General features: G+C 34.2%; 19 protein-coding genes and 1 non-coding gene across 30 annotated transcripts in view; 4 read left to right on the top strand and 16 right to left on the bottom strand.

Annotated features, from left to right (window-relative positions):
- Nucleotides 1-7,219: 7,219 nt before the first annotated feature.
- LOC123889034 lies at nt 7,220-12,564 on the bottom strand. The gene is made up of 2 exons (XM_045938208.1): nt 11,608-12,564; nt 7,220-7,288 (listed from the first exon to the last, which is right to left on the bottom strand). The coding sequence occupies exons 1-2, from the start codon at nt 12,562-12,564 to the stop codon at nt 7,220-7,222; spliced, it is 1,026 nt and encodes a 341-aa protein (XP_045794164.1).
- A 14,050-nt stretch (nt 12,565-26,614) lies between these two features.
- Nucleotides 26,615-28,126, bottom strand: LOC123890939 (60S ribosomal protein L22-2). The gene is made up of 3 exons (XM_045940694.1): nt 27,986-28,126; nt 27,549-27,801; nt 26,615-26,936 (listed from the first exon to the last, which is right to left on the bottom strand). Exons 2-3 carry the CDS (start codon nt 27,776-27,778, stop codon nt 26,792-26,794), a joined length of 375 nt encoding a protein of 124 aa, XP_045796650.1. The 5' UTR covers nt 27,779-27,801; nt 27,986-28,126; the 3' UTR covers nt 26,615-26,791.
- A 4,417-nt stretch (nt 28,127-32,543) lies between these two features.
- On the top strand, nt 32,544-37,192 carry LOC123890938 (serine/arginine-rich splicing factor SR30). Of its 7 annotated transcripts, none has more exons than XR_006802967.1 (14): nt 32,544-32,699; nt 32,980-33,072; nt 33,172-33,237; nt 33,321-33,395; nt 33,486-33,585; nt 33,738-33,784; nt 33,929-33,986; nt 34,439-34,488; nt 34,603-34,659; nt 34,744-34,892; nt 34,979-35,026; nt 36,402-36,491; nt 36,718-36,751; nt 36,868-37,192. XR_006802967.1 is itself a non-coding variant. In XM_045940691.1 (13 exons), exons 2-13 carry the CDS (start codon nt 32,986-32,988, stop codon nt 36,913-36,915), a joined length of 819 nt encoding a protein of 272 aa, XP_045796647.1. In that variant the 5' UTR covers nt 32,544-32,699; nt 32,980-32,985; the 3' UTR covers nt 36,916-37,192. The 7 variants fall into 7 exon arrangements, 3 of the variants coding, with proteins under 3 accessions (XP_045796647.1, XP_045796649.1, XP_045796648.1); XR_006802965.1 differs by lacking the exon at nt 36,868-37,192 and adding an exon at nt 36,096-36,284 and having other exon boundaries at nt 36,718-36,736; XR_006802964.1 differs by lacking the exon at nt 36,868-37,192 and adding an exon at nt 36,096-36,284 and having other exon boundaries at nt 36,402-36,750.
- Nucleotides 37,193-37,918: 726 nt separating this feature from the next.
- On the bottom strand, nt 37,919-42,957 carry LOC123890937 (E3 ubiquitin-protein ligase RFI2). The gene is made up of 6 exons (XM_045940689.1): nt 42,478-42,957; nt 41,685-41,854; nt 40,843-40,901; nt 39,618-39,643; nt 39,142-39,529; nt 37,919-38,678 (listed from the first exon to the last, which is right to left on the bottom strand). Exons 1-6 carry the CDS (start codon nt 42,656-42,658, stop codon nt 38,219-38,221), a joined length of 1,284 nt encoding a protein of 427 aa, XP_045796645.1. The 5' UTR covers nt 42,659-42,957; the 3' UTR covers nt 37,919-38,218.
- A 1,632-nt stretch (nt 42,958-44,589) lies between these two features.
- On the bottom strand, nt 44,590-48,110 carry LOC123890934 (heparan-alpha-glucosaminide N-acetyltransferase). Its single transcript, XM_045940684.1, has 13 exons — nt 47,707-48,110; nt 47,079-47,216; nt 46,887-46,968; nt 46,727-46,803; nt 46,512-46,630; nt 46,315-46,432; nt 46,080-46,196; nt 45,874-45,965; nt 45,640-45,706; nt 45,476-45,557; nt 45,306-45,397; nt 45,064-45,207; nt 44,590-44,883 (listed from the first exon to the last, which is right to left on the bottom strand). The coding sequence occupies exons 1-13, from the start codon at nt 47,836-47,838 to the stop codon at nt 44,737-44,739; spliced, it is 1,407 nt and encodes a 468-aa protein (XP_045796640.1). The 5' UTR covers nt 47,839-48,110; the 3' UTR covers nt 44,590-44,736.
- A 750-nt stretch (nt 48,111-48,860) lies between these two features.
- On the bottom strand, nt 48,861-51,175 carry LOC123890935. Of its 4 annotated transcripts, none has more exons than XM_045940687.1 (6): nt 51,056-51,175; nt 50,122-50,246; nt 49,894-50,024; nt 49,670-49,783; nt 49,473-49,566; nt 48,861-49,290 (listed from the first exon to the last, which is right to left on the bottom strand). In XM_045940687.1, exons 3-6 carry the CDS (start codon nt 49,963-49,965, stop codon nt 49,127-49,129), a joined length of 444 nt encoding a protein of 147 aa, XP_045796643.1. In that variant the 5' UTR covers nt 49,966-50,024; nt 50,122-50,246; nt 51,056-51,175; the 3' UTR covers nt 48,861-49,126. The 4 variants fall into 4 exon arrangements, with proteins under 4 accessions (XP_045796643.1, XP_045796642.1, XP_045796644.1 ...); XM_045940686.1 differs by having other exon boundaries at nt 49,894-50,001; XM_045940685.1 differs by having other exon boundaries at nt 48,889-49,290; nt 49,863-50,001.
- LOC123893364 lies at nt 50,649-50,786 on the bottom strand. Its single transcript, XR_006803466.1, has one exon. It is a non-coding gene; the product is annotated as a small nucleolar RNA snoR127 (small nucleolar RNA).
- A 1,249-nt stretch (nt 51,176-52,424) lies between the features above and the next one.
- LOC123890933 (F-actin-capping protein subunit alpha) lies at nt 52,425-56,467 on the bottom strand. Its single transcript, XM_045940683.1, has 10 exons — nt 56,250-56,467; nt 56,049-56,164; nt 55,775-55,864; nt 54,910-54,974; nt 53,711-53,872; nt 53,508-53,586; nt 53,344-53,421; nt 53,059-53,133; nt 52,943-52,978; nt 52,425-52,855 (listed from the first exon to the last, which is right to left on the bottom strand). The coding sequence occupies exons 1-10, from the start codon at nt 56,356-56,358 to the stop codon at nt 52,748-52,750; spliced, it is 918 nt and encodes a 305-aa protein (XP_045796639.1). The 5' UTR covers nt 56,359-56,467; the 3' UTR covers nt 52,425-52,747.
- A 1,727-nt stretch (nt 56,468-58,194) lies between these two features.
- On the bottom strand, nt 58,195-63,091 carry LOC123890932 (tafazzin). The gene is made up of 7 exons (XM_045940682.1): nt 62,631-63,091; nt 62,406-62,524; nt 61,881-61,946; nt 61,591-61,788; nt 60,009-60,127; nt 59,289-59,394; nt 58,195-58,963 (listed from the first exon to the last, which is right to left on the bottom strand). The coding sequence occupies exons 1-7, from the start codon at nt 62,863-62,865 to the stop codon at nt 58,406-58,408; spliced, it is 1,401 nt and encodes a 466-aa protein (XP_045796638.1). The 5' UTR covers nt 62,866-63,091; the 3' UTR covers nt 58,195-58,405.
- A 2,034-nt stretch (nt 63,092-65,125) lies between these two features.
- Nucleotides 65,126-70,538, bottom strand: LOC123890931. Its single transcript, XM_045940681.1, has 7 exons — nt 70,019-70,538; nt 69,497-69,574; nt 69,271-69,413; nt 69,073-69,143; nt 68,579-68,674; nt 65,574-65,666; nt 65,126-65,469 (listed from the first exon to the last, which is right to left on the bottom strand). Exons 1-7 carry the CDS (start codon nt 70,463-70,465, stop codon nt 65,387-65,389), a joined length of 1,011 nt encoding a protein of 336 aa, XP_045796637.1. The 5' UTR covers nt 70,466-70,538; the 3' UTR covers nt 65,126-65,386.
- A 3,071-nt stretch (nt 70,539-73,609) lies between these two features.
- Nucleotides 73,610-77,850, bottom strand: LOC123890930 (ATP-dependent Clp protease proteolytic subunit-related protein 3, chloroplastic). 2 transcript variants are annotated; one of them, XM_045940680.1, is made up of 10 exons: nt 77,314-77,850; nt 76,937-77,044; nt 76,521-76,643; nt 76,300-76,359; nt 75,931-76,027; nt 75,761-75,834; nt 75,108-75,161; nt 74,927-75,010; nt 74,549-74,688; nt 73,610-73,881 (listed from the first exon to the last, which is right to left on the bottom strand). In XM_045940680.1, exons 1-9 carry the CDS (start codon nt 77,686-77,688, stop codon nt 74,578-74,580), a joined length of 1,086 nt encoding a protein of 361 aa, XP_045796636.1. In that variant the 5' UTR covers nt 77,689-77,850; the 3' UTR covers nt 73,610-73,881; nt 74,549-74,577. The 2 variants fall into 2 exon arrangements, with proteins under 2 accessions (XP_045796636.1, XP_045796635.1); XM_045940679.1 differs by having other exon boundaries at nt 73,610-73,914; nt 77,314-77,680.
- Nucleotides 77,851-82,642: 4,792 nt separating this feature from the next.
- LOC123890929 (rapid alkalinization factor) lies at nt 82,643-83,404 on the bottom strand. Its single transcript, XM_045940678.1, has one exon. The coding sequence runs from the start codon at nt 83,387-83,389 to the stop codon at nt 82,823-82,825; it is 567 nt and encodes a 188-aa protein (XP_045796634.1). The 5' UTR covers nt 83,390-83,404; the 3' UTR covers nt 82,643-82,822.
- A 3,139-nt stretch (nt 83,405-86,543) lies between these two features.
- On the bottom strand, nt 86,544-91,799 carry LOC123890928 (cell cycle checkpoint control protein RAD9A). Its single transcript, XM_045940677.1, has 11 exons — nt 91,634-91,799; nt 91,256-91,375; nt 91,076-91,184; nt 90,075-90,326; nt 89,896-90,008; nt 89,635-89,699; nt 88,724-88,974; nt 88,493-88,649; nt 88,207-88,247; nt 87,947-88,124; nt 86,544-86,846 (listed from the first exon to the last, which is right to left on the bottom strand). Exons 1-10 carry the CDS (start codon nt 91,736-91,738, stop codon nt 87,982-87,984), a joined length of 1,356 nt encoding a protein of 451 aa, XP_045796633.1. The 5' UTR covers nt 91,739-91,799; the 3' UTR covers nt 86,544-86,846; nt 87,947-87,981.
- A 2,661-nt stretch (nt 91,800-94,460) lies between these two features.
- Nucleotides 94,461-96,333, bottom strand: LOC123890927 (heavy metal-associated isoprenylated plant protein 35-like). The gene is made up of 3 exons (XM_045940676.1): nt 96,115-96,333; nt 95,953-96,028; nt 94,461-95,662 (listed from the first exon to the last, which is right to left on the bottom strand). Exons 1-3 carry the CDS (start codon nt 96,217-96,219, stop codon nt 94,686-94,688), a joined length of 1,158 nt encoding a protein of 385 aa, XP_045796632.1. The 5' UTR covers nt 96,220-96,333; the 3' UTR covers nt 94,461-94,685.
- A 1,015-nt stretch (nt 96,334-97,348) lies between these two features.
- LOC123890926 (respiratory burst oxidase homolog protein B-like) lies at nt 97,349-104,689 on the bottom strand. The gene is made up of 10 exons (XM_045940675.1): nt 103,302-104,689; nt 102,025-102,184; nt 100,970-101,018; nt 100,321-100,434; nt 99,368-100,183; nt 99,149-99,244; nt 98,816-99,034; nt 98,647-98,720; nt 97,922-98,436; nt 97,349-97,712 (listed from the first exon to the last, which is right to left on the bottom strand). Exons 1-10 carry the CDS (start codon nt 103,837-103,839, stop codon nt 97,603-97,605), a joined length of 2,691 nt encoding a protein of 896 aa, XP_045796631.1. The 5' UTR covers nt 103,840-104,689; the 3' UTR covers nt 97,349-97,602.
- Nucleotides 104,690-117,585: 12,896 nt separating this feature from the next.
- Nucleotides 117,586-118,332, top strand: LOC123890925 (probable histone H2A.5). The gene is made up of 2 exons (XM_045940674.1): nt 117,586-117,891; nt 117,971-118,332. The coding sequence occupies exons 1-2, from the start codon at nt 117,676-117,678 to the stop codon at nt 118,190-118,192; spliced, it is 438 nt and encodes a 145-aa protein (XP_045796630.1). The 5' UTR covers nt 117,586-117,675; the 3' UTR covers nt 118,193-118,332.
- A 394-nt stretch (nt 118,333-118,726) lies between these two features.
- LOC123890924 (putative protease Do-like 14) lies at nt 118,727-123,834 on the top strand. The gene is made up of 11 exons (XM_045940673.1): nt 118,727-118,832; nt 118,935-119,028; nt 119,263-119,373; nt 119,459-119,641; nt 119,731-119,861; nt 121,498-121,709; nt 121,864-121,945; nt 122,047-122,189; nt 122,494-122,614; nt 122,959-123,051; nt 123,334-123,834. Exons 1-11 carry the CDS (start codon nt 118,818-118,820, stop codon nt 123,448-123,450), a joined length of 1,302 nt encoding a protein of 433 aa, XP_045796629.1. The 5' UTR covers nt 118,727-118,817; the 3' UTR covers nt 123,451-123,834.
- A 2,594-nt stretch (nt 123,835-126,428) lies between these two features.
- Nucleotides 126,429-127,248, bottom strand: LOC123889032 (bidirectional sugar transporter SWEET14-like). Its single transcript, XM_045938206.1, has 3 exons — nt 127,078-127,248; nt 126,853-126,972; nt 126,429-126,596 (listed from the first exon to the last, which is right to left on the bottom strand). Exons 1-3 carry the CDS (start codon nt 127,240-127,242, stop codon nt 126,429-126,431), a joined length of 453 nt encoding a protein of 150 aa, XP_045794162.1. The 5' UTR covers nt 127,243-127,248.
- Nucleotides 127,249-129,492: 2,244 nt separating this feature from the next.
- LOC123889031 (bidirectional sugar transporter N3-like) lies at nt 129,493-130,543 on the top strand (the record flags this gene model as incomplete). Its single annotated transcript, XM_045938205.1, has 4 exons — nt 129,493-129,567; nt 129,673-129,837; nt 129,955-130,074; nt 130,370-130,543. Coding segments are annotated over 4 exons (534 nt in total), but the record flags the coding sequence as incomplete, so codon positions are not given.
- Nucleotides 130,544-136,260: 5,717 nt separating this feature from the next.
- LOC123890923 (PWWP domain-containing protein 1-like) overlaps nt 136,261-139,066 on the bottom strand; it is a 4,978-nt gene continuing 2,172 nt past the window's right edge. Inside the window, exon 2 of the mRNA XM_045940672.1 lies at nt 136,261-139,066. This exon is cut by the window's right edge and continues 44 nt beyond it. Coding sequence (XP_045796628.1) covers nt 136,730-139,066 — 2,337 coding nt within the window. The 3' untranslated portion in view covers nt 136,261-136,729.

Below are 139,066 nucleotides of genomic sequence, written 5' to 3'. Positions count from 1 at the left end.
GAATGATGCTCCTTTTTCAAGTGACATTTCTTTTTAATCTCCATTGGTTGAGACTCACATGTCGCATAGAGATCAATATTCTTCACTCTTGAATTCTCTTTCATGCCATTATTTTTGTTTTTCCAATTTTCTTCTTCTACCACAATGGCATGAGGTTTCATCACCATCTCAACCAACTTCTTCTCACACCCATTTGCTTCCTCCATGAGGTTACCACATTGCACTTCAAATCTATCACAGGGAACTTGATTGGACCTCCAGAATTCATCCAGAATACTTTCAAGTTGTGAATTGTAATTAATCATGATCACTTGTGGCTCTTCATCTTTACTACAAGGTTTCTTATTATATTCGCAATCATGATTTTGATCACAATAAACACACCTCTCCTTTAGCTTCTTTATATCTATCTCCCTGTATTTTTCCTCAAGTCTTGATCTCAATAATTGATAACGAAGAATGCCTATTTCTTCACTATCAATCAATACATTCTCATACCATATTCCTGTCATTACTACAAAACTCGAGGAAACTTTTCAGTAGCAAAGCACAATGAAATAAACATGAAGGGTAAAAGATTTTTTTATATACAAAATAAAATAAAAATAAAAGAAAAAAAAATAAAAATCCTATATACAATAAATTGTTTAGTCAAAATTAATCAACAATCCCCGGCAACGGCGCCAAAAACTTGATGACAATTTTAGCAAGTGTACTAAATTCGTCGTTAAGTAATAAAATTTATAAGATTCGTATCCACAGGGATTGTTCTTATTTTCAACTAGACAATTAAATTAAATTAGGATTAATAAATAAATTGCAAAGGGGGGTTTTCAGATTGATTTGTAGTAACAATGACAATAATTAAAATTGCAAGAAAATAGAAACGTAAACTTTTATGAGAGAAAGACGATTAGGAATTATTTTGAATCCTCTCTTTGTCCCTAACTGGTACTCTAGGTTCTAGCCCTCAACAATGAAATTCTTATAATTACGACAATATAACAAAATAGACCGAGTCCAATTCCTTGGCTCATCAATCTCGTTTATCTAATAAAGTACCCTAATTCCTTAGGCGAAACTAATATTATCAAAAGCTTTAACGAACGTTATATTCTTAATCATACCAACTAATTATTTATTCCTAAAGCAATTACGATTGGCAAACAATTAATCTAGTTCCAGTATAAACCCTAGGGTCAATAGTGATTTATAACTTAAAATCAATTCGAAAGTGATCAATTAACGAAAAGCAATAAACACAAGATTAACTGAATAAATATAAGTTTTCATTTAATAAACTAGAACACGTAGTTACATGGCTCAGATAGTTTAAAAAAGAATCATCTATAATTCCTAATCTGATGAAATTAGTTACTCATAATAATAATTGACATAACAAAAGAGTTAAGAAAATTATACATGAATAACCGATGAATTGCTTCGACGGCGAAACCCTGCGTTTTTCTTCTCTTTGCTGCTCGTCCTTTTTTTCCCTCTCAGGAAGTGATGCGTGATTCTCCTCTGGTTTCTCCCAAGTCTGCGTTTCTTCCCCCTTTCTAGGTTAAAGAGAGCTGCTTTTTATATCCTCCAAAGAGGGATAAATCGTTCCACTAATGAAGGCATCCAGCCTGTAGCATTGTGACACATCATCAAAGAATAAAAAACAAATTGCACGTGTCACTATGGCACACGTCATTATCATGTAATGAAATTCAAATCGCGCCACTATAGAACTTGTACAGTGCTGCGAAAAATACAGGAAGTGCAGGCTTAATTGAGCTTCAAAACTTGTATCTTTCTAAGTCTTTTTTTTTCTCCTTTAGTCTTTAGGCTTCAAACTCTTTCACATGTTAATTTCTTCATAAATTCTTCTCTTTGACTATGCAATTCTACTAAAAACTAACTAAAATACTTAAAATAATAATAATAAATACTCAAATGACCGAATGTCATCAATCGGCATAATCCAAATATATCCACCAACAAGTAACCTCACACGCCAATTTCTCAGTGTTTTTACGCTCACTTCTAGTCCGTTTGGTTGAGCGGAAAGAAAAAGGAAGAAATGAAAATTATGGATTTCAATGGATGAACTTTGACTATAGTCTAAATTCATCCATTAGAATCCGTAATTTTTTTTTCTTCCTCTTTATTTTCGCTCAACCAAACGGAGCCTTCATCTTTATCTTTGTGTCTAATAATACCGCTATCAATCTGTTCTGGTAAAAAACAAAGGGGTTTGTATTATTGATCAAATGGTGTGATTACACTCAGTTCAATCCCAACAACCCTGGGAGTTTAATAAGTCAGAATTCGATGCCTTTACAAGTGAGAGTATGGAACTATTTATAGAGCTTCTAGTCTTCTTCTCCAAGCAAGGGTTCCTAAAAATCCGGTCCTTAGCACCTTCTTCGGTGGTATGGCGTGAAAATAGGGATGAAAACCTTGGTCTCCAAGCTATGGCAGTTGCGAGAGGTTTATTTCTTTCTTCTCAAGGTAGCGGTTGATACAAGGAAGGAGAAGATTTTTTCTAGTAACACAGAGTCCACCCTTTTTGGCGTTGCCCTAGAGATGCAGGTCTCGCCCTAGCTCTAATCGCCTATTGGGTATTTTAGGGTTTACTTGATTTGGGCTTATCCTCCTTTTTACTTTAATTGGGCTTACCGGATATTCACTTAAGCCCATTGCCCAGTCCACAGCCCCCCAAGCACGAGGTCCAAAGGAATGAAGTGCTTGAATAGGATTCGAATTTTCCCTCTAAAACCTGTAGCGCGGGAAGAATTTCATCACGTTCATCCCACTTTCTGGCACACGTTCTTGTGTTCCTAAACCATATCTATCAACCGCTTCTCCACTCGCCGATACCACGATGGGATATTTTCTCTATAAAATGGAGCATTTGATAGAATTAACTCATCACATTCTCACCTGCTTTCTTAAAAGTTTTCTTTCTGCAGTATGTCTCCTAAAAGCCTTCCCTATGAATGTGGACAATCCCCTGCTTCCCCCGTCATCAAGCGGCTCCGCCGTATGTTGACCCTGAGTACGGAGGACTTAATGGATGATTTTGGTGAATTCTCGGAATTTGTCAAAGAGCTGAACGATTATTGCTGGAGGCTGACCAAGGAGGAGAAGCGTTTTCTTGACAGTGTGCTGCGTCTAGAGAAAGAGTTGAAGGATAGTGCGTCCTTTGTGATTGCTGTGGAGAATGTCAAAGAATGTCATGCCGAAGTTACCGAAGCTGTCGACAGCCAGATAGAGATCACGAAAGAGACTATGGGTGTGCAGGAGGAAATCCTAGGGATATGCTTCAACGAGGAGCGTAGAGTGGATGATCGTTTGGCGCTGCTGAACAAGGAGATGAAGCCGCTCGTGAAGAGGAAGAGGGCTCTCCAAGGCGAGATTAGGGACGATGTTGCTAAGCTGATTTCAAGGCGCCATTCTTTGATGGACCTTTTAGACAAGCAGAACGAGCTGAGGGAGGATCTGAAGCCCATTGACGAGAATATGGTGAAGGCGAAGAGGGTGAAACGGGCATTGGAGGAAATGCACCGTATCGCCGTTGCCGATGCTGGTGAATTGGGGAGTTCTACCATGCCATGAAGCCTTTTGTTTGCTCATCTTTCCGTTTTGTGCTTTTCTTTCTAGTATTTGTAATTTGCTTCCGGATTTTTGGGGTCTTTGTTATTTTTATTCTGTTTCTTTGCTTCCGTTGTATTTCTTTTGTACGAACTTGAATGCTTAAGCAATTTCCTTTACTTATGTGTTGCTCTTCTGTCCTTTCTAGTACCGCCTTCCTCTAAAATCTCCACTAACTTAAACGGGTCAAACATTGACTCCTTGGAAAGATAAAAAATAACGGTTCTCAAGATAGTCAAACCAAAGTAGTTGCGACTGTCCAAGCATTAATTACGACCGTTAATAACGATGTTAGGGTTGGGCAAGATGGGCTATAAATATCAACTGTTATTCTCATATTTCCTCAACTTGTTTTGAATCTTTATTATGGAAAATAACAATGCGAAAAAACCTGTTGCCAGAAGTACTCCGCCTCAGCGGAGGAAGAAAAGAGTTGAGGTTTCAACCTCTAATTCCACTCGCTCCCGAAGGTCTAAGGATGTCAGAAAGGTGGAGGTTATCGTTCTTTCTTCGGATACCTCCGATTCTGGTAGTGGCGATGAGGATTACGTTTCGTTTCTGGAGACCTACGTTCCTCCTGAGCTTCGTGCTTCCTCGTCCAGCGAAGAAGAGGGGTCCCGGGTCACCGTGGAATCCAAGATGATTTTCCCTGAGCCTGTGCCAAAGGATTCGGAGTCTGATTGATAGGATTTTAGGATTTCTCCATGTATTCTTGGTTTTTCCTCGTTGTACTTTCCATTTTCTGCTAATAATAAAGATTTTCTTTCTTACTTTGAGTAGAATGCATTACTTTGTGTCTTGTCTTTGCTTTATTTTATGTCTTGCTTCCCCTTGATTTTTGGCTTTTTCTCGTTTGGCGTTGTTTTGGATATCTTTGTCGCGCCCCTAAGGCGAATCAAACTTCAAAGAATGGCGCCACTTTCCCCGCCTATAGGCGTCGTGTTTAATTATCTGACGATAAATCTTCTAAGGTTTATTCTCGAGATACGCGCTTTGACACGTATTTAATCCGACGACGCGTGCGTTACCTCTTGCTTCAACTTCTGGACTTCGAACAACCGAAAAGGTTTTTCCTCTTTAAATACTACCTCTGTTTCCTTCCCTTTGCTTGTTTCTTCTCGCAAATCCGCACTCTTTTTCGCATATCCTTCTTCGATTCTCCAGCAAGCCTTTGTTCAACGATTAGGACGCTTCCAGTTTCTTTCCTCGAGCTTTGTCAATTCCTTTGAGGTATTCTTTCTTTCATACCTTACTCCTTTTTGGCCGATTTTGTCTGTCTTGAGTAGGAACCCTAATTTTTTAATTAGGTTTAGAACAAATGGTTATTTTGAGGGAGTTAGATGAGGATGATGGTGGGAGAGTCCCTATTTCTTCTCCTAGTTATCTCGAGTGGGCGCAACAAGTTCAAGCCCACTATACTAGGGCTAACGGCGTTCTTAATAGCCGGGGGTTTTATTCGGAATTATGGGGTTTTGATGTTGGGAGTAGTAGTAGTGATAGTGATAGTAGTAATGACAGTGATTGCGTCATAATCTCCCCTTCCTCTTTCACAGGAAAGCGGAAGAACCCCTGCCGAGACCTGGTGGTTGCCGACTACGCTCCAGTCACCATGGAAGTTTCTTCAAAGTATACTAGTGTGGAGATGGTGAGGAGCTTTAGGAAAGCTGTCAAACTCTCTGATTCTCTTCTTCGTGAAGATTTGATTATAACCGAGCCCGTCAGGGAGGGCGAGTTCGTGTTTCTCCAGAATGCTACCCCGCCAGATTATTTCTATCTTTATACTGGCGTGATCCAGCCCCTCAATATTTGGTTGCCTTTCACCTCTTTCGAGGCTGAGATGTTGAGGGTTCTTAATGTCGCCCCCACCCAACTTCATCCTAATAGTTGGGCCTTTATAAAAGCTTTCGAGGTAATGTGTTCGGGTTTTAACCTAGACCCTTCTGTTGGTGTTTTCTTCTCTTTTTACCAGATAAAGAACCTAAAACCTCAATCTCTGGTTTCCCTTAGTAGTCAACCCAACCGTCGTCTCCTAAGCTTATATGCCTCCAATTTCAAAAACTTCAAAGATTCTTTCCTTCGGGTTCGCCATGATGAGAAATTTCCTGACCTGATGTATGATGAGGTTGAGGATCCTTTATTTCCTTTCTATTGGACCAAAAACCCTAGGCTTATCAAGGGAGCCGTCTTTGAGGCTCTGAGCGACTTTGAGCAAGAGACCGTCAACTTCCTTGATTCCTATGCCCTTATGGATACCTCTGACGTTCTTAGATGTGAGGGTAATAGTGGCGCCTTGGAAGAATATCTGCGTAAGTGATAAATTTGTATCTTTTATTTGTTTAATGCTGATCTCGCCTCGTTATTAACTCGTATTTCTTTGCCTCTTTTTACTTTTACAGAGAGAATGAGGACTATTTCTAATGAGGAGAGACTGGCATTCTTGGCTAAAGCTCGCCAGCAAAGAGCCAACCCTGTTGTCGAGGTGACTAATCCCCTGAAAAAGCTGCAAGTGGAGGAAGCTGCTATGAAGGAAGGGCGGAGCAAGAAGAAGCATGAAGGGCGGATCCGTGTTGAGATCCCTGGAAAGACAGCTGTTGAAGCGGAGGGAAACGGGGGTGCTGCTCCTCCTCCTCCCAAAAAACAAAAGACAGAGAAAACTATTCAAAATGCTGGGGGTGCCGACAAGGGCAAAGGTGCGGCTTCCAGTTCTTCTCAGCCTCCTTCTCAAGATGCTGAACCCGCTGCGCCCCTTTCCTGGAGCTCCTTCGATCCTCTGGAGTTCATTGAGAGAGGAGTAACCATGGTGGGTGACATGACTCGCTTCACCAACACTTCGACGGAAGACCTGAGGAAGAAAGCCTTGGAGTATGAAGTCAAGGGTACTCTTCTCAATTATCTGTTGACAAACCGCCAGGAGCAAGAGGTTATGGAGGCGAGGCAGAAGGTGAAGATGGTTGATGATAACCTCGCTGATATTGAGAAGAGGTATTCTGAAACCAAAGCGAAGCTGGAGGATGATATTAAAAAGTTGAAGGAAGAAAGGGAGGGCGAGACAGAGAGACTGAAGAAAGAGTATGAAGAGAAGCTGTCTAAAGTTAAAGAAAGCTATGCCGCCTCGGAGTCTAAGCTCAAGGAGAATGCTGCTGCCCAGGCTGAGAAACTCTCTAAACTATCCAAGGAGAAGGATGAAGCGGTACAGTCTATTGGGACCTTAGCTGATGAGAAAGTGCGATTGGAGAGTGATGTCACAGAGCTTCAGCTCTATGCCGCCAACCAATATGACGAGGGCTTTTCTTTTGCTATAGAACAGGTCAAGCTTCTTTTCCCGGATCTCGATGCTAAGCGCCTTGGCGAAGCTGATGCAATGAATCAAATTGTTGATGGCAAGCTCGTTCCCTATGTTCCTCCTCAATGAATGATCTCTTTGTAATGATCTTGTTTCTGCCCTTTTGTGGCTTTTTGTAATTATTTTGTATGCCCTTTTGTGGCTTTGAACAATTTTGCCCCTTGGCTGGTTCCTTTATAAAGTTCTTTATTTGCCTGATTTCTTCTTTTCATAACTTTACGAATTATTTTTGCATTACGTTGTGAGGTAACGCCTTCTGTCGTCTTTGTCTGGGAAACTTCGTCCTTGCACCTGTGACATCTTCTACTTTTTATGATAATTGTAAATCAATAAAAATAACTTTATACCTGTTGTCTTTTGGCGTTATAATGAATCGCCTTGCTTTGGTTGTGTATAAGCTTCTTCTGGCGGTATTGATAATCTCGCCTTTCTTTGCTGTATCTTTTTCTGGCGTACCCAACTCGTAAGACTTACAGGTAACGCCAAGGCACTGTAACCCTTGTTTAATAATATTTTATTTTTTTTTTCTGACGTACCCAACTCATAGGTGACGCCAAGGCAGTGTAACCCTTGTTTAATAAAATTTTTTTTCTGACGTACCCAACTCGTAGGTGACGCCAAGGCACTGTAACCCTTGTTTAATAAAATTTTTTTTCTGACGTACCCAACTCATAGGTGACGCCAAGGCACTGTAACCCTTGTTTAATAAAATTTTTTTCTGACGTACCCAACTCGTAGGTGACGCCAAGGCACTGTAACCTTTGTTTAATAATATATATATTTTTTTTTTCTGACGTACCCAACTCGTAGGTGACGCCAAGGCACTGTAACCCTTGTTTAATAAAATTTTTTCTGACGTACCCAACTCGTAGGTGACGCCAAGACACTGTAACCTTTGTTTAATAAAATTTTTTTCTGACGTACCCAACTCGTAGGTGACGCCAAGGCACTGTAACCCTTGTTTAATAAAATTTTTTCTGACGTACCCAACTCGTAGGTGACGCCAAGGCACTGTAACCTTTGTTTAATAATATATTTTTTTTTTTTCTGACGTACCCAACTCGTAGGTGACGCCAAGGCACTGTAACCCTTGTTTTTGGTTCAGCGCTCACATCTGAGTTGATCTTTAAGCAAAGATTCAGAGCTCAAGTTTGAGATAACCATTTTTGTTGGTTCAGAGCCCGTAACTTAATCAGGTTGACCTTTATTGATGCAAATATTTTGGGGTATGTAGGAAGATATAAACTATTAGAATTTTGAAATTCAATGAGCCTCGATAAAAACCCCCGTTGAAACAGGGGAAAAGAGTGTCTCATTGTTTTTTATTCATTTATGAAAATGGTTCTTATACATCATTTAAAAATATTGCTAAAAGAAGAGAATGGTTTTACTTATTCTTCCACCGATAAAGTGATGCTCCGGGATTAGCTATAGTAGAACTTTAGGTTTGCTACGTTCCATGTCCTTGGGAGGACTTTTCCTTCCATGGTCTCTAGGCGATAAGCTCCTCCTTCGAAAGCTTCTTGTACCCGAAAGGGGCCTTCCCAGTTTGCTGCGAACTTTCCTCCTTTATCTTTTCCCATAGGTCTTTTCAGCACCAGGTCGCCTTCTTGGAAACTCCTTTGTTTGACTCTCGTATTATAACGCCTAGCGGCTCTTTGCTTTATGGCGAATTCCCTGAAATGCGCTCTTTCTCTTCTTTCCTCGATCATGTCTAGGTTTTCTTCCAGAGCTCTGTTGTTCTCTTCCTGCGTCGTGGTTTCTCTGCGCCAACTAGGAGGATTTATTTCCACCGGGATCATCGCGTCCGAACCATAGACCATTGTAAATGGCGCTTCTCCTGTCGAGGATTGGGGAGTGGTGTGATACGACCAGAGGATGGGTGAGATGTGGGCTACCCAAGCTTCGCCTTTACTATCTAGCCTTCTTTTTAAGGCTCTTAGTATCACCTTATTTGCTGACTCTGCTTGTCCGTTAGCTTGTGGATGCTCCACTGATATAAAGGTGTTTTTGATTCCTTTGCTTCGACAGAATTCAACGACCTTTTCGCTGGCGAACTGTGTACCGTTGTCGGATACGATGTATTTGGGCAATCCAAATCTGCAGATGATTTTCTTCCAATAAAAGATTTTTACCTGTTCCGCCGAGATGCTGGATACCGGCTCTGCTTCAATCCATTTTGTAAAGTAGTCTACGGCGACGATGATCCATCGCGCTTGTTTATAGCCAACCGGAAATGGACCAACGATATCTACACCCCACATAAAAAAGGGCCAAGGGGATAATACTGACTTCAGTGGCTCCCCCGGAACGTGATGCAGGTTGGCGTGTCTTTGGCATTTGTCACAGTTTCTTACATACATGGCGGTATCATCATGTATATCTGGCCAATAAAATCCTGCTCTCAATATCTTTCCTGCTAATGCTCTTGAACCGATATGACTACCACATGATCCTTCGTGGACTTCATTCATGATGCGCTTGGCTTCTTCAGTACTGACGCATAAAAGGAGGGGGGACGCGAATCCTCTCTTATATAGCTTATTTCCTACCATTGAATACCATGCCGCCATTTTCCTCAGTTTAAAAGCCTTTTCCCTTTCTTTCGGTAGCTCATCCTTTTGGAGGTACCGGATAATGGGCGATCTCCAGTCTTCTTCTTCTATTACCATCATTACCTCTTCCCCGTTGATGCTGGGAGTTTTTATGGTTTCTTGGATAACGGTTCTATGACTTCCTGGTTTTTTGGTGCTCGCCAGCTTTGACAATAGATCTGCTCTCATGTTTTGTTCGCGGGGAACGTAAACTAATTCGAAGGAATCGAAATGCTTAGCTAGGTTTTGCACCTTCTCCACGTATTTGATTAACTGCGGCTCCTTCGTTTGAAACTTCCCTGATACTTGGTTGGTTACCAGTTGGGAATCACTCATGGCCTTTAGCTCTTTTACCTCCATATCGCTTGCCAACTTCATTCCTGCTATCAAAGCCTCGTATTCCGCTTGGTTGTTGCTAGCTTTGAAGGCGAAACGTAGTGATTGTTCTATCATCACGCCATCCGGTCCTTCCAGTACTATTCCGGCTCCACTTCCTCGCACATTGGAGGCCCCGTCAACTGAGAGTGTCCAAAACGCCGTTTTCTCTGTTGTTGGCGGAGTAGACATCTCCAATACAAAATCAGCTAGTCTTTGTGACTTAATGGCCCCTCTAGGTGAGAATGTGATGTCAAATTCCGATAATTCCACGGACCACGCCACCATCCTTCCTGCCAAGTCTGGCTTTCGGAGGACGTTCTTGATAGGGTAATCTGTTTTAACAACTACCTGGTGGCTCTGAAAATACTGCCTTAACTTTCTGGCTGTGACAACTACCGCGAGAGATAACCTCTCTATTCTTTGATACCTAGTTTCTGCTCCCCTTAAGGTTCTACTTACAAAATATATAGGTTTTTCTTCGCCCTCTATTTCTTGAACTAGAGCTGAACTCAAAGCTCTATCCGAGACTGCGAGATATAGGTAAAGGGTGTTACCTGGTAATGGGCGTGTCAAGATGGGCGGTGATGCCAGGAACTCTTTTAGTTGTTTGAAGGCTTCTTCGCATTCTGGCGTCCAGGAAAATCTCTCATTTTTCCTAAGAGATGCGAAGAAGTGGAAACCCTTTTCGCCCGCACATGATAGGAATCTGGATAGTGCGGCTATTCTGCCTGTCAAGGTCTGTACCTCTTTCACGGATGTAGGGCTCCTCATGTCTATGATGGCTTGGCATTTTTCGGGGTTAGCCTCTATTCCTCTGCTGGTGAGCATAAACCCTAAGAATTTTCCGGCTTGTACCCCAAAGGAACACTTTGCTGGGTTTAGTCTCATGTTGTACTTTCTTACTGATCCCATGATGTCCAACAGATCATCATCATGGCGACTTCCCTCAGAAGTTTTTACTACCATGTCGTCGATATATACCTCTAAATTCTTCCCTATTTGCTCAGCAAAAACCCTGTCCATCAACCTTTGGTATGTTGCTCCCGCATTCTTCAGTCCAAAAGGCATGACGTTGTAAAAATAGTTGCAGGTATTCGACATAAAGGCTGTATGGCGGGCGTCGGAGGGGTTCATCTTTATTTGATTGTATCCGGAGTAGGCGTCCATAAAACTCAGCATCTTACATCCCGAGGCGCCATCAATTAACCTGTCTATGTTAGGTAGGGGATATGGGTCTTTGGGACACGCCTTGTTTAAGTCTGTGAAGTCCACGCACATTCTCCACTTCCCGTTGGCCTTTTTCACCATGACGACATTTGCCAACCATGAGGGATATTTTATTTCTTCGATGAATCCTGCTTCCTTTAATTTCTCTACTTCCTCTGCTATAGCGATTCGCCTTTCTTCTCCCACCTTCCTTTTTCTTTGGGAAACTGGTTTTGTGCTGGGTGATATTGAGAGTTTATGTGTTATCACCCCTTCGTCAATCCCTGGCATATCTGAAGGTTTCCATGCGAATAGGTCAGCGTTATCCTTCAAGATTTTGATGATTCGTCTCCTCTCCTCGCTGGGCAACGCTGTTCCCAAGCTAGTTGTCTGGTGAGGGTAATCGCCAATTTGAACCTGCTCTAGGTCTTCTATAGGGCTTACCCTTCGATCTTGGAATTCCTCCCTTGGATCCATATCTGCGCTCTCTATCATGTTTATGCCGCCTGGAATTGCGGCTTGTCTCCTTTCGAATTTCCCGCTTGCGCCGGAAGTTCGGTGTCGTATTTTTAAGCTGGACTCGTAGCACTTCTTGGCGAGAATCTGATCGCCCCGTACTGTTCCTACTCCCCCATTCTCGAGGGGGTATTTTATTGCTAGGTATAAAGTGGACATGGCCGCCCCTAATGCGTTAAAGGCGGGCCTTCCTATAATAATATTATAGGAGGTAAAAGGAGTTTTAACTACCAGATATCGAACCTTGATAGTTTTGGCGTTGCTGCCTTCTCCAAACGTGGTAAGAAGAGAGGCGTAACCCATTACGTCCACTTGTTCGCCAGAGAACCCAACCAGGGTTCCGGAGTATGGTTGCAATTGCTCTTCTGCTAATTGCATGGCCTTGAAAGCTTCCCAGTACATGATGTCCGCTGAACTTCCCGAATCTATCAGTACTCTTTTTACATCACAGTTCAAAATTTGGACTTGTATCACTAAAGGATCATCGTCATGGGGTGCTACCTCCAAACCATCCTTTGCCGTGAATGCCAAGTCTGGTACGTCTAATGGCTGAGGCTGACTTACGAGGTATATCTCCGAGATGGCTCGGCGTACATACCTTTTTCTTGCTGAGCTTGATTCGCCCCCACCTGAGAATCCTCCCGCTATTGTATTCACGGAGATTCTCCCCTTGGGAGGCTCTCTGCTTGGCCCAGGAGGGTCTCGTGGCTCCTGCCGGGGGACTTTTGGCACGACAACCCGCCCTTGGGCGGCGTCGTCAATAAATTTGCGAAGGTGTCCGCTTTTGATTAGTTCTTCGATTAAATCTCTTAAGCGGAAGCATTTCTCCGTGGAGTGACCTCTACACCTGTGATATGCGCACCAGGCGTTATCGTCCAGCCCCATGGGAATGTTACTGGTTCTCCTTGGGGGGAGGTTTGCCAAACCAGTGGCCAGAATCTCATTTAAAACGTAAACCTTTGAGGCGTTTAATGGCGTGAGGTCTTCATTGGCGGGATGATTCCTGAATTCTCTTCTGGGCGGTTGGCGGTAGGGCTTCCCATGATGCCTCTGCCATGGATCCCCTTGGTGGCCTCCCGATTTTGGTCGCGGGTGTTCGGGCGCTCTAGTGGCACGGCCCACGTATTCCTTCTCCTTAACATCTCTTTGCCTTTTCTCGGCGTTACTTTCTTCGCCCTTTATATAACACTCCGCCCTCTTGTTCACCTCTTGCATTGACGAGGCTGGCTTTTGGGCTAAGGACTCGTTGAAATGTCCCGCTCTTAGCCCATTGTGGAAGGCTGCCACGAACATCTCCTGATTTGGATTCGAGACTTTGATGGTGGCTTCGCTAAATCTGGCGAGGAAGTTACGTAATGACTCGCCATGGTTTTGGCGGATGGAGAAAAGACTGGTTGATGTGACTTTCACGTGTTTCGATCCAGCGAACTGGTGAATGAATTTTTTATGAAAGTCAGCATAACTCTCGATTGAGTTTCTTGGAAGGTTCATGTACCAACGCAGGGCGACATCCTTGAAAGTGCCGGCCAGTAATTTACATTTCAGATGCTCCGGAGCGTTGATTATGGCAGTTTGTGTCCCAATTGCCATCAAGTGCTCCCTTGGATCCGTCTTTCCGTCGAAGGTAGGAAGGTGAGGAACCTTGATTGTTTCCACTACTTGGGCATCCCACAAGTGTTGTGCTAAGGGTTGTACGTCCATGACGCCCTCTCCCTCCTCCTCCTCCAAAATCAATTTCGCTCTTTCTTTTTCATTAGTTCTTTCGGCTTCGATGGCCGCAATTTGAGTTTGTAAGCGCCGAATCTCTACGACGGCGGCTTGCAGGGTGTTAACGTTAGAGTTGTCGTGGTTTTCGTGTTCTCCAGCCATGTGAAGATGTTTGATTTTTCGTCTAGTTGCTGTGATAGGCTGGGATCAAATGATTTTACCGCAGCCCCACGGTGGGCGCCAAAATGTTCTGGTAAAAAACAAAGGGGTTTGTATTATTGATCAAATGGTGTGATTACACTCAGTTCAATCCCAACAACCCTGGGAGTTTAATAAGTCAGAATTCGATGCCTTTACAAGTGAGAGTATGGAACTATTTATAGAGCTTCTAGTCTTCTTCTCCAAGCAAGGGTTCCTAAAAATCCGGTCCTTAGCACCTTCTTCGGTGGTATGGCGTGAAAATAGGGATGAAAACCTTGGTCTCCAAGCTATGGCAGTTGCGAGAGGTTTATTTCTTTCTTCTCAAGGTAGCGGTTGATACAAGGAAGGAGAAGATTTTTTCTAGTAACACAGAGTCCACCCTTTTTGGCGTTGCCCTAGAGATGCAGGTCTCGCCCTAGCTCTAATCGCCTATTGGGTATTTTAGGGTTTACTTGATTTGGGCTTATCCTCCTTTTTACTTTAATTGGGCTTACCGGATATTCACTTAAGCCCATTGCCCAGTCCACAATCAATGTCATTTATTTATGTAAGATTTAAGAGTGCATTTTTTTTGTTTAATTTTTACCACTACAATATAACTACTGTCAACATTTTCCACAGTTGCCGCCATACACATTTTGCCTAATTAACTATTCACATGCCACAGTATTCAGATTAATTGTAAGCAATGCTTGGTGATGAATGATTCTTTATTCAATCGTAAGCTCATATGCATACGCAATAATTCAATTATGTCACCTAACTTTTTTTTTATGTTTTACTACTATCATGCAAGCAAGAATAAGATTCACCGGATCTTGTCAAATTTAATTATGGTCACATCTAGCAGGGTAGAAAGAATACCATGACTGATATCAGTTCCAATTTTCTTACTGTCACAATGTAACACCCACCGGCATCACACTATGTAACGATTTAATTATACCCAAAGATTAAACTATACGCATAAATGAAAAGTCAGGGATGAATTAAAGTATAAATTATTGATGGTTGAAAGCTTTTTTTATTTTTTTATTTTTTATTTATAAGTTCAGGGAAAAGAAAAAACGACCACAACAAAATTAAACGTGAGGTAGTGTTCCTCAATCCCCAGTCACAAACAAAATCTTAATATGACTCGGACAAGATTTATAAAAGATATTGTAGTGAAAGAGTAGTCTCACGATAGGAATAGAAAATTATAAGTATCCAATGTAACACTACAATTTTTGTTAGTTATTTTGCAATAAGTTTATAAAAGCTTTTTAATATTTTATTTTAGAAAGGAGCGTTTCATGAGAATTATTTAGTAATTATTGAGAATGGTAGAATTTTAATAGAATTATTAGAATGTTATTAAAATAATGGAATGGTGGTTAAAAATAAGAAATATTAAGATAGAAGCTGAAAATTAGAATAATAATTAGAATTATATTTTATTTGATTTTAGTAATTAAGAAAGAAATGAGAGAAAAATAGAAACTTAGAAGAAATCGCGATAAGAGGGTGTAAATAATAAATATGAGCTGGTGTATAGTGTAGTAATAATTATGTTGGGCTAATAGGAAAGAAAAGAGTGGGGAGTGTGAGCATTAATAAAGGAGCGAGTGTAGATGAAATTTTGTCTAAAGAAGGAGTTATTATTATATGGTCATGAGACCAAGAAATTAAATTTGATTACACACTCAAACACAATAAATAATTTAATCATTTAAAAAATTATATATTATTTTATTATTACTTTTTCTACATTTATTTTTCTTGTGTGTGTAACCAAGAATGTGGTCCAAATTTTTGGGTCCATGGAAGAATATCTGAGAAAGAAGATTAGTATGAAAAATAAAAGAGAATCAATTAGGAGATACTCCCCCTGGGTCCCAAATTGAGTAATATAGTTGACTGTTTCACGTATGCCGATGCATAACTTTGACGATTAATTTTTTAATTATATTATAGTAAAAATTATAAAAATTTGATATTTTGAAAATACTCTTCGAGACAAATCCAACAACATCTTATATGCTAATATTTATTTTTATTTATTAGTAGAAAAATATGGTTAAAATAATATGTGTGAATATTGCAATATAGTCAACTGTGTCACTCAATTTGAGACGGAGGGAGTTTTTTTTTGGAGACAAAGGGGATAAAGCCCAAAAAAAAGAAAGAAACTACAACGCGACTAGTCGGGGGAAGGAAACACCTCTATTATCATCGTCTAGCACTTGCATCAAGTTAGTAGGCGGTAGGTGGTAGATCAAGGTTCCATGATTATGAACACACCCCATATTAGCGAGCATATCCGCGCATCTGTTTGCTTCTCGATAAATATGACCGCGCATCCGTTTGTTGATTTATCAATTAGGAATAAATTTGAAAAAAATAACGGTTGAACTAGTTTATAAGTATGAAATGACATAAAAAAAATATATCTTTAATTTAATTAATATTTAATATTTTTCAAGTAAAATGGTAAAAATAAATTTGGAAGGAAAAATGATAAGTTATAAACTAGTTGAAATAATGTTTGAAAATTAATTAAGTTATGAACATTAAGTTATAAGCGCTTTTTAAATAATGTTTACCAAACCGTTTTTTTTTCTTCCTTCATATGAATTTATAAGCTATAACCTCAAAATCAAGCCTTATCAAACAAACAAAGTATAATTATCAACATAGTATCAGTTATCCTTTATTTTTACCAAGCAGATATCTTAATTTATTTCAAATCTTTTTACATCATGTCATTTATCTTTATTTTTTATTTTTATTTTGATTTACTACTACATGTTTTGCTACACTTGCTCCCACAGTGTGTTGAATGAGTGTGAAAGTAATGATTTTTGAGAAACGAGAGGGTCCCCTGTTTTTACTCCAAACAATACGCAATGTGAGTTCATGATTGCTTCTTTAGCTCAAATGAATCTTTAAAGAATAACCACTTCAAGACTCAATCTCTTTCACTCTCACTCTCTCTCTCTTCTCCACAACTACTATATAAATGCATCACCTTCTCATTGCTCTCTCAACTTCAAGTCATATGAAGCATTGCAACAACATTAGTTCACTCATTGTTGGGTAGGTCTTGTTGGAGAAGCAGGGCACGTGCAAACATAGATCACTCAAAGTTTCGATCTCATTCTGCACGTGCTCCACTTTTCCAACTTGATTTCCCCACCATCTTTCTAACTGCAACCTCAAGTAAGTAGCACATATAATCCATGGTCTCAGGTAAATTAAACAAGAATTAAATATGGTTTTATCCCCTACATATCACTTTTATTTATAATGTATACACAATTTCTACTACTGACAATGGCTCATTTGTTATAGGATCATAGGATTACTAATTATTCTATCTATGTAACAAGTAGTACTAATTGAGGTGATGGTTGCATTGCATGTACTTTATTTCACTCTATTTACTGTTTGATGAGACAGTGTTACCTTCAGAAACAGAGATTTTTTTGTTTTATACAGGGCTAATGTGAAGTACTAATAATGTATGTATTGCAAACTGGAACTAGAAGCAGAGCTCAGAAGGAATGGTTTGAACACAGTTACAGAGATCTATTTTTGTTTCAGACTTAGCTGAACAATCACTCTTAGACACAAAGTGCTATTTTATGCATGATACATTAGGAAAATACTGTTAACATTATTTGACATGTAATTATGTAAAATATAGTATACTACTATAGTATAGTATAGTATAGTTTTTTTTTTTTTTTTGAACAGCACTATAGTATAGTATAGTATAGTATTTGTATTTCTAGATATGTATTTTGATTTCTGTCCCACCCGTTACAATGTGGAAAGGATCCTGTGTCTATCTCAAATCTCTTTATATTTGAAACTGTTATTAAATAGTTTAAAAACAAACTCATATTGCAGCATGTGATAATATGCTCACAAGTTACAAGAATGATAAGGAGATAACATAAACCTCGATGGTGTATGCTTATTTTTAATGTTTCTCCCTCTTTTCCAAGATAACGTTCATCTTGGATTTTTTTAAAACAAATTAAGAAAAATTATACATTAAACAAATTAGAATTATATACGCATCATTAAACAAATTAAGTTTTAACTTTTAAGTTTATCTCTTAAAATGAAGGACTACGAGCCCGGTGAAGGCAATTCCAATGAGCAGAACACTTTGAATGCGATCCCTCCTTTACCATAAAAACAGCGCATATTTGTTCCTTAAGAACATACGTCAGTGTAGTGTTTTCACTCTCATGCAGAGCATCTCTAATATGAAGGATTTCTGTAGCATGGAGGTGCAAAGCATTATCTCATCCTACTTTAAATAATTCAACAACTTTTAAGCAATCACTCTCACAAACAATATTATTATAACTTTGTTCGGACAAAATTTAAGTCTCATCTGAATCGCACGCAGTTCAGCCAACAAAAATCTCTAAAAGATTAGAAACTATTATAAACACCTTTTCATTAAAATCATTTTTAAGAGATACCTTTTTTAAAAAACTTGTGATTTTTATTAAATTAAAATCTCTAATATGAATAGTTAAATTATTGAATGTCAAAATCACTATTTTAATTGATAAATAAATGAATTTAAATAACTTTTCTTATTTTTAACTAACTTATCATAATTTTTTTTTAAAAAAACATATAGAAAAAATCATTTGTTTAAAGCTCAAATAAACAAACCCTATATCACTAAATTGGAACCTCATTTTTTAAGACATAGATATCTCACTTTATCAATATTTTCTAATATATATTTTAGACCTATTTTAATTTTTACTTCTCGTATACATGATCTATTATTCTCTTTAGATCTATAAATTAGAAATAAAGTGTCTGCATTTCACCCTCTTTATTTTTTCATTTAGTTGTTCTATCCTTCGTTGCATTGTCTACGATGTAATGAACTATTTGAAAATTAGAATTTTTTTATAATGAAATTTTAGATGTAAACATAATTTCAACATAACCCGTAATAACTGATCCGTTTTATCAGTCACCCATATGGCACAAAACCCAAATAAATCCAAGATGTAGACGAGCATAAGTGGGTTCAAATTAAATAATTACAATTTTTATCGATTTGATGATTTTTTGTCCAAACCCAATAAAACCAACCGATGCTCATGCCTATAGCCAACTATATAGAAAATATCATTTATATATTTTCAATGTCTACTTTTTTTATATCGAGCGTGATACTTTTACAACTTTACTCACACTTATACACTAATAATTTCTTTTAGTAGTAAGATATTAACAAATATCCTAAAAACACACGTGTTAAGGAATAAATATACTGATTTTATTTTAAAATTTACATTTAAAAAGACAATATTTAAAATTCAAAGAATCAAATACACGATTTCTTTGATAAAATTTCAATTTTTAGTTTCTTAAGTTGTATCCTTTTTTGTAGAATTGGAAAAGAAAGATTTTAATCCGAATGACCATAGCTTAATTACCAGAGACATTACAAATATGGTAGAGACTGAAGTTACTCTGATACTTCAATTTATTCACCTTTAAAAAGTGAAATTATAATCATTAGGTTACTTGACAAAAACAAATTATATTATTTACAACTATTTCTAAGAGATTCGATTTCAACATTTTGAAATTATAAAGTTAAACTTTTACCACAATATTTTAATTCAAATGTTGTTTTTTAAATTTGAATCATCTTCGTGTTACTTATCTTACCCTCGTCTCGGTCATTCACTCTATTTTTTTTTTCTCTCTCTCTTTATACATTAATGAACCGCTGGATTAGAAAGGAAAAAAAAAGAGCTGAACACTCTTTGTTTTGTTAAACTTTTGACTTAACCATTTAAAGTGGTTGTTGACCAATACTATAGTGACTCAAAAGATGATGCAATGAAGTGTACTTGAATTTCCAACAGAGAAATTCTTAGGCAGAGAGACAGGGTTGGACAAGAAAGGAAGGCATGACAGTGAAGTAGTAATAGTTATGTAAAAATGTGAAAGTAAATCTAACTGTACTCAAAGAGATAGCGTGAGGAGAATGGTAGGTTCTAAGCAGCAAGCAGGGACGGAGCCATGTATATGGCTGTGTGGGCTGGTGCCCCCACTTTAATTATAATTTGTTACTACTAGTACTACCATGTAATATGTATATGTGCATGTCATTTGTGATGCATAGATTTTAAATATTTTTTTTCACTATCAGTTTAATTCGGTTCGGGATTCAGTTATGATATTAAGTAGTTTCAGCTTCCTTCTATCGTAGTTGTGAGGGATTGAACCGCGACACTCCTTATCAAGTTCAACGTCAATCACCACTAAACCAACTAACGATTGATAGATTTAATTAACTATTACCACAACAACAAATGTATTTGTGTACAATTTAATAGTATCTAAGTTGATAGTTTGGCACTTTTTTTTTATATATTTTAAATAATGGTTTTGCTAACAAGTGTCTCTTATTAAGAAACTAAAAAACAAAATAGAAGAGATTTTTCTCTTGAAAAGAACAATTTTTTTTTACTTTTAAGGTGTTTAGAATACACAATTTCTTAAATGATTTTTATATATTTGTATTTAGCTTCTTAATAAATATATTTATGAGACTTATTAGCATTTGCCTTTAAATAATAACAAAAACAAATTATGGCGGAGCAATTATTGATCAGATTTTAGTTACATCGCAATCGAACACTATATTACCATGACTCCTTCTCCCGTGAATTAGAAGATTAATTTGAAAAAAAATTCTTGTTAATATATTTTTGAAACACTTATTTAATTTTGGCAATGTTTAGAATAATAAAACTACAAAAAAAATATTTACGATACATATCAATATATATACATTGAAAACGATATGTTATATTTTTAATATCATATTTTTACTTACTTAAATATTGCCTCCACTTCTCAAAGTTTCTGGCTCCGTCACTGGCAGCAAGTAAGCAAAGTAAGCAGCACTTTAAGTGGAAGTTTTTTTTTACCTTACAAAGTGGGGGTTCTCTGCTCTGCTCTGCTTTTCTGTGACTGATGTTGGTTCATTTTTGGTTCAAACCTCATTTGCCATGTGTGTTGGAAATTGAACTGTAAGAGGGAAGAGGAGACAAAGAATTCAATCCAACGTGGAATTACCTTCAAATGCAAGCAATCATAAGTAAGAGAGAGACAACCAAATATTTGGAACACGCAATGCATAATAGAGTCACCAACATAATAATACTTCATCCAGCTAAAGCACTACTAATAGGAGTAGAAAATAGGATCAACATAAATAAATTGAAGGTAGTCTCATTTAGGAGGATTACTTTTACCGCCAGAGTACTTACTCGCGCGCCCTATGACTTTCTCGTTTTAACCTTCTGCTACGTAAGTAGCGGACGTTATATAAATGAGATTTTTTAGCGGACATTATCCGCTACTTATGTAGTGGATGGGGTATTTTGGTAATTAAGTAGGGCGCGCCTGGAAATCAACAGGGATAAAAGTAAACCTCCTCATTTAAAGCTCTCAAAATTGAGTCGGGCTAATGCGATTTGGATCCTCTGCTGCAGTTTTCACTGCTGCAGTTTCTGCTGCAAAAATAACTACAGTTGGATCAATCTAGTGGTCAGTGTATTATATTAGAAATAAATTATTTTTTAGGGAAAAACATCCCATCACCACAATTTTTGCGTGAACAGTTTCTACATTCTTTTTCTTCCTTTTATCAAATTCAGATCGGAAACAACAAAGCCGGCGGTGGTGACTAGCAACCGGAAAGTTGTTGTCAGCCGGCATTTTTTTCTTCCCTCTTCTCTTTGTTAGCCACGTTCACTTTACTTCTGTTCATTTAAGTTTCATGTTTTCTTCTCATCTCAAAGTTATGTTATTAAGCCATTAGTTTAACAAAAACAAAAAACTGATTTCCTGTGGGTGGCAACAACCCAAGACAATAGTATATTCTACAATGATATTATAAGTCAGCAAGATGGCAATTATAAGCCATAATTTGATTAAGGATGGTTCGAATTTTTACAATCTGGGTACGCAACAATGAAAGTAGGAACATTAACAGTGTATTTGAGAAAACAAAACAGTGTAAGATCCCAATATTATTGCTTCTCGACACATATTTGACAGAGATAAAAACAACACCAACATAATAGAATCAAATAAATCTCAATAATTAACTTAATAATCTAGTACAAAAATTGAAAAGAAAAAAAAATCAATTTTACATAATCTCAAACAACACAATCAAACGCAAAATACAAAGAGGGGAACAATGGAATCATCACCATAAACCCAAAAATCAAAATAGTCACTGCCGCTGCCATAAATTAGTCGCCGCCATCTTTAAACAATCACCTCCGTGTAAATCTATCATCTATGATGTGTAGTTGCGTTGAGAGTGGAAGTTGTAAAAGAAGAGAAGAAAGAAAGAGTGAACTTGGAGTTTGCTAGAGAAATAAAAAAGGATTGCCATGAGGAAGAAGTTACTGATAAGTATGCAAAATAGAGATACAAATAGAAAATTGTTCCATCAAATTCAAAACCCCAGATTTTTACACGCCATTGATAATGTTGTTACCCGCGTGAGACAAAAGTAAAGAAGGGAGGACCAGTCTTTTTTTATTTAAAAAATGAAAATGTATTGATCCAATATGCCAACCGCTAGATTGATCCAATGGTAGTTATATTTGCAGCAGAAACTGCAGCAGTGAAAACTGCAGCTGAGGATCCAAATCGGGGATGGGCCAGACTATTAGCCCACATGCTTGGATGAATCGAGCCTAAAAAACTAGCCCAAATATAAGTAGGACCTTTTTGGTCCAAACCCACGTAGTCCATATGAAAATTGGGTTGGACGAGGCTGACCCATTAGCCCATATGGGGTTAGGTCGGACTCGTTAGTGTGTGACCTAATAATAATAATTGGGTGGGGTCAGTTTGACCCATTGACCGGACCGACCCGTTTGACCGCTCTAGTTTCATTAAGCAATGAAAATGTTATTCTAAAATGATAATTCGACTCAATGAGACTTTATTTTGTGGTCCAAAAGTGAATTAGTGATGAACAAAAAAGTTAAAATCTCATGATGAATAAAATAATTGAGATTGAATCTATAAATTTAATGTCTTAAAAGTTTTGACTAAAAATGTATCGTCTAATTCACTTGTATAATTGCTCTTAATACATTGTAGTATTGATCTAAGTGAGACTTTTTATCGTTTCCCAACAATAATTTTTTCATGGCCCGGTTATTTCATTTTAACTAAGTGTGAGCACTATATTATTTGCTTATTACTAGTACCTAGCAAAAACAATTTGATACTAGTTGGTTGTTTGTAGAAATCTTGTAATGACTTGTTTATTTTGTTTTGATAGAAGCCGTTTGTAATTTGGATATGCTTGGTAACACCACATTTTAAGTTTATGGTTTATAATATTGTCAAAAAAAAAAAAAAAGTTTATGGTTTATAACATTACTCTTATAACTTATAGCTTATACATTTATATGATAAAATTTGTTTGGTAAAGTTTTTCTCTCATGAGCTTTTAACTTATTTTTACTAGCTTATACTTAATAACTTATAACATATTATTTTTTCTTTCAATTTTATTTCTCACATATTACTTGAAAAAAAATTAAATATTAATTAAACATATCTTTTTTATATCATTTCATATTTATATTATAAGTTAGTTCGGCCGCTAAGTTTACTAAATACTATAAATTCAATCAGCTAACTTATTTGCTATAAAATAACTTATAAATTATTCGCCATAAACTAACTTATCAATTATCCGCTATATTTTGTATCTAAAAGAGCTATTTACTCCCGTTATGCAAAGTTGCAGCTTCATGAATGCACGGGCAGTAGTACAATACAATACTCGTTGCTTGAGGCAATAGCCCCCCGAAAGACATGGAATCAGAAATTGGAGACCTAAGACATCATCAAAACATATGCTTTACGTAAGCTTTTCACCTTGCTTTTTACTACTATTTTTTAGCACAAATTTCACCTCACCTTCATTACCCTGTTTGGTAAAATCCTTACTCCTATTAAGTAGAGAAAAATTGGAATGAGTTATTTCAAAGTTCAACATCTTATACTATTGATTATCTTCACAAGCCTACGTTCTTTGAACAAACTATAACACTAATTGGCATTTTGATCGCTTAATTATACTATTATCTTCATGTGTAGAATTTGTAAGGAAAAAAAAAAACTTCCTGTGTAGAGGGTAAAATGTCAATTAGACTAAAAAGAATGAATTTTGATTGTTTAACTATCGATGATCTTTATGGGTGGAAGATAAAATATCAATCAAACTAAATGTAATACTCCAAATTGTTTAATGATATGATGTATTAGAATTTGATGATTCCTCCGATGAAATAAGACTGGTTTTGATAGTGGTTGTGAGCTGCAAACAAGATGGGAAAAGGGTACCTGCAAAAGTATTAACACTTCAACGTTCAAGTCAGTAACAACTTAATATGAGTGTGTATAAATTAAGTAAAATGTGAATACCTTAAGGGTGAGTGCATATGCGTATATATAGGTGTGGAGACGCCACATGGTATGCATAACAACCTTGTAGGCCCTCGGATAGTACATCTCAAGCAGAGATCATTATCTTGTTATGGGCAGTGTAGTGCAAGGAACGATGTGCCCTCATTTGAATATGGATGAGTCACGTTGGACCTTAAGATATATTGGATCTCTAAATAATATAAACGTTGGACCTTAAGATATATTGGATCTCTAAATAATATAAGCTTTAGTCCAGTCCAAAACACTTAACTATCTTTGATCTTTAAGAATAAAAGCTAGAATCTCATTAAGCCTAAAATCTAGAAAGAAAAAAAAAAGCACATCAACCAAATTTTGCTGTTCTTGAAAACTTCAACAAATACCTAATCTTGATAAAATCAAATGACCAAAATTGAAACAGAATTTTATGCAAATGCAGATAATCCATTTAATTAAAACTTTGCCAGTTGATAAACTGGTAAGTTCCTTCATATCCTTATCATCTTCCTCCTGAAGATTCTTTTTTTTTTTTTTTATATGTATCTTGACTTCTCAATTCTCATCAAGGAAGAAACCAAATTGTCATGAACTCTTTTTCCTTTTCATCAAAATCTTCCCATAATGTTAATACTCATTGCTGTAACAAATCTTACCACAGAAGAACGCCAAATGTGCATGTTTTTCTTTTTAAATAGAAGGCAAGGCTTGGCACCAATTGTATTAGGTTTTTATATTGATGGTTTACTAAATTTAACCTTTGGAAAACAAAAAAGGGAATATCAAGTATCAACTATAAATTTATATGCATAATTCTTCTTCAAAAAAATAAAAAATAATTATGTGCGTAATTATTGAGAGCTTAGATTTGCTCCATTTATCTAAGTGAGTACAATTTTTGCACATAGCTCATTTTAACCTTTTTATCGTAAAAAAAAGCTTTTAACTTGGTACTTTTTTCTACATCTTTTTAACTTTTCGTTACTCATGCATCTTTTTAACTTAGGGAGTACCTGGAGCTGGAGGCTAGAGGAAAGGAGAGGGCTTTGGAGGAAACAAGAGATACGTAATAGAATATTTTCAACTTATTTAAAATACTGTTTATTTATAAGCAAAATAACAAGTAACATTTAAAACTCGCATACAACTAATTATATTGAATATTGATATTGCCAATTTAATTAAATCTTAAGACCCTTAAAAGTGTGATGATTTGTAGAGAATGAAAAGACAATCCTTATGAAAAACAATCATTATGGTTTTTTTTTCCAAAGATTATAACAACGTAAAATTGAGTTTGTAGAATTTATGTAAGTTAATATTAGAATATAGGACAAAACTTACATGCATTTTCATACATGCATTTCTTACTTTTCCACTCACAAAGAGGTGATTATTTGTGTTTTTTCATTTTGAAAAAATAAAAAAAAATTATTTTTTAATAAAAGAAACTATCTCTTTGAAGAAATGCATGTATAGAAATGCATGTAAGTTTTGTCCTAGAATATATAGGACCGATTTTGATTAACTTATTTTACTTTTGAGTTTATGCAAATCAGCAAATAAATAAGTGTTCATGTATTATCATAAATTTTTCAAGATAGTTTTATAAAAAAACTGTTTATAAAAACACAATTTTTATTAGTGAAAACTTATGAAACTTATGAAATAACATAAAAATTTATTTATTTACACAAGTTTAAAAATAAGTCAAATCCAAACAGACCCATATTATTCCGGCTTAGGCAGTATAAAAAAAATACATATTGTTCGACTTGTCTACGATATTTTTGTAACTAAATTAGAAATAATTGTCTCAACAGGCATATAAATTTTATTCTTGTGATGACAATATGAAATAGTATCAATACTAATAACGTCATAAGATGTGGAAAACTGTTCACAACATTAAGGCTAATTCAATTTCAACTAGGTTCATGTTTTTCCTAAATAATGAGATGGACAAATATATCGCATGCAATAATCTACAACTGTCAAATGTTACTGATTCGGTTAATTGTTGGAACCATTATCGTTATGGGAAACAAAACACACTAGGTGAAACTTGGCTAAGGTAGAATTACCCCATAAGTTGCAACAAATTTAATGATTCAGGCATCCCAGTGAGGGAAATAATCAACAGTAAGAATGCAGAACAAATACGGAAGTTGGGGGATGTACTATAACAGAATAAACAGCTGAAACTGAGTTCTGGCGGGAGATGCTAAAGTTCAAATTTATCTTGTGAGATCTTTATAGTTTAAAAACAAATAATCTAAGCCAACTCTCAATGATTTTGTTCGAAAGACATTTTAATAGATTAAGCATGTATGAAATATTTAAAATACAACTTATAGACCCTATATCCAATCAAAGACGTGTGTATATACAGAGGACCGAACTACTCAAATGAAAACAAGCAAAAAATCATGAAGAATGAGAGTGTAATCTAGAAATTTTGACCCTCACTCAAGAAATAACACTCTGTAACTGTATAAAACTAGGAAACAATGCAGAATAAAATGCAAACAGTATTCTGAATTCATAAATAGCAACACAAATATTAAATAATCAAAACTGTTAAATTGCAAAGCAGTCTAACACATCATATCTTAAGCAATACTTGCCAAAAGGAAAGCTATCTCTAGGACAAAAGTGCATACAGAGTTTTAAAGTAAATAAAATGATCATACAATTAATCCTCTTCCTCTCCCTCGTTCTCGGCAATGTTGAAGTACCTCAACTCATAGACACTCCTATCTTTGTTTGAAGCAATCACTCTGAGCCAGTCTCTTACATTGTGTTTCTTCAAGTATTTCTTTGTCAAATACTTCAAATATCTGCCACAAGTTAGATGTTAAACAAACAACCTTAGATCATGGAAATCAAAATGAATTACACCAAAATCATCAAAATATCAAATCATATCAACATAGCCAATTCCAGAACATGATATTATCACTAGGGTGCTAAATTGTTATCATGATTTGCATATATAAAAAACAATCATTCCTTAAATTACAATTTTAGAGTACTCATATAAGAAAAATCAATTCATCACTTTTGCGAACGAGAACAACAACAACAATCTCAAGCAATTTCAATGAGTGAATATAACATCAAAAGAGAAAAATGATGATTAGAGCAAAGCATTATTTCATGTCATAAGTCATATACAATCATAAAAAACCTATCCATAAAAATCCAACAAAGTAATTAACTAATAAACTCCACAACTTCATGCCAATTAGTTATCTTAACTAGAAATTCACCAATAACATATAACTTATTAAATCAAATCAGTGTATAGTTCATCGATAAATCAAAATTTAGCATATAAGCACAACATTAAGATAAAATCATAGTTATAAACGATCATTTCACCAACATATGACTTAATGAACAAAATATAATCAAAATCTATATAAATACCAAGCAAAAATAAAAATTACCTCTTGGAAAAGTTACTGTCAGAGGTAACAGTGATCTTAGACTTGTCCCTGGTAACGGTGACGGAATCACCGAGAGCACCGGCTTTACCACCGACCTTAATCCTCTCTTGAAGAAACTTCTCAAGAGAAGCAATGTCCATGATCTTATCTTCGACTGGTTTAGCACAGTCAATGGTGAAGGTTGCACCCTTCTTCTTTCCTTTAGCTCCGGCAACACCACCGCGACTCATTTTTCCTTCTTTTATGTGAATCTCTGCATAAACACATCAAAAATGATAAATAAACAAAGAATTTGAGAGATTCAGAAGAATTTGAGAATCTGAGGTTCACATGAATTTGATTAAAATCGATTAAGATTTAAGTGTTTATGTAAATCTAACCTAAACAAAGAAAATTAAGAGATTCAGAAGAAGTGAGAGCAGAGAAGAGGTGTTTACCGGTCGAGAGAACCAGCGGCGTCAATAGAGATGAAAGCAGGTTAGTTTTTTAGGGTTTCGATTTGTGATTTTATATAATGGGTTCGAGGTTGGGTTTATCTATTGGGCTCACCTGGTAGTTTTATCTTGGTGCAATTATCGTTTTACTTTTTGCACGTTGTTTGTTAGTTTATACACCCCATTCTGTAATTTTTTTTATATAAGCTACGGAAAAAAGTAGTATAAACTTGTAAGAGAATTGGCATTTACAAACAATCCTACATTTATTTTTAACAGGGGCGGCCTAGGCTCATGTGCGACATGGGCCGTGGCACAAGGTCTCTTAAAATCGAGGGCCTCAAAAAAAAATGTATAGGGTAGTAGTATTAGTAAGTTAGGGGGTGTAAAAATTAATTATGTATGTTAGAAAATGTTGTAAAGGCCCAGCCCAACAATGTTTTCCTAACGAAAAAAAAAAACAACAATAGAAGCCTGCGTTTTGCGTTTTTGCATTTTGCGTTCCTGCGTTCTTTCAGAAAACCTACGACCTGCACCTGCCTCCATTAATTCACCACCAGACCGGCGTCGACCTGCCTCCTGCCACCATCACCAGGCGTCGGTTAACCACTTAACCTCCTTCCTTCTATTCTCAAAGGTAAAAACTAAATTTTACAAGTTAGGGTTTGTAAAATTTGCAATGTAAAATCACAATTTTGCTATTTTAATTGTGTTTCCCAATTCCCAATTCCCATCATTCTTTTTCTCCCAAAGTTAATTTTGCTATGTTAGTAATGATACCAATAGTGTTCCCATATAATTATCAATAGCCGTAGACTGTAGTTATGCAGTATAACGCTGGTAGCTACTGATTTAATTAAAACACAAAGTATAAAATTTTGGTATAAATTATAATCTACTTTCATCCTTATTATAAAATTTTGGTATTAAATTATAATCTACTTTGATAGAGTATTTGCAGAGGATTTAATTTCATTTTATGCATGTGTTGTCATTATGTGCAGTAGAAGTTACTAATACAGACAGAGCTACTGATTTTCTTTTAATTTCCACTAATGCTGAAACTATAGTAGCTATAATGTTAATCATAAATCCTACTCCCATTCTTTGTAAACATGTGATTCCAGCCGGAGATTCCTAGTTTCAACATGATAATGTTTTAATGTTTATTGTCCTATTTGGTTTAATAATGTGTTGTTCTATTTGGATTGTTTTAATTGCTAATTACGTTCTTGTTTTCTTTTTTTACCGGTTCAACTTCAATGTTGTCTATTTGGTTCTACTTCAATGTTGAGGTCCTGCGGAATCGATCCAGAACAGTGAGAATTTTCAGGTTCTATTTTTTTCCCTCAATGCCTCCTAAGTCACTTCCTAAGGGTAGGAAATATGATTGTGGATATGTAAAGCGTAAGAAAAAGATAAGACTTGAGAAATTAACTCAATCTCAATCAGGAGCTTAGCATTGATAGCAATTGAGAATAATATCTTGGATGACATACAATATGAAGACTTGATTGATGAATTTGCTTCAAAAAATGCAGCAAGAATGAGTCGATTTAAGTAGCGAGATTTTTTTTTTATAAGCAAAGTAACTATAATGTATTTTGTTGTTATTGTTAGACTATGAATCTTTTTTATGTTAATTACAAGAATGATTATAATTTTATGTTATTTGCAATTTAAATCAATGATGATGTTTTTATAAAAAAAAGTTACGTTTTTTTTTTTATTAAAGGCCCACTTTCATATTTTGCACAGAGCCCCCAAAAACTCAGAGACGCCACTGATTTTTAAATATATGTATATATATAAATTAATTACATATAAACAAAAGATAGACGGACAATAAGTTGTGCTGCTAAACATTTCTACGTGGCAAAACTTAATCTTTGAAAAACTACATTCATAAACTCAGGCGACACAACATTACTGCTTTCCTTTTGAACTATTTTCAAAAGATTTACAGCCTCTGGTGCTAGAAATTCAGAATTATCGAATGCAAATGGTGTAAAAACTTATTGATTGTTAAAGCACATTTTCCCATGTGTTGACCATTTTGCTTGAAACAGTTTTAAGAGCTCTCTTTCCCACGGTAAGATTCTCAACTCTCAATCCCACATTAAAATGAAACATATTTTAAAATACTTCTTAGCAAAAAAAAAAAAAACTCATTTTCAAGATATTTTCTATAGGTAATAAATAGTATTTCGTTTTTTAATTGTATAAAACAGAGCCTAAGCCCGATAGAAAACAAAACTACAAAACAATTATTATACAAGGAGTACTAACTCCACTAAGATCAGCAAAATAAATATAACTAATTTGAGCAATTTTTATTTTTTTTTACACAATTTGAGCAAATAATCTAGAAGTTGAGTTTCTAACATGTATTAGTAGTCTATATCGAAAGAGAAATTGATGGAAAGATTAATTCCAAGTCTATTATTATTTATTACTGTTGATTTTAAAGTCGTGTGTTTTTATTGGATGATGACGTGCATATTATAATTTAAATTGAGTCTATATACAATACTATTCACATAGTTAATTTATAAATTATAATTTATTGTTGATATAATTAATTATTTTTCATGATTCTACATTATCAAATATGTTGCATTATTTTAAAATTCGTAAGAAGAACAAAAATTGTGGGATTTTAAATTTCGTGAGTAAGTCAAAAATAAATTAGCTTATTTTTGAGCTTATGCAAATAATTTATACGATATAAATTAGGTTTTAAGCTATTTTATAAGGGGAGCGTTTATGGTGCATAAGCGAATTCCTTATGCACCATGCATAAATAACACACAAAATCATTCCACATCAAAATGATTTTGAATTACAACTCTCTGAAAATATTCCACAATAAAAAGGGTAAATAGGGTTTTACCCCCCCTGCAAAATAAGCCAATTTTGCATTACCCCTACAAAAAAAAAACTTGGGATTACCCCCTGCAATATTAAGATTCTCTCTTTTTACCCCCTGCTTGACAACTTGACATAAAATCTTTATTTTTTATGAGGTGGCATGCATATGTGGCATTTAATTTTTTTTTTAATTTGCACATGTCATTTTTATTATTAAATACACTAAAAATTAAAAAAATAATAATAAATTCTTTTCTAATTTTCCCTTCATCCCTACCACGATAACTTTCATCATTCAACAAGAACATCAACACCACCAAGAACAACAACAACATCAACAAAATCATCAACACCACCAAGAACAATAATCCAAAAAGAACTCAATTTTTTTTCTTCCAAAAATCAATCTCGGTAAACCCAGAAACATAATCATAAATTTCTTTTGTTCTTCTATTCTTCATCCCTTTGCAACAACCCAATTTCTTCCTAACCCAAAAACATAATTCTTCTTCCCAATTCTTCATCCCATCAATTCAATCCCTAACCCATAAATTCAAAAACTCAGTTTCTGCCTTTATAGGAAATCTGGTTCCTAGTTCCTGCCTTTGTTCTTCATCAATCATTTGTTTCGACGAATTCGGCGGAGTGATTCGGCGGATTTCTAGGTTTTATTTTAGATAAAAAAGATTATGGGATTCTGAGTTTGTGTTAGAGAAAAAATAATTTTGGGTTTTGAGAAGAAGAATGAGAAGGAGAAAGATTTGTGTTATGTTACAGGAAAATATTGTGAGTTTTTTTTTTTTTTTTTTTTTTTTTTTTTTTTTTTTTTTGCGTTAGAAACAATGGATTAACATATCTTTTTGAATTAACATATTTTATTTTTAATAATTTTTTTTGACACAATATTTTTTATTTTTTTAAAAACTAATTAAGTGGAATTTTTTAAATATTTGTCACCAATTTATTTAATAATAAAAAATAAAGATTCTATGCCAAGTTGTCAAACAGGGGGTAAAGAGAGAGAATCTTCATATTGCAGGGGGGTAATCCAAGTTTTTTTTTTTTTGCAGGGGGTAATGCAAAATTAGCTTATTTTGCAGGGGGTAAAACCCTATTTACCCCAATAAAAATGGTTTTGACATGATTAAGTACATCTAATGTGAAACCATTCCACGACAAAAATAGTTTTGGCATGATTTTAGTTTAAAACTAACTACGAAGTAATTTGATGACGTTCAGAGGTTGCTGTTGTTGATTTGGGGGTGAAAAATAGTGCGTTCGGAGATTTGTTAGATTCAATTTGATGGTGGAGATTTGTTTATGCACCATGCATAAGTTTATTCCTTATGCATAATATCTCATGCCTTTTATATAAGTCTGCACTATTAAAAATTATATTTTTATATGTTATTTTATCATAAACTATCTTGACAAACTTATAATAATACATAAAAATTGTGTAAGCTGTATAAGCTAAAAAAAATAAGCTAATTCAAACAGCCCCTAAAACTACAATAAAGAGAATTTTTTTAAAAAAGTAATTATAAATTAGCACATTATTTATTTATTTCTTGACAATTTATTTAAGAATAAATAAATATATTTTTTTTATCAAGGACAAAGGAGGAATAAATAAATAAATAAGTATGAAAATAAAAAAAAGGTTTTTAAAATAAAAGTTTGGTATAGGATTTTAGTCCGAACCGCAACTTCGAGAAGTGTCCAAACTCTTCTATCAAAAAAACAAGTGTCGAAACCTGAAACCATCCATCCTCACAGAATCTGTGTTTGCACTTTCGTACTCGATTTCGCTTCTCCTCTTTCTTTCAATCGCTTCCAATCTCAGGTACATCATTTACCAACTCAGATCGTGTTTTTCGATATCAGTTTTTTTTGCCTCATTTCCACTAAAATTCCATGTTCTTATCAAATTCGTTTAATTACCATCATCTGCTTGTATTACCATGTTAAATTGTTTAGTTTAGTGATTAGAGAGGTAAATTATCTTTTAGGAGTCAAATTTGTGTCACTTTTAATTAATAATAATCTGCATGTCTCCAAATTCGTGTGATTTTTGTATGTACTGTAAATAAATGTTTAACAATATAATTTTGAATGTGCTTCAGGAAAAAATGAGTCGCCGATCAAGTCGAACAATATATGTTGGCAATCTTCCTGGTGATATTCGTGTGAGAGAAGTAGAGGATCTTTTCTACAAGGTTCGTATACGTATGTATATACGTATGTAAGGTTTCTTTTGAAGCATCGTTGATGTTGAATTGCCCTGCTAATTGCTTTTTTCTACACTCTGATTGCAGTTTGGTCCTATTGTTGACATTGAATTGAAGGTTCCTCCAAGACCACCAGGTTATGCTTTTGTGGAGGTAGGTACATTCAGGTTTCATCATGTAAATCATATAAAGGATATGTCTCTCATGTTTTTCTGTTGAAATGTTATATATTACAGTTTGAGGATGCTCGTGATGCTGAAGATGCAATTCGTTATCGAGATGGATACAAGTTTGATGGCTTGCGATTAAGAGTTAGTACACTTTCCCGCTCTACCCTATGGGTTATGACACTGGACTAGCTAATGCCTAATGCTATTGTGAACTTTTATTTGTGACTGTAGGTTGAATTTGCACATGGTGGACGGGGCTATTCATCACCGGTAGACCGTTATAGTGGTAGCGGCAGTAGCCGTGGAGTGTCGAAGCATTCTGAGTATCGTGGTATGCCTATGTATTACTTTTTAAAACAAGATTTGTATTTCTAGCTTTTAAATTTGTACTTTACGGCTATGCTAACTATTCTTTTTCTTCTATTTTCTGTTTGTAACAAAAAATAATGTTTTTGTTGACCCATTTTTTGTTATTTTTTGTAGTTCTGGTCACTGGATTACCTTCTTCAGCTTCATGGCAAGACCTGAAAGTATGGCTTGTTCATTTGTTCTTATGATAATTTGGCATATGCCACATTTGTTTGCATGATAAAGGATCAATTACTTCCAGTCACTGTCTTGGTTCAAAATTTGATATGCAATATTTACTGATGAGGGTTTAATTTATTGATTAGGATCACATGCGAAGAGCTGGTGATGTATGTTTCTCTCAAGTTTTCCGTGACCGGGGTGGTAAGTAGCACAATAACTAACTTGACTTAGTTTTTTTTATTGAAAGATTGATTGATAGAAATAAAGATGTTCCATTTCTAGCAAAAATATGAGTGACGAATAAAGATGTTCCAGTTTGAGAGCTTGCATCGTAAGGACTGGGAAAATACTCAAAACAATTTAACGAATAATTTATTGGGTTTATCAACATATTTTCAATGTTGATGTATACAGTGGCTCTGTTACGAGCTGAATAGTCATAAGAATTAATTAGTCCAAACAAAAGCATTTATAATTTCAAATTGTGGTATTGATGTCAGTGCACTACTTATTCTTGGGGCTTGTAAGTTTGAGAACAATGATGTCTATTGTTTTTGCATCCCTGAAATTTGGTATATTTGATTCTTATCTCTGTTTAACCTTAACTATCACACCATAATTGGTTCTCAAACCTTTCTACAATTTCTATGTAGGCATGACTGGGATAGTGGATTATACAAATTATGATGATATGAAATATGCTGTAAGTTTTCTAAACACGAATCTACTTAGTTATCTGTTTCATCTTTTTCGACCCCCTGACCTGGATTTATCGTGACTGTCATCGTTACAGCTGATACACATTTTCTTGTTACAGATTAGAAAACTTGATGACTCAGAATTCCGAAATGCGTTCTCTCGGGCATACATACGAGTGCGTGAACATTTATTTTGGTTACATTCTTCTCTATGATTATATTTTTTATTTCCCATTCAAAAACCACCTTGGTTTTTCCAGGTGAGGGAATATGATCGACGGAGCTATTCTAGGAGTCCTAGTTGTGATACAAGGAGGAGTTATTCTAGAAGCCTTAGCCGCAGTCCTAATATGTCACGAAGTAGAAGCCGCAGTCGAAGTTATAGCTATAGTAGCAGGAGCAGCAGAAGGTTCACTTTGGTTGATTTTTGAATTATAATTTGGTATGCGAGTTTGGTAAGTTTAAAGAGTTGACTAAAATTTTCATATTTCGCAGCTTGTCTCCAAAAGTGAAACGCACTCGGCGGTCTTTATCTCGTTCAAGGTCAGTTTCTACTTTATAGTTGACATGTCTGAACTCTGCAGCTCTTCTCTAATGGAAATAAGAATTTTTTAAAAGAGAATAAAGCAAATATACAACTTGAGTGAGGATAAGACATCCTCTGCCGTACAAAAGACTACAAACAACTAAAACATACAATTATTCAAATGTTGTTCAGTCTGTATTTAGTAAGAGTATACTTCCCTTGAAACAATCATGTAATGGACAGTAAACACCAAATTGAGGCCATAAACATACTATCACGAAATTCCTTGGTGTCCAACTTTTAGCTTTCCCTTTTGCTTTTTTGTGTTAAATGTTGCTTGTTTTGGCTTTGTTGGATCTGTCCGGTGGTACTCAACCTTATCCGTATCTCGTCTGTATTTTTTTGTCTAACAACAGAACAGCATTGACCTTTGAGATTGAGAGTTCTCTGATTGGCAGAGATGGAAACTTAGCTTGTTAAGTATACACGATTTTTTTGTTTTATTTAATATGATCTGCAAGTCCAGATAATGTGAAAGTTGTTGAGATGAGCCAGTATCTATGATACCAGTCAGTTGATTCATACCTATGCATGCTATTCCCTCTCTCTTCTTTTTTCTATCGGGAGTTGGGACCTTAATCCACATCTCTGCATTGTTTCAAAGCTTCTTTCTTTGTTTCACACATGTATATAGATGGGTTCGGTGTTACTGCTTGCTTCCTTCCATATTTTCCTGACGGAGTTGGATTTTTCTGCAAGCTAATTTTTCAACTATATATTTTTTTTCTGGACAAGCTGCCAACTCTTGCTAGCATCTCCTATTTGTTACAAGGATTTAAAACTATCCCCATATTTCCCATATTTTTTATTACAAGAAAGGTCTTAAATTTTCATTTCCTATGAGATCCTATGATCTCTATTGGTGAAATCCCATGATCTTCACATGCTCTTCTCCTTTTCCCTTTTTGTGGTAGTCGGTGGAATCATACATTTCCTCATAATTTTCAATTATTTATCTGAAAGGGAACATTTCATTATGTCATGCACTCCGCACCATTGATCTCATGAAACCTATTGACTGTACAGTTGTCAGCATAATAATACTTCAAATATTGAAAGTTGGAGGGGGCAGGAGGGCATGAATGAAGTGGTTCGTCATGTTGGCCACTTACTACAATGTTCATTAGAGTTCCACATGTTTGTTTCCTAGATGCGACTTTTTGCGGCGATCTGGGGGCATGTGGTACTCAAATTCTCAATGTTTTGTGGTCTAAGGTAAAACTGTTTTATTAATGAGCATTGAGCACACGTGGAACACCTTAATGCTGTGAAAATTGATAATTGTGGTAATGATAACATATTAATGCAAGGCATGGTGTATACCATTTGTAGACTGGAATGCAGTAAAGAGGGACAAGTTGCAATCTAAAAGCTGGATCACTGTGATTAAGAACTAATGGCACCAGAGATTGCAAATCAACGGTGTTACATTCCAAAACCAATTTCTACAAATTCTGTGTTCAAATTCTTGGGCCAAACTTATATTCCTCTTTAGGGTTTATCTTCCCCTTAATTTCTTCACAGTATCACGAATTGGCAACAATAGATTCTTTAGAAGTTGTTGAGTTGAGGCCAGTGTGATACTGGGTTTACTTGCTTTTCATTATTCTGGATGCTAAACTGAGTCATTGGTTCAAATGTTTTGCAGATCATTGTCAAGATCGGAGTCAGCAAATTCATCTGTAAGTTATTTTTCTATCCTGTGCTGTCTCTGAAATCCTAATTCATAAGTGATTATAAATTCGTCATTCTACTTTATAATTAGTTTGAAGGTTCTAATTTTTAACCCAATAAACAGGTGAGATCTGAACGCAGCCAATCTGTCAACTCTGGAGACCGCTACTGAGCATGCTATTCTCCATGATGGCTGTATCCCGACATACAACTTTATATTTATAAATAAACAGTGGCGGAGTTCGTGTATTTATATGAAGTGGATGATTAGAACCATAATAACTGAATTGATCTGTATTGTCAACTCTCTATGTTATTATAGGTACAATTTGCCGTTGCATGGATGTTACTCTAGTAGTCTTACCATCTTTTGAGCTCCTGTGATATTGAATGAATTTGTTATTGTGATTGAGATATTCTATTCAGACATATTTAATCTCTCATTCATACTTTTGTGCATTACTACATATTTGGAAGTGCAGTCAGTCGTCAACTTCCACGGCACAATAGTCTGTCATTCAAATAGAGTAGTTTCTCCCAAATTGCCCCGTGACAATGTCAATTTTGCAAAACTTGATACATGCTTAATTTGTTGACATATTTTCAATTTTCTTGAATCTGGTTAAACCTATCTCATTGTGATCTAAAATTTAACAGTTTACTTATTTTCTCAACTCAGTAGATTTGACTATTTGTTGGTAATTGTGGAAGCCCACAACACGTAAGTACGAGTATTATAGTCCCAAAATTTAATGTTAAATACAGCCATAATTTGTGATTTGGCGGCTACCTACGATGTTCTTCAGCACATGCATTTCTGAAACCCTATCCATTATCCAAGAAAATGGTGGCAGTCTACCGAAAAGAACACCAGACAAAAGAAGCTCAAGGCCAAAAGATCTGATCTTTAAATTGTGTTAATCACTGACTAGAGTTGTTCTATTAAAAACTTTTTTAAAAATAATATATTTCGTTAACTAATCTTTTTTTGTTATGAATAATATTTCGTTAATGAGTAGATTTTGTTGTCTCCTACCCTAAATTTTTGAGGTCTCGAATAATAAAAAATCTATCCTAGTTAACGTTTTCAAGTGAATTTCAAAACCTCGCCCAGTTCATGCAAAACATTTGCATAAACATCAATATAAAAAGTAAATCGTTTTGCCCAGTTCCAATTAGTGCACTCATCGACTTGATTTATCACTTGAGGACAATGCCTCGGTATTTTTTTTACAAAATCTGATATTCCAAGTAGATAACATCTTATTTTATGTCCTCCAAAGCAACGAAACCAGAGGAAGTCAGTGTCCATTCACAATGCCTCATAGCTGCCAGAAGGATCAATTCCAAGGCCAGCTAGAGTATATATAGAGTCTAAGAACACGCCAGCCAGGCCAAAGCATTATGTAACATTTTTTAAGCATACATAAATTTTAATTTACCATAATAATGGTAGTTTGATATAAACAAGTGTATCACCGATTTTGTGAATGTGTTCTCTCTGAATCACTCCTTAATCGAAAGCTAGAAGATCTTAAACCTGGGTCTGACCCGCTGGTAGTCTGGTGGTGTGGTCTCCAATTTGAGTCTCTACCAACATGGTTTAACGACGATGAAGGCAAGTGATCTCTTTCCCATGTATGGAAGTGACTTGGAAGACGGGTTTCTTCTTGAAAACTGCGTCCTGGGACATAAACGTAGCTACCACTTTGGTCTGGTGGCGAGGCCAATGGTGCTAATGGAGCTGGCCCACTGTGACCGCTGGATCTCCGAGTGCTTGAAGCTACAGGTGCCCGTACTGTGGTAGAATTCGGAGGTTGCTGTTGTTGATAGTATGCTTGAAGCGCCTGGACTCTATCACGAGCACGAGCATTGCTGCCCGGATAAGGAGGAATCATGGAAGATGCAGTGGAGTTCCCGGCTCTAGCAACAGAACTGCAAAAATACATACATCAGGTGTCAACCTCACAACCTTTAAAATATTATTTTGGTACCTTCAAATATATCACTTTTAACTTTTAGTCCCTATAAAAAATATATTATTTTAAATAAATAAATATACATCGAACTTTTTTTTTTGTTTACAATGAGCTAGGGATCGAACCCAGGATAAAACGAATATTACATAGACTAAAATAATTTTTTTTTATATTTGCAAGGATTAAAAACAATTTTTTCTTACAGGACTAAAATGTTAAAAGTGGTATATTTGCAAGGGCAAAAGATGTATTTAAATCATTAATATATCAGTTGGATTTAACCCAATTGCACTAGACATACTATTGGTGTATGTCGTATAAAACAATTTGCTTCATGTGAAGTTACATTGAGGCTCAGGCAATATATAACTACAGACTCAAAAGCAATCTAGCAAGATACAGGAACTTAAAAGAGATACCTGTGTCCAACAGGGAAGGGATGCATATAAGATCCAGATCTAGGGGCCTCCGAACCACCCCTTGTTGGCCTCTGATTACTTTGTGATATTGAGGGCTGATCAGCAGCACCGAGATGGCTGCTGCCAGAGGAGAAATGGGAGGAAGGGTGATCCCAACTGTGATAATGAAGAACCACTGCAGGAATTGTGTAGGAGGTTGACATGTCACCATGTATAGGTGGACCACCATTCCAATGATTGAAATTAGAAACTTCTGAAACAGTTCCACCAGAGTTGGAGGTGGAAGGATGTAACGGTCCAACGTAAGCAATATATGGACAGGGATGACTACCAGAAGACAAAGCTGAATGCTCGGTAAACATAGCATGTGGTCCCATCGCATCATGATCTGCATCTCAAAATTTCAGTCAAGATAGCATAATCAGTCAAATGTAAGTTGATGAAAAGGATGATGATATACAGGTAAAAAATCTTACATGGAGTTGGTGAATATTCTCGTTCTCTGTGAAAACAATAAAGGCATAACATGAGTTACCACGTCATCGATAAGTTATGTTTAGTAAGAAAGGGGAGGGGGTTTATGATGATGGCCAAAGTCAGATAAACACTACCAAACACCATTACTACAAAAAAGAATGTTTTCCCTGATCCTCCATAGCATTAACATACTAATAAAATGACCACCAATCTTACATTTTAACAACTCCAAGAGCAACGATGATTTTTCTCGACATATATATAGTGTTATATAACAGCTTTGAAACCCCCATATAACATTCTTCTAAAGTAAACAAATCATATTTTAGAAATGAATGGCAATGACAGTTTATAATAGTTGTAGAATTGGAATAGTTTTGAAACCCAACATTCTAAACTATACACTAATCAATGTTGGAGTTTGGACATTATAAGCCATAGCTGTTATTTGATGCGTAACTTGTTCTACTTAAGTCCATCATCAAGAGCCATGTCTCAATCTAACTTTGGCCTTACCTTAGCTCTAATACCACTTGTAGGATCAAGTGGTTACTACTAAGCTAACATAACCCTTTATACATACATCCTGTTAAATTTGGCAGTTCCTAACAAAACTAGACCTGTTTATTATTTATGCAATTCTGAAGTGTGATGACTTATACATCAGAAGAAGGGAAATTCTGTGTTGAATCAATGGGAAATAAAAGTATGATTTTTTTTTTTTAAAAAAAAAAGACTTCACGGAGCAACAAAGTAAAAAACATTTCCAGCTCTACTGATGTTGCTGTCTTCAAATTCTTGATACTTTTCTTGAGGTATTCTTAGGATTTCCCACTTTTTTCTCTCATTTCCCAATTTTTTCATCTTAATCTAAAATATAATCTGAACTCTAAAATTTATATGATATTAATATCACTATTAGCTTTACCCACATTGGACTTCATTAGCCTTAATCCAGTTCCAAGTTAAGCACACCAACATTGACCTTCTACAAGTCATAACCAAATTTAGTTAATAGATTTGAAGTGCGATTAAGTCACAAATGGTGTCACTAATACTGAAAGTACCAACTGTATCTTAGAACTGGCCTTCACAAAAATTCCTATGCATGTTATTTCATGGGTGAGGCACATCAAAGCACAAAAGACTATTGCCAATAGGAATTAGAACAGACATAAGTCAGCATACATATTTTAGTATGTTAATTATAAGGTATAAGCTTACTCGAATGAAGAAGGAAGTTGGGTAAAGTTACCAAAGGGGCACCAATGAACTCCCAGGGACTGCAGAAAGAATTTGAAATTAATGTTTAGTCAAAATGGTAGACAGAACGTGTTTATATCCTTACACAAATGAAAATGAAAAAGAACAAGATGATTCCATTTAAAGCATGTAATGAAAACCTTGAAATTCCTAGTTCCAACTGGCATACATTACAGAAAAGTATCTTGGAAAGATTTACGAGCTAAATGATAATAAGGAAAAGAATGCACCAGTAGGATTAATTTACACACTTAAAATATTTGGTTTTTTAAGGCAAAGGTATATTAAGTTCACAACAGGCCAAAGATAATGGAATATTATTTGAGTGGCTAAATGCACCCTAACATTTGTTAATGAACAAGATTGAGCTTATGGGCCCCCTTCAGTGTTCTTCTCACAATTGTGCTTCAATACAATACAATTACAATATAACTTGGTTTTCTGTTATTTCCTTTTGTTACTCGGGATAATTATATATCCTCCTGTCAAATGTGTATTCTCTCCTCAATTTTTCAAGAATAATTTTTCCATATTAACAATTATTTTATATTAACAATTAGAGGAGTATATGATCTTTCAAATTCGGAAACAATAACATACAGCATGCAGGCAACAAATAAGTTCACATACTCCAAAATGAAAAATCACAAAACAAAATAAAGACTCCGTATTAATTACAGTCGGTTTGTCAAAGCATAAAGACAATGCAAAACCATGCTTGCAAAACCATGCTTATAATGCAACTAAAAAAAACGGCAGGAACAAGTCTAAAGCTGCATGCAGTTTCTACTTTCTATTATTACCATTTCAGAATAGCTAAGATCATATACATCCTCATCACGTGTCCAATCATCCATATTGAATTCAGGATATGATCGACTGCCATTAGCATAAAGCCACTGACCTTTCTCAATCTTCCGACAATTAGGACATTGCATTGCCCCTTTTATATTGAAAGCCGAACCAATACAATCTGAAACAAATACAAATAAGGAAATAAAAAGCATTCCAATATGACACAGTTACATGCAGAAAACAACCATAAGCTTGTTAAAATTCCATACTAGTAAAGAAAAACATGTTAATATTTATAACAAGTATGGTAAATTAAAGTACTAGTGTAAACCCGATATTTTTTTTAAGAAGCTAAATTAGCCCACCCAAATTGGCACCGAGGAGACTTGAGACCTTAAAGGAGGAGCACACTCCCAGGACCCAAACCAATACCACCAGACCAACCCAAGGGGGTTAGTGTAAACCCGATATTGCTTTAATCCAAAGGTTTATGTAACGGAGAAAATACATCAAATAATTTCCCAGCTCGTGAAACCAAACTTACAATTTTCTTATTGGTTTAGAATTAGCAATGTTTTTTTTTACAAGCTACTAAAACCAGCACCATTAATTCATCCTGAAAAGCTAATAACCAGTAACATAATCAACACAATTATTATCATATACATGAAACATTCATCAATGATCACGATTCACGATCATTCATCAGATGTAAAAATTCGAAAACAGATCTCAAAAAATGTTGAAGAATCGAAATGAATTAGGATAATAGCAGTGGAAAATGCAGCATTGAATAGTTACCGAGATGAAATTGATGACCGCATTGAAGCTTAGCGAAGGATCTAAGAGCATGATCGGAAACAATTTCGAGACAAATTGAACAAGGAACGGAATCGAAGGAGTTGGCGCGTGTGTGATCTCCTCCTCCTCCTCCTCCTTCTCCTCCGTCGTCATCATCAACAATAACGTTATTAAGATCCATTGTTGAAATTGTTATTCTCAAAAACCTAAAAGAAGAATATGAAGAAGAAAAAAGAGAGAGGGTTTGTGTTGTGAATTAGTATTATTTGGAAGTAGAAGAAGAAGAAGAATTAGGAAAAAAAGAGAAAAGTGAAAGTGTGTGAGATAGATAGATAAATAGATAGATCTATAAACACTTTCTTTCTTCTTTGTTGCGAGTGAGTAGATAATAAAACAGAGAAAGAGAGAGGACAAACTTTCTTCTGTTTTTGGATGGAAACCAATATCTTCTCTCTTGTTTTATTCCTATACACTGACGGTGTAATAATATTTAGACGTCTGTGATGTGATAATATACCAACACATACATCATGTATTATGTTTAAAAATACATGATGTGTCATATTCATCAATTAATGTGATAACACATTATTGGATTCATGCGTAAAAAAACTTTACACAGTGCATACCAATTAAATAAAGTCGGACAAACAGGTACTCCCTCGGTCCCATTTTATATACTTCATTTGACTAAATGCACTATTCATATATTTTGTTTTTATCGTATTTTTCTAAAAATATATAAATGTAAATATTATCATATAAGATCATGTTTGATTTGTTTCGACGAGTGTTTATGAAATATCAAATTTCTATAATTTTTAGTCATTGACAATTAAAAATATTCATAATCAAAGTTATGCATTGATATGCGTGCAGTAGTCAACTAATCCTTATATTTTGGGGTAGAGGAAGTATGTTAGTGTAAAATTGAATTACACGGTCCGTGTACATCCCCTTTTCTCTTTTCTTTTTATTTTATATATTTTTTCTTGGATTTAATTGATATGCACCGACGGTGTAAAATAATTTTACACTGTCAACCAATACCAACCATGTTTTCCGCCACATCACCCCACTCCACCCCACTTTCTTGATATGACATGACAAAATAATGATTGTTTATTGAACGATTGTGCAAAACTATTTTACACCGTCGGTGCATATCAATTAAACTCTTTTTTCTTACAACTCTTAGTTGGATAATTCCAATCCAGTTGGATTACTTCAAAATTAGTCCACGCAAACCTATATTCACGCCCTATATTAATTTTCCTATATATTTGCCTTTTATTTTATTTTAGTTTTTCTTTTTTGACGATTTTTTTTTTACGACGCTTTTGATTTTAGTTGAATCCATATTGATTTTATTGGTTTAATTAGTAAAATGGTCCCTTAAAGATATTTTTGGTTTTAGATTGGTCCCTTAAAGAAAAAAGGGTCCGAATAGTTCTTTAAGAAAAAAAATCCGAATAGGTCTCTTAAAAACATCACCGTTAATCAGTTTGGTCTTAAAAAAAGGTTTGAATAGGACCGAACTAATTAACGGATATGTTTTTAAGGGCCTATTCAGACATTTTTTCTTTAAGGACCTATTCAGACAAAAAAATCAACCAAAGTAATTTGGATTGGCATACAAGAGGCTTTGACATTAAAAAATAATTGAACCGATTTTAGCATCAAATTCTTTAATTATCTGCTCCAAATTTAACTTAAAAACCATCTTAAGAGCTGTTAAAATTCAAAAACAAGCCCAAGTTACTCTCTAGATCAATCACACAAGAGGAAGCTAATGTGCATTGAATTCCTACAGTACATGTAAAAAAACAAAGATGGTAAATCATTATGAATGTTATACATGCATGAACCTTAATTATTAGGTCACCAGATGAGTTGTCTTGTCATCTCTAACAGTATAAATCATGGGCACCTTTAATACTTGCTGCAGAATCAGCATGGCTGAGAAGAGTTCTCACCATGTTCTGGTTTCAAAATATAGTTCCAAAAGAGTTGGTAGATTCTGAACTATCATGTGATACACTAGTAAGTATTAAATTCAAGTGGTTTATGCATTAAAGTTGCATGTGGTTTGGTTCAAATTGGATTGTTCCCTTACGAAAAATCTTATTCGATTAAGTACGGTTCGTATTGAATCGGTTGATTCGGGTTTTGCCAACAATTACATCTTAATACAATGTCAAAAAAATACTATTGCAAACTAAATAAAAAACAGCATGCACATTCATTTTTTAAAAAAATTCAAAGCTTCCAATATATGCCTAATTGGTGCAAAATGCCTGCTATGACGGCCCAGAATAGGATCTCGGCGAAGATCACGTATAGTAAGATGCCTACTCTTGTTGAATGCCATACTCTAATGAAAACATGTTGTTGGATCCAATAGACCTGTTGACAAAACAGATTTAACATGGATAGTTATAAAAATAACAAAAGAATCAGTTAAGATTTTAAAGATTTCAATGAGTATCAGATAGTAGCATCGGTTGACCAAGAGCCCGAAAATCTTGGATTTTAAAGATTTTACAATAAGGATACTTAGCAAAAGTTCAGTTAGGATGGATGTACCAGTGTATTACGAGGGTCGTCATAATACCAGCCATTAATGAATCCTGCAAAGATTCCCTCAGCTGCCATGACATAGACAAGCATGGCATTCATGCCAATCCATTTAAAAGGGACGAACAATAGTTTTAATCCCCAAATATCGACCTGCAATCACCGAGTACAATTTCTAAATCAACCCAAATGAGAAATATGAAAAATAGCCGAAAAATATTCCATAATGAAAGGGAAGTCCAGAAATATACCATTACATAGGAGGCTGAAAAAACTAATGCCGCAGCACCAGATGTTACGCAAACATAGCTCAGTGTGTACAACTGTTTATTCAAAGGAATGGCTGCAGTATCGGAAAAAATTAGGATGAATGTTTGGTTACATGGTAAATTTCGACCAACACTGAGGTAAGATTTCATACCATGAGTGAAGTGAAGAACAAATCCTAAAGTAAGGAGAGCTAAGCCAAGCAGAAGCCATTGCTTCAATCTAGAAAGATGATCCTAAAATAACAAAAGTGAAGAGGTGAGCAGAAGTTAAGGAGATTTCAAGCACCAATTGGTTACTTTTAGTCACAGGTTTTACCTGAAAGTGTATGAGTACATGTCCGTAATGCAATCCGATGATTGTGGATAGAATAGCAGATATTGAGCTGCAGTTGCATATATATCATTCTAAGGATCAGTAGAGCAAGTTATACACCGGTCGTAATTCATAATCATTTTACAGTCCTCAAACGGAAGCATTTCAAAATTGTATGCAAAAATTCTGCTAACCCAAAATAAAGCTACAAAGAGGATTTGGAGACCATATACAGACCTTAAAATTCCTTCTGGTTCAAAAGGAGCATAACACCATGCAGGAGCAGTTTTTCTGAAAGGCGCTTCATATGGGGGTTTCACGGAACAAGCCTGCAGGACTTACATAAAAGGCATCAAGTGTTTGAAATTACCACAAGCCATAAAAAAGGCAATTCTTCAAATATTTAAGTAGAAAAATGTATCCAGGAGAAAATAGCAACACACTTCAGATCTCCTCCATGCTGGCTTCTTATACACGTGATTAATTCCAAGCACTTCTCTGTCGATATATCCTACGGCATTACAAGGAGGGTCAAGTTTCCCTCTGACACCACAGGTTACCTAAAATTGACTGAGAAAACAAATTAGAGAGTTGAACAAACGAGGAAAAAAATATCGCCACTTCATGTTTAAGAATGCGCGGAGAAAGAAAAATAAGAGGTGCAAACCAGAAGCTTACGGTGAAAGTTGTGCCGTTATACATGCTGTCTGGATTATGGACAGTGAATTGCCAATCTGGAACATGTATTCCATAAAGTAAAGCCAAGTAAACAGTAATTATACACGCCGCTACCAGCCTGAAATTTTAATAAACAGAATGCTCAAAACAAGCCGATCATATTGGCAATCAACCAAAAAATGGCATTACAGACTAACCAATGCCAATAGTACAACTTAAATATCGAGAGGTTGGTGTGTTCCGGATCATCTCTAGCTTGTCTACTTCTTGAAACTATCTCCACCAGTGCCACAACCAAATATGCTAGAGCAATTCTCTAGGAGTACAACCACAAAATTTCTCTTTTTTAACGTTATTATTTCGAAAATCCGCCCTACTGAAATAAGCATGAAAAAGAAGGGATCAAAATCACCTGAAGAATGCCACACCACCTAATTTGTTTCATGTCAACTCCGTACGATAGATGGTCAGGAGCATGTGAGAAACCACCTTCATCATTAAGGTCATCCATTACAACTAAATAAAGCATAATGATGTTTTGTCTTTCACAATCACAAACATGTCCTACTAACCTTGTAAGAGCAGACCCCAGAAAAGGAGTTTGAGTGTTCTTACTATCACCTTTTTAACAGCTAGAAGTTTATTTGGTATTTTCTGGACATCAAATAAAAGATATAAACAAATAAAGGACTGGTTCGAACCGAAGAAGATATAAAGTACTTTTAAGCATTTTTAGCCACCCTATTTTCTCAATCACAACTAACCTTGAGAGAAAGTGGAATGGCCATCCCTACAATGAACAAAAAGAAAGGCATTACAAAATCAGCAAGATGGCAGCCATTCCACGGCGCATGACCAATCACTGGCCATTGTTCTCCAGCATCATCAACCAAGATCATAAGCTGCAACACATATTATCAAAATTATTCTTTAGATAGTCAAATTATGAAGTAAAAATAAAATTAAATAGATGAAGAGTATAAAATAAAATTTCATAAAATGTAAAAAGTGATTCATAATTCATCACATAACTTCATGTTCAAGTATAGTATGATTTCAAAATATATATATAAGAAAAATTGATTATAAAATTATACTCATACGGATAAAGTTTGACATAGACCAACCAACATCACAATTATGAATTATCATGTTAATATCAAATAATATACTTTAACAACTAGTTTTTTAAAATTCATATTCTATTCTATAGAAACCATGCATAAATAAACACAACAAAATTGAAAAGAGTCAGTAGTGATTCCAACTTTTCAGTTCATTCATTGTTATATAGTCTCAACATTTGGAACATGCATGCAGGTACTACTATATATAGTACTGTAGTAAACAAAAGAAGCAAGTTGGTAAAATTTGCAGTGGAGGAAGAAGTACCGCAACAGTGAGACCCCGGAAGATGTCAAGCGACACAACACGCTTTGCCTTTTTAGGCAGCTCTTTGGCAGGAACCGGCTCCGCTTCCGACGAAATAACATGAACGCTGTGCTCTCCTTTGATTTCATTCATACTGTCTTTTTTATTCTGAAGATGCTAAGATTGTTGAACACACAGTGTGAGTTCAACTGAGTTATTAGACACGCGAATTGATTGTGTTCTTTTGGCTCCCCAACTAAATTAACATTCTGAATTGATATAATGATAAGATCATTATTAGACAAATGAATGGGGGTGTCTGTTGATAATAATATATTCCCAGAAGAAGAGACAAAATAGATATAGATAATATTTTTCTAAATTTTTATCCATTAAAAAAAGCTATGAAGTAGCTGTCATAAAAAATGACATCTTGCACATGAATCTTGTCCACATGCTTTAAAAATATTCCAACGTCTAAAATACACATTTCCGATTAAGAACTATTAACTAGGATAATTTGAAGTGACAAGTACCTAGCTTAATATGTAAAAGATGATTATACAAGCTAATTATTTTCCAAAATATATTCATTAGTGGATTGTAAAGTTGAAGTGTTGAAGTTCTGGATTTTATCTTAATAAAGTTGTATTATCTTTTATGCAATATCTCTCAAACCACTAGGTGTTCTAGTGGTGAGGGATTTAGGTAGTCCGCTAAAGATCATGGGTTCAATCCTCAGCTCATTGTAAATCAAAAAAAAAAAATCTCTCAACAAATCTTAGGACGTTTGACATAAGATGTGTTTGATCTACTAAATTAAAAGACTAAATAGAACAACTTCAGTTGTACTAAATAAACCAAATACTAGTAGTTCTGTTACATTACAACTGCTGGAACAAAGGTACAAAACTTCAATTGTACTATGTTTCAACTATGTTTGATCTGCTAAATTAAAAGACTAAATAGAACAACTTCAGTTGTTTAATTTTAAAATTTTTCATAGGACTGGTCAAACTAGGGGCCAAAGAACCAATTGAATCTTCGGTATGTTTCGTGATTTTACTATCAGTAACAATTAGCATTTTTCTTATAGAAATATTTATATTCAAATGAGCAAAGCTAAAACCAGAATAAATGTCCCAAATGACCCAACTTTGAGTTTATTGTGAGAATGACAGAGAAGATAACTAAAATAACATCATAAAGTTGTAAATGTATCATAAGCAAAATAACATCACAAAGTTGTAAGCATCAACATAAGCAAAATAAACCAAAGACTAGTAGTTCTGTTACATTACAACTGCTGGAACAAAGGTACAAAACTTGATAAACTAGTCGTCAGAAGGTGAATTCCAAGATTCTATTTTCAATGGTATGTAGTGTGCCTCAGCATTTGGATAGACAATCATACAATAACTATATCATCCTGGGAAGCTTGTCAAGAAGTTTTCGAAACACGATCTAATTGTAGCTCTTGATTCTTTGGTAGCAAATACGATGGAAGAAAGGAAGGGACAATGAATGCAATTCCGAGACACACAAATGCTAGTGCCACTACCCACCAAGCTTTGTAGGGTATGCCTAACAGCAGTTCATCGCACACTGATGTATCAACAGATGAACAATAGAACAAGGAAAATTAGAATTTACGGAAATTAGCATAATACCGGAGTCTGTTGAACTGTACTAAAAAATATACCAGATAAATTCAAAAGCTAATAAAACCAATGAAGAATAATCAATTACTAACTTCAAATTTATTAATATAGTATGCAAAATATTACCTATATTAAAGATAATAAATTGCCTCTCGGGTACATGCGGTTTTGCAGGAAATCCCTCTGGCTCCACAGTTACCAATATTAAATGGGTTTCATCCTGAATTAAGTCAAGGTTATAAGAATAAAGCATAAATATAGTTATGCACATACAAACTTTTCGGGAAATTTTGGAAAAAGACTTCATCATACTAACATTGCACCTGATCGCTATCGGTCTTAAAAATTAGCTTTTCAGTGTTGAGCAATCTCCTGTTATTGTTCTGCACAAAATCTGACTTGTTTCTCTTCAATTGTAACGAAAAGCTAGCAGGTATCTGTTATTTGATTTAGTGTATGTTAGTTTCTAAAGGAAAATCTTCTGCAAAGAACTGAAAGAAGACATAATATACATACGGATGCTGGATATGATATCTTCACTTCATACCACGTAAGGGGTTTCAGACCTTGTAATTGATAAAAGCAGGAGCCACCTTGCAATGGCAGAGTTTCTCTCCATAGCTCTTCTCCAACTTTCAAATTTTTGTCCTCATCCCTATAATAATAATTAATTGACCACTATAATAATCAAGTTAATAACAAGGATTTCTGATTTGTAGGTCCAAACTCCAAATCGGTAAGATGATTGTGTAATTGAGGATTTTTATACACTCACATATTTCCAAAGCTAAGGGTTGGACCCTTCATGATGGTGAGGATAATGCAAAGCAGAATAATCATATTGCAAAGGTAAACGATGTAATGATAAAGATGTCGCCCAAACCTTCAACACAAACAAACCTGCAAAAGAGACTCATTATGAACTACAGCATTGATAGAACAAAGATTATAAGATGAAATCCACTAATAACATGGTAATTTCTAAGAAGTGTGGACACAAGTCTTTCATTAAGATTATAAGTATGATCGGTGTTAAGTATGCAGTACACGACATGATAACTCCAAGTCTACCAGGAGACAATCAATCCAACAAATGTTATGCAGGATCTGAAAATGAAATACTCTTCAAAAGCATTTGCAATCAGAGATTCAAGCACATGCACTTGGATTCCATTTTTTCTCTCCATTAATTGGAGTTGTATGTGAACCATGCATAAATGCTAGCAAGCATAAAATGTAGATAGTATATAAGACAATTAGTCAAAAAAATATAAGACAAGAAAAGTATTGCGGTTAACTGGTTCTGGTCAGGAATATAAACACCTAATCTCCATGTTAATCATCAGAGACATGCGCTTCAACATGATCAAAACAGATAATATTATCGGTTGCCTCATGGAGCACATTAATGTCTGATTTGGCTAAATCGCATCATTCCAGAGCCAGAGAGAAAATTATAATAATAAAGATTTATAGTAGCATTCTTCAAGATTTATTGCAACAGAGGTTAAGTAGAAATTCATATAGGTTTTGCAAAAACAAACACAATATCAATCAGACATAACCATAGAGATGGATAGATCCAGAGAGAGAGAAAGAAAATGAGCCGCTTTGGCTCGGAATCACGTTACGAGGTGGAGTTTTTCTCCGACGCGATTGACTGCTATTGCAGCGGTAAAAGAGTGGAAGAAAATACGAAAAAGGAAAACCTGGACGACTTGCTCTCTGTGTGTGGCGTTTACCGGAGAGTTCAGTTCAGTCTCTAGCAGCGCCTGCATTTTGTTTTCTTTTATTCTTGTTTTAGGGTTTTAAAATAAATGTATCTTTTATTTGTCAAATAAATAAATGTGTTTTACATTTTTACTTTTTTTTTTTTTAATATAGATAGATAAATAAACAATGGTATCACTGTACCAAAAAAAAAACAATGGTATCTAAGTCTTAGCATTTCGTCAAAAATAATATAAAAATTACAACCAGGAAGATAATAAAAAAAAATATTATGTTAAATTGTTCGAGTAAAATTATTATGAGCGACTGTATTGATTTGTCTCTGTATAAAAGTTATATTGTGACTTCTCATACATATAATCATTAAGCTATATTGTATTCATTCCCATACATAAAATCATTCGTTAGCTACTACGTTCACATTGACAATCGCTTTTGAATATGACCCTCTCAGTACGATTAGACATAGCCATGGTTAATGTATGCTTTAAAGCGGTGGCTTCACAATGGTTGTTATAACTTCAAAAGGAAATAAGATAGTATGAATTTGAACAAATGAACCCAAACTATCCTAAAAATAGATTCTGATTCACATACTTCCTTGATCGTGTCAAACACTATCCACTCTCATCACTTTATCATTGTATGTTCATTAACGTCATTTTGCTTGATGACATGTCCGTTAAATGCAACTTTTGCCAAAGTTCATATTATCAAATTAGTTCATATATTTAACTACTTTATGCCAATTTGGTCTTCATAGTTAGTTATATTGTACTAATATTTTTTGTATAAACAAATTTCGTTTAGGATTGTAATAGACGAGTAACAATAACGATAATCATCAGAATCCAAATAAACAGACAATTGACAAGCATTCACATGACAGCCACAAATAGCTTGGTGAATTTAAATTTGCTCTCCACGATCATGGTGTTCACTGTTCACCGGTCTCTCCCTCTCAACCATAGGCCAACATAGCTTAGAGAACTGCTCCTCCACCACAACAAAATTGACGGTCCAATGGAGCTACTGGTCTTCATGAATCAAAATGATCTCCATCTTCATCCCCTTCTCCTCCCTTGGGGTCTTGGGGTGTCAGGCGCCCAGGCCTAAACCAGCCCCAACATCAAGGACGCCAACAAAGCAGAAGGGGAGTGTTGATTCCGTCCATTAAAGATACTCCAAAAGTTTGCAAAATATTATACTATTGAAGTTTGAAGATATGAAATAATGTTATAGTTGATAAAAACAAAAATGGTGCTTCCTTTTCACTAGAGTCAGAGACATTGCTAAGTGACACCATTCATCGGTTTCATTTAAAACCAATGTCAAACCACATCAAGATTTTCTTCTGAAAAACCAGCTTTCTTGCTGCATTAATTAATTGTACTCCCGGAAGTTTTTTAGGACAATGGCTTAAGACACATGTAACTCTTTACTGCTATACAAATAATGTCAAAAGAAATTACAGTACAGTACACAGCCAGAAGGGGCTCGCAAAAAAAGTGCGCTACAGAAAGCAAATGAGTGAAAATAATAAAGTAACCCTAAGAATGATTGATTACTGACTTGATCAATTACATATGGTCATTAACTGAATATATTGGGAACTTGTTGCCACATTCGACCAAACACAACTTTTATTTGTTGTGTATGTGTGTGTGTATTTACTTTCCAATGCCAAGTTCTTTTGAGATATCTCTTGTCAAGCTAAATTGCAAAGTGTTATGCCATGGAAATAAGGTACGGGTGACTGGAAGCTTCCTCCGAAGATCCTGCAATTATTCATAATCAAAAGGCTTAAAAAAAACGCCGACTATCATAGGCTTAACAGAAATATAGCACGATATAATAAAAGGTACCTTGAAAGTAGAATCAGGAAGGTTTAGATATGAAGCCTGTCAAGTTATGGTCATTAGTAACCTTAACGAGAAAAAAGAGAATAATAATCCTAGCTACATGAAATCAAATTCAGAACCTCAAGAGATGCAAGGTACTCTGTTTCATGGTGACGAATTATGCTTGATAGGGCAAGCGCACAATCCTCGGGGGCCTGAAAATAAATCAAAAGATGAAACATGAATAGATAACTGTTGTCTTTCTATAAATGTTCCATACCTATATCTCATCGTTCTATATATATAAAGCAAGGGTGCATATACATTAGATTGCCAAAAATATATGGATGGACATGTACAAATAACTTACTGATACATTAACACCTAATAAAATGAAAATTCAAAGAATACTGATATATAGTAACCTGAAAAAGAGTTGCATCTTTGCATTCATGTTTTGCATCTAACTGCACATTTCCTTCCTCAAAATAATGGGCAGCTACCTAAAAGTAGGATAAAAATGATTATGTTAAAGAAGGGCTGTAAAGTATCATTCAAATCAATGCATCAAATATCTACATAATATCACCTGCAATTTCCCTTTTACTTCCACTGTTTGCTGTTCATCTTTGAAAACAATATTCCAAACTGAACACCAACTCCCATTGCTATAAACAAAAGCCAAAGGAACAAAGTATATGAACATTATTAATACATTTTTATTCAAGTAGTAAAGTAGAAACAAGTCATCAAGAAGAATAGTTCAAATTTCATTATACTAAATTCACACACCAGAAATTTTGTGGGCTATGCCTAGCAGCAGAAATCACTACGGCAAGCTCAAAATCAGAACCTGGGCCCTCTGTATCCTTCCCATTTACACAGTAGACAGAGCAGACACCTTTTGGATAAACGTCTTCAACATATTTAAGTATCTCAGCATCAAGACTGAATCTGCAATAAAGTATGAGAAAGATATAGGCATGTGATACTCGAGCTACTTTATGCAAGCGGCCAATATAGTTTTCTTTTTAACAAGAACATATGTACAGCCAAATGCTACCTCCTAGGAAAATGCTAACTAGTGCCCCCGGGGCACTTGTTAAGGAAACCAAAAATAGGAAAATTATCTTAAAACTTGTGTACTCGATATTTTTTAAATATAAAAAATGTTATTTTCAATGTAGAAAATACCTTCTTTTTTTTCCTTGACTAGTGCCCCGGGAGAACTAGTTAGCATGACATGACTCTTCTTTTCAAGTATTGATAAAAGAAAAGTTTTTGTTCCCATTTATCCGTCGTTTTAAAAATCCAAAACTAATTACAGTTTTGCCCATTTGTCAATTACAGTATAACCTTATTAAACCAAAAGGATTAATGAGACAGAATTGTGGAGAAATAAAATATTTAAGAGAGAAAGGATGTATTAAAAAATAAACAATAATTTTAATATAAATTAGAGCATTAATTATATTTATTAATTTGTAAGACAGTTAAAAACGATCAAAGAGAGTAATATCTATCGCTTGTATGAGTTTCACTTCCTGACTAGAATAGGGTAAGGTTCTCCATATAACAGTTGCACGGAAGAAGAAGTCTATATTTGTCAATAGGCATGATTCATGATAGAACATTGTAACTAACCCCATCTAGTGGGAAAACTGAAAAGGCTTTGGTGGTGATTTTTTTTGAAGAGAAGGCTTTGGTGGTGATTGTGTTACTGAAGAAGAAATCTCCTTAGTCAATCTACTGTAAACAATTTAAAAAGTCTGAGTTCACGCAACTAATAATTGAGAATTAATAAATTACTCGCAACAGAGAATAAAAAGTTTATTTGAAAAGCAAATAAATTTATTGAAATCTAACAAGAAGCAGCGTGCTCCACCCTTCATCATTAAAAAACATTGTGCAGCTCACTTCGGTAAAGGACTAAAGGAACGTCAAATGATCAGACATAAAACATTTAAATAATGGAAATTGCAGAGCAATACCGAAATTCTTCAATATATGCAGTTGCAAGTTCTTCATCCTGTGCAGGTCTCACGCCTGTACAGACCTGAAACATTTATCATGTTGACAAAAGACAACATGCAGACAATTCAGCTTACCGCAAATACACTAAAACTACTTAAAACAAAAGTCATATTTGGCTGCAACAGCAAATTTCATGTTTTTCTTTATCTTCCTAACTTCCAATTAAAATTTTCTTCAAGTTTCATTGTTTTCACTGAAAATGCATGTTCCAAGTTCTATAACCAGAAAATTGAACCTTATAATGCTCTCAACATACAAATGCATGAAGATACATATTACAGACATTATATATAGCCTTTTGATTTGCTCCACCTTTATTTTACTAAAAAACAAATTGAAGAAACAAAAAAGCAGCAAGCATAATAAAGCTCTTGTTTATTTCTCATGACAAAAAAGAGTTAAATGGAACTATGGTTAGTATATTCAAAACTAAAATCAAATAGTTTTAACCACGCTTCTGTGTCCTAAAACAGTTTTTTGAGAAATTAACTTGGTATTTTGGCTGGATCCACTAAGGTTGATATAGATAGAGAAAAGTAACATAGTGTATGTTTGAATTCAGTTAATTTAAAATTGATTTTTGTATGTTTAGTAGTTTTCGAGTAGGATTGATTTTACTTCTAGAATTCATTCTAACTTTTTTTTTTGAGAAACAAGAATTCATTCTAACTTAGAAGCTAAAATTTGTAGCTTCCCTCTCCAAAATGATTTTTACACTCACATTTATCCAAACATAGATCATTTTACCTAAAACTCATTTTAAACTAAAATCAATTCAATCAAAATCAAGTTTCACTGGCGTAGAAAGAAACACACACTTACTTGTTTAACATGATCAACTATTGCTACTTGAGCAGTTCTAGGATCAAGATACGCATTGTCCTCAAGCTCACCAAAGGAAGTAACCAGAACCTGCATGCAGGTTTCTAAGTTAGGAATAATTTGTGTTAACTTAATCAGAAGAAACCGTAAACAAAATACACATTGATTCATCATTTATATATTCATAAATACTTATAGCGATCCAATTAATTGAAAAATTATACAATTAAGAAAATAAATATGAAACCCTAGAAATAGATAGAAAGTGAGTTACATCTCCGCTACGATCAGACATTGGAAGAACAATGAAGTGAGATTTGTTGTAAAGAGGAAATGCTTCGGAAGCAGCTTCGTTGAACAAACCATCGTCGTTGAGAATCAATTTCACATCTGAAGAAAAAACGATTAAGCAAATTCAATTACAAAAGTAAAATGTAAACGAAATGAGAAAACGAAGAAGAATAAGAAGAAGAACCTTTGGCAACGTATTGAATTTCTCCAGGAGGAGAGTTGAGAAGAAACCATTTCGCGATTTCAACTTTTTGCTTATCGCTGAGCTCTGATTCTTCTTCTTCTTCTGCCATTATTAAACTCACTCACAAAACAGGATTTGATTATTATTTTTAGTAATTTTTTTATGGAATTGAATGAAGAATGAAGATCTGGCCTCGCAATCTTACATATATTTTTTGAACGGTAGATTAGAGATGGTTTTCATTTCGTTGTAAATCAAGACCGTTCAAAATATGGGCTCCACTGAATGGGCCCAACTTGGTTTAATAATATACTATAAGCAAATTAAGCATAAGTTAATTAATTAATTCATTCATAAGTTATTTAGTAAAATTAACGGTTAAATTATCTTATTAATATAAAGTGCCATAAAAAATGTTTAATTAATATGTAATTATTTTCAAGTAAGATATAACAGAGATAAAATGAGATAAAACTAATAAAATATAAACCATCAACTATTTGAATTAGCTTATTAATATAAATACAAGGTTTCAATTAGTAAAAAACTAAAAAGAAAGCATGGTATTTAAAGGAAAAAAAAATGAGCGTGGAAATATAAATTATAAAGTGCACATGTATTTTTTTTTTATTTCCTTATTTATAGAGATTTTGTTTTGTTAATTTTTTTTTTGGTTAAAGTGATTTTGTTTTATTAATTACTTGTAATTTTTTAATTAATTAATGAGTTATAATTATGTGATTGGTTGTGCCTAGGCATTAATGCTTAGGTGAGGACTCACCTAAGAATTTCTCAAAAAATAGTATGAGCAATTAGAAAGAAAAAAAATTAATAAAGTGCACAACACATGGTTTTTGATAACTCGATTTTTTTTTCTTTCCTTATTTATAGAGATTTGGTTTTAATTATTTAACTATTAATTATTTGTAATTTTTTAATATATTAATGAGTTGTAATTATGTGATTGATTGTGCCTAATCATTAATGCTTAGGTGATGACTCACCTAAGAATTTCTCCTTAGTTTTGTTGTGTAGTGAGTGTTTTGGTGTGTGATCTGTAAAGTTTATTTTTGCCTGCCATGGAACCCTACTTGAGCTCAAATTATTTTGGTCGACAATCACGCTCAACATTCTAACTTTACTGTTCAATGAATTGAATTGCCTTACAAGGTTATTGATTGTTTATTCGATTCAATGTATGTGTAGTGGATAAGTTGCTTCTTCATATTTTGGTATAATAAAGAAGTTGATATCACTAGTTTTCAATATTGTGATAACGATACCTATAGTAAGATTTTGATTACTACTAGTATTAATGAATGCCATAACATATTGTCCCCAAAAAAAAATCCAATCATGCATAAGGAGTAGTGTGGGTGGTGAACTAATAGAGATTGAAAGAGAAAAAAATTCTAAACAGGAGTTTCCATGTTCGATCCAGAAACTAATGTAACCATTAATTTTAATAATATTTGTCTATAAAAAAATGTACATGAAAATAAAACAAAATCAAAGTTTTTTTCATATAAAAAAGATTAGGTGTTCGAACCAAAATCCTTTAAGACCCATTCATTTTAATAATATTTTATTTTGATTACGGTGCTTGAAATCCTTCAAGACCCAAATCAAGCACATATTAATTCATTGAAAAATACAGAGACCACCAACGGATAGTTTGTCAAAACTACCGGTTAACAATGGCCCCAACAACAAACAGACATCACAAGCCTCTAAGAAACCAAGTACAAGTCATATCTGGCAACATGGGAAGGTTGAGAAAATCAGGAACAAAATCACAAATCTGAAAGGCACCTACACCTACCCTCTTAGCCAGAATGTCTGCAACATGGTTTTCTCTCTATCAAAGAACATGGGTCCAAATGGAGGGAAAACTAGATGTATTAGGAAGTGAAAAACTTGATATATCAAGACGACCAGAAATATATTAAGCCTAAAAATAAAATCACTTATTTTCTAAACCAATGATGACCAATGCAACTTTTTCATGGTCTCATTACATTAGGGACCATGTGCCCCCATATGATTCTGTCCTGCAACTCAAAGTAATCATTACAAAACAACTAAACTAGTAATTAGCTATTTTAGTTACAAATTCTAATCACTTTCACTACGTTCAACTGTTTATCTAACAAAATTTACACACTCTGCAGGCTGTAATTCCACTGCTTCGATACATGAGCATCGAAAAACTGTTTCCATGCCTTCAATGGGCGTATCTCTCTACTAAAGCCAGCAGTGTCCTTAGTTTCATTGTTATTCATAAATAAGCCTCTGGCAGCAAAAGACATTAGTTCCATCTGATTCATATAACCACGCATCCTGTATGAGAAACCGACTTTCTTGTTATGAGATTGTTGATGCTGTTCAGAAACACTAGTATTTGGGGGGTCAACTGTGTCTGGTGTCTGCATGGAATCATCATCAGCAAAAGATATGAAGTTATCCATTCCAAATAATTCCCAGTCAACCTGCTGCAAGATTACAGATGCTCGATCGATGCTGTGTGGGAAGCGATCTTGTAACCGCATTTCTTGTTCCATTGCTATAGTGTCGACTTGGGCCTTTAGTTCATGCAACTGATCGCCAATTCTTGCTGCTACTGCATCATACAGTTTTTTTCTTGGTACATCTGGGCCTTTCTCCATGTTGATTATATCGTCAAATTTGATAGGATCACCTACTATCACGGTAACCTAAATAATCCAAGAATTTCAAAACAATAAGATTTAGGCTGAAAATACAATCAAAATTAACCACAAAAATAAAATATAAGCCACGCATGCAGAATCTGAATTCAGTCGGGACTTGGGTGAACATTTTGTTCTTTGAGGAAGTGAAAAACAGACCCAACATCAAGGGACACAGAGTGGCAATCCACTGAAAGCAAGAAAGCTACTAAACTAGTGCCATCCAGTATTTTGAACCTTGGAAGGTTCATAGAATGACTAATGATGGATCATTTCATTGATTCCCTATGTGTTGATTAAATAATTTCAGAAATGGGTCAAACGTACTTACCATTTTTCCAATTCTGGGAATGCTGGCACCTATTGGCATAATCTCCTGCATCCCTGTGTGTACAAATGGGATAACAATGGGAATGCTATCTCCATCCAGGACAAACCTGATGGGAAATAAGATATTTTAGAAATTAATATATTTTAGGTATTATGTACCCTATAATAAATTATTAGTGGTATATTACCATCACATTATGCCTGCAGCACATATACGTAAACGTATCTCACAATAATAGGTGCCATAAATTTTATGATACAGAATCCAAATTTAAAAACACCATACATTGGGAATAAAACATAAGAATAAAAACCAAAATTTAAATTTTAAACAAAATATATGGTAAAAATAATTAGAGACCATATTATAACTAAATAAAACCAATTATTGAATAATTTCATAAATCTATCATTTAATTATTGATGTGATCTAATACAAACAAAAAAAAAGGACCAGTGTCAAGAACAAACTATGCTTAAAAATTTGTAAATTTTTTCATTCTGAAGTTACAAATGGAACAATTTCAATCCTTTGTAAAGAACAAACTATGTCTTTAGTCAACAATGTTAATTATTACTCTAAAGAATAAGGATATAATTTTGCTAAACTGCTATGAAACACATAAGTTCTAATTAAGAACTAACTACCATGACATGAAATGAGCAAATTTTCAGTTAGTATTCTATTTCAAAATACTGTAGAAGATTGTTAGATTGTTACCTGGCAACACCTCTCTTGCAAGAGCCCATGGTTTTTCCACCGTCCCGGGAGCGACTACCTTCTGGAAATATGTGGACCCAACCACCGTTGTTCAATTTAGAAAGAGCCATATCCATTCCCTACAGTAGAGATCGGGTAGATGAAATTAAAGCAACATATATGTAGACGAATTCCACTTTGGGGTTTGAAACCATACACCTTTTCATACCCGTCCAATAAAAAAGTAAACTCCATTTATTACAAAATTACATTCTCCCTCTTTATTTGTTAATTTCTAATTTTTCCGGGTTTAATTTTCCTTGGAAGGATTGCTAACTTTTTTTACTTTGTTGCCGTGTTCATTATTGAGACAGGAAACATGTGATTTCCATCCAGTTTGAGGGGATCAGTGGAGAACAAGAGACGAATGGAATAATTCAACTGATACAAAATGAGACAGATGCCTTCATCTACAAAAAGAAGCCCCCCAAGGATGGTTGAGGCATGAAGGTTTTAAATAAATCAATTCCAGGACAGAACAGAACAGAATAAGAAATTGAAGGGAAAATTACATTACATTTACCTCTCCTAAGGTCTCTTCAAATGACACAAACACACCCCCTCTAATTTTAAACTAAACTATCACCACTCTTAATTGTTTAACTGACACACACCTCCATCCAGAGTTAATGTCATCGACGGAACATCAAATAAACACCTAACGCACAAACAAACAAAAAACCTGGAAAAAAAATCAGAAAAGAAAAAAGGGGAAGAGCTATTCTCCACCGTGGATTGCAAGAACCATGGCACCACCGTCGGGTAAAGAAACACCGGCCTAAATTTCTGATTTCATTTGTAGTGGAGTTACGGATTAGTGGACTTCACGATTGGTCTAAGATATGCAATGTAGTTGTTGTTATGGTAGCAGACATATCACTTGTAGTGTGGAAGTTAAAGATTAACCATTTTGTGGGGGTAAATAGAAACAAAGCAGATGGTACACATAAGCAGAAGTGATACATGGTGGTTGGGTAACCGATTTGCAGAACTATAAGTGTTCCCACAATCCCACTTTTCCCCCTTTTTTTTTTGTTCTAGGGATTTTGATTCAATCTGGGGCATGTGTATCTTGTTTATGAGAGTTGGGTGTTTGGCTTGCCAGGTACTGCAAAAAGAGTCTAAAAACAGTGTGGTTTGAACATTATATGTTACCGAGTTTACTGGTCATGTTGTATCTAGATGGTGATGAGTTTGTTGTGCTGTGAGAATTCAATGTTTTTTTAACTGCAGCTAAACAAAGTAAATAGTAGAGGTCAGTGTTTATGTGAAAATAGAGGGGATGTTAGTGACATTCAAACAAAATTCAGAGGAGGTCTGTTTAATTTTCCCTAAATTGAATAATTCAAGTCATAGCATAGTAATAAAAGCAAAGAACTATGATTTTTTCACCAAAAGGCACATTGTTCACCGGAGTTAACCATTAAAATAGATTCCAAAGCCTCGTTTGGGATAACGTGATTGTTTCAAAACCATTCACCAAATATCTACAAATATTGTAAAAGACTCAAAGGTTATCAGCAACTGTGCATTAAATCCATACCTCCTGATAAATTCCATCGCCCCGCGAAACCGGCAAGACTTTGACAGATCGAAAGAATGCAGAAGTTACAGGGTTTTTAAAACATCTATCAGTTGCACAAAGAGTCCATCTGAGGTTTCTAGCATCCAAAAGAACATGTGGAGGAAGCAGCGAAGCAATAACAAGCGGATCATCCATGGCAGCAACATGATTGCTGACCTGAAAATTTAAATTGAAAAGCAAGCAAGCCCCATTAGAAAAATTAAACCCACAGAAATTCCTTACAGTACAAGGCTTAGAAGAGTACGTACCGTAAGAAGAGGCTTGCCTTTAGGTCTTTCCAGCAACGCAGAGTGTAGTTTTTCCAATCCATACACCTGTTACTCCCATAAATACATCATTCAGATCAAATATCCAAGGAAGCACAAACACTTCAAAAGAGTAATATGTGCAATTCCATACCCATGTAACACTTATTTCATACTTTTACTTGTATTTTACATTTACACTAAAAAATCTTCAACTTTCATACCAATAAATAATCATATGAGAAAATCATTAAAAATAGGATAAATGGCTTAATTTTAATTTACTGCTGTATTAAACTGTTTCGAACCACGACCAAAAGGCCACCACCAAACGCAGGATTACACAAATTTCACGGTCACAACACGTAAACACCTACGGACGCGAGAATTGTGCATCAAACACAAAACCAATCATAGGCTATCTCTACAAAGACTTGGTTCTATTCTAACATTGAAAGCATTGATTCTCTTTTCGGTTTACAAATAATATAATCTAAGCATATAGATGAATTATTATTATTATTATACCTGAACACGATTTAATCCGTTCATGAAAACGTGACAGACATTTCCAAGAATAGGAACAGCAACAGCTTGCATCATACGAAGAATGGTTGATTCTTCTTCGGAACTGAAATCCTTCATCACTGTAAATAAATTCATATACACAAAAAAATCAATCAATTGAAAAAACCTAGCCAATGCCTATAATAATTGAATTTGAAGAAAATAGATAATCAAATTGAATACTACCTCGTTTGCGATAGAAAGCGGTGGTAGAAGGCAACTTATCTCTTCGAAAATCACGAAATCGGTCAAGCCAACGCTGAAGAGTGGAAGAGAAATAACCGTCGGCATCGGGGAAGATGGTATGGTTATGTCGGCGGCGCCAATGTCGGTCGACGGCGACTCTGAATCGGTCCCTGAGCTGTAACTGCAGGGATCGAGCTTTGTTCTTCCAAACATCACCGCGATCAAGACGGTGCATCGGCGGAAAAGAGAGAAATCAAAATATCTGGATTTGAAAGGAAGAGAGAATAACGAACTGATGGTGCGTGCGGTTGGACAGTAGAAAGAAAGGCGCGAGTGTAGGGTACGCACCAAGCCAGCAAAATCCACAACGCTTATTGACTTGTGTTTTTGTAGGGTATGCCGTAGTTTAGGCCATTGCCACCGTTTTTCAAGGACCGAAATTATCCTAGAGATTTTTTTCTTATTTATATGACCGGAGGGAGTACGAGTTTAAAGATCGTAAGTTACACAGACGACCAATAATAATCCTTCTTTTTGCCATGTCATATTATACTTTTTAAATAGTTAAATTTATTTAAAATGAAAAGAAACCACCTCCTTAATTTTGTATCTGTCTTCCTTTTCCCCCCCTTTTTCTTGTAATGGTGGTAGGGAAAACTTCTCGGCATGAAAATCAGGGGTTGGGATATTTGAAATGATGGTCTATTAGAAATCATGGGTGTCGTAGTATATGGAAAATGATACTCTCTCTGTCCCAAAATAAATGACATGTTTGACCACCTCATTTAGATTGACCACATTCTCCTCAATCTCAGCATCCAAGTCAACTTTTGCGTTGGCTTTCTTCTTCGCCTTCTTCGCCATACACTTAGCCCTTGATGCATCAGCGACACGTCGTTCTTTTTTTTGTTGTGCGATCCTCCTTAGATTGGCTCTCTTCTGAGCTCTTGCAATTGCTTTTGAATCACCAGTTGTGGTTCTTCCATTCTCAGCAACACGAGTGTAAGCAACCTACAAGAAAACAACACAAAAGCCGCTAGCTTAAGCACAACACATATGGAATGAATTCATATATCCGACGGATCTGTCAAAAAAACATTAAACACTCATTTACTAGATGAACTACATTCCTAACATTTAGTAAACACTTATGAAAAAAATATCCATCCATACATACCATGTTCTTCATTTCATCGGCCATTATCAAATGTATTTTGTCCAGTCCTAAAAAGGGGTTGGTAATGATCGTACAAGGAATGTGACAAAGTGAAGATCTTCGGTCACTCATAGGAGTATATATTTCATAAAACAAGCGCCGTGTATATGTTGTACGACGAGTTGAGGTGTGTTACTTTCACTAAAATTAATTGTCAATTAGCTAGAACTTTTAAACAAGGTTGTCAGAATCGAGATTTCTTCATGTAAAGACAACACAAATTGTTTTATTTTCTGTACATGATCAAAAACAATGTTTTTCTGCTTGTTTTCTCTTTTAAACAAGCTAGAACTTTCACTAAAATTAGTTGTCAATTAGCTAGAACTTTTAACATTGGGGTTTTCTTCATGTAAAGACAACACAAATTTTTCTGAAATTAGAGGAGGATTTGAATAGAAGGAAGGGTTATAAATGAAATTTCTCTGGTGATGACAAAGTGAGAAGAAGATGTTGCATCAAAAAGTAATTGAAACTTTTTGATTGTGAAAATGGTTTCAAATTTGTTAGCCAAAAGAAGAAGAGGAGTTCTGCATCGCATTCCACTGTCCTATTTTGCTTTTATTCAATTTTTTGATGGTTTTCAACAAACCAGACCGGGCTTGTTTGGGCCTTAATGGATTGGACTGTTGTTTTTGGCCCAGCAAGCAATGAGATGAAAGGGAGGGAAAGGAAATTCAAATTGCTGGCCAGAAGAAGCAAAGTTTTTGAATTTTTTTCAGCTAGGATTTTTTCTGCATGATTGTGTGATTGACATGTGGCAAAAATTACCCTAAAGCTGTGTTGAATTTATATAGTTAGTATGATAGGAGTATTTCAACTTTACGCTGGGATCAACGGACGAGAAATCTGCTCATAAAAAAGTTGCTAAAGTAAGTTAATGGAGTTGGTTTTCATCAATTAGTAAGATTATTTTCATCGATTTACTTTTTGGTTGATTTTTGATTTATTTTGTAGTTGAATTTTGTGTGTATTTTGTAGTTCAAATTTGTGTGGATTTTGATATTTTCAGTTGTTCTAAAAGACTAAGTATGTTGCGACCTCACTGCACTAAGATCTGAGCCGTCCGATTTTTATCAAACGGTTCAGAGCAGTTGACTGCACCATGGCTGACTGCTCTGAATCCATTTCCAAACATAAGCCCATACATACATCAGCTATCATATGATAAGCTTTTAGGGCATGTTAATGAGCATTTATATAAGTTGTTTATCCAAACACTTCATTCTGCTCTGGCTAAATTATACATGAATGCTAAGGGCAACAAAAACCAACTTAGTGATTGAGCGTAATGAAGTACTGGTCGTTGATATATCAGGAGGTTTATGGTACAATGTCATTGAAGTACATAAAGTTGGAGGGCCAATCTAAATAAATTACAGAAGCATGCACAGAATGGAAAGCATCAATCTATTGACCTCTCAAATTAGAGGAAATCAACCATGCAATTTTCATTGTAATCGATCTTTTGAATATCCATGTAACCTTTGTGCAATTTTTTATTCTTCATTTATATAAGCTGGTATCGGTGTCGATCGTAGCATTAGCATATGAATATTTGATAATTTTGGCTTTTAGAACCCACATTCAAGATGTTCACATCAACAGCAACCTCCCCGAGAATATCTACAAGAAAGAAAATATCGATGACAGGCACAATGAAGTCATCCTTTTTAAAACAAAATTTAAAACTAAAAAGCAAGTTTCCGCCATTTGAAAATGAAACCAACCTTCATATATAGTCCTTGCAATTTGTACATAATCTGGTATTAGATCTCTGTATATGATTCCATCAGGCCTAGCATCCAGTACTACCAGAACCCCTGCACGAGCAAATCTATATTTTTAAACTATAAAGTAAAAGGAAAGAAACTGAGTGAAAAGTGAATGGAAAGTGAAATGATTTTTAAGTTGTTGGTATTAATGAAAGTGAGAATAAAGTGAAAGGAAAGAAAGTTATAATTTTATTAAATAACATCAAGGCCCTTGTATTAAAATGAATGTATATATTTTGAATGTAACACAAGAAGTTACAGAATATATTATAATAAAATAACAACAGCAGGATGACTTTTTTTAGCTGAATACATCATGCCAAAGCCATTTAGCATAGCTCATATAACGTGAGAAACAGATAAATTGGTCTAGGTACCGTGAACAAATTCTAACCAAGGGCGCACTTATGTAAATTTTTGGAATTAAATGTACATTTCAAGCTTTCTGCTCAGATCTGGGGGGATGGGTTCCGAAGGTGGGCCGTCTCACTAAAATACTACTTTCTCTAACATTGCAACCAAAGGGTGGAAACACACATTTCAATAAACTTTCCATCCTTCCTACTTTCTATCCATCCACTTTTCTTCAAACCAAACAATGTGTTAGACTAAGTACTTGAGTCCTCTGCTTCAATTAAAGTCAGGTGTTGTTATCCAATATTAGAGGAAGCATACTGATAGGAATTGGAGCTTTAATATAGAAGGGATTAAGAAACCAGAAAACAGAGTTTGATTACAAGCTGTATTTGCAGAAAAAATGTGTCAGAGAAGAGACTTCTCAGTCCAATGGCAAAAGCCTGAACCCAGATTCCCCAAACTAAAGATATCACCTTCACTTCTCCCCAACCTCTTCCAATTCACGTTACCTTTCCCGATGCTCAGCATCCCAAGGATTTGTAATTACCATCATGCGGAAAGTTGTCATACAGATTTTACGGTAGCTAAACATCAAGTCCAGCTTAGAAAAAACAACTGCCCCGCCTAATTCGTCCAACAACTCTTCAATTTTCGGAATTGAGAACTTTTATGGGATGGTGGTTCCACGAAATCGCCAACTCCCACTTTTTCTTTTACAATAATCAGTAAGCTGGAATACGGACTTATACTTGATCTTATCATCTCCTCTATGAACATACCATGCACAAACTTTCAATTTGTGCCCTTTTTGGTAGTAGCAACAGACTGGCCTCCTTAAACAACTCCCTATACTCTTCTAAAAGCTCCTTGATGCTATTAAGCACTGAACGGAACTCACCATCCCTTTTGGAATTTGAGGTTGAGTCTAACTAAACCCCAAAAGCTAGCTCACGGGTCTCAAAGAATGGTAACGAAAGATGCTGACCTAAATACCAAATAGGGGCCACTTGAACTGGAAAAGCCGACACAACATAATGGAACAGGTGGTTAAGGAGGAAGTGCACAAGCACTGTGAGACGGATCCCTCACAGCTAAGCTTAATCGATACAAGCCTACCCAAAAAGCAAACGGAAAAAGAAGAGAAAAATATCTCATAGTACGGAGAGTCAAAGAGATGGTAGCCAATGAATTACAGAATGAACTGGATATTTTCTTCAACGATCTCTCCAACATCAATGCTCTTTTCCGTCATGAAGGCATTAATCATCATAGCATGGTCAAATAATTAATGAAAAAGTTAAGGGGTCTTAAATCTGTTTGTGCAATGTGGTTAGACTTAGGGGTGTACGTGGGCCGGATTGGGTTGGGTTTGGCCAAAACCAAAACCCAAACCACATATGGTACTCCGGGTTGGGTTTAGTAAAATAACCACCCATTATAACATTGGGTCGGGTTGGGTAAATCCACTAATTTCCGGGTTGGATTGAGTTGGGTTGTGGGTTACCCAAATTATTTTTTTATTTTTTTTATATTAAATATCTAAATGTTGAATCATCATATTTTTTCATAAAAAATAACTCAATCAATGTATTTTCTTGAAAAATATGGTAACTTTTTTTCACTATAAAAAATAATCACCCATTTTTTTGTGTAAATCTACTAATTTACGGGTTGGATAGCGTGTTATCCAAATGATTTTTTTGATTTTTTTTAATATCAAATGACTAAACCATGAATCACAATATTTGTTTATGAAAATTATTCAATTTTTTAAAATTTTTAAAAAATAATGCAAAAAATTATCATATTTTTTCATAAAAATTATTCAATATTTTTTATTTTCGTAAAAAATAGTATAACTCATTTTCAATATAAAAATATTTAATAATCAAATGAAAAAATCTTTAGTATTTTCATAAAAAAAATTCAAGAAACATAGCACTATTGGGTTAGTGAGTTTTTTGGGTTGGGTCCGGTTTTACCCGAAACCCGACTTTTTTAATGGGTTTTTCATTTTTGAAATCCATATCCACCCACTTGCCCGACCCAACCCACTTTTTTGGGTTGGATTGGGTGGGTTTGACCGGATCGACCGGATTTGCCCAACCCATGTACACCCCTAGTTAGACTTAAGAGGACACTTTGAAAGTAACCACAATCGCCACAGCAGAATATTTAAGATGATGTAATATGGTAATAGAACTCTGGAAAGAATTACATTCTTTTACACTTAAAATTCCAAAATTAGGCTCCTTAAGCCAACTACTCAATGTCAATGAGTTTAACATAGGAAGCTATATATTATTATCCAAGTTATCAAGTGCCACATCATCTAATCCAAAACCAAAAAAGGGAAAATCAGCATTAGAAATGTTGCTTACCACCATAATTTAGGCTCATGTATAAGGTTTCACTTTAAAATTTTCAAATGAACAAATCACAACAATAAAAAAATTATAGCACAGGTTGATAACTCTTTGCCTGACAGATAGGTTGATCTAATTATTGATCATAAAATTTGGCATCAAACTCAAAGAGTATGTCTATGTACCGTATGAAAAGCGTTCAAACTTTATGCATTTACGAAAACTTTACTGAGGTACCTGGTGCTACCCAAGATTTAGTGGACTTGTCAGGCAATGGAGCAAGCCAGAGAATATTTCGCAAGTTCATTGAATCATCATATGTCACATTGGAACCTGAAAGGAATAAAAAAACCAAACAACACTTTAAAAGTTGAGAAACAAAAGAAAAAGTGATCAAACATTTAGGGTCTGTTTGAGTGGGATATTATGGAGGGCTAGTCTATATTTTAATATGCACTTGAAATTTTTAAAAAAATTGAAAGAATACCGTCATTACAAGAACCTCTTAACCTTGGCAACAAAAAGTTCTGTCATCTCTCCCTGATAGACATGTTAGTTGAGGAATTTAAAGTTTGTTGGTTAATTAGTTAGTAAGGATTAGCTTTTACTGAGATAGTTACAAGTAACGGAGTTAGTCTATTTTAAGAGAATTAGGGACTTAGGGCACATGGTTTGTGATGGGAATTAGGGAGTTAGTCTATTTTAAGAGAATTAAGGTTATAGCAATGTACCTCTCTGACAAAAACCCATATTATACGGGAACACTTTTTCATCATATGTCGGGTATTCCCTTGCATGGAATCTGCAAAATGTAAAACCGTTGCATTCTTAAATCAACATAGAGAAACATTTCAATAAAGTGAGTTATATATATCTAATTAATTTGATGATATATATGATTACTAACTAGTAACTTATCAACAACATACAAGATACCAAGTCTTCCAGAGTCTTTTGATAGAAAGAGATGACCATGGAAAAGATCAAAGCGACTCAAGGCAACATCAAACCCAACAGAAGGACCACGATCAACAATGAGTTCAAACAAAAATTGCATATACATGTTCAGTTCCTGCAATCAGAGAAAGACAAATGCAGCATCACTATCAGTACTCTCTCTCCCTAGGGATCCATTATTGACTGTTGAGAACAAACCTCGGATATGAAGCGTCTGCCATATGGAGTTCTTGTGAGCTGGCAACGATTTTCATTCGATCCTTCAACATCAGGTACCTGCCACATTGTAATTGTAACTCTCAAAGGTAAGATTATAGCTATCTAACAATTTTATTTTATTTTTTGTCAAATATCTGAGTGGCTAGACTCGCACACTTAATTGTGGGAAGTTCCAGGTTCGAAATCATACTCCATATATGAACGTCACTACAGCTAGCAACTGAATTGTACTTATGGGACAACTATCGAGTAATTTAAATCCTCAAATTTAGGAAATAACATATTAGTCGTTTGTCCCGTGAGCTTAGCTCAGACATTACCTTATATATGCAGGGGACCCGTTCATCCCGCTTATCCACTTAAGAATGGAATTTCTAGCCACTACGCTATTCAGAGAAAAAAAAATTACTAAGTTGACTCGTTATTTAATTTAACTAAAACATGCTATTTTGCAAAATTGAAAATAAGCAATTGTAAATATTTATTAGGTTTGTAACTAACTGGGATGATGGTTGGATCAAGAAGTCGATGAATGGCGGCAGGATCACCACCGGAATCAACGGCGAGGCGAGCAAGTTCCAAAACGGACTCTGGCGGCCACCAAATCCTATCATTTTGGTTTCTCCGGTTCGGGGCGGTGAATTCTATCCGGCTCAATTTACGATTACGAAGTTGTTCCGATTTGGTTGGAGAAAAGGGGACAAGGAATTTGAGGCATGACTTGAGTTGGCGTGCTACGATGGGATTGACGGATTTGGACTGAGGTGTGGGACCTAGCAGAGATAACAAATCGGATGGAGTGGCTTTTGGAATTGAGATGGAGGAAATAGATGAAGAAGGAAGAACATTAAGCTTAGAAAAGAATGGTGTTCGAGGAAAAGATGCTGAAGATGATGTAACTGAAAATGAGATGAATAGTGCCAGTCCGAAAACTGAAGGGTATCTCATTGGGATTCACCTATCAAAGTGCACCAAACTCCACACATGACTCTCTTTATGGCATTTTCCCATGTTTTCTAGTCCCTATGTCCATTTTATAATATTCATTTTCACTATTTTTAAAAGTATATAAAGTAAATATTATTATATAAAATCTTGTTTGATTTGTTTATACGAATATTTTAAAAGTATCAAATTTTTATAATTTTTATTAATACATAATTAAAGACATTCGTAATTAAAATTATTGTATTGTCATTTGTGTTGTGGACGTGGTCAATGAGGTCTTATATTTTAGAATGGAGAGAGTAATTATTTTCATTCTTTTTTTGATATAAAAATTATTTTCTTTTTATTTTGGTACATAAAATTATTATTTTTAGACACATTAGGTTTTTTTTTATACATTAGTTATTTAATAGTATATATTTAAAAAACAAATTTTCTCTTATATTTGGAGGTAATAGTCTCTAATTTTAGTTTTATATAGTACATTCAAATGGATCTCTAATTTATAAATATTTTTAAAAATTCTTTAACTATCAAATTTTACTTATATTAATTCTTCAAAGAATATATTAGGGACTAAATTGATAATAAGTGGTTAAATTTAAGGACAACATTAACAATAAATTGTTAAAATATAAGGACTTAATTAATAATAAATGGTAAAATATATAAATCAATTTAACAATTTTATAGTCATTGAAAATTTTAAAATAATCATAATCTCGAGGACAACTTGAGAGTGAAATACAAAAATCTATTTGAATGTGCTATAAAATCAAAGTTGGAAAATCTTTTTTTCTACCCCTACATTTATCCATTTACCACAACAAATAACTCAATATTCCTGTTATACCCTTTTTATTATTTCACTCCACCCTTTAATTTAGTCAAAATTAAAAACTCAAAAAATTAGTTCTGAAAATCTAACCACCTAAACTGAAATTTTTTCAAAACACTTAAATAAAATTTTCCGGTAAAAATATTGCAAACCAGACTAACTGAATGAAGTGTTCTGGTAACAAAAATGAGTCCATATCCAACCACACCCATACCTCACCAATATTCACTTTTTCTTTTCTTGATTCAAGAAACAAAAATGAGTCCAGATCCAACCACTTCACCCACACCATGACACTGACACTGCTCCGGCTCCTAAATCACCATGTTTTCGCAACACCCTTCTTCTCATCTTGTTCGCTCTCTTCATAGTTCGCTGCTATCTATCTCTCCCTATTCGTGATGCAACAACAATTCAACCCAAATCAATCTTCACTTCACAAGGAATTAAAAAACACATGCAGTTCCAAATCCAACATACATGGTATGCCTTTGTTATAGGATGATTCTAAAACGTGTGAGAGTGATTTGGGAAAGGCTTTCAAAGTTGAAGGAATTGAGATTTTTCAACCAAATGAGACTTTACCCGAACACTTTATTTACCTATTCCGGTTTGCAATTGAAAGTTAGAGGAATTTAGCTTTTTCAACCAAATGATACTTTACCGGAACAATTTCTTTAACTATTCCGGTTTGCATTTTTTTTACCGGAATGCTTTATTCAAGTGTTCAGAAAATTTTCCAGTTTGCAATTTTAAGTTTTCCGGTTTGTAACTTTGATCAAATGTAGGGGTGAAGTGAAATAATAAAAGGGGTAAAATGAAACACTTTTTTTGAAGTAGGAAGAAAATATTTGTTTTTTACGGTTTTACCTTATATATAAGGACATATTCGTCCATTCAATTGTAAATGTTGGGGTAAAGTAATAAATGTAGGGGTACTCAATCGATTTATTTATCATCAATTATTCAATTTTCCATCTAATAACACAACATTTCTTTTTTAATATCTTTTTCTTAAATAACATCTCTTTTTATACTAAAATCATATTTGATAGGAGATAAAACCAATTCAAATACATGGAAAGAAAAAAAATCCAATTCTAATACATTGCTCTTATTACCCTTTGAAATAAATAAATGAAGAATTCTATATTCAAATCTCAGCCCCTATATATTGCAATGTACCAATACATAAAAAGAGTTATATGGGACCAATACATTACTCTCAATTTTTTAGTCTAATGGCCAAAATTTCATCACTCTAGACAAATAAGTGAAAAATTATAAATTCAAGGCAGAGTGAAGGAAGTGGTGCATGGTACACAAGTTCCCAATAACATTATAACGAATACAAATTTTATAAAATTCACGGTTAAATTGAAAGATTATATCATATAGATCATCCATAATTTTTTTTAGATATCAAATGATTTTCACAAGTTAAATGATATTTTTTAGATATCAAATGATTTTTCAAATGAAAGCTTAAATGCAATTTTGCCCCCCCAAGTTTCACAATTGCTTGATTTTGACCCCCACATTTTAATTGTTTGATTTTAACCCCATAAGTTTCACAATTGCATGATTTTAGTCCTCCAAGTTTCAATTATGAAACTTAGGGGGTCAAAACTGCATTTAAGCCAAAATCATTTGATATGTTATTGAACCCGTCAAGATTAACGGTTTATGAGTTTTTATTGAATACCGTTAATTTTGATGAGTCTCAATAACATATCAAATGATTTTCAATTTCTCTAAAAAAAAATTTATAGATGATCTATATGATATAATCTTTCGATGCAACGGTGAATTTTATAAAATTCGTATTCTTTATAATATTATTCGAAATTTGTGCACCATGCACCACTTTCTTCCCTCTTTCATGATAGAAAAAGCCTAAATTCAAACCTAAACCACTACAATATATTACAAAGTTTTATGTTCATAACCACGATACATTGCTCATTGAACCAAACACACTGAGTTGGAGTTTGTAAGATCTCAATTTAAATAATCGAGCTAAGTCATCTTCACTAAACTAAATGGGTTACGGTAGTGATTCTCTTAATGAGATTGATTAAAAGCTTCGCAGTTCAAGGAACTCATTGGGTCACATTAATTGGATAATTCAACATCTGAAAACTTTTGAATGCAAAAGGAGAACAAAATACGTATGTTTGCATGTGCTTGGAGGTCAATAAAGACAGTTTACCATAGGAGGAAAACTAGCAAATTTTACAATACAGAAACAAAAGCTGAGAAATGAAGAAGAAACACAAAGAACTCTCCAGCTAAGAGAAAGAATGTGAAGGACAACAAGAATATGATCATCATAAGCAAACATAAATATGACCACATACATAAATGAATGATCAATTTGTTGTGTTCTTGTTCAATCATTCATGCCTTCTGTGCACTACAGCTTTCATAATAACTACAGTTTCCACTTTTCAGCGAATAGCTGTGGAACATTCCTATTCCTAGGAGCCCTGGATAATTTTTTTTTAAAAAAAGTATAAAAAATAAAGATAAACAGAAACCTCCTACATATGGTATTAGGGCACGGAACATCTGTAACCTGCAAGGCAGCAGCACAACTTCAGATCAGCGCCTACACATGAAAATGAGCAATCACCTTTGTCTACTTGGTAAACAACATATTCTAGATACACATCACATTGCAATAATACTATTCACTAGATGTGCCAAAATGGTTATCTTCAAACTTGCCCGGTTATTTACAGAAGAAAGGTTTAAAGAGTTCAACAGAAAAGTTGGCTTTAAACAAACTAGTTACTGTATGAATCAAATGTTGCATAATATGTCTACCACTATCCTTATTTTTCACTTAATCTACAATGTAAACAAAGATTCAATTAAAGAAACCAGAAATACTATTTAGAAATACTTCAAAACTTTTAAACAAAAGTTATCCAAGAAAAATAATAAAATAAGACAATAAGTATAATATTTTGAAACTGGTTCAAATTTATAAAGGGTTTAAATTATTCAGAACTGGTTTTCTAATTTTCCAAACATTGCAGTATATACTGCAATCTCCTATAGATTTTATTCCAGAGGAGCATATGAGCTTTTACAAGGGATATATCAGTTCATGCAATCAAATCTCATGCAGCAAGCCCCTTTACACTCCATCCATCAAAACAGAGGCAGGAAGCATCATTCATTGAAAATAAGCGAAATAGATAAATTCCACATTTGAGAGAGGACAATAATTGACTTACATTAGCAAGATATGTATCCAAAAGAGGAACTAAAATCTATTTCCAGATTTAGCTCCAAGTTTAGCACCAGCAGTACCATTTTCCCAATCTTCCCGAGTAGGAACCTCTGCCATAAGCGACTCCTGGCCACGCCAAAGAATCTGGGAACAGCGTGTTCCAACATTGGTTTGGTCAGCAAAGCATGCTTGAGAGCATAGACTGAAGAAGATAATCTACTTACCAAGACCCCATTTGTTTTTATTTTTTAAAAACATGATTTTAAATTGTATGCTGAAGTAATTTGCCCCGCAAATCTTCAAATTTGATTTTTTTTTAAATAAAATTGATTTTCATTAAAAAAAGAAACAGACTCTTAATCTGGTGTAAATTAGCACTTACTTTGTCAATGACCCCGAATTCCTTAGCCAATGGTGCGTCCATGTAAAATGGTCTCCTCATCTTGGTAGCAACTGTCTCCTCAGACTAGTAGTTTAGAAAATAAGCGAATAACAAAATATTAGATTCTCTCCCATGTTCATTGAATAAATATGATATCCAATACCTAATGCATCATACTCACATTTCTCGTATGTTTGGCCAGTAGTTTAACTAGAGTGTCCCTGTTTGTTACCACCTGAAAATTTTGATGTACGGGCAAATATTTCAGAGACATAGTTGGACATTTAGGTCTAAATAAAAGAACATCAAGAGTGGAGATAAATAGATAGATGCATAGGTTTATGAAAGATGTTCAGGTTCACATTTAGAGTCAAATTACAGAATCGAAACTACACATGGAAGAAAGAATGATCCATTCCAAATATCCGGGGGTAACTGTGGAATATTTGAGTGAATATAAATCGCAAGTCTTGAACTAAAAGGTGCCCAAATTCACATTTACCAGCTGATTGTAGAAATTAGGTTTGGATAGTAAGATAAAAATTTAAAATTATGCTCAATTATAGTAAGGAATTACATCAAGATATTATATTCATAATGAGAGGAAATGAATATGAAACTCGAGAACCATAATTGAAATGACTATAAAAATTTCAACATAAACAAAGTATGAACGTGAAATGCTTAGTAATAAGAAAATTGATCCCATAAAAAAAGTGTTACACGAACATGCCAATTCTTAGACACTAACATGAGAAGAAAAAAAATAACAAAACTAAACTTCGGCATTCCTAAAAAAAAAAAACACAACGTAGCAAAATAAATTTGACTAACCTCCTTTGCATGAATATAAAGATCACTTGCAGATCTCAACCCAGATGATGGGACACGAGGCTGCTGAATCATGGCTGAAACAGTACCCAGTAGAAAAGTATCAAATCAAATCCGTGAAAAATTAAAGAGCCACAAACAAAAACATAGAAACAATTGGGCCCACACCGTACCTTTTGCGTGCGGCATCATAAAGCGTCTGCCAGGAGTCCCTGCTGCAAGTAGTAAACAGGCTTGACCAATAGCATTTCCCAATCCGAGTGTGTTTATCTGCTCAGGATGCAAAAGGCACAAACGTGAGACGGGATGTTTTCAAATATTATCAAAGAGACAGGATATTTAACTGTGGCACTAAAAAGAATGCATGCAGTTATTATAAACACAAGTTATTGTGCCACCATGCTACCAGCAGCATGAATTAGTTATACAACAGCCCAATTACATTATGCCTCACAATTTCCATAAATCAAAGCAACCCACAATATTGTCAAACCATTTGAAGTGCATTGTCATTTGTCCTTTGTCAACGAGAACAAACAAACCTGACATTTCATGTGACCCAATGCATCATAAATGGCAAAACCTTCTGTCTCAAATGCCACCTAAAGTCAAGAACAACAAATGCACGAGATGAGATTGAGAAGGTAAGAAAGGAGGGAGGAGACGGTTATCTTACAGAGATATGAACCATACAAATGATGTGCCAAAGTGCAGACAGAACATCAAGCATTTCAATTTAAAGAGCAAGCTGTTAGCCAATTACCGTTTCTCCATCTGCTCGTGTAGTCCCAGTGGAATTTATGTAGAGATATATCGGTTCTTCAGGTTCCACAGAATTCAGGAACATAAGCTGTGCAAGAACAAGCTCTGTGACAGCCGACACCAACTGACAGGAAGAAACTAGAAACAGTCATAACAGTTTGTACAAATTGCAATAGCGAAAAAAGAATAAACCAATATACGCATAACAGAATTAGTGCAAAACTCAATCCTATCACACAATAAGACATTAACCTTATAACTACAACTTGCAATTACCAACAAAAGTACAAATTAATACAAGTTTAACTACCAGAATAAGCGTGAAACTCACTCAAGCCTAAGACAATAATAAGCAATACAGTTGTAAACAATTAAACACCAAAAATAGCACTAAATGCTGCATAATTGAACACTTACAGGCATGCCAATGTAAACAATTCGACCGCTGAGCAGTAATGAAGGCAGGTCAGGTGGTGGCCTTCTGACACGTCCCCTGCCGCCATATCTAGCAGAAGCCCTTGCAACCTATTTCAATCACACCAGATAATGATAATTAATTAAAATTAAAATTTTAAAATACCTAATTTCAATTTACCACAAAAAAAAAAGGATAATAATTAAAATTAATGCAAACAACATACTTCTAATCGTGATTTGCTGAAAGTGTAAAACTTTTAACACTAAAATGGATCAAAATTAACCTACGAACAATAGTTTCTACTAATTTTCAATTTCTAACAAGAAATAGAATATTAGGTTAACAGAAAAATAAAGAAATGAAAAATTGAATTTACTGCGGAATTGGCCATGAGTTGAGGAGAATCGTAAATATCCAAAAAAGGAAGATTATCGGGATTAGAGGAAGGTTTAAGAAGTGTATCAGGGGAAGAAGCAGCGACGGAAGCGAGTTTGGAGAGAAAAGGGTCGTTAGGGTTGAAAGGGGGCATAGGAATTTTGGATTTACTAATTGCGTTAATTGTTCTAAGAGTTTTCAATCTTCTTGGAGTGAAACGAGAAGAAGAGGTTGATGAAGTTGGCATGGATATTGGTAATCGAAAAGATGTAGTAGCCATTGCAGTTGAATACACGAACGACACTTCAACTGAAAATTGGAAGGGATGATAGATATATGAGGCGAGAGATTGTCCGAGTGTATCTTTCTGTTGCATTAATTAGAATATCATTTTATCCGTGAGTTTAACTCAGTTGCCAGAATATTAGATTATTTTTGGAGTCGGGGTTTTAAACACCAGTCATCAATTTATTCAAATGATGAAATTTTTAGCCGCTAGACTACTTGTGAAAAAAAATATCATCTATAAAATTGGATTTTTTTTTAAGAAGTCAAAGAAATATGTTATACATGGAAATATAGTTAGGCACAAGATGTGCTTAATTAAGGAGTTTACAACTTCTACACACGAGAAATTCTTAAGTGAGTTCTCACCTAAGAATATTAACGGTCAGAAGCTCAATTAAAATCCTAAGCAAGACAATAGATTTAACCACCACATATTCAAATCATAATTAAAACTTTTCTTTCTAGTCTTCAACCACTACCATGATAATCTTTTTACCTTGCCAAACAACATCTCCACCGAAGAATCTTTATGAGCAAAAATCCTACTTTTGAGAAAAATACTCTAAAATTTCGTATAGATATAAAAAAAATGTAAGAAATTATGACTTTAGATAATTCAAATCTAAGAAGATTTAAGATTTATGCTTGTTCATGGCTGGATTTTTCGGACTCAGGACATTCGATTAGCTGTAAGATATTTTTTACCATCTCATTCAAGTGCTCTGTAATACTCCCTCTAGTCCTTTATATAAGAAAGTTTTTATTTTTTAGATTCATGAAATGATTGATGTATCTGGTCCATTTTTTAGACCAAATACATCAAACATTCTACGAATCTAAAAGTAAAAATTTTATTATATTAAGTACCGGGACAAATAGTATTTTATTTTGCTTATTTAAAAATACAAAAATTGGAAGATTTAATTATTATTATTATTATTATTATTATTATTATTTTCACAAAAAATATTGGGACATGGTAGTCTCTTTTCCAATTTTTTCTTCTCTCGTATATAGAGTGTCTAGTAATGTATCACTAAAATTCATCATACACACAATTTTGAAATTCTACATTCAAAATTGAGTAAAAGTGTTTAATCTAACAATGTCAATTGAGTTAAGTTTTACTGTCATAACTTATAAGTCAATATGAATGATATGATCATTTGATTTTATAATATTAGTATTTTAAAAATATAACTTGTTCCTCATTCTTTCTTTTCTCTATTTTATCTTTCATTGAAGAGTTAAAATCACATAATTTGCTCGTACTCTAACTTTAAACATGGTAGAGATTTCTCCATCACTTTTCAAATATGAGATGAGTTGGATTGGAAATTTCCCTAGTGTTATGATTTTATTGTTTGTTGATGAAGAAGAAGTCTTATTGTAACCCTTCATGTGGGATGATGAATTTATTGATTCATAACCTATACTACAATACCTCAAATGCAGCCAAAGATAATTAGTTGGAGAATAATTTGAAAGTGATGAAGATTCGTTTAGAGAATATACATTGATGAATATTCATATTTTGAGGGACGTGAAAGTTAAAACTTAAAATTAGTAAATATAATATGAACACAACTATAATGAAAACTCCAGTTGAATAAATTCAATTGAAATATTTATGTACGAGTTGTTTGTGTTGTGTTTTTAAATTTTGTTGTTCCATGTTGTATGTAGAAGTAACGTGTGATATAAATAGAATGTGTCATTACTCATTAGCGTATTCACTTGTAAACGAATAATATTGATTTTTCTTGTGTTGCAAAGACAGAGGGTTTCGGAGGATGTTTGGGAGGAGTTAATAAGATCTTGATTGTCTAGTGCAAAAATATAGCATAGTTACATGTGTGTTTGACACTTGGGTTGTTAATTGTTGATGATTCAAATTACACACTAACTATAAAAGATCTCAAGTATCGATTTTAAATCGAATGACTAAAACAAATAACTTAGTGACAAAGTTATTGTGTCTAATCTAACCGAGTATGTGTCATTCACTTTTATCATCAGGATGCTTTGTTTGGGAGTTTGAAGGAAGAGACGAGGACGTTGCAAAGAGGGTGGAGGGGGGATATTCCACCTTTTTAGTAAAAGGTTTGCGAAGAATAAGAAAAACATGTTTATTGAAGAATTGCGAATAATTTATCCATCAATCAATAAAAACTAGCCACATAAACAAATTTATAAGTGAAGTAAAAGTTAGTTTGTGGATGGATGACTTGGAAATATCCATTGGCTAATTCTCATTTAGTAAATTACCCATAATTCTTCAATGGTAACACGATCCTCGCCTTAATTTTGAGAGAATTATAAGAATATTGAAAGCATTCGAGAATTCATCAAGTCTTCAAAAACCCTCATTATCATCTTTTAATGCCATTTTTATGTTTTTTCATATTACGAACAATTTTGTACCATGAAGAAAAATAAACCTCTCATCAAAATCAGGGATAATTCCTCCATTTTATATTTTTTTTAACGGCTAAATTTTAGTAATATTACATCTAAGCGCAAGACAAGCACAATATACAAAACAAACACATATAATCACATCACAAAAAATATTCATAAAATAAACTAAAACAACACATAAATCCACCGACACTCATAGTGGGCCCTTACACCAAAACCCTCAACCTCGCTCATCCAACTCAAATTTCATCACGACAATAACAATCAATCAATCCTACCCAAATACTAAACCACGTGAAATCAGCCGCAACCAAAATTCCAGCACCTAAAGCATCCTCCATTTTACATTTCTTCCTTCAACTTTTTCAAAACTCTTCCCTCCACTTCTAAACTCCCAAACTTAGTCTAAAACGATTTTGTGATGGCAACTTTAGCATTGGTTCCCCATAAATTGAAGTGATTGGATCTTCTCCTTCACTCTACTCTCCATCTCTCTCAATTCTCTCTATCTCTCTCTTAATTTCAATCTCTCTCTTCAATAAAAAGTTTTAAAATAATAATGAGAGAGAGTGAGATTAAGAGAGAGATAGTGAGGATTGAAAGAGATGGAGATGAGACTGAAGGAGAGGATCCAAATCCGTTTGAATGGTGCAAATTGTTCAGTTTTCCAAAAACATATACTAGCTAGTAACAATAGATTGTTTCCATTACAAGGGTTAAGTGATCTCTACTACCTTTTCAACATGTGATGTGAGAAAAGCATATAGTAAAGTTAATTACACTTCTAATTCCAAAATAGTTAAAAATAAAAATAAAAAATGTGTTAGGTTATGAATATAACTGCTGACCAAACTCTTCCAACCAATGAAAAAAAAGTAATGAACAAACTCAAATGACTTGGTAAATATATCAATAAAGAACTTTACCAAATCATCAACCATGAACCATCATTCAACATCAATGTGAGGTCCATCTCCATCCATGACCAATGAAAAATATGGAATCTTCACCTCTTGATGGCATTACACACCATAAAGGAAATCTCACTACGTGCTTCCCATTTTGAAAAGGGATACATAAAATAGTCATTTGTGGGTCTTCTTTTATTTATTATTATAAATGTAAATAAATAAACATGGTTTGGCAAAGGGACCACTCTTAATTTGGACCGAGTAAGAAATTGGTATGCGATGGAACAAATAATTATTACCAACCAACCACTAAAATATATTAAAGGTAAGAAATTAATAACTCTTTTTTGAATAAAAATAATGTGACAAGAGAAGAACTCTTCCTGCCGGCAACTTGGTCTATACCTACCATTATTAATCTATTCATTCATCACTGTACCAATCTATTTTCTTCCAAGTGTTTGTTGCATCCTCATCAATCTTATAACGAATACATTTATATAAATAAAATGATAAATATTACTAGGAAATAATTGAAAGCAATAATTATATTTTCTTTTTCTATTAATAATAATAGGAAAACTAACCAAAACAAGGACAGCATAAAAAGAGACGAGGTTGTAAACTTTTATGTAATGAAATGAAATAAATAATGCAAACTCATCTTACCTTTATTTCTTTTTCCCTAAATAAGGTATCGTTTACGCGCAACTGCAGCATCTCAAATTTTGCGAGACTCAAATAGCTGACAAACTCTTTAAAAATTTAATGTTGTTGCATGCTTAAGACATAGATTGAACTCAAACCGTGATTAAATTATAAGAGGCTGTGTAATCTCATCTAAGTGTTTTTGAGTTACTTTTGCCTTACTCAGCTAATTTTGATTTAATCACTCACAACTCACATATAATGCAAAGCATCAAAGAAAGTAACACAGTACAAATCGAAATCCCAATCCTTCAAAACAAAGCATGTTTAAATAATTCAATTATTACAGACAACACTTTTTAATTTTGGGTCTTGTTAACATGTGCCCTAAGGGCACATGTTAAGATATCCAAATATAGAAACTCAACATTTAATGATGCTAGAAATTTAATGCTTCAAATGTTAAAAAGCACAAATTAGCATTTAATGATTTCTATTTTTGTTTCCTTAACATGTGCCTATTCTCCTTTAATTTTTATACTCCAAAAACATATGCTTTATTTATGTAAGCATGGAAAGCAAAGCATTATGCTTTAGCCGGCACATAAAGCAAAGCATTTTAACCTTTAAACAAATTATGGTAACGGTAACTATTTTAAATTGAATTTCTAAATCCAATCTTCTAGAATCTAGATTTGAGAAGAATCAGCGGTAAGAAAAAAAAAACTATACAAATTAATGAATCACTGACATAAATTCAATTATTCATACAACAGGATTGGAATACGACAATACATTCCAGTCACAAATTCACCAACACGCTGGCATATATAGCTGGACACAACGCGTATCATAAATAAAATAATAAATAAATAAATAAACCAAAAATATAATTTAGCTTATATTTAAATTTTTTACCAAAAAAAAAAATCGAACACTCCCATAGTCCCATACTCCAAATTTGGTTGGATAGTATTTTTATATTATTAATTTATTTAAAAATAAATATAAATTTTAAATAAATTTGACCTACAAAATATCAATAAACTTTAACATTAATAATTAATTAACAACAGTAATAGAACAGTATATTCATATTCATAAAGAGTCACAACTCACAACAGTGACCCACAAATAAATGGATTAAAAATCCAATATTTAATTAATGTATATAAAAATTCACAACCAAACATCATTAATAATAATAATTTTTTTCAAAAATTGAAAAAAAAAAAAAAAAAATTAACTCCTGCACCTTGTAATGGCACTACATCCACGGCTGTAAGGGTTAGCCTGAGCACCGGGTTTGCAATTGTAGTAAGAAGCACCACGGCGAGAACAAGGGACAGTGTTCCTCTGAAGCGCACCATAGCTGATGTACTTAGTATTTGCTAAGATACGCCTATTGATTTCATTATCTAACTGAAACTCTTCTTCACCTTGTTGTAACATGCAATCAGCGATGGAACCTTCGCAGGTTGCTGTTTTTGTTTGATGAATCCATTCCATTCCGAGGTCTAATCCTCCAGCTTCAACTGTCGGTGATGAAGTTATCATCATCATCAAAACGGTGGCACAAATCAGGAGGAAGAGTCGTGAATAGAAGTTTGTGGCCATTGATTTGGGTTTGATTTTGAGGTTGCTTTTGGTTTTTTGAGGAGGAGTTGTTTTGGTTTTTGCAAGAGGGAATGGATTATTAGTAAGGACAAGAGAGTTTAGGAGGAGAGCATTAACGTCATATTTAAAAGAAGAGGATGTTGGGTAATGAGTAATGACACTCCAATTCATTTTATTTACATCAAATGCCATTCTTAATATTTTTTTTGTTTGACAAAGAAGTTGTCATATTAATTGATCATTAATTAGTACGATGGTGATCAAACATGCCGGTAGGAGGATCACTGTTCGATCTATTGCAACTGCGATTTGGAAGGGGTTGCAACCACTTGATACTATAACTGATCCCAGAACCAGATTAGAGCATCCATAATGGAGCTACTCATTTTTGAGTACTTAAGTGGCCCCACATGTACACATAATTCATTTATAATTTTTTTAAGGAGAATGTTAACATGTGCATATATGGCACATGTTAAGGTAGTAAAAATAGAAATTATGTCTTAAAATTTGTGCATTTTAACTTTTTAACCATTAAATGTCTTGTATCATTAAATGTTAAATTTCTATATTAAGATATCTTATCATGTGACATATATGCACATGTTAACAAAACCCTTTTTTTAATAAGGGTCTTGTTAACATGTGCCCTTATGGCACATGTTAAGATATACCAAAATAGAAATTCAACATTTAATGATACAAGAAATTTAATGCTTCAAAAGTCAAAATGCACAAATTAGCATTTAATAATTTCTATTTTTGCTTCCTTAACATGTGCCTTAAGGGCACAAGTTAACATTCTCCTTTTAATAATAGTATATAATAAGTACTCATTCCCTCCAACCCAAAACCTCTTCAAAAGTTCTAAATTGGTCCCCACTAGTAGCACATCTATCCAATAACTCAACATCATTTTAAATGGGTCCCACAAAAATTATTTAGGTACTATGTCTTATTGTAGAACTAGTACCTATTAGGTACAATTTTATTTTTGCTCCAATGGGAGTACCTATTAGGTACTAGTGCTTAAAAATATAAGTACCACCATTGGAGATGGTCTTAGACAGTCCAGTGGACCGGATATGATAGTAAAAAAAAATGTTGTCAGATTTACCCTAGAGTATTTAGATAAAATGATGTGAATCTCTTTTCTCTTAATTAAAGTCATATGTTTGATTCATGACCTGAACATGCAGTAGTGTTAAATTTGTTAAGGAGACTTTGTCACCCTTTGAGTCTCACTGAAGTTGAAGGATTAATCTTTACAATTGCGCGCAGATGAAATAGTTCTCTGATTTGGATCTCTCATGCTCACCGGACGCGGTCAACCTTCTGATCAGGGATGATTAGTGGCGCTGTCTGTGGGAAACAAAATTGCGCATTCTCGCGGATCAACACCCTTTAGCCCCATAGCCTCGACTAGGTGGTCACTGTTCTGGATACACCAAAATAGTCTCACATCGTTTGGTAATCAAGACTAATGGTAGTTTATATACAACACTCACACCTTTCAAATCGCCGATGCGCCTTTTCAACAAATGACAAAATCGTAACGAGTTAACCCAAAGCGGACAATCTCTCAGAGATGTGTGATAAGATTTCGTACCGACATGATATGCTAAAATCCAATGCTACAATTCTCTACTTCACTTAACATTTAGTGTGCGTGAATTTGTTGCTATACTCTTAAAAATAATGAGTGAAGAAAAACAAAATTTTGTCAAGTTATTTATCATAATATTTTTAAACAATACTCCCTTCGTGACACTTTATAAGCAAAAATCTATTTTTTATGTTATTGTATGACCGTTGGTTGTCAGTTTTCTAAAGAATGGACAAATTCACACTGAAATCCACAAGAGAAAAAACAAACCATGCAACCTCTCTCAACTCGGTCACAATTTTTCTTCACAATGAAAACAAAGAATAACAATGGTTTCTGGAATAGAATGAAAGCTATCCATCAACAATTACTTATAGTTTTATCCTACTTATAGCTTCATTAACCAAACGAACTAAATATGTAATCTCAGCAGCTAACTAACAATTATTTAGTGTAACCAGTGGTTGACCAAGAACTTGTGGGCTGAACAAATTAACCAACAACACAGCTTCCTAATACATGTTTTGTGTAGAAATTGATAAAAACAACCTTTCATCATGTGCCATCCATCCTTAAAAAAAAAATCATGTGCCATCGATATGAAGGATCTTAACTTGGTACCAAACGTCGTTAACTCTATTTGATAATTTAGAGGCACACGAAAAGATTTTGGTTTTCCTCTTGATATCATCGTACTAGGGTACTCATGTTCTAGGAACAATCATGTTTTATGTAATAGTTCACGATAATTTGTAGATTTTGTGAAAATACTTTTTCTCTCCATGTAGTTTTTCTCCAATGGAGATGATTTTATTCAATGTGTGTTTGGCTAATAAAATGAGTAGCTCTTTTAATCGAAAGTTTCAAATATTGGTTTGTTACATTTTAGGAGTTTACTAAGTTTAATCTAGACCATTTTAATTAGACTCGACTAACATCTAGACCATTTTTTATTATACTAATATCTAGACTGAATTCCAAACTATCAAAATTTATTTTTCCAAAAGCTTGAGGGTTAAAAGAAAAAGACAGAAAAGAAGGGAAGTTGAAGTTGAAGGGACCTACATTTACATATTTGGCTAGACGGTGTTTACGCGTTAAAGATGATGCATTCCTCCCATTTCCAGCTGCCAACTGACCCCAAAAAAAAAAATGAAACAAATACTACTAACTTATTTTTTTATTGATTAAAATAATTTGAGAGAGAAATGTCCACTCTATCTAACAAAGTACGCAATGACCCAAACATCAAATAACTTTTATTTATCATTCTTTTAATCACAACACTTTGATTTATTCATTGAACTGGGACTGGGTCAGCAACAGTCACATCCCAACATAGTTTACTATAATTTGATTTTTGGCTAACAAAGTTTATATCCAAGCATAAATACTGAGTCTAATTAAAATCACTACTAAATTGGTTATTTTCCCAGGACTATCGATGATAAAAAGAATAAATCAGCAATACACTCTTTTTAATTAGTCCCTAAGTATCTAAATACAATAAATATCTTAAAATATATAAATATGTTTATTTAATCTCTGCTATTAAAAATGTTAAGGATTAATGCGATAAATTTTTCATATATATATTTTAGAGACTAAATTGACATCTTTCATATATTTCAAGAATGAATTTTTTTATGTACTTTAGTGACTAAAGTAGAGGAAAAAATGATACTTCAAAAACAAAATTGATGGTATATCGTTGTTAAAAAAAACTGTACTATTCACCAATTTTCAAGCAGCAAATTGTCTCAATATATTCAAGAAAGAATTTTGGAAGAAAACATATATTCACGTGTCATGAAAATTAGAATCCAGAAAACCAATGTCAAATCTAACCACACAAACACAAACAGTTGAACGAGTCCAATGTAGTCGAACTCCCATAACTAATCTTGCAAGAAATCCTGATATTCAAATGTAAAATAATACACGAGTAGTTACTTCCTTTACCTTATCCTTCTTGAATGGGTTTGGTGGCTGGTCTGTGGTCCAAGACAAGTTCTCTTGCTTCCACATTGTCAACCAAACTAGCTGGCAAAAAATGCAGGAGTAAGATGAGAGATATGGAATATAATTATTAGTATTACTATTATTTTGAGCAACTAAAGAAATGTCAATATTTTATTTAAATTCATGTGTTTCATTTTGTTTATTAGTTTATTATTTTCCTCCATAAGCTGCTTGAAATGTAGTATCTTTTGTGGAAGGTTGAATCAAATTAAGTATTATACTTTTTTTAAACAATGAATATTTCTCCTATCGATAAAACAAAGACTATTCTCGTGGAATACTTTTAAAGTTAAGGACCAAATGCAAAGTCCTCCTAACAATTTTTTTTTTTAGTACATAAATTTAATGATGATCAAATCTAAAAGTCTAAACCATAACTGTAAAATATCCAATTTTGTATCCCTATGATCTACAGAAGATGACAATGTAGATCACTTATTGTTAAGAGTCCCGCATCGGATGTGAGATGACTTAATCAATAATTTATAATTAGATACAATCTTCACCTTACAAGCTAGTTTTGTAGGGTTAATTCAACCCAAATTCTAAGATGGCATCATATTCAAGCTCTAGTTAGCCTATATTGGAGATATAGTGTTTTTTTTTCTTTTGAAACAGCCAAAGTGGTTTTAGTTACTTGTTAGTTAGCCTCGTAATCAATTTTTGCGGTACATGGATAAGGGAAATAATATATTTGGTATGAGCATATTGATATAGATGCCCATATATAACTGCAAAAGGAAGAATCATACTTCTAAATGGTAAACTTAAGGTGCATTTAGATAAACAGTGAATTAAGGATTTATTAATTGAACTATTTTAAGGAGTTTAATCTGGGCTTCCTATTGAAATAGGTTGAAAATGAAAACAAATTATAGACACGTCATAAGTTATTTATAAGTGTATGTATCCAAAAACCAATGTAAGTGCTTATATTATGGATTGTGCCAAATAAGTTCTAAAAAGGTTTTCAAAATATTCCACTAATTACATAGTTTGTACACGAAAAAGAACAATATATGGCTTACTCAATAATTTGAAATTCTAGATGATGGGTTACTGACCACAATCAAAAGCTTCAAGAGACAAAGTAATTTACGAGAATAAACCAGAGCACTTACCAAGATAAAGAGCCATTACAGTAGAGTTATCTGAATTATTGTTCGTCATAGTATGGCGGTGTTGCCTGAATGCACTGCTCATCCTCATCAGCGTCATCTTCATCGTCATCATCTTCAGCATCTACCCAGTTACTGGGATGATGCTGTGAAAATGCTTGACCATTATTTGGCAACATATCTAAGATAAATCCATAAATATCAGTCACTGAAGGAACAATAAGAGCATCATGCAAGCTCATTGACCAGCCTGGATAACTAACCTTGAGGAATTTGTACATGATCATTTTCAGTTGGTTGGCAGCTAGATACCAGTCAAGGTAAAGACTTAATCCAACATCTATGTCAAACATAGTCCCAACAAAATCGTTATGCTAAATTGCAGGGATACAAAATAGGACAAAAATATGATAGAACAAAGACGCAGGTAGATAATAAATTTAAAAATTATAAAACATAACAGGCCTACAATCCACCATATTATGGATAGTGTAAATCATGACCCTATAAATGATAACATATTGAGACAAACAGTAACATCAAGGATACAAATTGGAACCACTGGGATTGTTTCCTGCAACTAATTTTCCTCTTGTAATTTGCACTGTACTAATCCTTTGAATTTCTCTCTGTTCATTATCATTCAAAGTTGTTTCTTCTTGCACTTGCCTTTCTTCCATAACACTATTATTTCTAACTGCAGGTGCTGCAAAATGGAAATGCAAATGCTGCTGAGAATTTAGATGAATGACAAATCATACAACTCAATATTGAAATTACCTGAGAGGTCTGACCAAATACGGGTGTGGTCAGATTGAAGTTCTGATGCATTCGTTCTGCAGTTCTCTTGCTGCAAGGGGGATTCATTTCTTTCTTCAGTTCGAGCATGTGTTCTGTTAGACACCACTGGAGGTTCTGATGCAGCGCCTTCATGAAGCTGAGATGTTAACATGGTTGCCAGTACAAGGGTGGCATCAAAATTTGAGTGGGAGCCATCTTCCAAACCAAATTTTGGTGCCATGAGAATCGGTCTGTTTCCAAACACATTGTCATTCAAGAATAAAGATTAACAAACACATCATAACTATTAAACAGAGCAAAAAACAACAGAACGCTATTTCGGTAGGTTGAGTCGGCTAGATGGATAAATTGACATTATAAAGTTTTGTCATGTATTAGTCTGAACATAGATAACTTGTCACTATGTTTATCTTTGTGATTTGGCTTACAATTTTCTCTCAAATGATTGTAATTCTATTTTTTCTTGTGAAACCCCTCCTCAATTGTAACATTTTCACCTCTGCAACATTATCTTTACTTCCTTATTTGCTTTTTACAAACCAAAATCCAGTTCCGTACAACATTCCGTGCATACTACTTGGATCTTATGGTTGAAATCTTCCTCTATCTCTTTGTCAATTCAAATAATGGACCAAAGGGACTCGCAATGAGATTTGTGGTATTATTTGTTCTCCAATTTTCAGCTGTGTTTGAATCTATTTGCAGCTTCTTCCTAAAATTGCACTCCACATACTTTGTTTTACTTCTAAGGCGAAAACCTTGTAACAAGGTTTTTTGTCATAACTCTAACTTTTCATTTAAAAACATATATTGTGACACCATTTATAGTATATGTTCGATAAGCATGTATGGAACCAAGATAATAGATATGGGATCAAATTTTGTCTTACTCGCCAGTTTTCTCAAAATGTAAATGGATATCAATTTCACAGCCCTCGCAAAATGAAAGAAATGCCTGCAGTTTAACGATAAATAAAAACATCAGGTACATTCCTAAAAGGTTTAAATTAGCATAGGACAGGAGATAGAAAGAATAACAGACATTATGGAAGATCACACATCCTAATATCATCTGGCGGCAATCTCTGTCAAAGTCGTTAACACTTAAATGTACTACTGCAGTCAAAATCAAAAGGCTTGGCTAACTGTACCTTAAGTTCTTTTACACTGAAAGTCACATCTACAGGGTCCCCTGTGTGAACATACTGCAAAAATTCCTCTTTAGGATCTATCCACAGTTGGGTGTGTAGCAATGAATCATTGTCTGCCATAAAAATTGGGGGCATAAATATACTGCCAGTAAAGATACCAACAAAAGCATTTATGTTACCTTTGGTTGGGTCAATATAACTTCGAAGTTCAACGGCCTTTCCACCAATTTCATTTGCAGAATCAGGAGGTAAAGAAGCGGCTTCTGTTGCAATGATAGTGATTTCTTGAAGAGATGACTGAAAATTAGCAAGTAACCTGTTCAGGTCACGAGGCCTCACGACAAAGTTGCTTGGAAACTTTTGTCTATCAAGGGACAAGTGTTGTATGTCAGGTTCAACATTGCAAGTAATCCAATAGGTTTTTCTCATACCTACAGGTAACAAATAAAATATTCATTTTTAATTAACAATAGGGGGAAAAACACACAGAAACATATAGTGTTGAGTAGTGACACAGAATAGAGGCTAAGATGGTAGAGATGTTTAGCACCATTTACATAGTAAACCCAAGTATTACTAGATATTCGAATCCAGATATGGTTTATCTATCTATCTGCTATCTTACAAAACAGTCTTGGCTGGACACATGTCAAACTCCTACAAAACTTTTCCCCGCTCAAAATCATTCTTTCTTAGCTCTTTTTATGTTACTCTTATATGCTAAACAATTTATTCCACTCAAAACTAAACTCTTATATGCTTCTATTTTCCCAGCCAAAAACATGTTAGAGGACTTAATCCCATGCTTTAAGCACCAGTCTATGAGCTAGTTTTAAGAAAAAATTGCTACTACACAGTTTTAAAACTTTCATTCGCGACAGATTTCAAAACTGCCATAAGGTGTTACATTCACTAATGCTTAATCAGCTTACTAAAATACTTACTAATAGACCCTTAATCAGCTTACTAAAATACTGGATCTCATTATGACATCTCATACAATGTAGAAAGGATCATATTATCGGTATCTAAATCTAAATTCGACAAGCTACACGGATTCCATAACAGTTACAAAGTAGAAAGGATCGCAAACTTCAATTTAAAAACAAATTCACAATCAAGCACAAATGGTTAAACTCTCATGATACTATAATAAACTCTATCAAACTAAGCAACTTACCACTGTAGCAATCTAGAATCCACTGAACTTTGAGAGAATCCGGCTCGGGTAGTTTCACGGTCAAATGATCAATATTTGCAATAGGTGTCCGAAGAACAGCACAAACAGCCTAATCAAAGTATGTTAGTAAGTATTCTTCCCTTGCAATATCGCGTAAAATGATAAAAAGACCATTCTAACCTTGAGAAGCACACTACATTGCACGAGATTACTGGAAACTGTGTAGACGTCAAAGAAACTAGGTTTGAAATTGATGGATTGATATGCAGATCGTGATGAATTGATTGTGTGGAAAAGAAGCTGCAATGAATTGAATTAATTGCTACTTAACTAACAATGAACATTTCTAGGTTTTTCTATAAAATAAAATACAAATTAATGAAATTAAAATTATGGTTCCAAAACCCTAATTCAAGTGTAATGATAAAAATAGAAGTGTATATTGCAATAAGTAAAGTGTTACTGTGATCTGAGCGTAATTTCAGTATTCTGAAGCTGGTTTAGCGTAGTCGTTGAATCAATGAGAGGAAGAGAGTGAAACAATGTTAGTGTTACTACCTGAGAAGAAGAAGCTTGAATTGAGAGTTCGTTTCCGATGCGTGCGAGGCACGTGATGCATCGTGCAAAGGTTTTGAGAGAGTTATCGCTTAACGTCAACTCCATTTCTCCGATATACGATTTCGCTCTCTGAACTGACGCAGAGTGGCGGGAAGAAGAAGGGGGAAATTGTGATTATGCGTTAGGATACCAAATTTATATATCTACCGTCCATTATTTTTTTTGAATTTAATTCGTATGCACCGTCGGTGTAAAGTTATTTTGCACATACGTTTAATAATATACCGACACTGATAATTAAAAACACATGATGTGTCACTTTCATTAAATGATATGGCAACACATCATTAGATGTATGTGTAAAAAAAAATTACACCGATGGTGCACAACGATTAAATTTTTTCCTATTTTTTATTTATTTTTATTCACTTTTTTTTTTTTTTTTTTTTTTTGGTATAGTATTTTTATTCACTTTTTATTCTTTATGTTTAGTAAATAAGTCAATTTTATAGTCAAAATTGTTCTGAATTATACTTTTTAGTTGGATAAAATTCAATGTCACAACCATTGATATATATAAAACTCTTCATCATATGAGATATAAGATATGTTTTATTTTAACTTTTTTCTACCTCAAACTTATATTAAATTGGATGTTACTGTTCAATCCAACGGTAAATTTTATAAAATTTATATCGGTTAAAACATTATTGAGAAATGTAATATTTGGTGTCAAACTAGTTGGTATCATTTGATCCTGATCCTAATTTGATATATTACATTAACAAATTAAAAAAATGTATACTTTTTTTTACCTAAAATCTCAATTTAGGTAGCTTGACACTTGAATCGGCTCTGAATGGACCAACATCAAATTTAAATCTTTCGAATTTATTCCGATATACTATATTTTTTGGAGTTTTACTTTGACATTTTCAATTAAGTATCCATTCCACGAGCATCTTCTTATTTTTTGACCAGATGTATCAAAGGAGTTGAGATCCTCTCCATTTTTTATTGTTTCCGTTTCTTTTATTACCAAAGTTTTTAAATATTTTTGGGTGTATAAATGATATTTGGACTCACTTAATGTCACACTTTTATATTTATATTCCCAAAACTATTACAATAATGAAGAAAATGGAAATAATTGAAAATGGAAAAATCCTAAACTGAACCAAACCGTATACTATTTTTTCTTTGGATCGGATGACTTTTTGTCTCATAATCGATCCAAACCGAACCGCGAACGCCCCTAGATATCCATGATTTATTAGTAACACAGTTGCATCATTTGTATGGGCAACTCTCCTTTCAAGCCACTTAGAGGATGAGATTTTTTTTTTTTTTGACTAAGGATGGGGATTTTTCTTGATTAGTAAAGGTTGGGAAAGTTGAGTATACAAGGGGGACATCATTCTTCTTTTCTATTTCTATACCTCGCATAAATTACTGGGTGCGCATAAGAAATGTGCCCACATAAGCTTTTTCACAAAGTTAAAAATGCTATACATGGGAATATTATATGATTGTGATTATTTATAGCAAAACAAATACTTTTATTGTTTGTATTTGAAGATGATTAGAACTTTCTTTGACACAAAAGAGTAGACCTATTGTGATTCTCCTAACAATAGGCAGCAAAGCTTTAGCACAATGAATGCAAAAATTAAAATAAGTAGAAGTGGGTAAAAAAATAATCAAAAGAGTGAAAATAATTTATGAACAAGCTAAAATTAGCATTTCTTGCAATTACAAACCCGATTTTTAAATATATTCGATTATCTGTTTTTGTCCTTTAGTTTATGATATCATCAACAACACTCTCGGTCATAATAAATTCAATGCTTCCGTTGAAAATGACTAGGTTTAGTCTAGTACTTAGAGATTTTAGTAGCATGGTAGAAGTCCTGGGTTCGATCATAGGTTTCCTTGTAAACAAAAAAAAATTAAAATTAAAATAACACTTACACTACTAAAAGTGGTAATAACTAGATACTCTCTCCGAGGAATCCGGTAATAACCCTTAATCCTTCGCACCTTTTATTTTGTAAATGGAAACTTCAACTTCTTGAAAATAATCAAATTCTTCTTTTCGTTGACTAGACATTACAACTTGATGTGCCTAGATAATGTGACTTGATCCTTAAGTTGGCTCTCCCTCAACATTCGAGCTATGGTTGAAACGTTCAGAAATTGCTTCTCCCCCACTTCTAATGGCGGGTTAGTTGATAGATTTGTCAAGTGAAACAATAATAATTACTCTTGTGTCATTATTAATATAGACGGAAGTTATCTCAGTTCTCCTATTCGATCTAGATTTGATAGGATCTTTAGAAACACATTTGGTTACTATCTTTTAGGATTTACAGACTTCATTTAAGGGTCCTATGACATTTTGTTTGCTGAGCTGTATGCAATCTACAAAAGTCTCTTGTTGGTCAAAGACATGAGAATTGATGAGCTTGTTTGTTACGATGACTCACTTACATTGTATCAACCTCACCAAAGGTCCTAAAGTTAAGTATCGTATTCATGCTCTGATGGTCCAAGACACGACGAAGTTGTTGCTCTCTCAAATCAATGTGCGGATTTCTTCACTAAGTTTGGAGCCTCCTCATATGCCGACCAACCCATTCATGCTTCTCCTCCTAAAGACATTAGTGATCTTCCTAAAAGCAATGCAATAAGAATCTTATTAGAGAATAGTTAATTTTTTTGTTGCTTATATTCCTTTTTCTTATATTTCTAATTAGCTTTGTAATAAAAAACAAAAAACCCAATTTTAAAATTGGTATTGTTCCGTAAAAACATGATGTCTTGGACGTAAACAAAGAACAATAGAAAACATGCATATTATTCCCACTTCAACTCCTCATACTAAGCTAATACACAACGATGGCCATTACCATTAATAATCACCAACCAACTATTTAATTACAAAATCAAGTTAGTTATGGTGTGGTTGCAATTCAGCTACTAGTTAACACCCAATAATTAACACTCGAATATCACGTCGCTAACCTATCGGATCTATGCATCACAATTCTCATTACATGACTGAGCAAGCATTAGGATTTTCATCACTAAATAACTCAAACGAACTTGACGGGCGTGATTCACGTGAACGTGGTGTAGTATACGTATAAGATTCAGAGTCAGAATCATTACTTTGATGCATATAAGCAGAATACGAATACGGTTGCGATGACGCCGTATAATACGATGCACCGTACTTCATGGAAGAAGGATACCCCGTATGAAAGCTTCCACCACACACCATAGGAGGAGAACCTGGTGCATGATAATGCGCTGGGTATTGATTCCTTGAAGGACTTTCATTAGGTGGGCCCATAAACGAAACTGTTCCTGGGCCTGACCCTGGCCCATTCCCATAAGGCCCATTCCCATGCATCTGATTCTGATTCCAATCACCAGAAGAAGGTTCAAAACTAACATTTAAACCTTCATTATTCCCTTTTTGCCCCTTGTAATACATTCTATTCCTTCTATATCCACCGTCGTTTCCCGCTCCATTCTCAACCGCGATCGTAACCTTTTTCTCTGCAACCGGTAACTGGTTAAACTGGTTACCGGCTGGAAAAGTCATAACATGTCTAACCTCCGGCTTCATTTCTTGAAATTGCACACCGCCTCTTCCGGTTGGCCATCCTCCTTCAACAATTCTTCCACCTCCGCCGCCGCCGCAACCTTCGGTGGCAGGATTTCTCGGCGCTGTGTCTTGAACAACAACTTTAACAGCTTCGTTTTCGTTACCATCGGTTTGGTTTCCTTCATCACTGCTTTCTCCGTCACTCTGTTTCTGATCTGTGCTCTGATTATTGTTATCTGGCTTTGGTTTCTTCTTTTTCTTCTTCTTTTTCTTTTTCTTCTTGATCGGTTCTGTATCAGGCCATAACTCTGCGCGTTTTCCCGTTTGTGTGAGTATCTTAATCAGTGTATCAGTGTCTACGTTTCCCATTACTTCCACTTTTTGTTGCTTCAAATCAATCATCGTTTTATAAACACCTGAGTTAACAATAATTCTAACGACAGTAAGATTTAACGAAATTACTAAGAAAAAAACCAAAAGAAAGAAAGTTTTGAATCAGATACATCAACTTTTGTTGACTCGTTTAAAATCAGAGTGAGTACTAGTTTGTTAGTTGAATGAGATACATCAATTTTTGTTGACTCATTTATGATCATAGATCATAGTGACTATTAGTTAGTTAGTTGAATAAGAAACATCAACTTTTGTCGACTCAATTATGATCAGACCATTAGTTAGTTAGTTAATTAGTTAGGTAGGTAGTTACCGTCTATGCTGTGGAGGACTTTTCTGACTTTTCTCAAGCAGCCTTGGCAATGAATGGAAACTTTTAACGTACAAACCTGAGAAAACAGAGAAAGGGTTAGAATTGTAAATAATGAGAGTAAAGGGTATGTAAAGTAAAAGAATGAATGTTAGTTTGATTTACCTTGCACATGAGAGATTGTAACGTTGGATCTTCTGGTGGTGGTGGTGGTGGTGCATCCTGACCAACTACTACTAATTCGGGTCTTGTTTCTGTTGGTGGTTCCATTTTGGAAGAAAGAAGAAACTAGGGGTGATATCTTAAACTGGTTGTGATGATAAAATGCTAATTAAGAATAAGGCTTTAAGGTTAATTTTGGTATATAAAATGTGGTGACAAAGAAGGCTTTGATGAAATATTGGGAGTAGAATATGTTAAGAGTCTCACATTGGTTGCAAAATGGCTTGAATGCGTGTTTATAAGTGAGAGCAATCCTCGCCTTACAAGTCGCTTTTGTAAGGATGAGTTAGATCAAACTCCATATTCTAAGATGGTATCAGAGTCTCTCCACAATCCGTTAGACCACGTGTTATCAGGTTTCCACTATCGGCCACTCAACGAGAATATCGTTAGAAATTCCTAGATCTTTCTAGCATAATAAAATTGATTTTAAAAACATTGTAGCAAGAAAATTTTGTTCGTACAAATACAGAATCGTGTAATCGTGTCTGTGTAGGGGGGATAAAGATACGAATTCATCCACTTGTACACTACAAACTTATCAATATAGCATCAGATGCCTCACTTTTCTTTTCTTTTTTCTCAATCCTTTTTCCATTCAACAGCAGCCCCAGATATACCTCTTTGATGTGGAGTTTTGATTACTTATTTTATAATAATTTGTAATGGGATCAAGGCCAATGCATTTATACATTGTTGTATAATAAAAATTAAACATGCATGGTTTGATGGGTTTTACATGAAAAATGATATTAGTCCTGGCATGAAATAATCTTGTTAAATTCAAGTGTGAGTGATCAATCTTACAACAATTATGAATGAACTAAACCATCACCTCCCCCTATCCTACACATTCGATCAAGGTTGTCACTGCGAAGCTATAGTTAAGGTGCACGGGGTCGGAGTTCAAGGAAAGGAGCAGTTCCTGCCCGGGAACGTTGTATGGCTCACACAAGAGTCCCTGATGCAGGCCGGCACTGCCCGGGAAAATCAAAGCAGACCGTGGGGGACTGACCCGAGCTATAGACAACGTTAAATGTATCAATGGGCAACCAATATGTCCAATATACGAATATTTTGGATTGAGATGTGTATCTTTGTTGTTCATAGCAATGTGCAGTTAAAAATTCTTAGAGGTGAAATATTTTGATTTGTATAAATCAAAGAGTTTATTATGTGTTACAATAATCATCATAATTTGATGAGTTCTTTGATTCTATTATATCCAACATGACTTCTTCACTTTACATGAAAGTGAATGCAACGAATTTACACACGTATATAGGATGCTAGCTAGCTGCTTATATCTACATCTACAAGACTATAACAAAACAAAAAAAAGAGCAGCAAACTACATATAAATAATATTCCTTCACTACTTAGGTTACAATTGGAAAGAAAAAAAAAATAACCAGCTGTGACAAAAATAATCTAAAAATTCTCTTTGTGAAACTCAAATTTAGTGTTGGTTTTCCTTGAAAAATCTAGAGAAAGTCTTTTAAGTTCTCCAACCAATCCAGCAGCTCCACAGTAAAAAACACCTGAAAAATTATAAAATATATTCAAATTAAGTTAAGCAATATATTTATGATGGTAAAAATTTTAACAATCAGTTAATGACGAGAATCCGAGTTCGAATCTTGAAATAATCAAAATCAATAGTCAGACTCAGACTTTGCTTATTTCTCAGCCGAACTCCAGATTATCAAGTCTTGAATCAGGAGTATAACAATGCAACATTGATACTTACCAACTCTTTTGCCGGGATGTTTGAGAGCTGTATGTTTAAACACAGTACGCCAATTTGGTCTTGCAAAATGTGTTTTAACCCTTGTCCCTGAAATAACATCGACACCACTTTTGGCATGATGAAGTGATTGAAGCATAGTGATCAAAGCTGATCTAGCATCTCCTTCTTCATACACACTTGTGCAATAATTATGAAGTTCAATTAATCCATCTTTGTCATAATCTGCAATTTCATCCATCACACCTTTAAACCATTCAAATGAACCTTGTTCACGAGTGACCCAATAGAAGTAGGCTCTGTTTGTGGCAAATGGTTTTCTTTTGTTGTTTTTAACACCACTTTCTACTACTCCTTGTTCTATATCTTTTTGTTGTTTCATGTTGTTTAGGACATCTTTGAGTATACTTATCAATGGGGTGGCACCAATTCCTAAACCTACTAGAAGGATTACTTCGTAGTCTTTATAGTCTTGTGCTGGTGCTCCATATGGACCATCAATCACTAGTTTTGGCATCCTGCAATTGAATTTCATTTCCATTAGAACAATAGTGAGGAGCGTGTATAGCGGGCCGGTTAGTGTTCTCGTATAAGAAGCTATGCAGCACCGACATTTTAGATGAAAAGTGTGTCATTATCCGACACATGTAAATACATTTAATGGAAGTGGCATGTCCGGTGTGCGTATTTGGGTTAGTGTTTCATAAACAATGTCAAAGATAACTAACCTTGGTATGTTGTTGCCTTGCATCACATCAGCTCTTAGAAGACCACTTTGGTCACCACTTGCTGGTTGACATGCCTGCATCAAATGAAAATATTTGAGAAAATGTACAACTCTCTACAACCTAAAACATTAGCATTGAATTTATTGATGCTAGTGCAAAATTTATATACCTTGGCAAAAACAGCTTTCAATTGTGATGTCCAATCACCCAAAGTCCTAATGTGAACGCTTACATAATCATCTCCAGGGGCTGATGTAATAGAGAAAGGATGCCATTGAAATGGAGAGACATCTGAGCAATTAACAAAAATGTATTGACCACTGTGGTACTTAAATCCTTGTGGTTTAGATACATGCAAGGCCAACACATTTCCAGGGTACACTGCAACCTTTATTTAGAAACCAAAAAAAAAGTTAGAAACTTAATTTAGTTTCTTTGGCATGTAATGTCCTTAGTAAGGAAATTTGAATTTTCCAAAGAAAAAACTTCATAATTTATGTACCTTTAAGATCTTTACACTTTTGTAGCCAGACCTAAAAGCACGAAGTAGTCGTTCACATGCGTATATGATCATAGGAATGGCGAGATACATCCATGTCTGTGTCAAAGAATTTTGTGCGACCAAATTTAGACAACAATAGTATATAACTAACATTAAAGGGACCAAAAGTGTAATTAATAATTATAAGTATAAAACAGATATGGGAATGTGGATGCATACCGTTTTCTTGTACCAATGCTTGGAGAGGTATAAGTAGTATCCATGAACAATAAGAAGAGCATAGACAATGATAAAGAGGTGATGTGAATACCAAAATGCATTAAAACCAGTGAGCTTCTTCAAAGCTTTAGGGAGCTTAACCCTATTTCTTCTGAACCAAGGTTGCGCCAAAGTAAAAGCTATAGTCATAAGCACTATTATGACTATTCCAGTCCAACCCTCAGTACCTTTAACAAACCACCAATAATTGTTGGGTCTATCATCCCCAAAAAATTTCTTCATAGGCTCATATTCTGCATCTGTAGCATGTAATAGCCTTGGGAAATCACATGTTAAATGGGAAATAGCATGTAACCCCACACCAATTGCAATGCCAAAAGCTATCACCTTATGAAAGTTGATGTTATCATCAAAGGGAACAACAACTCCTAATTTGGTCTTGGTCCTAAGCCAAGTGATGGTGTTTCGACAAACCGGCATTAAAATTAAAGCCATGTTGAACTTGAGAGTCTCGGCAGCACCCTTTGCTGTTGTAACACAATAGCCCATGACATGAAACACAGCGCGGTTCTTGTATTGAATGAATTTCCATGTGAAAAGAGCAGCACAAATTGTAAGCCAAAGTACTATAATCCAAATTCTTTTCCAATTGTCTTCAATGAAATAGTTTAATGAGCTAAGACCACGTTTTATGGGGTTGTGCTCTTTGGTAGGGACTAATTTTTGGCTCAACATTTGACTCAAAACTCTACTGTCTGTGTGCATGTGAGTTGATTGTGCTGGAGCTTGCAATAGAAGCATTTCCAAGTTGTGTACCTGCACATGAATAATGTGAATAAAAATTTAACATACATCCCTAAAAAAACTTCAACATTTATTGGAAGTTTCATTTCAATACTTTAACTTAATTTGTTTGGAAGTTATTATTTAAAATTTAAAAATAGAATACAAACCTCAATAAATCCAAGGTTATCTGGATCCAACTCTTCCATGATTAGAGCAGCATATTCTTCGGCGCGTTCTTGTAATTTTGAAAGCTTGTTAGCAGAAGCGCTTAAGGTAATAATCTGTAACACAACACATCATAAAACAATGTTCATAACTCCACAAGTTTAATGCATTATCAGCTACAAACTATATACTCTATTTATACTAGAGCAGTGATATTTTATACAAGAATCATTCCCACAGATTGTAAGAATTGCCCCTTTTTTTTAAAATAATACTATTGTAATGTGTTAGAATACATAGGTGTTGAAATTGAAAGTAAGTAACCAATTAGTTTCTTTCGTCCATTTTAGTACTAGACTTCATGGTAATAACAAGTAATATTTGTCTAACATGACAAGTAATTATATAATTGTTTTTATTTTAGTTATATACAGAATTAAATAGCTTTTCACAACGTTAAGAGTATGCACATTAATTGTACTAGTTTTTTTTACTAAACATTAATAGTATTAGTTATTATGGTTATATTTTGAAAATTTGTCAAAAAGACAATAATTTAAAAAGAAATTATACTGTTTATTTTGTTCTTCTAAAAAAAGCAAAGATGCTTATACTGTAATAAGTTGCTTATAATCCAAAAAATAATCTCACCTCTCTAACTTCGTCTTCGGAAATTCTTCCATCAGCATTCTTGTCCACCCTGGCATAATATAAAATTATTAATTAATTAATTAAGGAAAAAAAGATGTAAGGACTAAGTAAGTAGTGGGTGTAGACCCAATCAAAAAATCAATAATGTTGACATTTTTTGGCTTTCTTATTTTGACTAAGATATACGCGTATATATTGTTCTTCTACTTCTATAGCTGCTAATTAATTTGATTGAAATATTTTAACTGTCAATCTAAGTTTAACAACTCTTTGACTTGTTCTTTTCCTTAAAGGGACCTAATCCTTGATTATTTCCATCTTTCCTTTTTCAAAATAGAGACAACAGATTTATTCATTCATTTGATTCCTTGATTCAATTTCATGACTATTTTTCTCTCCACATAATCTAGCCCCACCCCACCCACCCACGACCATTCCACTATATACACTAAATTTTGCCATAATTGAAGATTTAATAAAATATTGAAAATACAATTTTAATTCGTTAAAAACTAGTAGTACTACTTAACGAAACCAATTAAAAAAAAAAAATTAATGTATTGTTTGTTTATTTATGAAGAAAGATCGTCCAATCTTAAAATTAAACCATGTCACAAACATTACTATACTTCGTACTGTACTTATAAATAACTAATAATTAATGAAATGTATGATTACCATGAAACATATTTAAGACATTTTTAATTTAAATGAAGATATTTGATTAATTTCAACTCTTCCAACCCCACAACAAAATATCATGATTTCATGTGGCCATTTTTTCTTGCTTTGGGTACGTACCTGTCATCATCATGGAATTTCGTTTCTAGTAATTTCACACTCTAATAATTAAAAATAAGACTAATAATAGTAACGATCCCTCTATCTATGTTCACATGAAAATAGCACATAGTGCGGCATTACATTACTTTCCCGTGTATGATTGCGACAAATAATTGAACATTATGGTATGGTATATCCTAAGCAAAGATTCTTTATTTATAGTAAAAATTTAATTAACAATAACAAAAAAGGAAATAAAGTAATGTTCTTACATATCAAAGAAAGTTTGCAATCTTGAATCAAAGCTTTGATCAGTAATTTGTTCCCAAAATTGGCGAAGTTCATCTTTGGTTATGGAAGCTGATGTTATGCCCCGCCGACGAGCCATTGCATCAAATAATTCACCAGCAAAATCTTTTGAGTCATTCATTCCTATATTCACATTTCCACAACAAACTCAGTTTCACATAATAATTAAAACACATTCTTAATTAGTAGTACTAAGTTACTAACTAGTAAGCCATAATTTATATATTTGAGTATTCATTTTTAATATCTACTATATGTTCTCTCATCATAGTTGTCTTGCTTTTTTTTTTTGAAACAATGAAAATATTAATAGAATTATTTTTAATATTTTCCTTTTTATTATTTATTATTTTAAAAATATATCATTCATAGAATCATAAATCATAACTATCATTTAATCTTCTTTCTATCACAATTATTTGTTTAAATAAGTTTTTTTTATAGAGGTATATTAGATTTTTATATTGGGTTGGTTAATTTTTTAAAAATTGGCTTTTTGACTAGGATCAATGTCTATCTTACAAAACTCATTTTACATTAAAAAGAATTACATAGGACCTGTCTTTTTCCAATTTCCTCCACTAAAATTAATTAATTAACATAGTCATTAAAAATATTGATTAACTACTGGCTAGTGTTATATAGTCTTTAAAAACATGATTAACTACTAGCTATAGTCCTACTTTTTATTTTAATTAATTAACCTAGTGGTTAAAGACATGGTTGAATACTAGCTAGTGGTGGTGGGATTGTACCACAAAACAAAATCACTAGCTAGTGGTGGAAAATGTTAACAATAATAATAATAATATAATACTCCCTCACCACTAAAATATACTCTCGTCGGTTTGAGAAAAAAATTGTACTACTAAATACGGTAGGTCATTTTATAAGGTGACACTTATTCTACCCATTCATAATTTGAGTCATAACTTTAGTTTGAATGTTTGTTTTAGCATCAAGTTGTACTACACCTCCTATCGCAATTGTGAGGATCGAATTATGATTTTATCTATCAAGTTCAGTGTCAATCATCACTAGAACAACTAACAATTGGCCAATGAAAGACAATTTTATAAAATACTGGTCATACTTATTTTTCCTAGGACATTAATTATATTTTTTAATTCGTGTAATATGATCAAAATGATTTAGATTTTAATACGAAGGAGTAATGTCATTTTCAAAAAAAAAAAAAATTGTATAATAATGTATTGTATACGTATACGTATAAACATACCTATGCACTGGCTAAAGCGTGTTTTGGGTAATTTTCCATCAACTTCCAACTCATCAAATCGCTTCTCCACCTGAGTCCAACCTCGATCACCAACATTTTTAGTCATAAACTTAAGTCCTTTCAGTGCACGCGCAGCACCAGATTTCGCTCTATCAACTCTATCAAACTTCTTCGAACTCGTCATTCTTTTCAATTCCTGAGAAACTTGTTTCAGCTTAACAGAAAGCGTTGAAGGCCGTTTCTCCAAACGGCTAGCAAGTAACGCCGTTTCCGAATCACCGCCTCGAATATTCTGCACCGAAACGGTGTCGTCACGAACATCAAGTGTAATCTCAACGTAATCCTCCACGTCATCACTGAATCTGGCGCTTTTTTTGCTACTTTTCTTTTTGTTGTTTGATGTTACTAACGGCCCACTTAACGGCCCACTAAGGGATCCACTGAAGCCCACTCTTGTGCTTCTACTTCCTGTGCTCTCTGTTTCTGACCATATTTCTCTTTCTTGATGAAGATGATTCTGATGATTCTCAATCTCCATGGCTTTTGAATCGTACAACGATAATAATTTTTTTTTTGAAAACTTGGTATCCGGCCTTAAGACCGACTAATGTACAACGATAATATCTATGTGTTGAGATATTTTATGTGTATGTGTTTTGTTGAAGAAAATGAGATATGAAATTGAGAGGGGAGGTAAATTTAGTATGAATGAATATATAGAAATGAGGAATGAGAAATGATAGTGATGATTGAATATGGTTGGTTGAAATAAGAGATGAGAGAGAGAGAGGGTCAAAGATGGAGGCATAAATATTAAAATGCGCATGTGGACAATTGTGGCATGGATGAGGCGCGTTGTTGACGCGCGCATGATAGAGTTGTTGGATTCAAATTCAAAGACACTACCAAATATTAGTTGATTTAGCAGTAATTGACGCTGAACTTGGTAGAAAATATTACAGTTCGATCCTCGCAACTACATTTGGCAGGGGACTAAAACCACTTAATGTCAGAACTTGTTCCGAACTCTGGACTATTATGACCCTCTTTCACTAAGAATAAGAGGGTGAAAAGAAAAAAAAAATCAAAGACACTTACCGGAAGTGGTTTTTGATCAAACTATTAAAGAAGGAAGGAACTGCGGTATTTCTATTCTTATGTTATATAAAGTGGAAAGACGACAAGTTATGTTTAGGTTTTATATTTTATTTTTCTTCTACAAGATGTTGACATTTTATTTGGCAACAAATGGAGGCTAACTGTGGTATTACATCTGTATGGCACTACACTATGAGAAAAAACTGATTAAGCTTTGGAGATAATAGTGTCACAAATCAAGTGAGAATGCTACTAAGCCTCAATTAAGAGTGAATTATATGTAATCCACCAAGCCAATATATACTTGTCACTCTATATTTTTATTTTTATTTTCAAACAGTTCATTGGTTAGAAATTTAATTTTTAAAATGAATAAATAAGAGTATTAGTGTTCAAACCTTGATCCCTATTCCCTATATATTACATGCTACATGCAATATCATTGGTTAGTCTTTGTCCACAATTTACAGAATGGAAACAATGGAGGCATAGTGGAATGTGCAATTATGAAGAGAGTTAAAAGTTTGCTGAATTTAAATTTGGAGGTTTGAATCACTCATGTGTTTAGAGAAGCCAATCGATGTATCGATGTATTTGTAAACATTGGTAGTGAAGGCCAACATGGTATTGTTTTCTTTGAGACTCCTCCTCCTCAAGTGGCTCAAGTTTTTGATGATGATTGTAATGGTGTTTCTACCCCCGATTAATTATATTGTAATTCTATTTTTTGGGCTTAAACCCCATTGAATACCAAAAAAAATTTAAAATATAAAAATAAGTTTTTATCCTCCAAACATTTTATTAGATAAAAAATTATTCAATCTTACAAGTTGTCATATGTCGTACTAGGAAGAGATTGTCTCCATTGACATTTCTCTCACATTAAATCTACACCATTAGTTTTAATTTTTTACAAGTGATCAATCATGACAAAAAATAACTGAAAGGTGGATATCAACACTAAATTTTCTCCGATACGGGAGACAATTCACTCCCATCGTACTACATACATATAGTAATTATCTTTTACATATCAATCAAACCCCTAATGCTATTTAACCTCAAATAGCAATGTCAAAAATTAAGTAAGAATACAAATACAACTCGGTAGATGAGTAGAGGTGATTGTCAAGTCTCAATTAAGAGAGTGATATGTATCCAACGGGAAGATATATGTGTCACTCTGTTCTCTTATACATTAAAGACCAACAAAGATTGGATGTGGTCTAGGATCGCTCTATCCATACAAGTATTAAGGGCAACATTTTCATGTGCGCCTCAACAATTATTTGGGTACCTAACAATAAGCTATAAAAATATCTGCCAAAATTTATCCTTCTATAAGATGACTTTTATGGTGAATATTTTTTCTAAAATACAAAATCATAAATTAGACTTTTACGACAAGAAAATAATATATAAAGTAATGTACAATCATTAAAATATGTGATTTTTCCTTGATCAGAGAGACCTGCCTCGGTGGTGATGCTTTTCGGTTCCGGTGAACGGGAAGAAGGTTTTGTACCTGTTTCGATGCTCAGGTCAGTAGAAATGTGAAGCAAATAATTTAAGAGAGAAAAGAATATACCTAACCCCTATGCATGTCATCAATGGTTGATGAAAAACGATTGAGGAGCCATGTTGGCAGTATATCAATAATTTTGATGTTGATCGTTACAGTATGAATAGATATTGTGATCGTTGGGCAAAGACATGCGTCCTTGGACTTGCTGTGTTGGACCGTCTTCGACGGTCGTTGAGGAGGATTCCCTAGGTTTTTGGGCTGGAGGCCCAATCCAGAATAATATGGTACATTTTTTCTTATTAGTAGTATGACAATATGAGTTGCAAAAATATGACAATATGACTTAGCATTTAAGAGACTACTTATTAGTAGTATATGAAACTCAAAGTAGGTTTCATGAGAAAGACCATTGGAGTTGGAGATACTCTAAGGGGAGTATCGAGAATCATTAGCATCTCCAATTGTAGAATTTTAAGATACCAGAGCAAAATTTGTATGAGTTGCAAAAATATGACAATATGACTTAGCATTAAAGATATCACTTAATAGTAGTATATGAAACTCAAAGTAGGTTTCATGAGAAAGACCATTGGAGTTGGAGATAGAGTATCGAGAATCATTGGAGCATCTCCAATTGTAGAATTTTAAGGTACTCACTTTTGTATTTTAAGTGGGCTCATATGTGTCAAATCAATTATATGATACTCTTATGTTTTGTACTCAAATGATTTCATAGCCGAGTTGTTTAACTCACAAATATCGTTTCTTTCTCTTCCGTATTTCATATTATCTCTTGTTTTTACACTTTCAAATGCATGAAATTAATATTTTAATTCTATGGAACTGACTTTTGAGGTACCTTAATTAAGCAAGTTTAACTAAATCTATGAAACCCAAAATCTTACATAGCATGTTAGGTCAATATTGTATTGTTAAAAAACTATCAGAGACGCTCTCACGCTACTAAAATTTGACACCATGGATAAAGTCAAGGCCCAGCAAGCCTGAAAAGTTGCCCGAACTTTGGCCAAAAGTTTTAGTATTTTTAGGAAATAGTTTAGAGCAAATTTGGAATTTTTTTAGGTGTTTTTTTTTTTAATAAGAGATTTTTAGGTGTTAATTTAAGATACAATGAAATTTTTTATTAGATTATTTATATATTACTCACATGTACAATTTTGTTCAAACTCTAATTTTTGTTGCATATATATTAGATCATCTTACTCACATGGTACTCAAAGATGGACTTTTTATCCGATATAAAACTTCTAGCTGCTTTATTTCATTGTAATGCACAGGACATGTCTGATAAATACTTTAAGGGTCATGCTAACTAGTGCCTCCGGGGCACTAGTTAAGGATATAAAAAAAGTAATTTTTGCATTGGAAATGACACTTTTTATACTTTACAAACATTGACTACACAAGTTTCAATGTAATTTTACTATAATTAGTATCCTTAAGTAGTGCCCCGGGGCACTAGTTAGCATTTTCCATACTTTAATTCTGAATAACACGAGATCGATCTAGAAGAATTAAAGGGTCCCATATTATAAATCAAAGTTGACTGTTAAGTTATATATGTCCAATAGTTTAAGAAAAAAAACTCACGTTTAACAAGCTCTCATTATCTGTTGTCCATATATACACATATATACTATTAAAATCTCACATTGAAAGAAAAATATTGCATTCTCATCTTCTCCTATATAAGGAGTGCAATTGAACATACCAGACATCAATAGTAATGATCCAAGAAAATTGATCTTTGAGTTAAATTCAAATTAAGTTGTCCATGGTTAATTTTTATTTTTTAAATAAAAAATTGATGCGACCCAAACAACCATTATTAGTTCACCATTTTCGACCTATTTATATTGTTTATTTATGTTGATAAATATTCAATTGACCGATCGAGTGATTGGCTCGAGCCGGTGAATGGTGATGCCTCTAAATGGCAATTGACCAATTTGAGCGGTGATTCAAGCCAAATTTTAAAATTATGATTTGAAACAAGGGTTAAAAGAGTGGAAGGTGCAGAATTCAAACTTTTACAAAGTTAAAAAAAAATGTTAATATAACAATTAATTATTATTTTAGGGGTTTAAAAAAAATACTCCTAATTAAAAATACAAGTTGCTAAAGAGATACCAATAAAAAAGCTTTTTTTTTTTGACAAGACCAATAAAAAAGCTTATCTAATGGAAAATTGAGAAAAGTGACTATATGAAGAATAATTATATGTTGATGGCTTTTTGAAAATATTTAACTCACATCTAATCCCAACCATCTAGTTATATTTCAAGTTATTTTTATAGGTTTTGGAACTTATCGTACGGAGTCTTTGGTACCCATAGGGGCAGGGCAACTAAGCTAGAAACTCGACTCTACGATGGCCAAATTTAGAAAACATAAATTATTACTAAAGAACATTTTTCAGTACCTTCTGTCAATTAATTTTTGTATATATTTTTAAAATATTGCTGTATAAGGTAAAAGTTAAAAGAGATAATGATAACACAACTTAGATTTTTTTTTTAACAGCAATTAGTATATATTATATTAGAAAAATGGAATTAGTCCTGGAGGTATTAAACCCACAATAGTAAAAAAAAAGTACAGATAATACTCGCCCCAAAAATCGGACAAGATCGATTCAAGGCCTATAAATACCAACAACAAAAAGCCTAATGAGAAATTTTCTTCTGAAAACATTTTCCTGATTGCATTAGGAGAAATTTTGCTTGAAAGCAGCTTCATAAAAGGTTCCTTTTCCTCCTTTCACACGAGAATTTCCTTCAATGAATTAATTATCTTTTTTGTGGTAGTTTGAATAAAGGTCTGAAGTTTGAACTCAATGATTCAAACTATGGCATTAATTATTTATTTTTTACAACAACTTGTATGTATTTGACTGTAATTAAATTATAAGCAAAGTGCAGTATTTAGACTGTAGCCCGTCAACATATTTTACAATAAATAAATTGCTATTTCGGACTATTACGTACTATACCAATTTTTTGTTGTTTTCATCACCGGTTTAATCTGGTTCGGGGTCAGTTTTGATATTAAGTGATTTCAGCTTCCTCCCAATCGTAGTTGCAGGAGATCGAACCGTGGTCCTCCCTACCAAGTTCAGCGCCGCCAATCATCACTGAACAACTAACGATTGGTAATACGTAGTATATCTAGATTAGCAGTACTTTGTCTGTTAAAGTCTGCTACTTACTTTTGTCTCCCATTTCGTCGAAACCTACTTTGTTTCCCATTTTCATAAAACCAAATTTTGTTTCCCTTTAGATTCTTCTTCCCGCAAATAACATAATAAATACATGTCTTAACTTATACAGTCTGTATGTAACAGTAACATGGTAAACACTTCTTGCTTTAGTTCGAACTAACCTTCCAATGATATTTGTTAATTTTAATTATGCTGACTTATAAACAAAATAAATATATTGAAGATTGGGTTTAAATATAAAGTCAATTATACTTTTTAATATCCTAAAATATGTATTAATGTATACATTTCAAATTCCGAATTCTCTACTACATCACACTGTGTGAGAGTCGAATCACTAGCTATATTGCTTGGTTGGTTGATGTATCTCGCATTGACGTGATTTGGTTGATGTATGTGGCATGAGAGCATTCACTTATATAAATGAATACACATGAAAGGATTCTAGCTTTAATAAAATGTCACTTACATCACTTTGGTTGATGTATCTTGCATGTAATCAATGGTCTTTTTGTTTGAAAGAAAACAAGTGGAAATGAATAAAAACACGGGAATTGATTAACGAACTTACACTAAGATTTAGTATAAATTTATTTTTCGATTTTCGTATTTTCCTTTCTTTCAACCAAATGGACTAACTAGAAGGACGTGATAATTTACAATTTCAAAAATTCTTTCTAATTCACAAAATTGAAAATCGTTTGGACCAATCATTATAATTTTGAAAACTAATTTGGTATTGTATCATGGTTCAAATTAAATATTAACATGAAGAGTGCTAATAATACTTTTTTCCAACACGTTTTTTAACAATCACTTTTTAATTGCGGAAAATTTATATCGATATCTAATCGCTTTATGCGAGACTTATTTCAAAAACGAGAGATGAAGAATGAATATTAAAAGTGTTTTCTTTTTTTACAAAAATATTAAAAAAGTATTAAAAACAATATATTGTACGTGTTCCTATTAATCCTAGCTGTTTTCTTACTAAGGTTGCATGCAAATGCATTGCACAACAAGATATCCGTTGACCAGAGTGGAGAAAAGTCAGGCATTGGTTTGACTTTCCTATGCGCGTGGGAAGCAATTTCAACCCCTCCGTCATAATTACGTATACATGTCCCTCAAACCAAAAAAATTGACTTGAAACTTTCCACGTAATTTCGAATCTTAATACTAATTCCTACTACTCTCTATCTTAGTTTTCAATTAATCACAATAAAGTGCAAATTTTATACTTTACGATGCATTTTTTTGGTGATACAAATTTAATGTATACGTTAAATTCATGTGGATATTTTATGGAGACTATGATCAATTAATTACGTATAACTCAAATATTCGAAAGGGAAAAAAAAGTGAAAATATCACTATATGGAATATATCAATATGGGGAAAGTTGATTTGTACATTTATCATACATGGTATATTCTATAAACTTTTTTGATCGACTGAAGCATTTTATAAGCTTTACGTCACTGTTTTGTTTATTTTCTATAATAAATGGAAGACAATAGAAAACGACGACGCATATGAATAATGAGAAGAAGATAAACAAACGGTTGCAAATGTGTTTGTTCTTAAGATGCCTTACAACAACCACCGACTCACAAATAATTTTATTGAAGGTTTTAAAATTAGATTTTACTATATATTATAGATAATTTCTGAACTGGAAAATTAAGATGCCTTACAACAACAACCATGACGTCAAAAAGGTACATCCATCTCTTGTTTCTTTCATGTACCAAAATTAGGTGGGTACTAGTAGAATTGAACTTTGATTTCTCAAGTAGTAATTCTCCAAAAAAGTTTCAACTTTTTAGAATGAAAAAAACAAAGGTCCTACTCAAGATGATAATTAAGTCTTGTAAAAATTATTTATTATATCCATCGGTGAATATATACTTCAAGAGCAATTTTTTTTAAAGTAAAAGTATCATATGCGCGCAACTGTAAAAACTAATTTCAAGAGTAATATTAGTCTAATCACAATCACAAATTATTCTAAAGGTTTAGACGCGCACACAATTTAGAGAAAAGTAGAAAAAGAAAAAAAAATTGTAAAAAAAATTGATAAATGTGTTTTTTTTTTTTTTAATATAAATGTGTATTTTTTGGAATAGATTATATTAAATGTGTATATTTTTTTTTTGGAATAGAACAGATTGATTGATCTTATGAGTTAAAAAGATAAAATTAATCATAAGATAAAAAAAAAATTGAATACAAACTATCTGTAAAAAAATACTCGGTAACACTTTATTCTAACAAAAAAAAAGGTATATCAACACCTAAAAATGGCATTAAGACATAGTGGGTAGTTTTTTTTTATCAGGTAAAAATGGAATAAAATGTAAAAAATTATAAGATATAAGCTCTATAAAAGAGAGGAAATTATATATATTGTCTTATTATCATTACATTACAATTGTGTTGTTTATATACAACCTGAGCACTAATGATACTACTAATGATACATAAAGAAATTGCTAGAAATAAGAAATTGCTATTGATTTCTAATAGACAACTCATGCTGACAGTAAGCTAATAATTATATACAATGATGTGCCATAATCACAATTATTCTCCTAATTAAACCATAGTTGACTTATCCTTAATATGCCCCCTCAAGATAAAGTTACCATTTGTAACTTTCATCTTGGAAGTAAGTTCAACGAATTTGGCAGTGGCAAGAGGTTTGGTGAGAATATCAGCAAGTTGATCTTTTGTGGAGACATGAGACACTTGCAATTTATTTGCTTGAACTTGCTCACGTACAAAATGGTAGTCCATAGATATATGTTTCATGCGGGAATGAAGAACCGGGTTCGCACAAAGATAAGTAGCTCCAATGTTGTCACATAGTAGCCGTGGAGGGATAGTCATTGAAACATGGAGTTCACTGAGAAGGTTGACAAGCCACATGATTTCTGAAGTGGTTGTAGCAATTGCTCTATATTCAGCTTCTGTCGACGATCTTGCTACTGTTCTTTGCTTCTTGGATAGCCATGAGATGGGGTTTGGACCGAGAAAAATAATATATGCTGATGTCGAAGTACGGTCATCAACATTTCCACCCCAATCTGCATCAGAATAAGCTACTAAGTTGCAGGTAGATGAAGGCTGCAAAAGAATACCATGATTGATGGTTGATTTGAGGTAGCGAAGTATTCTTTTAAGATGCTGTAGATGTTGTGCAGTGGGTTTGTGCATGAATTGAGCAAGTTTATTGATGGAGAAAGAGATGTCCGGTCTAGTGAGGTTGAGATATTGGAGGGCTCCAATGATTTTACGGTATGCAGTTGCATCAGTGGAAGGTGTTCCATCATGGAGTTTGAGAGTGGCCGTGGCTGAGAGGGGTGTCGGTGCAGGCTTTGCCCCCTCCATGTCAAAGCGTTGCAGGACATCTCTTATATGCTTGTGCTGAGATAAAATCATGCCGGACGGAGTGGGAATGAGTTCTATTCCCAAAAAATAGTGAGGAGCTCCCATGTTCTTCAAGGAGAATTTTTGTGAGAGTGAGGTTATGAACTGAGTTAGAAACTTATTGTTGTTCCCTGTGATAAGCAAGTCATCAACATACACAAGGAAGTAAGATATGACACCTGAAGCATAATATATGAATAATGATGGATCACTTTTGCTGCATTGAAAACCATAGGCCAAAGTGAAGCTTTTCAATGCCTCATGCCATGCTCTAGGAGCTTGACGAAGACCATATATAGCCTTGTGTAGTTTGCACACATAGTGAGGATGTTGTGAATCCTTGAGTCCTGGAGGTTGTGTCATGTAAACTTGTTCTTTAAGATCCCCTTGCAGGAATGCATTATTAACATCCAATTGATGCATTTGCCATTTGTTTCCTAAAGCCAAGGAGAGAATGATTTTGATGGTTTGAGGGCGGACCACCGGAGCAAAAGTTTCATGAAAATCTACACCATAGGATTGGGTGAAACCTTTTGCTACAAGTCGTGCTTTATAACGGGAGATGGACCCATCAACATTTCTTTTAATGCGAAACAACCATTTGCATCCCACAATATTGGTATCTTTGGGAGGAGGAACAAGTGACCAAGTTCCATTTTTCAGTAGTGCCTCAAATTCTGCATTGATGGCTTTTCTCCAATGTTCATGCTTCATGGCTTCCTTGATAGTGGAAGGCTCAACATTTTCCACTAAAGGATATTTTGTGACTTGAAAAAGTCTCTTTGGTTTGAAAATGTTGTTTTGAGACCGAGTTACTGGTCTTATTTGTATTGCGGGAGCTGCAATTTGGTTAGTAGGCACAAGTATGTTTGGGGTAGATTGTGGAGTAGTTAGAGCATTACCTGATGATGGTGCTAAAGCCGCAGGACCCTCTTCATCGATCACCGGCTGAGAAGTGGGAGGGTGTGTCATAGGTAATTGTTGAGTTGATGAATGGATTGGAATAACAGTATGCATGGGTTCATTTGTTATAATGTCTTGAGTTGGTGGTGGTGAGGGTATAGTGGTAAGGCTGGTATATGGGAAAATGTTGTCATAGAATTTTACATGGCGTGATGTGTATATTTTGTGTGTGATGGGGTCAAGACAATGATATGCATATTGGGTGTCAGCATAGCCAATAAATATGCATGGTTGAGATCGAGGTTGTAGTTTGTTTGAGGTGTAGGGTCGTAGCCATGGGAAACATAGGCAGCCGAAGGAGTGAAGGTGAAAGAGGTTAGGTTTGGTGTGATGGAGGATCTGGATAGGAGATTTCATGTTAAGTAACGATGTTGGAAGTCGATTTATTAGGTACACAGCAGTCCGAAAAGCAAAGCTCCAAAAAGATGGAGGTAGTTTTGCGGTATGAAGAAGGGCTTTTCCCGTTTCTACTATATGTCTATGGCGTCTCTCAGCTGTAGCATTTAATTCGGGGGTGTGAGGCGGGGTGGTGTAATGAGAGATTCCATGAGTGGTAAGAAATTGTTTTAGCTTAATGAATTCACCTCCATTATCGGAGTAGAGAGTGATTATGGGCAAGTTAAAGAATTTTTCAACAAGACTTTTAAATTTGGGAAAAATGCTAGAAACATCTGATTTAAATTTCAAGGGATAAAACCAAACATATTTTGTAAAGTGATCAACAATAATTAAGTAATAAGAATAACCATCTATTGATTTATTGGGGGATGGTCCCCATACATCTGTATACAATAGTTCAAGTGGTTGTTTACTACAAAGACTCGATGTAGAGAATGGTAGCTTATGACTCTTGACTATGTTACATGAAATGCACGGGTGTTGATCCTTTTGTTTTATTTGCTGAATGAAGGGAAATTGTCTCAAAATGCGAGCAGACGGATGACCGAGGATGTGATGCCATGGAGTAGTTTTGGAGGTAGTGAGGTGGGCTGCGGGAGTGGTTGATGGTTGATGGAGGAAGTAGAGGCCTTCTTTATGGTGACCTTTGATTAGAGGGGCCCTTGTCTTCAGATCCTTCACCAAAAAATGATCAGAAAAAAATTCCACAGAAATTTGATTAGTTTGACACAGGGATGAAATTGAAAGCAGATTTTTTGAAATTTTTGGGACATGTAAAACATGAGATAATTTAAGTGGTTGAGAAGAAGTTTTAAGAGAAGTATTACCAGTGTGCATGATTGGAAGTCCAGAGCCATCTCCAACTAAAAGTTCATCTGAACCATGATATTGATTGTTGAAATGAAGATTATCCAAGGCATTGGTGATATGGTGTGTTGCACCAGAATCCATGATCCAATCTTGTGGAGGCTGACGGGAAGTGGCTCGAGCATGATGTGCCATAGGATTATTTCGGTGTCTCGGGTATCCACGCAGTTTGTAGCAGATCTTAGCAGTGTGTCCCGGCTTGTCACAGTACTGGCAGACATCATGATGGGATGAAGTCGGTGAGGTTGGTCGAAGTGTTTTGTGGTTTGAAGGACCACGATTTTTGTTGTGTGGTTTTCCTTTGAATGCTGCATTTGCTGTTGCAATGGGTGGAAGTGAAGTGTTTTCATTCATGATTTCATCTCTTTTGAGATAATTTTCAAAGTCAGAGAGAAGATCATGAAGATCTTCAAAACTGATAAGGTTTTCGCGAGTGCGAAGAGCAGCGGTTATCTCTCGATATTCAGGACCGAGCCCATTCAGTGTGTGAATGACAAGATCTACATCATCCAGAGGTGTGTTGATGAGTGCCAACTCATCTGCAACAGCCTTGATACCTTGAAGGTATACAGGAATCGTACTGGTTCCTTTGTTAAAGCGGGAAAGTCGCTCCTTGAGGTGCATGATTCAAGCACGTGTTTTGCTAGCAAACATTTTCTTGAGTGTTTCCCAGGCTTGCTTTGAAGTTTTCACAGTGCCAAGAGCAGTAATAATGCTGGGATCAACAGAAGTGATGATAGCATGCAAGATTAATTGATCTTGCCTTCTCCAATAACTGAAGTTTGAATCAGTTGCAGCAGGACATGGTTTTGTGCCATCTATGAATCCACTGAGATCATATCCAATGAATAGAGCATTCATTTGAACATGCCATGCAGGGTAGTTGGTGTTTGTGAGTTTGAGGGAGTGTTGGGTGTTTAGGACAATCACAGTGTTGGTACCTACCACGAATGTGTTGCCATTGTTGGTGTTTGAAGGTGCAGTGGAAGACATGGTGGAAGGAAGAAAAAAAAAAGGCTATGGATCTTAAAAATTGTCGTGAGACTAATGGCTCTTGTTACCATATAAAAGAGAGGAAATTATATATATTGTCTTATTATCATTACATTACAATTGTGTTGTTTATATACAACCTGAGCACTAATGATACTACTAATGATACATAAAGAAATTGCTAGAAATAAGAGATTGCTATTGATTTCTAATAGACAACTCATGCTGACAGTAAGCTAATAATTATATACAATGATGTGCCATAATCACAATTATTCTCCTAATTAAACCATAGTTGACTTATCCTTAATAAGCTCAAACGCTACTCGAAATAGCATTTGAAAAAAAACTATAAGCTGGTAAAAAAAAGTTTGTTAGCAAACACATCTAATTTTATGAAACAAGCTTATAAGCAAGTATAATAAGTTATAAGTTAGCTTATTTGTAAAAATGAATATACATTATCAATGTAAATTAATCTTACATCGATATCCAATAAAAATAATTTAATTTTCCATCTAATATTAAAAAAATATCATGTAAAATGGCACGATACAAAGATATTACTCCATCCAGTCCTATATATAAGAAAACTTATATTTTTTAGATTCATTGTGAAATGAATATATATATATAGATTTCACAATGAATCTAAAAAGTTAAAAAAGAAAATTATATAGAATCGGAGGGAGTATTGGTTAACCGTATAATATTATGCGTCATGCTAAACGGTGCCCCCGGAACACTAGTTAAGCATACTAAAAAAATACTAAACAAATGCAAAAAGTAATGATAAGGGAGAATAACTTTTACATCATTAAAGCATTGAATGCACAATTTAGAGACTAAATTTTTCTTTTTCTCAATTTAATTATTAATTAACTAATTTTTTTTATTTTTCTAAATTCTTTTGTTCATAAAAATTTGGTTATAACAAAACGAACTAATTAGAGAAGAAATTGCAAATAATTAGAAAATTTTTTCCTTTTAATTGGGATTGGGGGTGCAAAAAAAAAACTGATTGGTGACATGGCAAGCCAAAATAATACAAGCGGTAGAGCCACGTCACTGCCATATTATCCACCATTAAACCCATGTCAACGGCATGAAGTAAAATTATTGACCGGTGAAACTTCATGGACTAAAAAATGTGAAAACAAATTTAAGGACAAAAACGAAAATTCTTGAAAATTATAGGGACAAAAAATATATTTAACCTAAAATTATTTTATGCCAATACGGTACATATTAATTTTTGGACAAAATTTATATGCATTGTTTTGGATGCAATTTTTCATGTTCCTCTCACAAAAAGATAATTTTTTTTTTTTAATTAAAAAGCAAAAAAAACTCTTTTTAAATAATAATAACCACCTCCATGTATCTAGTCTAGCATAGTGCACAATCCTTAATTTTTCTCTCAAAATAGTTATGTATATTGACAAACTCAAAATAATTATATACACTACTCCGTAGAAAAAATGAGATGAGCATTATTTTATTTGTTTTTTTTTTAAGGAGAAAAAAGAAACAGTTAATTAAAACTTAAAAGTTAAACTTCCTTCAGTTACTAATGATGAAAATGACATCATTGGACAAAAAGACTATCACACGGATCGCCAGCGTGGCAAACTACATGACCGTAGATTAATAAAACCACGATGCAAAAAGCCACGGATCGCCAACATCATACAATCCCCACTGTTAGATCTAATCACAGATTTAAACGCGATAACTAACATTTGTCATTTACCTACTATTTAACAACTCGCGCCTTCACCATCTTCTCACTACATCATCCAAATTCAAAGAAAAAACCACATTCTCATTTTCCGCTTTTTCAGGATCACAAAATAATGGAAGCAGAAGCAACAATATCATCAACCACCATAGGTGCCGGTGGAAGAAGAGGCGGTGATAGAAAAAAAGCCGTTTCAAAATCTTCCAAAGCCGGTCTTCAATTTCCCGTTGGTCGTGTCGCTAGGTTCATGAAGAAAGGTCGTTATTCACAGCGTCTTGGTACCGGTGCTCCTATTTACCTCGCCGCTGTTCTCGAATATCTCGCCGCCGAGGTATTTTTGGAAACTTATAATAATTGATTAATTAATTAATAAATTTGATGCTGATTAGGTTTTAATTAATGTAATGTAGGTTCTTGAATTGGCTGGGAATGCTGCAAGAGATAACAAGAAGAATAGAATCAACCCTAGACATGTGTGTCTTGCTGTGAGAAATGATGATGAATTAGGAAAATTGCTTCAAGGTGTAACAATTGCTAATGGTGGAGTTTTGCCAAATATTAACCCTATTTTGTTGCCAAAGAAAACTGGTTCCGTTGCTGCAGAGACTGCGTCGAAGTCACCGAAGAACTAGATTTTTACATTTGTATAATCTTCTAATTAGGGTTTTACATTAGATGTAATTTGTTGCAGAAGTAAACTTGTTTTGATCTCTTTAATCTAACTATTTTTGTTGGATAAATGTAGCATTTCGTTGAATATAAATGAATCTATTTTATTTCTATACTTTTTTTTTTTGTCTTAGATGAAATGGTAATTCAATAAAATTTTTACGTGATATCTCGGGTTTGAATTAGGTCACAACATCTGGATTAACAATTTTGGCATTTTTTATCGGTCGAGCCAAAACTTATGAGAGTTTAAGCATTTTATTTTCATACTTTTGTTATTTCATTTTTATCTTGTAGTAATTATACCAAACGGAGTAACAATTCTCATTTTGAACGAACGGTTTCGATAAGTAACTGCCTCATTGTGAACGGTTGATTTTTTACTTTTCAAGATTTTTTTACCGGCACCACGCACGTATTTTTGGAAGACAAATGAACGTTTGTTATTGGGCCGCGGGTTATTGGGCCTGTTACAATCCCATATTCACGGCCCTACTTTTGTTTCTCTTGGGGGGTTTTGAACACTGAGAATAGTTTCGCTTTGTTTTTGCGTTGAAGGGTTTTGGAATTTTAGCGTTGGAAGCTATTATGAGCTATTTCTTGGTAATTGTTGCTTCTTCCTTAGTTCGCAGTTGCTTTTTGATAATTTTTGAAGAAAAAGTTTGGTTGAATCTCTGATTTATTTAGGGTTGAAATGTGTGACAGAGGAATCTTGCACGTTTGAATAGAAGCTCCGTCGCTGGAGTGGTAGGGATTGTGGCTGCTGGTTCGTCACTACTGTGCTCCGATACTGGTTCCAGTGAGCAACTTAACCTGATTAATCTGTTTTTACTGAGATTAATTTTGATGAAATGTCAATTAATTACAAATTGTTTATATGAATTTTAAGTTAGATATAACTGAAATCAAATAATTATAGTGATTTTCAAGGATTATGATTGATCGGTGGAATAAAACCTAATTATACACTGACATTAATTTTAAATCCTTTTTAAAGTATTAATTAATTGAAGTAATGTGGCTTCAAATTTAGGAACGTCTGTAAGCGCGAGGTTTCATTTGCCGTTACAAGATACACCATGGTTGAGATGGGCATTGCCATATGATTTGTTACTTCGACATTTGCCATCATTCGATCAACATGGTATGTTCTCCTTTTCTTTGAATTTTGTGTATTGATTATTATGTATGTTTTGATGACTCTTTTATGATTAGAATTGAATTTGTAGGAATAATTCCGCTGTCTTCGTATAGAGTCAGTCCTGTTCCTTTGTCCGACAATGACATATCTAAGGAAACTTCTGGGGAAGTTCATGATGGGTCAAAGCCGTGTGGTTGTTTTGGCAGAGATACTATTGCGAACGCAGCTGCTAAAGTTGGTCCTGCTGTTGTTAATATTTCAATTCCAAAAGGTTTTTTTTAACTTTTTTATCTGAATGATTTGTATGAATTTTCACCTCTTTTGAGATTATGCTGATTATTGGGAGTATTGGCTTTGTAGAATTTTTTGGGATTACTGGAGGAATGAGTAGTATTTGCTCAGGAACAATCATTAATAAGGACGGTACAATCTTGACATGTGCTCATGTTGTGGCTGATTTTCATGGTGCAAGAAGTTCATCCAAAGGGAAGGTTTGTCTTCATGATAGGGTTTATCTTTCTAAATATATACACTATCTTTTTGAACAAGAATATATACACTATCTTGAAATTGAGAAAAAAGTGCCGGTAAGTTTAGAGTTCTCTGTAATGTAAATGTAGCATAAGATAAGAGTACATTTGGATGTTTCCCAAAATCTTGTTTCATTTGAATTGACATGCAGCCAGTTTCAAGCTAGAATTCTATGATATTTTTTCTTATAGATTTATGTTTAGGGTTTAGCGTTTTGGATGACTTAAAGTTAGGGCTGCTTAACACTTCGTTGGGTTACATAGTATGTTAAGCTGCATTTCATGGTTTGAAAATCCACTGATCCATTCCCAACAATATAGAGCATTTCTTAGTAAGTTCAATATGTTTGTATTGCCCACAGAACTGAATAAAAATGATCTCTCATTATTTTGGCATACCTTAGTTTTTCACATATACACCATAATTGCAACAACAATAGAAAGTAGAAACAACCAATCCTTTAGGCGAGGTCAGCTGCATTGATTAGAATTTGATGGTGCCATCATTTCCTATTGTATATACCATAACTAGAAGGTCCCAAAATTCCCATATTAGATATTTCAAGATATATTGTTTACTTCTAAATCCGTGCTAATGGTTGGACTTATAGTTTATGTTAGTCTTCCATTCACTCTAAATGTTGAATTATTTTTCATCTGGTTAATTCTCCTAACCAGTGAATTCATATGTCAACACACTTGTCCAAACCATCTAAGATGAGAGTCCACCATTTTCTTTTTATAATGGGAGCTTCCACAATTTCCTTTCCAATGTAATCCCATTCTTATCTTGTACGACCACCTATCGATTTTTAACATTCTCATAGCTGTAACACTGGGTTACTTTCATTTTGTCTCTTTAGGTTTTGTGTGCGAGTTTGGAGGGGAAGGGTGGGAGGGGAGGATTTTGAAAAAAGGAAAGTAACAAGTGGAAGAATAGAGGAGTTTGGGAGGGGAGGGTTTTGGGGGTTGATTTTTCTTTATAACATATAATCCTCCTAATTGGCGGAACTCAAATTGTATTGGAAGGAAATTCTGGAGGGTTTTCGAGGGTTTATATGAATTCTTCAAATTTAATTTATGTTGTCACAATATTCTCAAAATTAAGAATATATTATTTATTTATCATTCTCTATAAAAACACTCTAAACAAATGTGAAAGATTTCACCATTTTCCCATATACTCCCTTCTTCCAAAGCCCTCCTTTCCCCTCCAAACTTGCAAAAAAAGCCTTAACGTCCAATTTTCAGTCTCACGCATAAGCTCCATTACAAGTATATATGATAGTTTATCATGTAATCCAAAGAGTGTCGTGTAGTTGTTCATTAAGTTGTAGGCATTGTACAGTTCCTTGCTTGCTTGAATGATTGGTTCTGCATATTCTTAAAATGAATTGTTATCTCTTATTTAAGTGTATATACATGCAAATCATTTTGGACTATCATATGCAAGCTATTGTATATTAAAACATTTTAGTTTCTTATTCTCTATAGTTTGTCTCCATGAAGACATCAGATTTATATCCTATAATATATGACCATGGAAACTCATTGCACCTATTGCATGCATACTCATACAACATCAATTGTACTACAGATTGAAGTCACTTTGCAAGATGGAAGGACATTTGAGGCGAAACTGGTGAATGCTGACATGCATTCAGATATTGCTGTTCTTAAGATAAATGCTGAAACCCCACTACCAGAAGCAAAGCTGGGCTCTTCAACTAGGCTTCGTCCCGGGGATTGGGTAATTGCCATGGGTTGTCCGCTTTCCCTTCAGAATACTGTTACTGCTGGTATCGTAAGGTGCGAAGAAAATAATTTCCAGCTGTAAAATATGTGTCATGATTTTAAGCTATATTCTTGTGTTCTAAATTATACCATTTAGATTTAACAAGTAGTAATGTTTTAAATGTCTTTTGGGCCAACATACTCATGTCTTGTATGATTTTTGCCGTAGTTGCGTTGACCGCAAAAGCAGTGATTTGGGGTTGAGAGGCATGCCAAGGGAGTATTTACAAACAGATTGTGCAATTAATATGGTATGTGAAATGTCTTCCTCTTCCCACATAAGCCAAGCTAAATATGGATGTGGTGTACAAACCAAATATCAACTTGCATGTTATCTGCTTGTATGGCACAGGGAAATTCTGGAGGGCCACTTGTGAATATGGATGGTGAAATTGTTGGAGTGAACATTATGAAAGTGTTGGATGCTGATGGGTTGAGTTTTTCTGTACCAATCGACTCTGTGTGTAAAATTATAGACCATTTCAAGAAAAGTGGGTATGTTTTGGTTTCATCTGTGCTATTTTATTGCATATTGATTTGAAAGTGGTATGCTAATTGTTATAAAGTATTGTTTAGCTTGCCGTTTGTGTTACATGTAACAGTCAAAAAGGATCTTTTATTGTCCAAGTAGAATGTCAAATTAGACAAACTCTTACAATTTTTACCTTTTATGAATATCTTATCTTATACTCCACATAAACAATTATTGTTTCATATTTTTTATGTGGTCCATACTTCATACTTGAGTTTTTTGGATGTAATAAGTTGAGTAACAACGCAATAAACTTTTTTTTTTCAGGAGAGTAATACGTCCTTGGCTTGGACTAAGAATGCTTGATCTAAATGAGATGATTATTGCGCAGCTTAAAAAGAAAGATGCTTCATTCCCTAATGTCAATAAGGGAATTCTTGTACCAATGGTATGTTCCTAATTGATCGGTTTTGGGATCCGTATTTATGTAATCTTTCAAAATGTAGATTAACTGGGCAGTATTTTCATGTTCTGTTTCTTGTGACGGATAGATTGCAAAATTGTTGGCAAATCCTTAATGATAATAATGATAATAGTAGTATAGATAGATAGGCAATTTTCTTCTGTTTCGTGTTATTTAGTTTATTCAATGCAATTATTTGCAGCATGTAACTGTATCTTCTCTTCTGTGATAGTATGAATTGTACTAACCAATGCAATGGAAACATCTGGATGCTTGATATAATGAAATTATGTGTTAGTCACAAGGGAACTTAAATGTTTTTTGACTAGGTAACTCCTGGGTCTCCTGGTGATCGTGCTGGGTTCCTCCCTGGCGATGTTGTCGTTCAATTTGATGGAAAGCCCGTGGAAAGCATGAAAGAGGTATTGGCATGTGTTTAATTTTTATATATTGGATATGTTATGTATTTTATTATGATTTTGTTAATTGTCTATTAAGATAAGATGATCTGGTGAGCAAAGCAGTTTGATTGTAAAAGTTTGTGCTAAAACTTGAAATTCTAACGGCTTTCTTGGTGTGGAGAATCATGAGTTGTGCATAACATAGAACTGTCTCCATGGCCAGTAAAAAAAAGTTACCCTTGAAATAATTCATTACGATTGATGTGCTTAATTATTTATTTGTTAATTTATTCTCACTGGCAGGTAATTGAAATGATGGGGGACAAAGTTCGGGTGCCCGTGAAGGTTGTAGTTAAAAGGGCGAACGATAAATCAGCGACTCTGACTGTGATTCCGGAGGAATCCAATCTTGATTTGTAGAAGCTGACTGTTACAAATTACATCACAAAAGTGGTGCTGGTTCCTCGAGTATAGAACTATATTACCCTCCCTTCAAGGGATTTCTCATTGTTTCCTAGTTATTTGATTGAATAACTTGGTGATGTGTTTGTTTTAGGCAATTAAATTTTTACCATATGATGCACAGGTGGTTTTGGAATGCGATCCAATTTTATTATCTGTTTATCTAATTGTGTGTTTATGGGATTTCTTCTTAATAGTGTAAATTTGGGGTGAGGGCATGATGCATTGATGTCTCAGTTTAAAGTATGAAAGATTCTTAGGACTGAAATAATACTTACAAATACATTTATGTTTACTTTTCTCTAGAAATACTAGCGGGACTCGTATCCCAGACGTTTTGAATTCGATATCTGTCTTTTTAGTACCATGACCAAACTCTTGGGGTTTGTGTTCAGATGAATCTTGAATTTTATTTATTAATTTTAGAAGTGGATTATTTATTTTTGTTGTTCAAATTAAAAGTAAATTCTTTATCAAATGTTTGAATACTATTTGTGAAAAGTTGTTTTTAGATATGTGCAATGTCCAAAAATGGATTGAAGGTGTACATAAATTTATCCCGAGTGCATTGGAAGTGTAAAACTACTTTCTACAGAAAACCAATCAAAGGTCAATAAATTACCATGTAATATTAAATTGATTATTATGATTAAAAAAACCCCAGCATATTCATCTTTTATACATCCCGTCATTCTTTAATTAATAATAACTACAAAGTTAGTAAATTTCAAATTTTGGATATTAATCAATATATATTTAATTTATATACACTATTAGGTATAAAGTTATTTTACACATATATCCAATGATATATTGACATAATGTGTTAATATATATTTCAAAATTTGCGCATCGGTACCTATTCATTTATTTAATCAATTCTTTATCTTTTAGAAAATTTTAGATTTTACCCAATTTCCTTATGTTTTCATTTGGTACCATTTTTATTGTCATTTTTTTATCTCAATTTTTTTAATTTATATAGTAATCCAACTTTAAACAAACAATTACTCTATCTAAAAAAAAAAGAGTTAAAACATTTATAATGTTTAAAATTTTCCGTCGTCTTAATTTTTTTTTAATTTTTATAAAATCATAGAAAAGTGACAATTTTAAACTATGGATCACAATTGGTCTCCAACCCGCGGATTTAACCCGCATAACCCGCAATTTTAACTGTCCAACCCACACGGGCAAAAAAAAATGGTCTTAAGTCCATGCGGGTTGCGGATTAAACGGGTCGGTCCGAGACCTTGGTCCGTGTACCCAGCTCTTCATACACATAGAGAATTACCTAATAAAAGTAGATGATAAATATGGTGGAGGTTCATTGAATGTAACCGTTTACTTTTTTTAAGTTTATTAAGAATCTAATGTATGTAATCCATAATATAGACTAGATATATTGAATTCTCAATTAATCTAAAAAAAAGTAAAATTTCTATTATGTTAAAGATTGGAGAGGTATTATTATTTTTTTGGTCGGTAGAAAGAAATGTCCCGTTAATTAGCAGTGGGTGCCAGAGAGGAGAATAGTAAGAAAGATTGAAATTAGGTGTGAACGGAACTAGGCAAAATCTATAAGCTTCACTTCATCCAACGATCAAAATTATTCATCAATCATGATCCATCATGGACCATATGTTCAAATTGCGTCTTCCGGGCCCAACTGGTTTGATGTAACAGCCCGGGTACACTTTTTCAGCATGACGTCAGAATGACGTGTCAGCATGACGTCAGTATAGAAAGGTGTGAATGGAGACTGAACGCAAATACATGTATATATAGTGGGATTGTGAACAGGGGCGGACCCAGACACAAATAACTTGTGTGGCTAAAATTTTTAGGCACTACCGGAGAAAAAAATTCATTGAAATTTAGTTAAACAACAAACAATATATATATCAAATGCCGTTAATCTTTATGTGTCTCAATAGCATATCAAATGATTTTGGATTTGTCTGAAATTTTACACAAATGATCTATATGATGTAAACTTTCAATCCAACGGTGGATTTTATAAAATTTATATCGGTTAAAACGTTATTGAGAGGTGTAACATTTGGTGTCAAACTAGTTGGTGTCAACGGATCCTGACTCATATATATATATATATATATATATATATATATATGTGTGTGTGTGTGTGTGTGTGTGTGTGTGCGCGCGCGCGCGTGCGTGTGTGGGTGTGATTTACTAATACAACATGTATATCCATAAATAAAAAAAATCTATAATCTATAAAATTTCTATTAAAAAATAAAACCAAACTATATAAAAAATCACAATTTCTGTTCGAATAAAAAAAAATACTATAACTATTAATGTATAAGCCTCTTTCCCCTTCTAATGGTTAGATTTCTGAGTAGTGTAAACCTCTTATTTTGTAGAAAATGATTGATGGTAGCAAGGTTCAATTTTGGGGTTGCCTTTGCTTTGCAAGAATGGACCCAACTCTGTTTTGCCAAGAGTTGGTTACTATGTGTCAAGCCAAGGGACTGGTATGGTGTATGTTTGAACCATAATATTTCGTCACAGACATTAACCAACACCTTATTCGCTGATTATTTGTCTTGGAGCTATTCCCGGTCATTATGTCTATGTCAAGTTGAAGGATGGTTGTCCGATACCTCCAACGTGTATTCAATGGAAGCAACATTGTTCACAAGAAGCTATTGTTTGAGAGTCATATTTTGCTGTTCAACAAGCCAAATTTAGTAAACTAATGAAGGAACAAATGGTCCACAACAAAAAGGATGTTCGTGTTGGTTCCAATTCTTGTGATCCAATTGACCTTTAATTTGTTTTTGTTGTTTTCTGATATGAATATGTACTTACTTTACTTTGTTTTAATTGTGACATGAGACTATTTCAATTGCGATGTAAATGATGTCCCCCTTGATTAATTTCCGCATGTTCATGACTAACTTCATCTGCTAATAGCATCCATGATTGGTATATAAATTGCTTGTTTCTAATTCATCGTTGATAACATCATCTTTGTATTCTGGTAACTGATCATTATTTACTGGTGTACTGTTTCTGTAAATTGCATACAGTGTGATCTGAACTATTCCAAAGGTTAACCCCACAACGTTCGGGAGCTGTCCATAAATAACATGAATGTTTGTTAATTATTTGTTCTATAAAGACAAAATACCAAATACCCGAAAACCAAATTCAGACATAAATCTAATGTGTGAAATTCTGTTACGTGTCTTTAGAGAAAAATATTTTCATAACAGATACATTATTCTAAAAAAAACAAATAACGAAGAAAATTTTAAAATAAATATTTTCTTCGTTATTTCAATATTTTTCGTGGAAAATTATATATGTAGATGAACGATGAGAACTTACGGTAACATAAATATCTTCGAGGGAAAGACCATACAAAAGCCACATAATGGCGCTGATGAGGAGGAGAAGTGAAAGAGGAAACGGAAGGAACTCTACACTTTTGGTGCGAATAACAACCCTCTACAAGATGATTAAAATTAACCATCAATGATTAGTATATATATGAGAAATTAATTAAGTATAAATTATAATTAAGAAAGTTAATTATAATATTTGAGTACTCACAATAATGCTTAAAGGGGCTGCAAAAACACTAGTGGCAAAAACTACACAAATCCATCCAAGAAGCTTGATACGTTGTTTTTCATCTTCAAATATGACATGAGTTAACACGACAATCGCGCCAAATCCCACAAAGTTCATCAACACAATCATCTTCAATGTCGACATCTACATAAGAACAATATATTTAATTCATATCCCCCTAAGGAATTTGCATATGCTTATGACTAACTACCTCGGCTCATAGCAACCATGATTGGTATACAAATCATGTTCCGCCGAACCCGTGCAACGCACGGGGCAGTCGTCTAGTTCATGTTAATATCACTTGCATTTTCCACCCTACCATAGGGTTAGGGCCAGGGGCGGACCCAGACACAAATAACTGGTGTGGCTAAAATTTTTAGGCACTACCGGAGAAAAAAATTCATTGAAATTTAGTTAAACAACAAACAATATATTAATATATATATATATATATATATATATATATATATATATATATATATATATATATATATATATATATATATCTGTGTGTGTGCGTGTGTGCGCGCGTGCGCGTGCGTGGGATTTACTAATACAACATGTATATCCATAAAAAAAAATAATCTATAATCTATAAAATTTCTATTAAAAAATAAAACCAAACTATATAAAAAATTCACAATTTCTGTTCGAATAAAAAAAATACTATAACTGTTAAATCATGCATATCATTATTGTTAGAGTCTTCACAAGATCCTACCTTGAACCAAAATATATATAGAATACAAAATTATACTAACGTACACTTTATTTTGATAAGCTAATTCAATTAGTTTATAACTTATTAATTTTTATTCCAATTTAACCCATATTATCTTACTTCAAAAAATTAAATATTAATTATGTCATTTCATATTTATATTTCAGTTTAATCGATAATTTTACCCAATATTACAAACTCAATTAGTTATTCATTTTTTTACCAAACAAAGTTAAAGTTAATTATTATAAAATTAAACTATATAAATTAAAATAATACTTTACGTATAATGCAAGACTTGAAATCATCAATAATAGACTACGAACTAATATTTGCACTAGTACTTAAACTAATATGTACGAGGGACTTACAGTATCAATAATAAACTCTAAACTAATATTTATATTAATACTTGTACGAATATGTATATAAAATGACTTAAAATCATTTATAAAATATATATTTATTTTTTATAGGAAACAAATTGGCTAGGCTGGTGTGGCTATAGCCACACCAAGCCTTGAAGAGCTCCGCCCCTGATTGTGAAGGACCCTCCTCACCTCACCATCAGGCATCAGCATCAATACATACATACATACCTGCACGTGTTTTTAGGGGTTTAGTTTGGAAGAATTTAATTTCTCTCCTCTCTTAAGCCACCTCTAATTCATATTGTTGCTCATGGCAATCAGTCACAACACTTTGGCTTTTGCCTTTGGCATGATGGGTGATATGACTTTTGCCCCCCAATTTTATTTTTTTGGTCCCCTCCACATTTCTAGCCTAAACCATTTTGTTGTGGGAATGGTTTCAGAGATATGCACTCCAAAACCATTAAGTGTATAAGATGGTTTTAGAGTACAACCCTATAATTAGAATACAAACAATAATTGTGATTTGAAACCATTTAACCAACATAATGGTTTCCAGAATTTTTAAAACCATATAAACACACATAAAACCATTTTACAATACAAATGGTTTCAGTGTATAACTATCTGAAACCATTTAACCAACATAATGGTTTCCAGAATTTTTAAAACCATAAAAACACACATAAAACCATTTTACAATACAAATGGTTTCAGTGTATAACTATCTGAAACCATTTAACCAACATAATGGTTTCCAGAATTTTTGAAACCATAAAAACACACATAAAACCATTTTACAATACAAATGGTTTTAGTGTATAACTATCTGAAACCATTTAACTGGTTTTAAATAATGATTATAATTGTACCAAAAAAAAAACAATTATGATTCTAATTATAGGTTGTACTTCAAAACCATCTTATGCACTTAATGGTTTTGGAGTGTATATTTTTGAAACCATTTCCACAGGAAAATGGTTTAGGCTTGAAATATGGGGGTTAAAAAAAAATTGGGCGCACAAGTCATCTGGGGGTGCGTGAAAAATTTTGGGGGGTGCGCTAGAAATTTGGGGGTGCGCGAGAAATTGGGGGTGCATGAGAAATTTGGGGGGGTGCACGAGAAATTTGGGGGTGCGCGAGTAATTTGGGGGGTACGTGAGAAATTTGGGGGGTGTGAGATTAGGTGTGAGTGTGTGAGATGAGATTGGCTAGGATTATTACATGTGGATACTCAATCTAATGGATGTTATTGACTTATGTACCATGCATAAGGATTACACTTATGTATAATAACTAAAACCCTCATTTGGATGCGTTGTAGAGACCATCTACATCATATTGTACATCATTTACGCGCCAAGGGATGCAAGGGTATTCATTTGCAAATTTAATTATTGAACATTAATTTCCATTCCATAATAAATTAATTTTGATACAAATTAAAATGCTAATGTGTTTGTTAAATATTGAATGTAGAACTTAACTTTCAAGTTACTTTCGGCAATGAATGTGGGATCCTTTGCTTTGATCCTCTTAGTCACAAACTATGCCGTGCATGATTCACTACTCCGTGTCCAAGTTCTTGGATGGATTTGTGTTTCCCTTTCAGTTAGTGTCTTTGCGGCACAACTAAGCATTGTGGTACGTACACATGAATATGAATTGAAAAAATCGCTACTCAAATAAGTATACACGCTATAGTGCGTAGTTTATGAACTTCATGAATCTAATATTTTTTACCTTGAACTTTATATGTAGGCACAAGTTGTTCGTACAAAGAGTGTTGAGTTTATGCCTTTCAATTTGTCATTCACTCTCACATTGAGTGCTACAATGTGGTTTGGATATGGTCTCTTCCTCAAGGACATATGCATTGCTGTAAGTGTTATTATACAAGAAGAAAAAATAAATTAGCCACGAATTTAGTGGAAAATATGAAAAATATGAAATTTTTGTCACTAAATTAATTTAGTGGAAAATTTAGAAACAGATTTCACGTTTTAGTCCGCTAAATTTATTTCGATAATTTGATTATTTTTAGTAGTTTGTGTTGTACAAACAAAAAGATGAATTGATTTTGGACTAGATGACTAGTTATATTATTTGATGAATATATGTTACTAATTAAGTTTTTTTTTTTTTCATGCATGGTGAATGATTAATCAATGTGTAGCTCCCAAATGTGTTGGGTTTTGGACTGGGATTACTTCAGATGGTGGTGTATGCAATTTATAGGAATCGCGGTGAAAAAGATATTAAAAAGGAAAAGAAGGCACCAATTGAGGCACTCAAAAGTATTGTCATAGAGACCAGGGCGGACCCAGACACAAATAACTGGTGTGGCTAAAATTTTTAGGCACTACCGGAGAAAAAAATTCATTGAAATTTAGTTAAACAACAAACAATATATTAATATATATATATATATATATATATATCTGTGTGTGTGTGTGCGCGCGTGCGCGTGCGTGCGCGCGTGCGTGCGCGCATGCGTGGGATTTACTAATACAACATGTATATCCATAAAAAAAAATAATCTATAATCTATAAAATTTCTATTAAAAAATAAAACCAAACTATATAAAAAATTCACAATTTCTGTTCGAATAAAAAAAATACTATAACTGTTAAATCATGCATATCATTATTGTTAGAGTCTTCACAAGATCCTACCTTGAACCAAAATATATATAGAATACAAAATTATAGTAACGTACACTTTATTTTGATAAGCTAATTCAATTAGTTTATAACTTATTAATTTTTATTCCAATTTAACCCATATTATCTTACTTCAAAAAATTAAATATTAATTATGTCATTTCATATTTATATTTCAGTTTAATCGATAATTTTACCCAATATTACAAACTCAATTAGTTATTCATTTTTTTACCAAACAATGTTAAAGTTAATTATTATAAAATTAAACTATATAAATTAAAATAATACTTTACGTATAATGCAAGACTTGAAATCATCAATAATAGACTACGAACTAATATTTGCACTAGTACTTAAACTAATATGTACGAGGGACTTACAGTATCAATAATAAGCTCTAAACTAATATTTATATTAATACTTGTACGAATATGTATATAAAATGACTTAAAATCATTTATAAAATATATATTTATTTTTTATAGGAAACAAATTGGCTAGGCTGGTGTGGCTATAGCCACACCAAGCCTTGAAGAGCTCCGCCCCTGATAGAGACCCAATTGGCAGACAAAAATGAACAAGAAAAGAAGAGCAAAAATGATGATGATGATGATGATAAAAGTGAGGAACCTATAATTGTTCGTGGAGTTTAATCTAATTATTATTAATTATGTTATAATTGTTTCGTGAGCACTATACTATACTATGGCCACGTCATTTCGTGTACAGGCAAAATTTACTCTCCTTTATTTTGAACGAAACTTAACAACACTAATTACACTTTAACATTGTTGGTATACCGATTGCTTGTCGAATTTTTTTAGTTTTCACACTTAAGCTAAATGCTCAATAGACGGTTGCCTCTGTTCCATTAATTCTTTACATTGATATGAATTATAATTGGCTTTGTTGTTGCATTTGTTGTGCTTAACATATTATTTCCTGAGAAATGCTATGTGGTGCGAAGGAATATAAGCACGACTGTATACGGATACACGTGGCAGTGGTTTTATAGTTTTTATTAAAAAAAAAAAAGTAAAACATGACTAAACACAAATTGTAATCCAACGGCAATTGTTCATTCGTCGTTTTTCGTCATCTATGCTCTCGTACCATTTAGCTTTTTCCTTATTTCCTACTCCGACTAGACAAGCATGCAACTTAGATTGAATGGAGTAAGCAGCAGGTGTGGAAAAAAGGTGTTAATTTGTTGACACCAACTAAAAGCAATAGAATTCGATCATGGTTTTATGTTGCGGTCACGGATGTTATTGCTAATATGTGCATGTAGTTGTTGCAACGTGAAATAATTTTAAATTTTCACAAGACTCTTAAGGTTGTAGCATCATGTCATGCACTACGTTATTTACCTATCATATTAAAGTCAATTTTACTCTATAAATACTGATTAAGTGGTGCTTGAAATACACTAGTGAGATATATTGTTGCAAGTTGGTTTTGGTGTCTATTTAGTTTTCTTTGGCTACATGCCATGTATGGTAGCTTTGTTTGTAGTGTGTTAATTAACATATAATTATCGAAATAAGAAAATAAAAAACATCAAACTTAATATGAGATGGACGGTGTAACTTTGTAAGTAACATATATATATATGCAAGTTGTTGTGAAAACAATTCTTCCACGACTTCAATTTTGTACACTAATTACGACTTCAATTAGTGTTGTTAAGTGCAATCGTGTACAGGCAAAATTTACTCTCCTCAAGTTCTTCCTAATAAAATGTTTTACTTTCTCAGGAGGATCGTTTTTGGAAACAAAGAGCCAAAACTTTCTGGTACAAGGATGGAGATTTAAACACCAAATTTTTCCATGCAGCTGCTTTTACAAGAAAGAAGGTGAATCGAATTGAAGTCTTGACCGATAATAACAATGTTGAGTGCCGATCTCAGGAAGGCATGGTTGCTATTGCTAGAGAGTATTTTTTAAATCTGTTTCAGAAGCAAAACAGTGCACGTGATGAAGTTCTTAATGCTATCACACCTTCGATAACAGTTGAGGACAACAACCAACTTTCAGCGCCTTTCATGTTTGAAGAGTTTCGTGAAGTAATTTTTTTCATGGAAGCCGACAAGTGTCCAGGTCCGGACGGTTTCAATCCGGGTTTTTATCAACAGTTTTGGGATATTTGTGGTCAAGAAGTCTTTAGTGCTGGTTGTTCTTGGCTTAATTCCGGTGTTTTTCCTCCTAACTTGAATTCTACTAACATCGCTTTAATTCCTAAAGGTGATGTTCAAACCACTATGAAGGATTGGAGACCAATTGCTTTGTGTAACGTTCTCTATAAAGTGGTAGCTAAAGTTCTTGCTAACAGATTAAAAGGTGTGCTTAATAAATGTATTTCTGATAATCAATCTGCTTTTGTTCCTGGAAGATCAATTCTCGATAATGCTATGGCTGCAATTGAATTAGTGCATTATATGAAAGCAAAGACTAGAGGCAAGCAAGGAGATGTTGCTCTTAAACTTGATATTAGTAAAGCATATGACAGGATAGATTGGGATTATCTCAAAGATGTTATGAAAACTATGGGTTTCTCTCAAAATTGGATATCTTGGATTATGCTTTGTGTTGAGACAGTTGATTACTCAGTGATCCTCAATGGCAACACAGTTGGACCTATCATCCCGGGCAGAGGCTTACGGCAAGGGGACCCTCTGTCCCCCTATCTGTTTATTATTTGTGCCGAAGGTTTGTCGGCACTTATTAGAAAAGCAGAATGCCAAGGTGATATCCACGGGGTTAAAATTTGCAGAAATGCCCCCATTATTTCACATCTTCTTTTTGCAGATGATTGTTTCCTTTTCTTTCGAGCTTCTGACAGTGAAGCTGTAATCATGAAGAATATTCTCTCTACTTACGAAGCTGCATCAGGCCAAACAATTAACCTGCAAAAATCTGAAATTTATTGTAGCAGGAATGTCTCTCCGGCCATTCAAAACTCTGTCTCTAATATTCTAGGGGTGCAGCAGGTTCTTGGTACTGGAAAATACCTCGGATTGCCTTCTATGGTTGGGAGAAGTAGAAAAGCAACTTTCAGGTTTATTAAAGATCGAATTTGGAAAAAAATAAATTCTTGGAGCAGCAGATGTCTCTCTCAAGCAGGACGAGAAATTATGATTAAATTGGTTCTTCAATCTATACCTTCATACATCATGAGTATTTTTTTGATTCCGTCCTCTCTTTGCGACGAAATTGAAAAGATGATGAATTCATTTTGGTGGGGTCATAACAAAGAACAGTCTAAAGGAATCCATTGGCTCTCTTGGGAGAGGTTAGCTATGCACAAAAATGCGGGTGGCTTGGGTTTTAAGAGTATTCAAGCTTTTAATTATGCGATGCTTGGTAAGCAGGCCTGGAAGTTACAAGCTAATCCGGGTAATTTAATCACTAGATTATTCAAAGCTAAATATTTTCCTAGAAGCGATTTCCTTGGCTCAAGCATTGGGCACAACCCAAGTTACGTGTGGCGAAGCATTTGGAGTGCAAAATTTATTGTTCGTGGTGGCTATAAGTGGAGTATTGGAACGGGTTATGATATACCGGTTTGGGATAATAGATGGGTGTCTGATGGTTCAGTTTTTACAAGACCCTTGCAACTGGATCCAATGTTAAGCTATTTGAATGTATCTGACTTGTTAATGGCAAATGCAAAAAAGTGGAATATGCCTCTTATTTGCTCTATTTTTGATAACAGTAGTGCAACAAAAATTTTGCAAACTCCTTTATTAGAGTCGGTTGTTGAAGATAAATTGATTTGGAGACTTGAGAAAAATGGACACTACTCTGTTAAGAGTGCATATCGTTACTGCATCAATGAAGCAATTGACACAACTGGTTTGCAAATCCCGGGTCAATGGAATAAAATTTGGAGAGCTGAAGTTCCGCCAAAAATTAAGAATTTTATTTGGCGATTATGTCGAAATTGTATTCCGACTCGTGCTCGCCTTATTCAAAAAGGCGTTAACTGTCCTGATATTTGTGCTCTCTGTGAAAATGAACAGGAAAATAATTTACACATATTCCTCTTGTGTAACAATGCAAAGGAAATTTGGAAAAGTGTTGGATGGTGGAATACTTTGCAAACTCACTTGCAGCATAATAATATTGCAGACATTATCTTCTCTGTGTTACAGGTTTTCAATTCAGATCAAGTGTCACTTTTCATGGTTTTGTTATGGAGTATTTGGCAACAAAGAAATGACAAGGTTTGGAGAGACAAGGTTGAACCGTTTCAACATGTACGTGCACGTGCTATCAACTTGCTTACAGATTGGAAAGGTGCGCAGAATCACAAGAACTTGCACTCCCAGCAACGACAACATAATACTGCAATTTGTTGGTCAAAACCTCCAACTGGTCGGTACAAATGCAATATAGATGCATCATTTTCCAAACACCAGAACAAAGTTGGAATAGGTATGTGCATCCGAGATGATCAAGGAAGATTTGTTTTGGCCAAAACAGAATGGCTATCGCCCATTACTGATGTCGATATAGGAGAAGCTCTTGGCTTACTCAGTGCTCTCAATTGGGTCCATGACTTGCAGCTGGAAAATGTTGATTTTGAACTTGATTCAAGAAATGTTGTCACTAGTTTCCATAGTAAGCATCCTAACACGTCTGAGCTCGGAGATATTATTAAGGATTGCGTACGTGTCTATAACACTTATTTTAGAAACTCTCGTATCGAGTTTATTAGGAGACAAGCCAATGAGGTTGCTCATGCCTTAGCAAGGGTGGCCACATCTCTAGCTAGTTTCCACCTCTTTATTGATGTACCCATATGTATTTGTAACATAGTTAATAATGAAATGCTATAAGTCTTTTTCCTTCAAAAAAAAAAAAACTATGGATCACAATAAATTGTTTGGAAGAATTCAAATTCAATTTTCTTTTTGGTACAATTCAAATTCAATTTTTAATATAAGTAATTCTTAGTCAAATTTTACTTATTTCGTAATTGAACTCTAAATTACTAAATTTCTTTCTCCTGATAATTAAATATTAAAAAAAAAAAACACGAGTCATGAAGAAGGAACATCACATCTTCAAAAACATTACTACCATCTAGTTTTTCTTACTAAAATATCATTTGGTTACTAAAAATTACAATAAATTTTATTTTCAAGAATTATAAATTTGCAACATAGTTAAAATGTTAAGAATGATTTAAAAAATAAATAAAAGTAAATAAAATACACGATACTTGATGGAATACTAAAATCATTCGTGTTCTTTTGAAAATATAAAACTTACGCCATTTATTATAAGAATAAATAAAAAACAGAAAATGTGGATTTATAGTTTTTTTTTTTTTTTAAAAAATAATAATTATGAAGAGGTACAAACTACGTTTTAAAAACTATACTACCAAATATAAAAATATTAAAGTCTCAATCTCATTTTCTCGAAAACTTTGCAATCTTACTAACATTGCCAACATCTAGAAGCAATGTCATCGACACACATAGACTAGGCAAGTACATAATTATATTTGTGAATCATCGGAGTACTCCCTCCCCAAAACAAAGTGCTTTAAATAAATAAGAACAGCGAAAAAAAGGAAAAGTAGCTAGCTAGCTAACAACAATAATATGCCACTGTCAATTCAACAACGAGTGAGAGTGGATTTACATTTTGGAGCCAAAAAACTACAACTTAACACCACCATCGTTTGGTTCATTACTTGTGCGTGCGTGCACCCTCTTCACAAATGCATTTCCAGAGCATTCATTAGTTGTGCGTGCGTGCGTGCCCTCTTCACAAATGCATTTCCGAGCAAAACTTCCAACTCGCAAATTCTTGTTTAGAATAGGATTTATGATGTAACGAGTTTTGTGCACATTTGTCAAAGTGGATGGTATGGCACATAGCCTAAAATACCCGTCAAGTTAGTCACAACATCACTGCACCTCGTTAAAAGTGTTATCATTTGATGTGATATATCAACCGAGGTTGCGGTGGCCGCGGCTGACGCAGTTGTTGTGTTAATAAAATTGGGGTTGTTTCTAGATGCCATTGCCAATTCAGAATTACGCAAATTATGTTGTGGGGTTTTTAAAAACTGAGGAGTGGGCAACAGTGGTGGTTGTGAAGAAGTAGTAGTAGAGACCTTTTGAATGTTCTTACTAATAAAATCCATTGCAATAGGTGCACCGGCATCGGATAAATTAGCATTGTTGTTTTTATTACCCACTATTAGTGGCTCCCCCCTACTACTTTCTTCCCCAACTAACATGAATTTTACACGTGGGTTTCCTTTACTACTACTTCCATTACCAGTACCCTGACCTGACTCATCGCCGTTGGATTTCTTCAAGCAGGATTTCAGCTGGACCGTTGGCAGTGGAAGAAGAGGTTTCTGTGACGAAGCTGGTGTCTGTTGCTGAACTACTGCTGGATCCTTCACACGAGGCGTTTCATTGGCTCCATCATCTCCCCTAACCTTAGTAGCTTCAGATGCTTCAGATGCAGAATCCCCAAATTCCCGGAGGAAGCACCTCACACCCGTGCTGCCAAATAAGGATGGGTTTGCTGCAGAAAATCTATATGCAGCTTGCGCATCAGCCTTGTATAAGAAAACAACACGGCAAGTTGATGACTTCCAAAATATACGGAATCCCGATTGATCCATTGGTCCAAAGCGAGCAAACCTTGCCTTCAACTCTGCCACAGATGGAAGTGATGTTTGGGGAGGAAACTTGATCACCAATGTGGTGGGCTGGACTGTCTTAGATGGACGATCCACTTTCTTTGCCGAGTCTGGTCTCATCAACTTGGATGGAGCCTGGGAAACAGGTTCTCTTCCATCTTCTCGCCGAGCTTCAGAAGTTTTCTGACTGGAAGCTGCCTTATCTTCTCTCCGAGTTTCAGAAGTTTTCTGATTGGCAGCTGTCTTATCAGCAGCTAGAGCTTTTATATCCTTGATTTTTTTCAACCTCTTTGCAGCAATATCTTCTTGGCGATCAGAGGGCCCCCTTTTCCGACCAGCTTTTGCAGGATCATCAGGCCGAACATGTTTTACAGGTTTTACAAGTGGTGAAGCTCTTACATGATCCTCAAGATTGTCAGATATCCTGACATCAGGAGATTTGGCAACACGAACTTCTTGAGCTTCATTCTCTCTTGGTGGAGATGACGCTAAGCTTTTTTGGTATACAAGAGATCTAAACCGCAAGAAGAACTGGCGAGCAGCTACAGGGATCTTTCTTTCAATGCCATGGAAAGGATTCAAAGCAAGAGCTTGCAAATCACCCAAAAGTTGTGGCACTTCAAGATTAACATCACCTAAGGTATCCACGTGCAGCAAATTACGGGCACTAAAATCAACCTGCATTTGTTCTGATTGAATACCCTCTCTAGGAGGCAAAGGTTTCCCTGTTAAATTTCCTGAATGGTGTACAGATTTTCCAGAAGTAAAATGCTTCTCCAGATGGTCTGACGTTGGCTGTAAGTTTAGATTCTTTTTCCTTTTTTTCTTTCTCTCCTCAATAACAGAAGCTTTTGAGTTCAAGTCATCTGCAGGTCGCTTAAGACCTTTTATCTTCTTCACTGCACTAATTTTACGATGCTTTGCTTCAACCGGCGAATTATTTTCACTCTTAACTTGATGTGTGTCATTTCCTCCATCAGCAACAGTCGGAAGTCCTTGCTCTGATTGCTTAAAATCTTCACATGGTTCCAACAGTTTTGCAGTCCTGTCATGTTTAGCATTCACATGAACTTTGCTCTCCAGATCAGTGCTTTGTAATGGCAACTCCCCAGACAAATCAGACCTGGCCATGTTTTTACTTGAAATAGTATCCTGTTCCAAGCTATGGGCCATTTCTTCAGAGGAGGCAATCTTCCCCGTTTCAAGATGGGGCTTTGCATCAAAGGAAATGGCCTGGGGTGCAAGACTGCTGTTTTCCGCTTGAACCTGGCCTATTGGAGCTTCTTTGGCATCTGATGTTGAAGTTGCACCATCATGACTAACAAACCTCGAGTCTGCATGATTTTCTAGACTACGAGGTATCACAGGCAAAGGTGGAGCTCTATTCTGAAATACATAGTGCCCAGCCGCATCTGGTATCGCCTCCTTTTTTGTTAACTGGGAAGAGTAGCCTGCATCATCTCTCCGTTTAAAAAGGTACCTATCCTTTTTTGAATTCTCCTTAAACTTAGCAGATTTTGTACCACTTTTCCC

The sequence above is a fragment of the Trifolium pratense genome, linkage group LG6 (assembly GCF_020283565.1).
Source record: "Trifolium pratense cultivar HEN17-A07 linkage group LG6, ARS_RC_1.1, whole genome shotgun sequence".
Classification (NCBI taxonomy): Eukaryota; Viridiplantae; Streptophyta; class Magnoliopsida; order Fabales; family Fabaceae; genus Trifolium; species Trifolium pratense.
Note: the sequence above shows the minus strand (reverse complement) of the source record. Positions and strands in the feature narration are given on the sequence as shown.

What these genes read in the sequence shown, in the direction of transcription:
- LOC123890928 (XM_045940677.1), bottom strand. Translation starts at nt 91,738, where the DNA reads ATGGAGTTGACGTTAAGCGATAACTCTCTCAAAACCTTTGCACGATGC. An exon ending in CATTTTGAGAAAACTGGCGA is followed by an intron (nt 88,975 to 89,634) that starts GTAAGACAAAAT and finishes GTTTGGAAACAG; the next exon opens with ACCGATTCTCATGGCACCAA. An exon ending in TCATGTACAAATTCCTCAAG is followed by an intron (nt 88,125 to 88,206) that starts GTTAGTTATCCA and finishes GATTTATCTTAG; the next exon opens with ATATGTTGCCAAATAATGGT.
- LOC123890927 (XM_045940676.1), bottom strand. Translation starts at nt 96,219, where the DNA reads ATGGAACCACCAACAGAAACAAGACCCGAATTAGTAGTAGTTGGTCAG. An exon ending in TACAATCTCTCATGTGCAAG is followed by an intron (nt 96,029 to 96,114) that starts GTAAATCAAACT and finishes CTGTTTTCTCAG; the next exon opens with GTTTGTACGTTAAAAGTTTC. An exon ending in AGTCCTCCACAGCATAGACG is followed by an intron (nt 95,663 to 95,952) that starts GTAACTACCTAC and finishes TTGTTAACTCAG; the next exon opens with GTGTTTATAAAACGATGATT.
- LOC123890933 (XM_045940683.1), bottom strand. Translation starts at nt 56,358, where the DNA reads ATGGCAGAAGAAGAAGAAGAATCAGAGCTCAGCGATAAGCAAAAAGTT. An exon ending in TAGTTGATCATGTTAAACAA is followed by an intron (nt 54,975 to 55,774) that starts GTAAGTGTGTGT and finishes TAAATGTTTCAG; the next exon opens with GTCTGTACAGGCGTGAGACC. An exon ending in AGTACCTTGCATCTCTTGAG is followed by an intron (nt 52,979 to 53,058) that starts GTTCTGAATTTG and finishes ATAACTTGACAG; the next exon opens with GCTTCATATCTAAACCTTCC.
- LOC123890929 (XM_045940678.1), bottom strand. Translation starts at nt 83,389, where the DNA reads ATGGCATTTGATGTAAATAAAATGAATTGGAGTGTCATTACTCATTAC.
- LOC123889032 (XM_045938206.1), bottom strand. Translation starts at nt 127,242, where the DNA reads ATGTCGACATTGAAGATGATTGTGTTGATGAACTTTGTGGGATTTGGC. An exon ending in CAGCCCCTTTAAGCATTATT is followed by an intron (nt 126,973 to 127,077) that starts GTGAGTACTCAA and finishes ATCATCTTGTAG; the next exon opens with AGGGTTGTTATTCGCACCAA. An exon ending in TCGAAGATATTTATGTTACC is followed by an intron (nt 126,597 to 126,852) that starts GTAAGTTCTCAT and finishes ATTTATGGACAG; the next exon opens with CTCCCGAACGTTGTGGGGTT.
- LOC123890930 (XM_045940680.1), bottom strand. Translation starts at nt 77,688, where the DNA reads ATGCAACAGAAAGATACACTCGGACAATCTCTCGCCTCATATATCTAT. An exon ending in AACTCATGGCCAATTCCGCA is followed by an intron (nt 77,045 to 77,313) that starts GTAAATTCAATT and finishes TGATTGAAATAG; the next exon opens with GTTGCAAGGGCTTCTGCTAG. An exon ending in CACGAGCAGATGGAGAAACG is followed by an intron (nt 76,360 to 76,520) that starts GTAATTGGCTAA and finishes TCTTGACTTTAG; the next exon opens with GTGGCATTTGAGACAGAAGG.
- LOC123890925 (XM_045940674.1), top strand. Translation starts at nt 117,676, where the DNA reads ATGGAAGCAGAAGCAACAATATCATCAACCACCATAGGTGCCGGTGGA. An exon ending in TCGAATATCTCGCCGCCGAG is followed by an intron (nt 117,892 to 117,970) that starts GTATTTTTGGAA and finishes AATGTAATGTAG; the next exon opens with GTTCTTGAATTGGCTGGGAA.
- LOC123890924 (XM_045940673.1), top strand. An exon ending in GCCATCATTCGATCAACATG is followed by an intron (nt 119,374 to 119,458) that starts GTATGTTCTCCT and finishes TTGAATTTGTAG; the next exon opens with GAATAATTCCGCTGTCTTCG. An exon ending in GAAGTTCATCCAAAGGGAAG is followed by an intron (nt 119,862 to 121,497) that starts GTTTGTCTTCAT and finishes ATTGTACTACAG; the next exon opens with ATTGAAGTCACTTTGCAAGA.
- LOC123890937 (XM_045940689.1), bottom strand. Translation starts at nt 42,658, where the DNA reads ATGGATCTTAATAACGTTATTGTTGATGATGACGACGGAGGAGAAGGA. An exon ending in ATCTTAGCTATTCTGAAATG is followed by an intron (nt 40,902 to 41,684) that starts GTAATAATAGAA and finishes TTCTTTCTGCAG; the next exon opens with TCCCTGGGAGTTCATTGGTG. An exon ending in AGAATATTCACCAACTCCAT is followed by an intron (nt 39,530 to 39,617) that starts GTAAGATTTTTT and finishes TTTGAGATGCAG; the next exon opens with ATCATGATGCGATGGGACCA.
- LOC123890932 (XM_045940682.1), bottom strand. Translation starts at nt 62,865, where the DNA reads ATGCACCGTCTTGATCGCGGTGATGTTTGGAAGAACAAAGCTCGATCC. An exon ending in AAGGCAAGCCTCTTCTTACG is followed by an intron (nt 61,789 to 61,880) that starts GTACGTACTCTT and finishes TTAAATTTTCAG; the next exon opens with GTCAGCAATCATGTTGCTGC. An exon ending in TGCAAGAGAGGTGTTGCCAG is followed by an intron (nt 59,395 to 60,008) that starts GTAACAATCTAA and finishes ATTTCCCATCAG; the next exon opens with GTTTGTCCTGGATGGAGATA.
- LOC123890934 (XM_045940684.1), bottom strand. Translation starts at nt 47,838, where the DNA reads ATGAATGAAATCAAAGGAGAGCACAGCGTTCATGTTATTTCGTCGGAA. An exon ending in TGTTCTTCACTTCACTCATG is followed by an intron (nt 45,398 to 45,475) that starts GTATGAAATCTT and finishes CCGATACTGCAG; the next exon opens with CCATTCCTTTGAATAAACAG. An exon ending in TTTCAGCCTCCTATGTAATG is followed by an intron (nt 45,208 to 45,305) that starts GTATATTTCTGG and finishes CGGTGATTGCAG; the next exon opens with GTCGATATTTGGGGATTAAA.
- LOC123890926 (XM_045940675.1), bottom strand. Translation starts at nt 103,839, where the DNA reads ATGGAGATTGAGAATCATCAGAATCATCTTCATCAAGAAAGAGAAATA. An exon ending in CCGAAGACGAAGTTAGAGAG is followed by an intron (nt 100,435 to 100,969) that starts GTGAGATTATTT and finishes GTTGTGTTACAG; the next exon opens with ATTATTACCTTAAGCGCTTC. An exon ending in AAAGTGTAAAGATCTTAAAG is followed by an intron (nt 99,035 to 99,148) that starts GTACATAAATTA and finishes TTCTAAATAAAG; the next exon opens with GTTGCAGTGTACCCTGGAAA.
- LOC123889034 (XM_045938208.1), bottom strand. Translation starts at nt 12,564, where the DNA reads ATGGGGCTGGACGATAACGCCTGGTGCGCATATCACAGGTGTAGAGGT. An exon ending in AGGAATTCCAAGATCGAAGG is followed by an intron (nt 7,289 to 11,607) that starts GTAAGCCCTATA and finishes CATAAAAAGTAG; the next exon opens with AAGATGTCACAGGTGCAAGG.
- LOC123890931 (XM_045940681.1), bottom strand. Translation starts at nt 70,465, where the DNA reads ATGAGATACCCTTCAGTTTTCGGACTGGCACTATTCATCTCATTTTCA. An exon ending in TTGATCCAACCATCATCCCA is followed by an intron (nt 69,575 to 70,018) that starts GTTAGTTACAAA and finishes ACAATGTGGCAG; the next exon opens with GTACCTGATGTTGAAGGATC. An exon ending in GCAGACGCTTCATATCCGAG is followed by an intron (nt 69,414 to 69,496) that starts GTTTGTTCTCAA and finishes CTCTGATTGCAG; the next exon opens with GAACTGAACATGTATATGCA.
- LOC123890939 (XM_045940694.1), bottom strand. Translation starts at nt 27,778, where the DNA reads ATGAGTCGCGGTGGTGTTGCCGGAGCTAAAGGAAAGAAGAAGGGTGCA. An exon ending in GACAGTAACTTTTCCAAGAG is followed by an intron (nt 26,937 to 27,548) that starts GTAATTTTTATT and finishes AACTTGTGGCAG; the next exon opens with ATATTTGAAGTATTTGACAA.
- LOC123890938 (XM_045940691.1), top strand. Translation starts at nt 32,986, where the DNA reads ATGAGTCGCCGATCAAGTCGAACAATATATGTTGGCAATCTTCCTGGT. An exon ending in TAGAGGATCTTTTCTACAAG is followed by an intron (nt 33,073 to 33,171) that starts GTTCGTATACGT and finishes CTCTGATTGCAG; the next exon opens with TTTGGTCCTATTGTTGACAT. An exon ending in CTTCATGGCAAGACCTGAAA is followed by an intron (nt 33,785 to 33,928) that starts GTATGGCTTGTT and finishes TTTATTGATTAG; the next exon opens with GATCACATGCGAAGAGCTGG.
- LOC123890935 (XM_045940685.1), bottom strand. Translation starts at nt 50,186, where the DNA reads ATGATTATTCTGCTTTGCATTATCCTCACCATCATGAAGGGTCCAACC. An exon ending in ACCCTTAGCTTTGGAAATAT is followed by an intron (nt 50,002 to 50,121) that starts GTGAGTGTATAA and finishes TTATTATTATAG; the next exon opens with GGATGAGGACAAAAATTTGA. An exon ending in AGATATCATATCCAGCATCC is followed by an intron (nt 49,784 to 49,862) that starts GTATGTATATTA and finishes ATCAAATAACAG; the next exon opens with ATACCTGCTAGCTTTTCGTT.